General features: G+C 42.4%; 1 protein-coding gene across 4 annotated transcripts; it reads right to left on the reverse strand.

Moving 5' to 3' along the window:
• Window positions 1-1,570: 1,570 nt before the first annotated feature.
• Window positions 1,571-87,661, reverse strand: LOC135324438 (ankycorbin-like). Of its 4 annotated transcripts, none has more exons than XM_064500761.1 (18): window positions 87,380-87,661; window positions 77,795-77,886; window positions 37,103-37,233; window positions 21,040-21,128; window positions 19,208-19,272; window positions 16,934-16,991; window positions 16,094-16,164; window positions 14,542-14,648; window positions 12,337-12,515; window positions 11,621-11,649; window positions 10,526-10,612; window positions 9,813-9,899; window positions 9,143-9,194; window positions 8,685-8,803; window positions 6,609-8,129; window positions 5,396-5,545; window positions 3,829-3,894; window positions 1,571-3,598 (listed from the first exon to the last, which is right to left on the reverse strand). In XM_064500761.1, exons 2-18 carry the CDS (start codon window positions 77,828-77,830, stop codon window positions 3,521-3,523), a joined length of 2,925 nt encoding a protein of 974 aa, XP_064356831.1. In that variant the 5' UTR covers window positions 77,831-77,886; window positions 87,380-87,661; the 3' UTR covers window positions 1,571-3,520. The 4 variants fall into 4 exon arrangements, with proteins under 4 accessions (XP_064356831.1, XP_064356832.1, XP_064356833.1 ...); XM_064500762.1 differs by lacking the exon at window positions 87,380-87,661 and adding an exon at window positions 86,017-86,176; XM_064500763.1 differs by lacking the exon at window positions 10,526-10,612 and having other exon boundaries at window positions 87,380-87,659.
• Between the last annotated feature and the right edge of the window lie 56,518 nt (window positions 87,662-144,179).

Raw genomic sequence — 144,179 nt, forward strand, 5'->3', positions numbered from 1 at the left:
TATTGGCAACGCAGCATCCATCCAAACTCCTGAGTCACGTCCTTGCCCATCATCTTCTCATGCCCACTGTGCTGGCAAAAGAGGGAGTCTGTGACAGCTAGGTCCCAAATGATGAGGGCAACGCCTGCTTACAGAGACTCGCACTTTCTCCAGCACGATAGAAAAAAAGGTGATCTTTAGCACTGATCTAAATGGATAATGTCTCCTCCTGAACTTCAACACATTCACCGTCCTCTCAAGTCTGCTGCCACCACTCATCACTATTCTCACATACCTTCATAACATGGGGAAAGAGGAGGGTCAAGCTGAGCAGTCTGACCAAATAATCTCTGTTATGTGTGAACTGCTGACAGTGACTTCAATGATGGGAGCATCAATCCTCCCCAGTACTTGTATGCTTAGAAAAAAAGAAACCCAGCTGTAAAAATGCTGCCCGGGAAAGGGCCCATGCTGCTGTCACTGTGCAGGCAGGAGACCAGAAATAAACGCCTACCAGACTTGTGATGCCCAAAAAGCAGTTCTATTTGAATGTAGCACCAACCAACTTTGAAGGCAAAAAGGCAGGACCACCATGGGGCTGCCCCTAAAATATCCCATTATGCAACAGAGCAGGCACCCAGCCACCCCCATGGAGAACGAATGGCAGTTCAGAGGGGGGACACTAGCTCAGCAGGCCCATGCCTGTGACGGCACAAAAGAGCCATTCTGTGGCCTTATTAATCCATCAGCAACTACTAGTGATAAAATCCTTAACCCACAACTTGAAGTGACTCAGTTCTGCTCTACCAGGTGATCTCACCAGGCACAGATTTCACACACCAGCTTGTCAACAGCCTTGTTCAAAGGAAACGCCATACCGAGCAGCTTACAGAAACTCCTTACAAGAAGCTAAAGAGCTATTGACCGGCAGGATGTAACCAAAAGAGGTGCAATTCCTACCATTAATGTGTTCTGCCCTGCAACAGAGAGATAGCAGCAAACAAGTGACTAAAAACTAGTTTCTCAAATAAAACTCTGGGGAGTGAGAGATGATAAAAGGCAATGGGACAGACTAGATAAGTAATTCAAAGTTTAGACAGGAGTACATGTATGTGCATACACACATATATATATACACCCATGTGCACAAGTATATATACACTTTCACTGTAGTTCTCTGTGCATGGGGTGAAGTGCTAAGTAATAAAGAACTGCAGTTTTGAGAAATGGTGGGACCACACCCGTCTGTGATACTGGACTATGGCGGTTTCAAACTTAGCTGGAATGCATCCACCGCTGAACAGAAAAATCCTATTATTTCTAGCAGAATGTCCACTTGAGAAATGGCTCTGAACTTATTAGACAGAAGGCATAATTTGCAAAACTGGTTACACAGGACTTGGAGTGGTTCTATTCTAGCCATCAGATCAAGAAAGTTAAAAACCAAATTCCAGTTTTGGGGGGAAAGACCTCCTACATTTGACACAGTTATCTAAACATAGGATACAGAACATATTTGAGCCACGTTAAAAGAACGTAACAAGGTTTTCCTTAATACAAACATAAATTGAATGTACAAAAAGAACAAAGATGAAAAAACCTGGAAATAGTTTATTTGCTGCATAAGGAAACTTCTTGTAAATTACATATAAAGAAACTTGCTATGCTGTAGTGTATAATTTTCAATATTCCACAAATATAATTGTAATAAATATACAAACCAAAACAAAGTAGAAGACTAAATCCATCAAGCAACCTACAAAATGGTTCATCAAGTTTTATACTTTGCAGCATTAGCATGCTTAAAATTTTGTTGTTTTAAGTGCTGCAGCAAAATTCTTTTCACATTTCTTTGGAGCATTTTCAAAACCATCTAACTATAAAATACTGTTCAAAATTAGCAGGCATTAGTTAAACCACCCAGGAAAAGTAACACCAAGGTCTAACTGATGCAAAGATGTATTTCTTGTTTGTGTTTTTTAAATCCATTTCAGTTTTGCCAGGGTTAGGAATTATCTGATATAAGTGCACTATGAGTCCAGTCAGCCTGAGGCACTGCTGACTCTTGTCATATTATGACTCTATATAAACTTCACAGATTATATAGCCCTGGAGATTTCTCTATTAGAGACATATCTGCTAACAGGAGTGAAACAAATACCATAGTGAAGCTGCAAGCTAGTTAGAATGGTTGTACCCTCAAGTGAAGAGTGTACTTAGAAATATTCTTCCATAGTTTTATACTATACCTTATCAGGCATTTCTATTTGACTTCTAAATTTAAAAATGCTGACAAAGGCTTTACTGATGCCCATGGCCTCTAGAAGCAACATGCAGAAATTGTTGATGCCTTTTGCTGTTCTCCACCAATCATTTCTACGTTTGTTGAAACAGCAGGCTGAGTTGTATTTTATACTTCACCGCTCTGGGCCATGTTGACGGACAGGTCTATTATTCTATACAGAATTTTTCAAGCTGAAAACTCTTCACTATGCTTCACTATTACCAAATACTTGGGGGTATAAAAAGAAACTCTCTAAAACACAGTTACCTAAAAATATTTGTTAATAAGCTTAATGCAAACATTATGTAGAAAAAATGGTTCAGTTACAAAAAAATTCATTAGAGGGCCAATAAAAATATACTGAAGAGAAGATCTTTATAAAAGTGAGGTTAGGAAGTTCGAGGCATTGACGTTCACTGTAAACATCCTGTGTTCACTAGAATCCCTTGTCTGAAGTATATGTTCTGTTTTTGTTCCTGAGCTTCATGGCCAACACTTGCATAGATAGCTAAACCTATCATAAAGGGTGGTTTATACAGACCTTTCTGTACTGCTTTGTACAGAACTTCAATAAACTAATGATTTTACATTTTGAAATAGTTTAATTCTACTACCAGGCAGTTCAAGGAAGCTATGAAGCATGGTATGATTTCTGTGTACTCAGTGCATTGGATGGATTGAGACAGCTACCTTATGGTGTATTAATCTTAAATAATAAAAAGTGTAGCTGTTTGACGTTCTGGCTCACCATAAATATCTACTTCTACTCATTGCTGCAAGGCTGCCCAAACTCTGCTCTGCCAAAGACTGAATATAGCAAAATGTCAGGAATCTGAGTCCCATAACACCAAGCAATTAAACTCCCCAGTAACAAGATGCAGCTTATAAATAGTACAGAAGACCTTATGGAGAATTTTACCTTTACCCAGGTGACATGAGTGCTTGCATCCAGATTAGCCTTCCTCTATTGGAGAAAGCTACAAAGTATTTTCAGGATCAATGTGACATGGAGTGACCTAAGTAACAAGTTTGAAGAACATACTTGCATTTTGGATATGAAAAGTGGGCATGTGTTTGTTACTGCACATGCGAATGCACATGCAAAGTGGTAGAGATAGATAAATAAATCTACCTCACAAACAGCACAACAAAAAAAAAAAGCAGCAAATTGCCAATTTTAAATCTTATGTTAAGGCAAATCTAGATAAACACCCATATCAGGATTAACAAAAATGGGGAGCTGTGTTTGTTTTTTGTTTACTTCTTCTGTGACTGGCTTTTGCACATTGATAAAATTTGTTTAAGCACTTTCTGGACATCTTCATCCATTTGACCCTAAACAAGGAGAGAAAAAAGGAAAGAATTAAATTCAAGCATCTCTCTGCTCCTTAAGAAGATTTACAAACTATTTTCAAGGTATATTAAGTATATCAGTTCCCTAAGAGAAAGATGCATTAAATTTGTGCTTAAATAGTCAGACTAACAAGGGAAGTTCTTAATATCTGCAGAAGCTGCGTATTTCATTAAAATACCAATACTGCCTATCTGATAACACACAGTCATACCTGCACAGCATAGAGAAGATGCATCCGGTAAACTGAGACAATTTCCTGATGTTGCTTCTTTGTTTCCTAGAAAATAGTTAAGCAGAAAGTCATGAAGCAATCAGACCCGTTCACTTCAAAACACCACAACCAGATTTAGGGAGCCCAGGGAAATTACAAGGGATAAAATAGTCTCTTATGAATATATGGAAAACCAGCTCAGAGACAGTACTGTGTTGCTGGCCATTCAAAACATAGTTTGCTGGAAAGCACAGTCCACAGAAATGCTGTAATTCTACCCATCTCAGTGAACCAGACACTGAGCTGACACGGGCTAGAGGAAGCGCTGAGCTGCAAAGACGTGGAATGAACACATACTCTACACCATATCAGAAACCCAGTGAAGAGGAGGTGCTAAAAAAGGTTTTAATTCATAAAATCTTTGACTAGTTACTACACATTCAAACAAGGAAAGGCAACCCCCTTTCTTATGATCACAGACTGCCACATCTCCTGAAAGCCATCTCTCCACATAAACGCGAAGCTGTTTGGAAAGCTAGCCTAACAAGAGGAAAGAACTGTACAGTCCTGTTGTAAATCCTACCCACTTTCCTAACATGTTGCGTATCTTTGCATTTCACACTACTTTGCTGGTCCTTCAGCAGTGGGAAATGGAAGGGCCTTACAGGCTTTGTGGACTGGCATAAGAAAAAGCCATGGCCTTTACACCGACAGCACCCAGTGTTTAACTGTCTATCTATTTGTTTCTTTCTCCCCACTGCAAGGGAATTTCTCTGGCCTATATGCCCATTAACTCCTTTGTCTGCTGGGGAGGGTAGGAAAGCAGACACCACGAAAGCCATTTAGCACGTTGGGCTGGGAATTTTCCTTTCAGAGTAACTCAAGAGCTCTCAACAAAGGCTTCTGGTGGGAAGTACCTCCTTTTCACTTTCTGCAGTGGATTAAAAAATGCTTCTTTGGACAGGCAAGCTCTTGAAAATAGCTATTATGGCTCAGCCCAGCTTAAAAGACTGGGCCTTTTATGTACAAACAAGTATAATCTTAAAACACTAAGCAGTTTAGAAATTCAGAAAATAAACTGTGCTCCCTCCAAACAGATGGACTTGCTTGACATTTCGTGCCTTCAGTGACTATCTTCTTCCAAGAAGTCAAAATTATTTTTGCTTAAGAAACAAAAAACTTCAGCTAATGATTAAATCCACACATTTCTGAGAAAAACACACAAATCCACTGTACACTGGCTGTATCTTTCACAGATCAGGGTTTCAGCAGCAGGTCTGGCCACCACACTCCACTACAAGTATATTAATTTGGTTCCACTATTGATCTGAGGGAACATATAGGGGACAGTAGCTTTCTTTAGTTTGACTTTATTTCTTAACAACAATTCTGAAGTAACATGTGGATTCCTTAAAAATATTTCAGACCATTACAGAATTTCTGGATAAAACTTCCTTTTCTTGTACTCATTGACTTTGTTCAAGTTTAAACTGGGCACAGTCAGGAAAGCCCTGCACCTCTTGGAAGAACTGGAAATAATGGTGGGTTTATGAATTATCACACTTACAGTCAGTTGGTTTTGCAGCTGCTTCACTTGTTGCTGTAATGCCTCCAGCTGCTGGCTTTGTCTTTTGGGGGCACTGGTTGAGTAGGAAAGCTGAGAAAGGCTGTTCAATGCTTCTTTTAATTTGCTGACTTCCTTGGACATCTCATTGATCTAGAGAGGGGAAAAACAGGTTCTCATGAAAAGCTGCAAGGCATACTGTATTCTTGCAGGTGTCATCTGGGGAGGATTTATGACTTATCTTTAAGAGTCAAAAAGAAAAAAAAATGAAAATTCAACGGCCAAGCAAGGACATTATGTAAGCAAAGGGTTACAGTGCTCCTCTTTCCCCTGCTGCAACCCAGTGTTCACACAACAGTGCATGAGAGCAGCTTTGGCTCTGCAGTGCCTTCCCCCAACCTAGCAGACTAGCGTGACACTTCCCACCAAGCAGCAGCTTACAGGTCTGGCTTCTCACAAGAACAAGGATGTCTGCAGGTAAGCTGCACCTCGCACATTAATGAATGAAATTCCCAGCCCAAAGACCCCTTGATCCCTCCCTTTCAGCACAGGTTCCTGCCACCTACTTGCCTCTCTGCTCCTAGCCTGCTCATTCAAAATGTACTCTGTGTTCTGAAAGCCAGCTGTATTTATGAACAAGGATTGCATTTACTGACTTTACAGACATTGCATCTGAACACAGGATAAACATACCAAACCTAGGTCAGTTATCCACAACCAGCAGAATACACAGCCTTTGTAAAAGAAATTTGTATTGACAGACTTGGTAGTTACAGGAGGAAAATGGTCAAGTCATGCTGGTGTTGAGGTGCTTTAGTAAACTCAGAATGGTGAATTTTTGCTCCTTTCTGATCCTTTATTTTTATATGCCTCCTTATGGACCTCTTCCTGCTGCAAATCCTACTTTGACTTCAGTTGCCTGAATACTGTGAACCCAACTTGAGCTGATTTTAAAAGAGGTAAATTGAAAGATCATGTACATCTCCGTAGGGGAGGAAAGCAAGTGTAAAATCAAACATGTTGATTAAAATCTTCTTTGGTTTTAAGAACTGAAAGACAGGACTGTGGCATCTGAATTGTTAGAGAGGCAAACAAAAATTACTCCACTCTGTGGCACTTGACCCAATATGGTGTATTAGGTGCATGCACCATGCACCATCCAACGTTTTGAAGTCTGAACTTACGTACGACCCCTCCTCTGTCGTGAAACACTAACCTTTTTATCTTTATCCTCGTCTAGTTTTGATGAACTTTCAGAACATCTTTTCATTTCAAGAATATCTTCTTGAGCTTGATGGTACTTTTGGTGAAGCCCAGTTACCTCCCGCTCCTTTGCTTCAAGCAGAGTATGCATACCTTCTTTCTCTTCTTTCAAATGCAAAACTTCATTTCTCAGTTGTATAACATCTAAGGACACATTCTCCTTCTCTTTGATTACATCCTTCAATTTGGATGACAAAATACTAACTTCGCCTTCTAATGAAGACTGGAGTTTTTCATAAGTAGATCTGGGTACCATTGCTTCATTAATTGCAGCTTTTTCTTCCAGTAATTCCTTCTGTAGGTTTCTTACTTCACTCTCCTTGTTGGTAAGCAGTCCTCTGAGCTCATTTACTTCTTCCTCCATTTCCTTTAAAGTACTTCTGAGTGCATTCATCACCTGATGGTGTTCAGTGATTGGCATAGAGTTTTGTTTCTGAGTGTCTATCAATTGCTTTAATTCTTCTGCTTCATCTAATACTTTTGTGTACTGGGATTTCATTTCTGATAACTCATTCTCAGCTTTGTATTTCAAAGAATTTGTCATCTGCATCAGTTTCTCATGCTCATCTCTAGGAATGTAGTCCAAAGCTATATCATCTAGAGTTTTTCTCTTCCTATAATCTTCGAGCTCTGTTTGTGCTTCTTTGTACAACTGAGACAATTCACTAAGTTGGCTGTTGAGCTCATCTATCATTCTGCTCATCGCCTCTTTCCTTTCTCCAGCTTCAGCGCTAGATTCCAACTGTGCCTGATTTGTCAGCTTATCCTGTAGCCTTTTAATTTCCTCTTGCCCTTCTTTGTATCTCTCAATCAACAATGCTTTCTCTTGGTTAATGTTGTCAATAACTGAACAATACGTATTCTTTATTTCCTCACATTCTTCCACAGACATTGGCACATTCTGCTCTCTTTCTTCAAACTTTTTTTGCAGCTCTCTCACTTTCTCTTTTTGTCTTTCATTTTCCTCCAATGCTCTCTTCAACTCTTGCTTAAGCATTTCAAATTCTTCACACGTAACCTTCAACCTACTCAGGTCAGATCTGGTTTCTTCACTTTCAGAGGAAACAAGACCCAGTTTCATTTGCCTTTGTACATTCAAAACCTCTTTCACGGCTTCTTCATATCTGTTCTGAGTTTCTTGGAGCTTTAGGTTAAGATCAGAGCCGTTTTCAGAAATGCCTGTGCTATTTAAATGATCTGTGTCTGGGACTCTAGACTGGACCTGAGCCTCTAAGTGCTTTCTTTTGGCTTCAGAATTCTCCAATTTCCTCTGCACATCCTTTAAATCTTCCTGGAGGTGCTTTATTTTTACTTCACTGGGGCTTGCTGGCTTTTCTTGAATTTGGGTGGCATTTAATGAAGACTTCAGTTCCTGAGCTGAGAATTCACTTTGTCTATCTGCTGTTTGATCAAACTCTGTTTGGGTTGAATGAAAAGAATCTATGGTAGAATCTGCTTCTTTAGGTGTTCTTTCCTGTGTAAAAAGAAACCAAAACAATTGCGTGATAAAAACAAATGTATGATCATATTTGTTACAAGAGAATAAGCAAGAAACTCTTGCCACATCCTACAGAGATGGGCAATTAAAGCACCATGGGATAAATTTTTAAAATAACTCAGAACCCAGCTGCCCCCATTTAGTCATCTACAGTCAAAGAAGGCATTAAGTGCCAAGCTCCTTTGAACGTCTGGGCTGATCTCCATAAACTAATAATCAAAGCTATGCAAATTAAAATTCTGCTAACACAACTATTAACAACATATTTAAGAATGTGGTTATCATAATAAACAAGGATATTCCGTAATTCGTGGGAAAAGTGAGAAGATCAAAACACTAATTTAATCCTTGGGGGCAGAGTGTTTCCATGGTTTTTTTTTTTTGGTTTTTTTTGTGTTTTTTTTTTGTTTTTTTTTTTACTAACACAAGCCCTTTAAATTATCTTCACAGCACATCTCTTTAAAACAGTAAGCAGTTCTCTGTTCTGCTAACAGATTAACAGATCACTAGAACAGCACAAAAATACACCACCTGTAATTTGTCCTGTAGCTCCTTATTGTGTAATGTCAGAGAAGCGATTTTTGCTTGCATCAACATAAGTAGATCTTGCTGGTCAGTGTCAGAACTTACATCCAATAAACTATCAGCACCTGGGGGGGGGGGGGAGGGAAAAATTCAAAAACTGTCAAAAGCTGAACTGATCCCACAGCTTGCTACATATTCTGCCTTTTCAAATTAAGCTTTTTGTTTCCATGACAACTAAGCATAGTGAACAAGAGAACTATTCCTAGATGTGTTTTCCCCAAAAATGTGTTAACTTGCTCAGACAAGCAGGAGGTTTTGGTGGAGGTTTTTGGTGCTGGTGAAATTACAAAAAGTTACTCCCTATAGTTATTGTGGCTCATATTGTAAGTGGAAGGGCTGAGCAGACTTTAATGTTTCGTACCACCAAATTCAAAAATAAGGATTAAGGTTATCGATTACTTCACCTGTTGTGCTGTCACTCAGTCTGTCTTTACTATTCAAGGAGCTGAATTCTTCCTGTTGAGACACCAGGAAACAACACGTTCACAGAAAGCAGATGTAAAGTTGCACAGTTCACAACAGATAAGCATAGAGCTGGATGAAGCATGTGGCCAATACTTCAAAATCTGCTAAGGGAATTCAGCTGGGCAGTTCTCATCAAATGTCAGTGAAACTGGGGTAACTTTCCCACAGACAGTTTGGAAAGCTGCCGTCTTGTGATAAGAAAGTGCAATATATTGTAATTATTTAAAAAGGTGAAATCTTCAATACCATGAGGCAAAGATCAGACAGAACATGCTCAACCATTTTCTTAATGTCTTCTGGCAAAAGTGTCTCTACTTTTTGTATTGCACAATGCCATGTACTTCACTGGTATCAGATAATGAGCTCCCATAACGTTAATACTTACTTTCATAATCATATTGCTAAGTACTAGTTTATGACTAATTCTACTACATACTTACCAAACAAATGTAATTTACAAAGCAAGCATGGATTACTTTGAAATAGATTTTGATTCCTTTTTAATCCTCAAAATTCAGCTAATTAATTCACAAGAGACTCTGCATTCAGCAAAATAGATTATTAAGGTACTGTACTTTCCTTCCCCAAGACTACTAACAACTGTGATACCTTGCATACTTGGTCAGCAAAGAAAGCCTGTCCTTTTCCAGTCATGGGAGTTGAAGTTGAGGAGCGTGGAGAGGACAAATCACTAAGCTGTAAGAGATTTTATGTAAATAAGTATATGTATGTATACATGTGTGTACCTGTAACTACCGCTGACATGTGCCCACATATATACTAAAGAGTACTTTTCCCTGCGCTACAATAAGTCACAACTCTGGGTTAGTATCAAAGAGCAGGTCTAATTATTCAGTGCTCTTCTGAGTCAGTAGTACATAAACAGTGTAGCTGTTATATGGGTAACATTTCTGTTTAACATTAAACATATTTGTTAAGCTCCATTTTTATAGTATAGCTATTTATCTATTTTCTTATATATTTATACACATATGCACATAATGTGTATGTATACATGTATATTTAAAATATATATATTTACTTATGGAAGTCAGCAAAACCAGGAGACCTTCAACTTTCAATGGAAGAAGCATCCAGATAGTAATTTATACAGTTGTATTTTAGACGATGCCATATTTCAAGTAATTTTCATTTTAACCAACGTGTGTCTTTATGGTGTCATCCCATGCCAGAGAAAGCACTCACGATATGACAGGTGTAGAAGATAATAATGATAGAGCAAATCCAGGCTACTTCATTCACATAATGCTCAAAATACTTCTCATCCCCTAAAAGCATCTCAAAATTGGTCTTTTCTTTACCTGAACAGGACTGATAGGAGGAGGTGGGGCTTTGCGTTTTTTTGGAGTTCCACTTCTTTCTGAACTTAATTTAGAGCCTTGATCATGCTGAAAGTTTCACCAGCCAGAGAAGGTAGGTTTGTTAGTTTGGTTAGTAAAGTCCGAGCAAGTTGTTTTATATAAATATAAAAAAAATAATATAAAATTCCACATTAATATCAACTTTAGCAGCTCATGCAGTGTCTCATCTTTTATTTTTCTATGTAAAGACTACATCTTGATTAAAACAGAGATATTAAACATGCCTGACAATAAGACTCTGCCCCTTGGAATACATGCTTCAGTGAAAACAAACAAGATTTAGTGAAAAAGCACAAACTGACAATAGGTTTAGCACTAGTGATCTTAAATTCTTCCGTTCATTCATAGCCCAGTTATGCAGTTCTTAACAGTACTATCCTTCCTCTCCCTCAATTCCTGCTTGGTCTCCCTGAAAAACCCACCTCTCAACTCAGAGAAGAAATGACTCAATGCATTGTACCCTCATCCACTTTCCGGCCACCAGTAGGACTACAAGATACCTGTGCTCCAAGATATCTGACACTAAATAAGACATGTAAGAAATGTATTTATCTATTTAACTGCCTAAGCCTGCAGAGATTCTCACAAATGTGGGTCTCCAGGAAGATGTAACCAAGGATAAAGTTCAGTTATCCCTTTTGGAAACGCAGAGACCTTTTCTTGATCATCTTCTCTATACTCTGAAGTGTCAGCGAGTCCTAGAGCCAAGCTCCCGCAGTTACGCATGAGAAATGGGGCATATCTTCCCTGCATGCATGTGCACATGCACACACACACACGATTTATCCTCCCTTTTCTCACAGTGGGGGCTGCTGTCACTGCTGACTATTACAGAGGGAAGTTAAATTTAAAAGCGGTGTTTCCGAAACTCGTTTCTTAAATGAACAACAAAAATCTTTCATGTTACAAAATACAGTTATTGGTAGCACATCTCACTGCGGCATTCACTAGTGCTTGTAGGCATGTGAAGTACCAGTTTCTCAAAAGGTTGTAAGCCTACATAGCCTGAGTATTTTTAAACAAAAGAACAAATACCTGCTTTGCTTTAGTCGGTGACTTCGTATCTGTAATGCAGAAAAGAAGTGGCATTAAGAACAGCTATCAAGGAAAGTTATTTGCCATTCCTAAACGAACTCTCAGCTCCGCTTCCCACACCATAGATGCTTTGTGTGGTTTTTGAATGCCTGTCTGAAATCTGAACAACATACATTAATTTTCACACCCCATTTGAACTACCTACTTTCTCTGCTTCTTTTTTTGTTTCATATTGAGATAAAATTCAAAGGATTGTGACATTTCTGCTTCTACTATAGTCTCTCGCCATTCTTTCACATTAGGTTCCTGCTTTGGAAACTCTTTTTAGCTTGACCATGAAGCCCTCTCTCTGCATTACTTCCTTCTCTAAACCTCCTACTGAGGAGCTAAAATGTTCCATTTATTCCTTCACATAACAACAGAGGATCTATTCCAAATTGCATGCAAGACTTCACCACGCTACTACATCAGCTTACCTTTTCTTTCTCCTTACCTCTTTATGCCCTGCTCAGCTCTTCATCTCATGCTAGTTATTACCATGTAAGCTTTTTATGGCAAAGACCACCATCTTCCATTTTGGGAAGGTTCAGCCAGACCATCTTGAAGATGGCTTTTGAAATATTTTCCGGCTGCTTTATGAAGTAAATTTGCTTATTGCTGAACATATAGCTAGGCAATTCAAAGTGACAAACTGCAGATCAGCATCTCTTACATACCCACATCCTGAGAGATCTTTGATGACAGGAGATGCTGGATCCCTGTATTCTCGGAGAGCTTGGAGTAATGCAGGGCATTCTGTCCAAAGACGTCTACCAAACTCACATCTGCACCTTTCCTAAGCAAGGCTTCCACAATGTTAAGGCTACCAGCTTCACAAGCCACCATCAAAGCAGTTCTGGACAAAACAAACACAGCATAAAAATGTCAAGACTGTACTTTTTAAGCAGCAACTCTTTTTTCAGGAAAAAGTGTGACAGTTACTGAGCAACAAAGTCCAAGATTTTATCAAGATGTATATTGACACATACCTGTAACTGTCCTTTCTCCTTACAACCACCTGCTCTGCCCCTCCTCCCTTTCCCTATACTTCTCAGCTTGACCTTCTACAAAGACCTATCATGTTTTGCACCCACCTCCAAACGTTTCTAAAAACGTGTTCCTGAGCCCCAACACAGGGCAGCTAGTCAGTGTCAGATCCTAGAAAAAGGGTAGCACACAGAAGGAGCATGCTACAGTATCTGTGTTTTTCCAAGTGACTGTACAGAGACACACAGAATAATTACAAACAAACAAACAGACAGACAGAAAAACCCACCTTTCAAGCATACTCTAGCAACCCTTTGCTGCCTGGGCATGACAGTCTCATCTCAGCCTGAAAACATGCCTAACAGGCTGGCCAACTTCACTGGCAAACACATTCCTCAGTGCAGTTATAAAATGGAAAGGCCACTACCGTGATAATGTTTGCTACATGTTATGACAATCATTTCACTGATAAATTAAACACACTCACTAAGTGTGGCCTGTGGAAGTGATGGCTGTTGCACTGCTGTGCTAAAATACAATGTCCATAATGCATGTTACCACTTATGGTGCACTACCATAAGTTACCACTTGGGTAACATGGCCACAGTCACGGGCATGGTTTTAAATGACCAAAATAATTAGCATTGTTTGGACAAGGCAGGAAGTTGGACATGCCATTTTCAAACATCCCCCAGTTAAAGCTTCTTCTTTCTAACTAAAAACATGAAAAATTGCGTGAACAGGAGATAAAAGACAAATCTCCTTAGCAGAAAGAGGGACAGCGGAAAAGGAAAATGGTATATTCCATGTTGTATCATTTTCTTTGCTTCTACACACAGCACTAAAAAAAAAAAAAAATCCAAGTACTGTCATATCTATGACAGAAACACTTTCATCCAATCAAGTAACAAAATCTTAATGCTGTTGATTAAACACTAATTACCAAGAGGAAGGCAGAAGTCTTGGAGTGGTCAGCACTTCAAGTTCAAAGCACTGATGAGGCAGTTCAAAACAACCAAGGGGGTAAAGGGGTTTTCTTTAGAAAGCTTAAAAGAAAGACCGCTCTAATAAACTTTGGACTGATATAAACCAAATTAAGGCTCAATCTTATCATCCTAGGTGTTGCCAAAGAACAATATGGACATTATATCATATAATAATCAAGATTGCAATCAGGTGCAAGTGCCGAGTCATCTCAGCAACCTACTTTATTTTTTCAGTTTCAATAACTGTTTATAAAAATCCAGAATTTTCAAAGACTGTTGACTTCAGTCACTACAATCATTATCAACACAAGTGCCTTTTTCACCATAGGATGTTCCTGTTTGAACATAATACTCTGATGCATTAGATATCTATTAACGCAACAAATCTCTAAATGGCACCTCTCTGGTAAGGCAGCATCTCTGCTATCAAAGTTTCACTGTACTTTCTCCTGCTGCTATCTTCTACCTGCGGCAGCATTACAGTAGAGAAAAGAGCCCCCATGGATGTCACTCGCAAGTAACACAGTTTTAGGATTTAAGTTGGAGAAACCATCTCATGCCAAGAACAGAGCAGCATTTAAAACTGGGACATTTACACAGTGATGAAGTACATGCTATCAACCAGATTCTTGAAGGAAGGATTTACAAATGGCATTTACACTGCTCTGGTAGCCCAAGGACATTCTTACAGGCAGTAAGTTTTTATAGTTTTATAGTTACCTAGTTTCCATTTCACATTTCCCTTTAGCCAGAATTCTGTAAGGCTTCTCAACAATCAGGATATGCTCTCTGATACAGGAGGCATTAATTCACATAACAACAATGATTTTGGGAAGGATTCAGGAAGAAAGCTTCATTTGAGAGTCAGCCTTGGGAAAGAATTAACATGCTGATGTTAGTTTGCTGTACCTTCCGTTTTTGTCCCTAGTGTTGACATCTGCTCCGTGATCCACAAGGTATTTGCAGACTTCCGTGTGACCATTTTGTACTGCAAGCAGCAGAGGTATGTTCCCATCCTAGGAATACATTTAAGGCAGCTATGAACTATAATCCATCAACTTACAAATATTACTCCAAGATCTAAAGTTCAGCTGTGAACTTCCCCTCTACACAGCACAAGCAAGGCACTATATTTTCCTTGTGCAGCATAAATGTAGTTGGGCTTACTTTAACTCCTTGCTTGAATGCTGAGGATGGTATCACACAGCAAAGCATTAGGAATAGGAAAGCCTTTTGCTCTCTGCAATCCTTTTGATATTTGCTTAATGCTATAACATGATGATTTGGAAACTGTGCAATACCTTTGAATAGCTTCACAACAAAACTGAGAATTTTAACTAGGCACAAGGCAAAAATACAACATTTCACAGAATAACAGATTAACGTCAGTTGAAAAATACTTTTAGAGGTCATCTGGGGTGTGTCCCCCTCTGCCCTCAACCCAAAGCAAGGCAAACTTCAAGTTAGTTTATATTGCTCAGGGCCTTGTTCAGTCAACTTTTAAGCATCTCCAAGGACAAAGATACTATGACCTCTCGGGGTCCCAGTTCCAATGTTTGACCATCTTCATGTCGAGAAATTTTCTGCCCTACAACCAAACTGGAATTTCCCAGTTTGGTCCACTGCCCAACTTGTGACTGTTGCTTGTCATCCTTTCTTTGTGCACTTCTAAAAAGGGTCTTGCTCCATCTTCCCTTTAACCTCCCATGACGTATGTGAGGACAGCTATAAGATACTCCCATAACCTCTCTTCTTAAGGCTGAACAAACCTTTTCTCTCTTTAAAATATTTCTGCTAGAAATTTCAGGTCTCAGCTTTGTGACAGATTCTTTACCAGAAATGCCAGATAGGAAGGAGATAGATCAGTGTCAAAAAAACCCCAAAAGAAATTCAAAACAAGTTGAGTGTTTTTATGACCAGTATTTTGTCTGAATTCTGTCAGGTCCCCTCCCTTTACCATCAGAGAATTTTATACCAGGCAATTGCATAATTCCCAAAGATAGACCTGGTTGTTTGGAGACACTTCATAATGCTCAGTGTAATGATTCTGACCCTTTAGGCTACACCAAGTTTATTTTTTCCCTTAGGTCTATCATATTCTGGCTGAGCTTTATCAGTGTTTCACAGAACTTGGCCACATAAAGGGCCTTCTCTGAAGACAGTGCAGTCAATGGGAAGACTTTTATCTGAATGTATGATAGGCTTTGAATATATCAGAATGTATTCTAACTACTTGAACCAATCCCTCAATTTAATGAGCAGAAAATCCTGCCTTTACTGTATTAGAGGGTGATGTGCTTCTCCACCTCTGCTTTGGCAAGCCACAAAAGGAAACTGTCTGGCAGAGAAATCCAAGATAAAAATACAAGAGGAGTACTGCTCTGAAGGGCTGCACCTGAGACTGACTAGAGTGAGGGTGGCAAAAACTGCTTTGAATTGCAATGGGATAAGATGTACGTACCAAGTCTTTGACGTTAACTGGACATTTGTGTTCACACAGAAGTTGAACTACCTGAAGACAACCACATGCAGCTAAAAGAGAGAGAGAGAGAGAGAGAGAGAGAGAGAGAGAGAGAGAGAGAGAGAGAGAGAGAGAAAAACACACACATGAAAGTCCATTAAACCCCATTTTTGAAATCTGTGTTCCATACTTCCAACTTGCAATACTGCAGCATTATAGCAGGGTATGAGGAAAACAAATTCAAACGTATTTCTCTGTTTTTAAGAAAGGAGAGAAAGACTAAGATGATTAACAGCAAGCTGTACACAGAAATAAAACTCATTATATCCTTTCCTGTTGTTTCGAACTATGATTCTTTATGCCCTAAAATCAGAAATCGATTTAATCTTAAGTACACCGACTGCTCTGCATGTGCAAGAGCGAACTTAACTGTACATTATCTTGAAACTCACTATGCATGGTACTTATCTAGACAATATCTGAAAATTGTGAGTCATCAGGATAGACATGCATCACAGCTACTCTTCAGTTATTCAAGGATATCTTAAATTTAAAAAGGTGAAAAAGCTTTCACTGTCACAGTAAAAAAGCAGATATGTTGCAGCAAATCGGAGACACCAAGCTGGAAATAAAATTCAAGATTAGTTGATGAAAGATAGCAAAGAAAAAAAAGAAAAAAAAGAAAGCAAGAAAGAGAAAGACTAGAAATAAATCCAACTTTAACATAGCTTGCCATACCAGATTTATGCAATTAGAACCTAGAAAGCTCCAAGAGCCTGAGAAGCTAGGTATAGCAAACAAAACAAAATACATAGCACAAGTTTTCAATAAAGAAGTTACCTGCATAATGTAAAGCTGTTTTCCCAGAGTTGTCAGTGCTGTCTGCTGGGCATTTACACTGCAGAGTACAGAAAGGAGAAGAAAAAAAACAATTAGAGAAACACCAAGAAAACACGTTTCCTGCTAAAGACAGAGTGCTGAACGTGTCTGAGAAAAGTTCTATGAGCTGCTTCAGAAAACCCAGTCAAACAAAATATTGATAAAAGGGACAGCCTTCCTCTCTACCAGTCTGATCTCTCCTGTCTTGGTAACAACTTATACTGAAGCTATGGAAATATCTCATAAAGAGGGAGATATCACTAAAAAAAAGTTATGGTTTTAAAATACTTTATATCGGGAAATCAAAAAGCAAAGAATCTCTCTCTGCTCCCCCAGAAAAGCTTCATATTTTACATTACAATATGAGCTAAAGCAACCATGCTCTCAGGCAATTAGTGTCAGTTACTTCAAGTCTTTGTCAAAGGAGAGAACGCTTCATTTTCACTTGTAAAAATAAATGCCTCTATAACTCAGTTATATTTTGCAGTATTTTTTAGCCAACAGCTGCTACTAACCAATCTAGAATTTGAAATAATAAATACAAAAATACTGAATTACTAATCTTTATCAAGACTTGCTTTGATAAAAAAAAGATTTTACTTCAGTTTACAGAAAATAAAAAAAGATACCATCCTGAAATAATAGCTAAAAGACAAACATTAGAGTCTGTGGCTTTCAGATGCAGCACTTACTCTTGTAAGATTTCTAGGTAAACAGGTTTGAGAACATTACCACATTCTATACAAGAATGCCAAGATTCTGCCCATATAAAATAATTATCTAGCCTTTTTTAATTCAACTTCACCATGTTAAACTTAGACATTCCTCACACGTACAAACAGCTTACATCACATAAAGCCAGTCCACAGAAGTGAGAAAGCGATCCAAAGGGCATGAATAAATTGGAAAATGTTACCAGTTGTTTGGCACGTACAACAACATGAACATTTCTAAATATATTTGCAATGAAATCAGCAAAATACCAAGGAAAGCATTGTGTGGTTGTAACTGATAAGTGAATGGATAACAAATACTTGGTATTAAAAACATGTATGCACATTAGTTGCAAAAGAGTTGACCATGCTGCTGCATGCGATACAATCAGTGACAGCTTGATGTCACTGTTTATGCTGTAAACTGATTTGATTTAGAACTACTGTATTTCTATAAAGAAATCCCAAAGAAGTGGTGTCCCGGTGGTTAACGACGACCCCTTCCAAGGGTGCAGGAACAGGGGAGTCAGCTTGCAGTGAATCTGCAGGTGGAAGACTGGACCCTGTATGGTCAGAGACATTGACAGAGGTCACAGGAGACAGCAGAGAGCCCTGGGGTCTCCAGAGAATAGGAACTTGGGGGTTAAGATATAAAAACCATTCTCTTTCTGTGCCACTGTGCTCCGGAGCAGTGCTATTTTGTATGCATTAGCTCATCCATAGTCTTAGCCACAGTCTCATTAATAACTCCAAGCTCCTCTGAAAAATACATTGCTCTGATCACCTCCATCACCAAAACACCTGGCTTTCGGAAAGGGAAGACAGCTGAGATGGACAATATCTCTCCTTGTTTGCTAGCATACCTCTTCAGCCTCAATATCACTGAGGTCTTCTTTCCATCTCCTCTTTTTGTTTTTCTTTTCTTTTCTCATCCTTTCTACCCCCGTTCTAAGCTCTCACTGCCCTTTGCCTCACTTCACTGAGGATTCAAGCATGTATGGGATTTTCCATATTTTATCATCTGAACTACTACAGTTAAGAATCTTCTCTCTTTGACTCTAAACTCGACAGACATTTCTACAGTCAACAATTGATTCTTTTAAATCACACAAACAGAAAACATTCCAGTAGATCAATGCCAAAGCCCCACCACAAACGAAAAATTCTTTCCCCATAGACCTCTTAACCCACTCGCGTTCAGAGCATCCAACCACACAGACAAGAGACAGGAAATCAGACAGGAGCTGCACTCTGCTTGAATCCAACCCTGCCATGTCAGATCAGCTGCACAGGGAAAAATGAGGTTGCTGACCACTCAGCGAAGATACCACACTGCTCTCTGTCACCCATTCACAGTGCCATAAGGGTCTTAAAGGCAAGCATCTTTCTTGATTGTAAGGAGAAAGAGAGCAACAACACAGCATTGCTGTGCAGATTTTTAGCAGGAAATATCTGTTTCAATATCTAGTGAAGAGGAATCAAAGAAAACCTTCAATATTAAAATGAATTTAATTTACTTTACCTGAAGAAGCCTCTTAATGCAATCAGGGTGGCTGTTCTTTGCTGCAAGATGTAAAGCGCTGTGCCCTAAGTCAATAAAAACAACGCAAATTAAGCATTCAGTCACTCCAAAGCACAGGAATAAACTCCTCCACAACAAAGGTAAGACTATGAATTGTGTCTCTTGTTCCTATCACAACACCAGAAAAGTAAAGATAGATAAAATAAAATAAAATAAAGTTCTGCATCAAGCAGAATATTGTTATGACTGACTGCTCTTCAGGGAGGTACCACAGAATAATCTTAATGTCTAAATTCATATATAGGAACCACACAAACACTGTGCCAAACTATCTTGGCAGAAGTCAGTCTAAGGTTGTGCTTTGTTTCTGATGAGTGTGTGGAGAGATGCTGTGCAGCTACATCTTGTTCCTTAAAAAACAATTTTTCCTCTATTCTCTCCCCCTTGGAGGGAGATATCTGTCAAGTGTCTTCAAGATTTCTGCCATTTCGCAATGAAAAAGGAAGCCAGTGGTAAAAGCAAGGATAGCCAAATTCGCTAGTTACCCCTACAACAAACTCATATCATCTGTGGATTGCACACAGAAGAGGACTGAGAACACATACCTACTTTGGATTGCATCTTGCAAACTCCCTTTTCTGTCAATTTATTCAACTTCTGTGAGCTCGTATTTTGCTATGTAATGCAGCGATTTACTGACTACGGATTTATGATGAAAGACTGCAATATCTCTTCTAGTTCCATCTACAGAGCAACTGCAAGTTAAAGAGGCCAAGACAGCAAAAGAATAAATTATCCATGAAAGGAAGTAAGAAGGAGCGAAGATTTAGTACTTGATACAGACAGTAAAGCGACTCGTGACAGTGGAACTGTACAGAAAATGATGGGACTATTACAGAAAAGGCATTTCCTAAGGAACCAAACACTGGGGGGACACTCTCAGGAGAGAGCAGGCAACTTGTTATTATCCAAACAAAGAACTAATAAAACCTGAGGCAAAATTAAGTATGAATTCTGGATAATAATCTACAATAGGCTACATATATTCTCTTATCATTATATGTATAATCTGAATAATTCTTCCAGCACCCCAAACACTTCCGTATGGAGGCAAATCATTTCACTGCGTGAAAGAAATTCCCTAAGGCAGCAATAGTGGCCAAAGCGGATGCAGTAAACCCAGCATTTACACCTCATTACTGGAGAGACAGACTGCTGATAAGGTGACTGGGCTAGCCAGAGCAAACGCCGGGCACAGTTTCTACAGATGCGTCAACTGAAATCTAGTAAGATGAGTCTGATGGTTTCAAATACAGCTTCCATCATTCCCCTAGTGGAGCAGTAATTCAGGCATAGGACTTTTGAGGGCTGAAACAGCAAGCTTAACAGCTCTCAGCTCTGCTTTGCCCTGTATCAGCTCTTTTCGCTATGTCATAATCCTGAAGAAATGTCTTACTGCAATTCCTGTACAGTTAATGGGGTTAATAGCTTGGATACACATAAAAGCAACACATTAAGATCTTGATTTAATCTATGCAAAGCCTCAAATGAAATTCAGAAAAAGAGTTTTTAATGTAGAAAAATCACGGAACTATTTTGCAACTAGTACCCAATATAATGCTGACATTTACACTGTTAAGGCAAAAGTTTCCAGGGGCTTAGGATCTGCAGTCTTTACTCAGAAAACCAGGTACGTCTGAACCCGCAACTGGTACAACTGCTTTTCCTACATTGGGCAGTGAGAAGCAGTGCTGTTATCTGCACAACCAGGAACTATACAGGCAAATTTAATGTATCATGTTACATGTGTAGCGAGGTCTAGAGAGGCATACCTGCACCATCCTGGGCTGTCACATCTGCACCGTGTGTCACCATGATCCTGAGGCATTCTGCATGCCCTTTAGCGGCTGCCAGGTGAAAACTGGAACAGAACCAACAGCACCAATTACTAAAGGTTTAATTTACAGGCCAATGAAGTTATGCTGTATTCAAGCCTTTTTACAGCTGAAGGTTTGTCCTCAAAATCTTTGGCACCTGCAGATTCACAGAAGCGGACCTATACATATGCTGCTGTCATGCATTAAGATGAGAAGCAAAGATGAAGAGAAAGCTTTTGAAGACGGAAAAGTTTATATCCCCATGATGCACATTGTGTCTACTCAGGTGAGTTTAAAGACGTGGACACAGTATAGGTGGACATATTATTCCCCATGATCCTACCAGGAAACAGCTCTGCATATCAAGCCGATCTCAGTGGAAGTAAGGTAAAAAACAAGTTCTAGGCAAAACACTTTCAATTACTATTAAATTGTGTATAAAAAGCTTGGACCTTCATTAACATGCCCAAAACTAAAAAAGCCAGTATTCCAGGGATGTTTTCTAGTCTCATACAAGAGACATTCATTTTTACCATCGCACACCGCTGTGTTAAAGGACCTTTCCCCTAGAATCCAGAGGGAGTATAGCAAATCATATAGACCCACCAACTGTGGTATTTAAGAGTTTATACTTTGGACAATTGCTTCCTTTAAACATTAAAAACTTGACACCAAAAGCTCAGGCTGTGAAACTGGGAATAACAGGCATGGCTGAATTTCTGGCACAGAGCACACAAACTGCAACACTAGGTTTCTCTAAGCTGTACATTTTTCTTTGCTGCCTTCTTGAAAACCCAGCAGAGAAGACGACCTACAGGCAATATCTGGCAAAAAGCTGAGAATGAATGCAAAGAGGAGAGCATCTGCCTAGACTGCTGTCTGAGTCTCCTGCAGCACAGTCCTCTGTCAAGCAGAGCAACAAGCTCGCGTCCTCTAAGGAGTCCTGCAAGAGCAGACGGGCAGCGCTCAAGCTCTGAACCACTCGCTGCAGATATAAAAATACCCTGTGTGCTCATCCTCACCCTTGCTCCTGCAGTAAACAAACTGAAGAGTTAACACTTCTGAGAACATAAAAAGCACTGCTGCCGGCTGTTCTCTAGGCATTCAAAAACAAAACTTTATGTACTTGGTGACCAATGCAAAGTTGTATAAACATTTTCCTTTAGAGGAGGAGGCTTCTCAGAGTCTGGGAAAATGGCTGGGGGCAGAGGCGTGGAAAAGGATTCTGATAAATTCCAACACCTCCAATTTAGCCAGCACAACATACCAGCAAATGCTGAAACCCATTCAGACACATTTGTATAGACATGCAATACAATCAAAGTCACTCAAAGATTAGGAAGGCCACGAAGCACACACTTGGCTCACTTACATTTGACAATATTCGTAAAAATAATAAATACGTGAATAATAATAACTGGCTAAATCTGGGACATTAAGGTTTTACAGACAGACTGTTTGCGTAAGATGGTGCCAAGTGCAACAAAAATACGCAAGTGCAAAAGAAGTTTTATTTAGGTAAAATCAGACTGCAAAGAAAGCATCAAAGAGAGAGGGAAAACTTAACTCGTTTCAGGCTCTGCACCCATGAATACATCAATCTCACCAATGCAAATGATTCCCATGGCAATTCTCAACAAGTCATCACATATACAGATGCTTAGTTTCAGGCTGCCAATATTTTTGCAAGCAAGAAAAGACTGATTAAAAATATTGCTTCTCTCAAATTGATGGATGAAAGAAACATCATCTGGAAGCAGCACAGGCTGCGTAAAGACGAGAGAACGTGTATGAAGGATGTAAGGATGTAACAAGAGCAAAAACATGGAGGTTATCTGGAGACTCCCATGAAAAGAGAGGACGATAAGGTTTAACTCAGGGCGGGTTATACAGTAGCCTAAGCCAAATTGTGTTGGGCTGCTAAAGCTCTCTCTCATCGCATGCTGTGTACCCTCTCCTTCCCTCCTTGTACTGCTACCATCTCTCATGCTAGCTGATTTCAGAGCTAACAGCCCCACACTCTTCTTCTTCTTCTTCTTTTTTTCTTTTTGAAATTCAGTAGTGGATACTGAAGGCTGCTGTGTAGCAAGGGAGGCTCTCAAAACAAAGAAGCCTGTAGATGTTTATTTCAGTACAGAGTAATTCTTTATCAGCTAAATAAACTTTCCCAAAATATTCAAGGCAAAAGCTGCAGGTTTCCAAATGCTGGAGTTCTCACCATCTGGAAGCCTTGAGCCGTGGTGCATTCTACTTGCATCTTCCATGAATAAACTTCCTTTCAAATGAAAGCAAACAAGTTTTCCTCCCGCTTCCTGGTTGTGCAATGACTTAAGCGAACGAAAACAAACATGTAAGGCTTGATTTGGAGCACGGGCCGCAATGAAGGTTAGAGTCTCACTCAGCCTAAAATCCCATTCCAGCATAATGCATTTTCCCTTCACAAAAGAGAAGCCTGTTGCTACCATTTACAGGTGAACATCTTGATAACCCAGACCGAACTAAACTGACTGAGGTAAATTATTTCATTGCTGCAGAACATTTCTAGGGTTCTCACGTGTCAGGATGGTCATTTACTATTGTCTCCAGACCTTTCAATGCAAGGGAGTAGCAGCTCCTCCCCCCAGTGGTTTCCATCTGGACCCAGATATGAAGCAAGTCTGCATGTGAAACCTACCTGTGCTGCAGCCAACAAAGATCGGTTGGTTGATACCGCTTTTATCCCACTGGGAACGTACAGGTCCCAGAACTACTCAGTCCTTAACAAGATTCAATGAAAAATGGCATTCTTCAGGAAGAACAAAGTCCAGATGGAGAAAACAGGCGCAAGAGTAAAAGGGAACAGCAAAATTTCATTTGATTTGGGGTCAACTGGAAAACTATCACCCCAGAGTCCTGGCAGGTTCAATTTTCCCTGCCCAGAAACCTCACTCAAATAACATTTTCAAATGCATTGATAGAGAGATGGTGGTTATGAACGCTTGGTGATTGAACAGAGTGTACAGCTGTCTTTGACATCCCTGAACTAGCTGTAAACACCAGATTTCTTACAGATAGGAGACAGCAACTAGCAAAGCACTTACAACAGTCCTAAATAAGCCTGTCCCCTTTTCAGGGCAAAGGATATTTTCCATGTTTTAGTTATAAAGTCAAGCTAGCAAGGCAATGGAGACTTCCTCAATCACGGTCTGACAGACAGAGCACAAGAGTTCAGATAAAGCTGGTCTTTGCTAAGAGGCTGAGAGTGAGTGTTTCCAGAAATTATTCAAATGCCAGACAGTCTAACTCATAAACAGAAAAGCATAGTAATTTTCACTACTTAGCTCATATCAAGCATTTCTTTACAAGTCATTTTACCACCGGCAGGAGAAGAGAATTAATCCACATTTAAAGGTTAGTCATGTAAAAATGGGGCTAACTGAGCTTGTGGAGGTAATGTTAGCAATAGTATATGGGTCTGCTGAATCCATGTTCTCTGCTTAGCCATTTACAGAGCTACATCCTGCATAACTGATCACAATCCTCTTACCAAATGTTATTTTGACAGCTGGCTTAAAACAAGTGGGTGGTCCTTATGGCTAGGGAAAATACCACAGAAGTAGAGTGGAACATGATGAAATAAGAATCAATAAATATGAAGTCTTAATTTAAAACACTAACCTTCTAACACTAGGAAATTTTTATTTGCGAAATGAAAAATGAAATAAAGAGAAAGATTATCGGGGGCTCCATCTCTGTTTGGCAGGGTCATGCTCAAGAGTTGCTTCAGGGTAGAATTAGTGATCTCTGCAAGCACAGAATTGCTCCAGGGCCTGAAAGGAGCCTGACACAGTATTTACCAAAATCTAAAGCAAATAAAGAACGTGGTTGAATTATGGATGCTCAATGAATAGAAAATGGCAAATATAACATTATAACGAGCGTGAAATGAAGTCAAACTCACATACAAGCCATATACTGCAACGCACTATTGTTCTCTGCCATTTAACCTGAGTGCACTGAAAATATTTTAAGTGCAAGAATGTTTGAAATACACTATGAACTCACATACACTCATTGTCAAGGTTTATTTTGAGTAAAAACATCCCTCCCCAAAGCAGATCATTCTTCTTAATTTTCTAATGTACGTCAACTCTTTGTTGAATTTCAAAAAGTCTGACTTGTCTGCCAACAGTTTCATGATTTACAGTTTCCTGACTGACCAATACCTTCACACAAACAAACAAGATAGATAAAATAAAGACACAGAGCTGCTTGGAGCCTCTGTAAGGCTGATTAAAAAAAATACTGAAGTGGAAGACTTTCAACTTCTTCTGCTACCAGGCCAGACAGGCAAGTGATTTGCCAAATTATCCCAGCCAGGAAGAGACCCACTGATAACCTGGCTGCTTTTCTGCACTGAGTTGAACTTTTACACATTTTGGAGGCAGCATCTGGTTTACAACATCTATAGTGATTTCACAGACACTATTATCCCTCACACTACACTCTAGGCCAGTGAAAGCCTCAATTTCCACTTCAGTAACACCAGCAAAAATAAAAATATTAGATGATATCTGGCTCTTGATTGTTTTTCAACATAGGTCGAGCGGCAGAAGTGCCAGAGTGTGCTGACGTGGATGAGAAAGGGCCGCGAGGACATCTAGAGCAGCATGTTCTGTGCATAAGAAGTGCCCGCAACCACTCAAGAGCAAGTTCAAGGTAGTCTCTGTCATGTAGCAAAATGACCCATAATTAGAGAGGAATAGTTTATTTTCATCTTAACGGACTGGGATTTTATCAACAGAAAAACAATGACAAAAGTAAGCCTGCTAAACAAGAAACTTTCGACACATCCTGCATCTAACTCACAGAAAAATAGTCACCATCAAATTTAAAGGTGACCGAAAGGCCCAGAAAGGTACTGAAACAAGAGGCATTTCTGCCTTCCCCTGCCAGCGTGGACAGGGCTCCCTGTGGAGCAGCAACTTTCTATCACAGCAAGGATTATGTTTCCATGACCAGCATATACTGATCCAGCTGCCTGGTACTGCCTCTTCCTTGCACCAGCCCAGGTGGGCACCTGGGAGGAAAACCAGTTGAAAACCATAGCAACTTTCCCCTGTTTGATCACACAATCATAGGAGCACCCCTGCCAGGGCGAGGGAAGGAACAGGGCTGTCACAGCCTCAACTCAGAGCAGCTTCAGCTGAGGTGGAATTTCACCTTAAAACTAAAAGGTAACGTTAAACCCTAGGTATTTCCCTGTGAAGGGCTCTGAATCCTTATCTTTCCCTAATTGCATTATTAAGAGACAAACATTTGTTTCAGAAGATGTCTTGGGAACAGCCAGTTATTCAACGGCAGAAGAAATTCGGCCAAAGCTCAGTACCGGCAAGCCTGTCAATACCAACTGTCTCGAGATACGTTACCTATCTTTGACCCAGGAGAGGAAAAAAAAAGTCTTGCCTCTTCATTAATGGAGTCCTTTCTCATCCTTTTTACCTGAACACGAAAACAGTAGTAGCAGATTTCAGAAGTACCAGCTCAAATTATCTGCATCCCACTGCTGCCCTTGTCCTCTACCTGCACTGCTCCCCTGTTTCAAAGTGTGTCCAGGAACTGATTTCTTAAGCCATTTTTTCCCCTGAGCCAGAATAAAGGTCCAGGAACAGGAGATCCTCACGCTGGCAATCCCACACGAAAAGGGCACAGTGGGCTCAGCCACAAGGTGAAAACCAAATCAAAATCGAGAAAGAAAAAGACAGACAGACTGCTGGACATCACCAGATAAATCCTGATGAAGATGCATTTCAGTTGTTATAGACATTACTGTATCACAACTTCAGAGATGTCCAGGAGCACCAGTGGGTATCACAACAAGCCCGCCCAGATTTGCTTTGCAAATCAGAGGTCAGCTTAAACGTAAGTCCAAAAATCTACAGGTAACACTATCAATATTTACTGGGTCTTTATTTTTGTTAAAGAAATAAAGGCCAGAGTTTCACACTGCAGCCATTTCATCTTCTCCTAGAAATAAATTTTATAAATGGGGCTGTTCATTAAATGCAGGCAGTCCATATCGTGCTCTGGTCACACACATGCACGCATCCACAAGAGTGTAAAAATTAGCACAGGAAAAACAGTTATAGAAGAGGTATGGTTTTTTTTTCAGGCCAGAATTTGCACCATTGCGAATTCAGGAAATGTAGTGTTGTGAGTTTTAAAAGAAATTCTCTTACCCAAAACGAACAAATAATTTTTAAGGAGGTCTACATTTCTTCTACTGCCTGCTCAGCTGTGGTAAAGCATTAAAAAAAGGCAGTAACTTCCACTGTGGTAGCATCCGTCTAATCTACACCTTTTGGGTACTGTCTTTTGTCCAGGACTTCAATTTAGTGTCAACTTCAACTTCACAACACACCAGGCTGTGCAAAAAGGAATTGCTAAGGATGGAAATTCAGACAGTAGGAGGCACCCATTGAAAGATCTGAAAATAAAGCACCACAGGAGAGTAAACCTAGATTATACTGAAACTATTTCTTAAACTGAAAAATGAATTGTGGTTTATTTTTTCAAAACAAGACAAACATCTAGGCTAGTATATATCATTTGTCTTAAAAACAACCAACCCCTTCCTCCCCCAAATCTAAAGCTCCCCAAAACCCCAAAAATAAACTGAGGTCTTGGGCAATGTGCATGCCTGGCCTCCATGCTCTACTTTAAAAATGCCAACGTTAAGAAAGACTGGCCTGCTAAGAAACACCGCTGAAGGCTGCCAGTGAATACTGTTATTATCTGTGCACCCATGCATAGAAAGTGAACAGACCTCACAATTCAGAACGTGAACCTCCTTAGATATCATGAGAACAGCGTGTCTTTTGGATTAGAAATCAGGGCAAAAAGCAGAGGGGCACTGACAGAAAAGACCTTAAAAAAACAAAAACAAAAATTGACAGGAGTTAAAAGATATGCTGCACTCACAGCATCAGTTGCTTAAGATTACAGAGTGCCCACATTTTTGCTAAGAGCAGAGGGCCACGAGTTCACTAGTTAGTAAGCAAGAAACACAGGCCAGAACACACAGAGCGGACAATACTAAGTATTTCAGGTTCAGTCCAACCCCTTATACAAGAATGAGATTTTTCCAAGCGGACAAATCTGGAAAAAATAGCTGACTTCTTTCCCAGCCACTTTTGCTGCTGCTGAGAGTGCACCGCAATACAGGAGACTACAAACACATATTCGGCCACTCAGCTAAGTCATCAGGAACGCAGAAACGTTGTCTGCTGGTTCAGCTCTGAGCCATCTAAAGACATACAGTTAAAAGAAATTTCCCCTCACAGATACAACTGTGCAAGCACCAAATACAGTTTCTGAGCAGCAGATGTAAGCTCTTGGTCCCCTCATCAGCCTCCATCTAGATTTGAAAACGAGCTGCTACTAACATTTTCTGGAATGCAGGCAGCCAAGATGTTAGGAAGGAAGGTGACACAAGCAGGTGTGAATTTATCTGTAGCTGTAGGAGTTTTTTCCCCCTCTCTCCCCCTTACCACCAGCCACTGCAAAGTGAAGTGATGCACACAGCCCACGTTGTCCCCTCCTCCATATAAACTGGAGGCTGCATCTGATCCCAGTACACACAAAACCCTCTGGCAAACCCCCACACGCCTCTTTTACATTAGCATATATTCTGGAACGACTTTCAAGAAAATACTGTTTTCATATAAAGTTTCCAGCCTTGCCTCATAGCACGAAGAATATTGTTTCAATCATACACACCTCAAGGTACAGGACATCAATAAAAGGCAAGCCTGCTGAACGGCTGTTTTCTTAATAGGAAGGAGGCAATTGCATCATACAGCGCGGGAGCTGGCAAGCTACAGACTCCTGATTTTAGCCTTCAAACTCAGCAAAAACATCTACCCAGCTGCTCTTCAGAGAGATTTCTGGGATCCCCAGAAGCCTTATATTTCTCATTCTCAGGTTCTGTTCCAGCAGTTCCATTTTCATATGCAGTTTTCTTTGGCAAACTCTACCACCACATTACAAAATCCCACTTCAAGTCTGAAACATATAGCCTTTTCTCCCATCTACCATTAATTGTAAATATAAGTGCTCACAATTTCAATTTGTTATATGAAGTTTCCTGCAGAGCGCCCATTTTTAAAGGCCCTCAATAGCTATCATCAGCAAATTGTGACAGAAACTCTGCCAAGGACCAGCTTCAAGGCACTCCTAGGTGTTGACAGAAAGCCTGAAGTTTTGAAATGCTACTTTTATTTTGGGTGTTACAGGGTAGGAAGATAGAGAAAGTGCAAGAAATAGCGAAGCTGAACACCACTTGAAAAAGTTTAAAGAACCTAGAAAAAAGTGCAGTCTCACCTATGCCTCTAAAGCCAAGCTCAGAGGGACGATTGGAAGTAGAAGAGTCAGAAAAATTCCTTATTTCTTCAAAGAGACATCCTACATTTAAAGCCCAAAAGGTGCACAGTTAGCTTTTCAATATATATGCTTCTGATGGCTTCTTAGCATAGGATGAAAATGAAACCCCTGAGGATGCCATGGAATGATTTTTCATAATTTTCTCCTCGAGTTAGGTAAAACCAGCTATGCTCAACCCATCTGCTGCCCTTAGATGTTGCTTGCAAGGACATATAAAAATAGAAGTTAAAATTAAGCTAAACAAAGAGAGCAAAGCCTAGCATCTACCTCAACCTCCCTCCCCCAACACAACCTGCTTGGTATTGCTGCCCATGTGCCAGCAAAAGCCAGTAACCACCTTGCTACATGAAAAGTCATGAAATTAGAGCAAGAAAATCCTAAAGCATGTTAACATGATGAGAGGCCAGCAAAAGGCAGGAGAAGGCTGAGAACAACTTGGTAAAAGTTAATCTAAAGAAAATATTTTTGTTGCGTGAAAATCCAACAAGGCTCAAGAACCACATACAACGCCTCAAGAACCCAGAGGCACAGATATCACTACTGGGGATGCTGACAAAGGATAGCTCAGGGTATGTTCTCTGAATTTTCTGTGACTTTTAAACTCCAAATACTTCAGACAGTTTCAGATTTGAAGCAAAAGAACTAATTTTTTAGCTGTATAAAGTTAATTTGTCTTGCTTCATAGAGAAATGAAAAACTAAGTGCAATAACATGTACATGTATAATAGAAGTTACATGCACTGATGACAGGGCATTGCTAATTCTCCAGAGACTGTGCTTAAGAGGCCCTCTTAAAATTTGTTTTATAAGCTCTTTAAATGACTATGGCAATATATCTTTATTTAGCGTTTCAGAGTAACCATACTACTAAAGTTTTTAAATGAAGACTCCCAACTTTCTGAAAAGGGACAGGGACTGGAACGTAGATGTGTGCAAGAAGAAACAGCCAACTTCAGAGCTCTCCTGTGTTTTCCATTTATTATTTTCCTAACAAAGAGTACACCTGCAAAGCAGGTAGCAAAAAAGAGAAATATAAGCCAGATAAATAAGCAGCCACCAGCACAGTCTATTATCTTGGACTTCATTTTAGAGCTAAAAAACAAATTCAACATTTGCATGTTGCTCTGTTTTGGCTGCCTGCTCCCCTTCCCTTCCCAGATTTTTTTTTTTTAAGCTAGTGGCAGCCAGTCGGTGTAATTAAAACCTACACGTACAGCTCATTTGGTTGCATAAGCCTTTGAAAAACACGTAAAACAACTGCAGCCCATTATGTAGATGTAAATCTGTAAAAACAACTGCAGCTGCACCCCATGCCCTGCAGCCTTGGAGGGCCCGGCTCTGCCCGTACCGAAGGGAAGGCACGCTTCCTCCGGGCTCCCCTGCCAGCTCAGGTAAGACAAGTGCGAGCAGCAGCCACTGCGCTGGCACCGCAGCAGTGGAGCAGGGCAGTCTGCTGCTTCAAGCCAAGCATACAAAAACTTAGGATCATCTAGGTTATGCTCTAATTTGAGCAACTGGCAAAATTCTTGAAATTTGGCCAGGTCTGGTAAAAATCTGGGTATTTGGCAGGTCTGTGAGTGGAGTTGCTTTGGAGGGAATTCTGGCAGCTGCCTGGTGCTGCATGATGGGTTTTGCCAATCCTGCCCTTGAAAAGAAATGGAAGAGACATGGGCTATCGAAGGAGACTTACGGAGATCCTTCATAAGGCACCTTGCTTTCTTCTGAGATGACAGCCCTATTAATAGATAATGAATTGGAATAGATTATTAAGAATAGCTACCCTATTACAGTCTGTGTGAAAAAAACCCAAGTATAAAACAGAAGATGCAAGCTGGTTCCCAGAAGAAACACTGATCAGTCGTTTTCTCCTTGAACTCTAAACATCATCTGCAGGAAGTGCTGTGCACGGAAGATGTGAAACCCATGGGATGTTCCTCACTGCTCAAAGAAATTTACATGAAATAAGGAATTTGTTCTTTAGGTAACACTTGGAATTTGTTTTATAATACATGAAATCACTAGAGAGAGAAAGTAAAAAGCTTTGGTTTCTCAGAAGTGAAGTTTAGGATTTTTGTAACTGAAATCATACTAAAAAGCACTAATTTCTCTCTATAAGGAAGACAGTCTGTTCAGTTAATTTTTTTGTTTTTAACATGAAAGTACAGAAAGATTCAAGTGTCTTATAAAAAAAATATTTTTAAAAATAGCATACAGAAGAGAACTTGAGTGTTGTTGATAAACTAAAATCTCTCCCATGGCATGTCTCAAAGCCTAAGTGAGGGGTCATGTACTCCAGCTACGAGAAAATGGTCTATACACTGTTTCAGTCAAGAGGCAGGAATAAACCACTTACATGAATTCTGCTCTTTGAATTTCATTTAAAAGCCTGCATAAGGTATGATTGTCAACACAGTAATGTTTGCATGAAATGTGGATTTTTTCATGTATTGTCAAATTATAAAATGAGAGCTAAATATTGCACTTTCATGAAGACATGAACATTTCCTCTTGCTATGTATTAACAATTTGCTCATACTGAACTTAATAGAACAGTTAATTAGTCCAAATTGCCATTCTGGCAGAGTATGGTTTTGTCCAACCTTGCCCAGATTTTTCATTAGCATTTCTAAGAGTTACACGAAAGCAGAAAATAATTTTTCAGGAAATTTAACATCAACAACTTGATTGAATTATATTCATAGTAATCCTGCAGGGAAGAGGAGGGAAAGGGGGCAATTGGGACTTGAAACTGAAGAAAACTTCAGGAAAGTTTTGGGGAGACAAAAACTCTTATATCCAAATCTCCCACGAAACTTAACTTTACAAGAAAGTTTGGAGTAAGAACCGGATTTCAGCCATCTCTTGACTAGAAAAAAAAATACAGGTGGAGATCACTGTCGTCTTCTTTATTTTGTCCATACTCCAAAACCTCGACACTGATGTTACCATCTGGACTACTGTAAGTTAATTATGATAAAGGTAAATCAAAAATTATTTTGCATCAGGGATAATTTCAGTCACTGGAACATCTATGGACTCCATTCCTGCAGAAATGACAACCCTCAAATCCAGGGTACTAAACCTTTGTTGCAGCTCCCACTCTGATGCAATTTTCAGAAGTTAGTCTGCTTTTCCACTAAAGTATTTGAATAATTGTAAGAGATGACAAAGAGTCTGTGCAAAAGATGCATCTTTCAGTGCATGGTGTTAGACTGAGGATCCTCAGCATGAGCACAAGACAATCATGTGGAGACTGCCTGAATTTCAAAGGTCTTTGGAGGATTTATTTATAGTAATTCAGAAGTGACAAGGGGAGGATGTCGCAATTTTTGCATTCCTAGGCACCAGTCTCCCTGAGAAAATATTTCTCTGATTTTCATGTCACATCTATCTAAACTATTTTCTGTGGTTTTCTTTTCTCAAGTTGAACAGTATAATATCTGTAATAAGTCTATATTCATTCAAAAGCTCCCTTTAAGGTAAACCATTATTACTTTAAAGGAAAGACCCCCTCTCAAAAGGTATTTAAAACCGACTTACTTTTCGAACACTGATGTCCTTCATGACACTTACACAACAAAAACCCAGAAGCGAGGCAAAGAAAAAAGAATACTATGTACAAGATAAATAGAAAAGATACAGGGTGGGAATACGCTCCAAAATATATTTTCAGCTTAGCCTCAGAGGCATGAACATTCTGCTTCAAATGAAAATATATCATCCTTACTGACGGACACTGACAATAGCTTTGTGAAAGAGTCCTTGAAAAAGTGCATTTGTGGAGGTTTCTAAAGCTTTTTTGTGCCATTGTCAGACTCATTTTATTGAACAACAGCTGATGCAATTGCAGTTAAAAAATTTACAGAGACCTATTGTTTCACATAATAGGCATAAGCACTTAATTCTAGTTCAGTACCTTGTAGAAACACGCAAACATGGCAGTGAGGCACTGGCATGCAGACAAAATAACTTTAGGACAAGGAAGTGCTGCCATTTATACACTGTGAATCATTTCCAAAATTTTTTCAATAGCAGCAGCAGCTTCTTTAAATAACAACCTATTTGAACACTTGCTCTTGCGGAAAGAGCAGTAATGAATGAATTCTATCCCCTCCTGAAAAGGCCCTCTTTCAAAAGCCTTTTTTTGTTAGCTTAAGTGGGATTTAAATGATCAACTTCCAAATTGGAAAGCACTGTTTTGTTGTTTAAGGAAGCTAGACAAAAAAAACTATCTGGTAGAACTAGACTACAATGGCAGAGTCAGATTTCCAGATAGGTTCTATTACAAATGTGCTTGGCAACAGTTTGTCTAGTGTAAGTGGGAGCAACAATGGGGCTGTGTCAACTTATGCCAAGGGTGGATTTGCTCCACAGCCTTAAAACTGATTTATTGTTTATAGAAAGGACTGAGTCAGAGCAGGCTGGTTGTGGGGAAAGTCAGGCGAGTCTTTAAAAAGCCTGCTTCATTAGTTTGACGATTTTTTTTAAGGTACTGAAGACTTACAACTCCTAACAAAAATCTGGAAATATTACCTCAAAGGAATTTATTAGTACCTAGACCTCATTAGCTTAAGCACCTACGTTTCATCCCATGCAGGCAAGCCACAAAGAAATGGATCTGGAAGACAGAGACAAGAGAGGATACAGGCAAAAATTTAGGAATTGCATCCAAAACTGAACCAGACCTGGAGCGCATTGGATGCACGCAACATTCAACAGGGGAGAGGCAGAAAATCCTGGCTTCTGATCTCCATTCCTCTCAGTTCAAACATTTTATATTAAGAAGCCATTTAATTATAAAACAAAATAAAAACCTATAAACACTCCCTTGGGCAGGAAAAATTGGAGTCCTCTACAGCTCTTGCTTAAACTAGTATACTAAATGAAATACTTTGCTTCAAATAAAGGTCTGAGCAGTACCAAGAACTTCTGTTGTTGCTGAAGGTTTACTGGTAAAAGGAATGAAAATAAAAGATTTTAATAGAAACATATCACACCTTAAGGGAAAGGAGAGTGACAGGCCAAACAAAACTGCAATATTTAATTGTTTCTCCTTTTGTGCTTTCAAGCACATTCCATTACAACAAAGTATTTAATCGCATTAGGCAAGTTGTTATATAATTGAATCCATTATGCTCTTCTGGTTAGTCACCTTGAGCCTAATTATCGATGACTTAAAACAAGTGCATCGATATATATTCACAAGGATCAATAGACCACTCGTTCAAAAGAGCTTCCCACAGGACACTGGGGACCTCTTTCTAAAATGCAGCCAGTGAACTCCTGAGCACGATGGTGGCCAGTTGTCCCAAACAGACATCTCCAGATCCCTCTTTCCCAGCATGAGTCCCCTTGTTCCAGATGAGGTGGCTGACGCAAATTACTGCCACGGTCCCGCAGGACACTAACGCACCTCAGGGCTGGGCTGCAGCTAGCTCTGCGCCTCCGCGCAGACTGTCCAAGATGGGCAGAACAGCAGCGTCAGGCACCCAGAGTCCCTGCGCAGGAGCGAAGCCCTGGCATTGCCCTGTAAACGTAGCAGAAACAAGCCTACCCATGCTGAACTGGCGGCTGTACTTCACTTTGCATTTGACAATACTGCTTGTACAACAGTATTTTGGTTTTAGAGTCAGTGAGTGTGTGTGTGTATATATATATATATACACACACACACACACACAGACGCATCATATGCATCTGCACAAACTTAAAAAAAGAAAAAAAGAAAAAAAAAGAAAAAGGACTCTGAAGTGGGAAAAATGCAAACAAGATGCTGCCTGATATTAATAAACCAAACTACAGTACACTTCTGGGTCATGATGCTCCTTGGTAAGTATGCCCCTCCAGATCAGTGTCATGGTTTCTACACCTGTCAGTCTCTATCTTCTAAACCTGGAAAAGAAATAATCTGAGCAGGTCTGCTAAGTTTCACAAAGCACTGGAAACAGAATCAGAGTTGACTCACTGCCTGTCTGTATCTCAGAAATGGTATTTTTCTTCATTTGGGTACTTTTTCAAGCTTTCTTTGAAACCACTACACAGAAATGTTTTAAAATTAAATGATAATTAAATGAGCATACTGAACTGGCAAATCAGAGCTCTTCATAGCATTAATCCATATTTGTTCAAAGCAATTAAAAAGAAGTAGCTGTATCTGTGTTAACACATAATCAAATTCTTTTTTTATTTACAGACACAAGAAAACTTTGTAGTGTAGCCCTCTAAGGCTGAAAAACATTGCACCAGATCCCTACAGTGACAATAATCCCATTCCTTAAGAGTCAAAAAAAACTTGGGTGTATTTATTGATAATATCAATCTTGACTCATTCCCTAGACAAATTCATGATACCAAATTATATATGAAACTTGCAAAATAGGTGCTACACTGGATATAGTACATGTTAGAATCTAGCTCTGAAATTATTTTGAGCATAAAAATGTGAGACGCTCAACATAGCTGTAATTCAGAAGATTCAATGGAAGTCATGCTTTAATTATGTCTGATTCTCCATTTCAAAAGAAAAACATGCATATGCAGCTTTTTAAAATTGAAACCATATTAAAGCATGGAGAAAGCCCACTTGAACTAATTAGAGGACTTGGACTTCGGCAGTAAGAAGTTGCAGGTCATTATGAGTCATTGCCATCATTGAATTTCCTCAGATGCAGAACAGAAATAGAGCAGATGGAGGAAACTGAAACAGACCAAGCAAGCAGCAGAGCGTGACTCAATAAATACAGCCCAGAGGTAATTCATTAGAACTCGTTATCTGGTATAAACTGCCTTGTGCTGCCTCTCCCAATGGAGGAACGGTTTTCCTCTCTCCCCATCTATCCACAATTTTATAAAGGCTTTGGTTTTCTCACAGAATGCCTAATTTAACCACTTAATCATCCTTCTACTCCATAAGAAAGAAACAAGACAGTTAAAGGACAGAATCCATTAGCTGTAATTTTCTTACTGGAAACTTTAATTTCCTCCACAAGTCAGAAAGTTCAAAGGACAATAGAAAAGGAAGACTAGAAGAGGAAAATGCTATATTTGAGATATATATTCAGACTGCAAATGGAATCTCTTTCACACAAAACTCTTTCGTTGCCAAATTCCAATCAAAGCGAGGAACAGTCCCAAGAATCATTAGCATCTGCAAGATTTTAAAACCCAATCACCATAGTTTCAATTCAAATTAATCTATTTAAAAGAAAATTTATCTTCAGTTCTATGACATTAAACTGATGTCCATGGGAAAAAATAGCTCCAAATATTAATGCTTTTTCAGAGTTTTCAATCTGTAGTGTGCCATGAAATTTCTAAGTCCCAAAATACCCTGTCCTAAAAGGGCACCAGTCAGCCCAGCAATCTAACTTCAAGCCACCTCAATGGATTCATGATTCTGAAATGGAATTTTAAATGAAGGATTACAAATATAGACTATCGGACAGAAGCTTCCCAGAAGGTATTGTGCTTCAGGCAAAAAGAAAATTGCATCTCACGCTGGTCTCTTCTGGTTCTTAATTCTTTCAAGGGGCATATACATTCAATGCTGTTTTTTTCCTCACTTGCACTCAATTCACAAATTTAACAATGGACTTACGCAGTTTTGCCCTCGCTATCTTGTTTGGTGGCATTGGCTCCCTTTTTACCCAGCAATGAAGCCACCTTCTCAGGATCGCCATTCTCCACTGCCTGCAGCAGCCGATCATCATTCTTGTTCCACTCATTGGTCTGGAGTAAAAGAAAAAGAAGAAACAAATATTAGTACCAGCACTATGCCCAGGCTTCCTCGAATGATCCCACACACACTTACCACAGAAAGCTAAAACAAAAACCCAACCTAAAGATACAGCACTGTGAAAGTAACTTGCAACTTGCACGGCACAGGCTCCCAAGGACTCGACGGCTGAAGCCAGGACCTAAGCGATCAGCAGGAGATGAGGTCTAGCATGGAAACCGATTCTGTAGAACAGTAGTGCAGAAATAAATCTACTTGTTATTACTGTGATTAAACAAGTTCTCCTTCATTTGACTAGTCCTGATTTCTATTATGGAGCTGCACTGGCCCCATGAGACCATCATATACATCATGTGCATAGGCAATGAGCTGTCTCAGTGGATTCACACCCCACACTACCAACACAGGCTGGACAAAACTTTCCATGTTTAAGGCTTTCCCCAGCTGACACTTTATAAGAGACTAACGAATTCAGGGATTGCCTTTCCCAGACTAGCTAGTTTTACTAAGCTTTTATCTCCCTGTCATATTTAGGACAAACGAATTGATCCATCAATAGACAGCACGTCCCGAGTACTGCTGAAAGGAAAAGATGACCAGCCTACATTAGAGCTTTTCCCAGCATTATCCACTAAATTGTTTTGCTCACCCTTGTCAGCTGGATGAGTGAAAGGACACTTTTGTCTAGTATGATGAGTCCCCCCTTCCCTTCTGTACTTTCAGGACCTGGCCTATTCCCTCCGGCAGACCTCCAAGTTGTATCTAACAAGAAGAGAGAGGAATGTTACCCCTCTCTATCCTATAAGATTACAGGGGAAAAAAAAGGGCTCTGGAAAAGGAGTGAAAGTTGTATCCATGCCTTCTTGTCTGGACTGACAACAGAGTGCAATCTTCCAAAGAGCATCTGGTTTGCATGGAATTAAAAACTGCATCTGGATTAGCGCTACACCCTGCTATATTCAGGAGTGTATCTTCAACAGATTACGGCTTTCTCTTTGACATCGGTCTGCTCATCTCCAGCATGACTGTCTATTTATCAGCACTGGATTTCTGCACAACTTTGGCAAGGAGTGAATTCATATTAATATGTTTCTTGAGAAATGTTCAGCTTAACCTCTCTATCCTGATGCTCTGCACAGAGACTCTTTTGCCTCGAGCTAAACACAAAATCTGATGTTTCTCCTTGTGGACTGCTGAGGAAAAGAGAGCATGAGGAGTGCACTGATATGAATTAACTCCCCAGGCTGTGCACACCCTGAAAAACAGAACAGGAGAAAAGTGTTACAAGTTAGTGGCAGTTTAAAAACCAAAACAAAAAAACCCCTCAGGGAGAGAGTGCAGCCTGAGCGCAATAAGAGACAGGAGCTGAAGGAGTGTCACCTGGAAGGAGGACGTCTGGATGGCAGCTCCAGCAAAGCAAGTGGCACGCAGAAGACAAAAAGAACAACTGAAGTCTGTTATGCAAGTGCCACGACTGGTGGGTAAATGCACATCCAGCAAGTTATATTCTTTATTCGTATAAAGCACTGGAATAGATTGCTGTAGACTCTAGAGCATTAGTTACATCAGCAAAAAAATGATGTTTCTCTTAGCAATATTTAGACTCCATGGCAATGAGTGCCCTGCCAAGCAGCAGTCTCCACCTAAAATGAAACTTGTTGCATATTCTTGGTTTGGGGAACTTTGTGCTTTTAAAGGGAGCTTATTATTAAAAGCAGATGTTAAAAAACGTATCTTACTTGTAAATAAAATCCTTTAAAATTAACACAGTTTTTGACAGCATATTACGCCTTTTCTTTTGGAGTTTATCCAGTTTTTATTCACCACTCATGCAAGAGAAAGATATTTAAATATAGAATATTTGATGAATCAATCTTACCCACAAATCACCAAGACGACTGCAAAGCACTGGCAGCACCTACCTCCTGCACTTTTTTTTTTTTAAATCTTGGAAAGGGAAGGGAGAGGCTGCAAGTAATATTATAATCTACACATGCACTTCTAACAAAATACTAACCTGTACTTCAAAAAAGAAATACAAGAACACCTAATTTACGATCTTCTCATGACCTGAAATAACCTGTTCTACTTCAGAAACATGAAACAGAATAAGCTATAGGAAAATGTTAAGACTAAGGCTTACTGAAAAACCTTGGCAGAATGGATTTCACCACAGCTATAAGAGCGTTCACCTTTATAGTATAAGCATAGCTGAGTTCTCCAGGAGCAGCTGCATGGATATTTAATATTCAGCTATTAAATTGAAAAATTAGTGGTATATATTCCAATAACCCATTTAGCAGTACTCTGACATAAGCAAACAAGCACACCAATGCCAACCCCCAAATCTAAGGAAGACTGAAGATCAACAGTCAATTTCCCCTTGCAGGGGATGCTGTGCTAACTATCACCCTACCTATAATCACACTAATAATTAACATCCCAGACCCAAGAGAAACCAACACAGCTGGATCTCAAATTATACCTCAGTATTTATTAAGAGTGGAAACTGTACCTGGGAGAGTTACAGATATGAATGGGGGAAGCCAGCAGTGCCCTGAAAGCGGTTCTTATGTTGCAGAATGATGCTGTGTTTTTGGTAACAGTAAAACACACTGGCACATGGTACTAGTCTCTTGAAAGAAGAGAAACTTCATTTAGTATTTAATGTGGTTTTCAACCATACCTTTTTTTGATAACAAAAACACATGTTCATGCATACACAGCTAAACTAAGATTTAAGAGTGCATCATTTCAACAACTGCTTCCTGTTCATCAGTTAAACAGTACCAACCTCGGACAAGCCGTCACTCATGCAATTTCTCACTTGCGCCCTGATAATAGTCAGTTCCATCAGATTCATCGCAACGTCAAGGAAAGGCTATCAGTGTGCATTTCCTTATTTTTCATGCAAAGCTGGTAAAACTTTTTCCCTCTCAGAGAAGGCTGAAGGCGAGAATAGGAAGCTCTATATTCGGTAATCATTTCTGAACCCTGTTTTCAGGGTGCTAGTCCTAGCAGCTAACTAGTATCTTTTCTTCTAAGCACTTACTCAGAATTGCTAAAGGAACACTTAATTTCATAGTCTGCCACATACCTAATCAGCTAACATTAGTTCTTCCAAATGCATGTTCTCAGAGTTCCTCTTAGTGATGCTATAAAATCTTTGGGCTGTACCAGCTCTTTTGTTTTGCTCCTGGAAAACAAAGGACTTGTGCAGTTTCCCTTCATCATTCTGTAGCAGAGATGTGCTCATTTAAAAATTAAAATAGCTGTATTCTGTGCAAGAGGCTTAAAAGCCAACATACTGTATTATGCCCATAAATATTACATATCTTTGCATTAAAGCAATGACAATTCTCTTCTAGGGCAGCAATAAAGATGTTACTATTGTAGATGAAAGGTTAATTTTATATTCAAGCTATTTCAAAATTATACACGTTTAACAAGTTACATAAATCTATTCACAAATCTCATATTTTATTTGCAAAATGCAATGAGGGATACATCTGTATTCTGCAATCAGCTTGTCCACACAGGAAGTCCAACTACGCAGACATCAACCGTTGCTGAAGTACTCCTCTGCCGCTATTAAACTGTTTTTATTCCTCCACTGTGTTCAGATCAGCAGCATCATACAACACATTCCAGAAGTTAGAGATACAGCAAATAAATAAAATAAATGGAATGCCACGGACTCTCAAAAACACCCATTCCAAGAGGGAACTGTAGCCTTATTACCCATCCTCTTCATGGAAAAAAAAAAAAAAATAGAAGAAGAGAGAATCCATACGACACCCAGAAAGTCACCGTACCCAGGAGCTGACAAGGGAGTTGGAGACATTTAGTCAGTGGGCTCTCACACTGCCTCATGTAACTAACACCCGCACAGCTACTGGTCCCAGAGCAGATCAGAAAACAAATCTCTGAGCAAAGGCAGTGACTGCTGCATTACGAACAATTTCTGAAACCATTGTAATATTAGCTCATCTGGTTTTGACCCCGTAAGTCACACCTACTACCAAGTATCTGCTGAAAACTCAAGAGTCAACTTCTGCTGTGGTAACAGAAGACAAGTGCTCCCAGTCCTGGCTATGACTGTTCATTTCAGCAGAGAAGCCACCTTCACCTGCCATTTAACAGCGGCACCAGCATTTGCTGGTCCTTCAGCCCGTGCACATGAGGTGCATTCTGCCATCAGCACTGGAGGGACCGAGGTGGCCAAAAGGCAGGACAGCTGGAGATGTTAACTACTTAAACTCTCTGCAGCAATCTTCCTCTGCTGCAGCCCCACAAACCATCCCATCCCACTTGTTCAGGCAGCCCACACATTTCTGCCAGCCCCCTCCTTCAGCTGCCCGGGCGCCGCATCCTGCCTCCGTTATCACCAGGCTCCTTGGCACGGACCCCTTGCTCAGCTGGGCCAACTGACTCAACTTCCACATTTCATCCGAAAAGCCCAGCACCACCCACCAAACAGTCCTTGGGACATTGCAGATCTGCCACTACCACCCTTTCGGGCAGTATAAATAAAGGTTTCCTGTTATGCTGGAGATGCCGAGACATGTATTGTTCTGAGCACACTCATGTAGGGCAGAGCAAGCTCAAGGTTAATGCTGAGTAGCAGGAGAGTATCTTCAGAAAAACCTCTATCAAGTGTACCACCACGGCAATAAAAACTTCAAACTCAGGGTGTTAAGCAGACACCTTTCATCAGCAATAAAGCTAAAGAATTTTTTTAAGAGTATTGTAAGTGTGCAAATTAGCCAACCAAATAATATGTACAGCACGAGGCATAGCACTACATGCAAATACACATGAAACTCCAGAGCAGCTCCGTGTAAAGACAACCACTTGTGTATAATAAGGTTGGCAAGATCTGAGCCTGGAAAAGACAGCACAGGTGTGTGTAGGGGGGTTACCTGTCCCTCCAAAAACCCCCAGTCCCTCTCCACTTCTGCAGGCCGCATGCCAACCAGCTGAGGTTCAAACTATTGACATTCTGCAATGACAACAGTGTGCGAACACATGCAAAACTCAGCTGATGAGACACATTTTAGTGTAATAAAAGAGAACTGGCATTCTACAGTCTTTCTTCAGGCTAATTTTTAAACCAAAAAAAAAAAAAGTAGTATCCTGTATAGTTGAAGCCATGATACTTAAAAGTAATGGGCATTACTTATCAGGAGACAAAGTAATACTCATCAGGATACTGATGCAGTCTGACTGAAACTTAGCATCCCTCTCAAATATAGTCTTCAGCCTTAATTTTCCTTCTTCAGATGAGGAAGTGCACTGTATGGCACTGGTCAGGAGCATCTCTCCCAAGATGTGCTTTCCATGTTTAAACATTTACGAACTGAAAAAGGGGCAGGGAGGAGATCACCGAGCTGTGGGCGGAAAGCCATCCCTGTGGGAGGCACCATCAGACCGAGGTTAACGGAGTGAGGCTGGGGACAGGAGAGAGCTGGTTCACTTGATCTACCCCATCCATTTATGGGCAGTCATAAAAAAGGGCACAACACTGAGGCCCGAAGCAGAGCGTTTGCAACACCCTCAATGTTCACCGTCGGGATAGGTGGAACTTCTAACCACGCAGCTCTGTCGGCCCCAGAGAGACATGCTTCAGTAGGACCCACTGACAGCAGCCATGCTGACAGTTTTCAACTGAGTGGTTCCTCTAAACACAGATTATTTCCTCCGCAAACCTATAGATGACCATATGGCTCCGAGACACTAATTAAATAGTTACTATATTTGCAGCTGAAACTGCCCAGCAAAAAATGCTTTATCATTGAGATCATACACAGTATGTGGAGCTGACAAATTGTTCTGCAGTTCAAGGAAAACATTGCTTAAAACAGTTGATACAAGTTTTAACTACGAAAAAAGCCTTTGGTATGAAGGTTTCTCTGTCACAAATGGAATTATTTTTCTGTTCAGAGGAGAAGTTCAAGAATTTAAAAAAAAAAAAGATATTTACTCAAGCCTTTGAGGCACCCATTTCTCTCCCCCCCCCCCTTTTTTTTTTTTTTTGGTAAATCATCACCACTGTCACACCAGGATGTTAAACCCAGTTGTCTTGATATTACCTGCGTACATCATGCGAGAAATGACAACATGTAACAGGAGGTAATATTTCTACTTAGCAGTAGATGTTTTCCATGCACAAAGACCTGCACAAACACTAACTGGACAAGTGTGTTTCTTTATCTTTGGCAGGCAGCCTACAGGAGATGATTTAAGTGACCTTGCATTGTTGCAAATCTACTGGAGACAGATGATGTTATCGCCACTGAAATCAGAACTGCAGGGAAGCTGAGTAGCAAATTGAAATGCCTGATAATTTCAAACTCAGCAGCTCACTGTCTGAAAAGGAAAGGAATACTTACAAACTGGCCTCAAACAATTGCATGGCAAAGATGCTGGACGTCCCTGCATCACAAGGTCATCCACGAAAGTCCGCATATGCTGGACTTCCCAAGAGAGTCTTAAAAACAACAACAGTCCTATTGTAGGGAATGCGGTCACTAAAGGAAACATCCCTCAGAGTTAAAACAACAAAGGACAGCCCTTCTCGAAAGAACGGCTTATCTGAACACATTATAGTCCAGGGGTCAGCGATAAGCGGGTAAGTAGCCTATACCTTTCCCAGCCCTCAAACCAGAGACCAAGTTTGCCAGTGGCAAACCAGAGCAGCAGGGGCAGAAAGCCTTCCTGCAGAGGGGCAAGATGCTATTGAGCTTATCACCAACGCCTGGTCCAGCCTACGGCAGCAGCTCCCAGGACATTCAGCGCTTAGCGGATGCCAGGAGCTGCTGCCTCTGGGGCCCCTTTCCATTTCTGGGGCTCCAGCCCTTTTCTGTACCATTCAAAATCTGCCCATGGGTCATGTATGGCACCAGTGCCACTGCAAGCTGACCTCTGCTGCACTCTGCACACCACTTAATGCAACATCCTGAACGTCACGCCAGAAGGTGCTATGTTCATTGCAAGTAAGGTCCTGACCTCTAGTTAACAAGTTGTCAAAAAAGCTAAGTGTGACAACAGCTTTGGAAGCAATTCATAGTGATACTATCTGTACATCACTGTCTAATTGCTGCACCAGAAATGGCCTTCTCCAGCTTCACCTGGCCACCTACGTTCCTTCCTTTACGTGACTGATGGCTAATACTTAATATTTACATAAACGGACAAAGCATTTACAGCTCACAGCATTTCACAGGTGGAAACAGGAGTGGCAAAACAAGTTATCCGTGAACCTCTTACGACGAAAAATGTCAATCCGTTGTCTTGCTCCTGCTTCTTGTGCCACCTGTGCCAAGTCGGGGTAACCGTCTACGTAAAGCGTGTGAGGTCTGTCTGACACTGGAGACTGCGTTTGTGTCAGACCATGAATTCCACACGAACAGCAGATAAAACCACCATAAAGAAGGCAGGAAACAGTCTGTGCTGGAGTGAATGAACAAGGGATGGTGACAAAAGGCTAAGAGTAGATTGTCAGTAAACCTTGATAATTACCTATTCATTGGGTAGCTTCTGTGGAGAAAGAAGTGATTATTATCCAAGCAAACCATTTTTTCCTGCCGAACCCCAGAATAATACAGCTGAACAGCAAGTCACTCAGCAGGGCACTTCTGTCAGCCAGTGACACTGCCTGGAAGGTCTCCCGACAAAGGGGGCTGCAAGCTATGAAAAGAAAGGGTCTTTCACTAGCAGAGAAGGGGAAAGACAACCTGACTGAAATTGCCTCCTGAGACAGCAAGCGGTTGGAGGAAAAAAGAAAAAAAGTTGCAGGAAAAACTTAGAGCAGTCTTTGCTTAAATAATGACTGGAATTTGCAGCAGGCTGTGAGCTGAACACTCAAGAGGGCAATGAAAATGGAAAAAAAATGCATTTAAGAGCTTGCTGTTTCACTGAGATACTTATGTTTCTTGTTAGTAAAGGACAACTATTATTTTCTTGACAAACCCGGGTTTGCTTTAACAATTTCGGTTGGGCTTTAAATGCAAAGGAGCCATAAGGTCAGAGGATCAGGAATTCGCATAGCTAATAGAGGGGAGATCAGTAGCATCTTCGTAATTCAGCTGTGAGATTTCATTTCTATAAAGGAATAAGAAATAAGGCAGAAGGCCAGAAAGTCTGCAAGGGAGGCCAAGAGGTCCACTCAGACCAAGGAAAACAGTCAGGCCGCAACTAATGAGCTCAGAGGCACTTAGTGGAGTTCTACCAACATTTTGAGACACACAACTAACAAACGCTTCTCACTTCACTTCCCAGTGAAGCCCATGATGTCTTTTTGTTTCTGATGCTACTTTTTAGCCTTTTTTCAAGATAAAGGAAATCAATTTCTGCATTTGAGAAACAGCAAGATTTCCTGTTAACATCAGGAAGTATTGCATCTAAGTACTTCAAGGCTTCTATTTTCTTTTAAGCAATTACTGCTGTTTTCAGGTAACCAATTTATTTCCAGTGGAGATGAAGGAAAGTGGTGAGCACAAAGCTCACCACATGCTAAGCATTAGAACAAAATAAGAAAAACTACATCAAATCATTAGTAACATGCAGCCAGAGCATTGGCAATATGTCAAATCACTGCCCATTGTTTATCACCTCACACATCACCAATACAGAAATTGGAGACTTATCTTTACTTGAAGATAGCAAAGGATGCAGCAGTAACCACACCACAGGCAACTGATCATTCGCAATAAGACAGAAGAAAGTAAAGTCAACAATTAATTGAGTACATTTGTATAAATGAAACAATGCTTATTTTAACGCAGGCAAAAAAACACACAGTTTTTTTTATACTTAAAAAAAAAATTCTTGCAAATCCTCTTTGAAGTAATCATCTGCCATTGTTCTGCCTTCTCTCATAGTTCTAAGGAGTTGAACCATAGTGAATATGCACTCAGATGATAGCTCCTCTCATCTTGAAACTACTCAGTAAGTGTTATCAAAACCAAAATACACCTAATAGATTGCAATCTACTGATGGATACATGGCAGTTCTTTCCTTCAAAAATCCACCAGGTGTCAGAACACAGATTTAAATTAAAAACAAACAACAACAAACTCCCTCACAAATAGTGATCCCGGGACCATCTAGAATCCTTATTTCTAATATATAAAAAAAGACTGTAAATAAGAAGTTGATCTTCAGCATTAGAGGACTGGAAAAAGAACTGCTTTCTAATAAAATTTTAAGATTGAAGAATACTGAATCAACAGATTTTAGCTATGCATCAAGGTCAAACTGTTACTCACATAAAGGATATTTAGCCTTTCAAGTCTTCAGGACTTCTGGTACACAGATACTTTATGTTCAGTTGGGGGAAAAAAAAAGAAATCAGGAGATCTGAAGTGAAATGGGCTGCATAATCCAGTCTCACCTTTCATCTGGTAAGTATTTTTCAGCGAAAAACAGGCTGTAAGATACAGGGACGCTGCCAACTATGCAACCAAAATTTGTTTGTTCAGCTACTGTGTGGATCGTCTTGCACGCTGCAATACTGTGTTGGAGACCATAGGCTCTGTGGAGCAGAGTGTGCCCTAATGACCAGGGAACAGGTCTAAGCTCCTTGGTCAGCCTGCCGGCTTTAAGTTTGCAATGCTATACACACAGCACTTCCCACGCAGAATTTTCTTATTTGCTGATATGAGTATCTGAGCTTACTCTGTCTACTCAGATCTTTAATAACACTCTCCGGTTTTTGTTGATTAGTAAATTTAGTCAGAGACCATCAGTGTTTGATAGATCTTCCTTCTTCCAGATGAGCGAATGGATGTCGCCCTGTCCTGCAGGAACCCACTTACAGCCAATGTTAGCTCAGTTACGAGGACTGGTACTTTCTACCCTTATAGCTCCATCTTTCCTCCTGCCTTGTGCTGAAACTTCCCAACCAGCACACATTTTGCCACTTCTGCACAGTAAACTTGTTTTTCATTACTTTTGGAGCAGTTGCCCTTTTTTCATCATTCTGTAAAGGCAAAAAGACACAACGGCTAATTATGAATTCTACAGATAAGAAAAGAAAAATCTTCAACACCAAACAGAACCACACACAGTTCTGAATCAGACCAACTGATCACCATAACTACTGCTTCAAGATGTAGTGATAAGGTACCAGCCACCCTGGTACCTTATATTACAAATATCTACATGATACCGCAGCTCACATAATAAAAGCTGTTTGGGGGACGGGGGGAAGAAGAGGGCATTCCTACTAGCAGAGACTGAAGTGGATTACTTGACAATGCTCTACCATCTTATTATTTTCCAAAATACTCAAAAAGCATTTTAGTTATTTTTAAAACCACTTCAAATTATTTTTTTATGCCTACTAGATTGCCATGGTAGGAAGCAAACCAATTTCAAAATTCATCACAAAAAAAAAAAAAAAAAAACTGTATTAAAATCTCAAAACTATTCAGAGTAGGAAAACAGTCTATTTATAGTGGAATTTGTCATTCTTGTAAAGGACATATCCACTGTTACTGGGGTATAGCCTTCTATTCTGAAACTCATGACATGGCCAAACAAAACACAGTGCGTACAAAGAGACAAAACCCTATTCCAAGAAATGGTTTTGTTTGGAGTCTTTAAGAGCTCAACTCAATCTCTAAAAGTACTTCAAGACTGCAAAAGAAGGCAAAATAAGCTCCACAATGTCTGATCTTCATGAGGCCACTGATGGATGTTTGTGCCATGGATTATAACTGCTGGATCTAATACTTGTCAGTCTCCAAATCAAATATTACAGCTAAGCTTAGCTTGCTGTTTTAAATTCCATCAGTGCAATGAAAGATAACCTAAGCATCATAGAAAAGTTACACCTAAAATACATTCCTAGTAGGACTAAAGAAATTTGGAAAAAAACAATTGTTTTGCACAAAAATAAAATTCTGTTCAGCAGCCAGGGAAGAGTGCATGAGATTTCTCAACAGCACATCTTCCCATGTTATTTATCCTCCCCATCACATGCACTGCGAATCAGACAAGTCTTCTGTGCGGCAGACTTGCTGTATGTCGTAGATCAACTGCCCACACACAGCAGGCTTTGCATAAAAGCAGAGAAAGGGCAAGGGAGCAGCCACCCTCGTTCCTTCCCTTGGGCCCATGTCCTTCTCAATTGCAGAAGGAGCTTTGCTCCTCTCCAAGGACGAACAATAACACCCATTATGTAGACTTTCCATCTACCGGGCACAGATGGCCTCAGTCTTTCATGAGATCAGGGCCACAGCTGGTACATCATCCTTCAGGCACCCTGTAGAAACTCAGCTACTTGCCCCAAGATACTGGTGGGGTTTAACCCTTTCCTGTTTGAACAGTGATTGAGCTATATGCCCCCTGGCATAATCGTCCTAGCTCTGTACTAACTGACCAGTCCACACGTACAAAACCCTCCCCTTTTCATCTGTATATTCCTCATCCACATGCGAGCTGCTAGAGCGCTAAGTGTCATCACTGCAGCGCTCTTGCTCACTTGGATCCCCTGCACCTTACTAAACATTTAGGATTATTCACACAAGGTGAGTGAAGACACAAACACATGCCCCCCTCCCCCTTTTTATAATCCATTTGGCTCCTTTTAATTGCTCCTCAAGATCATCGAGTTACTCTTCACACATCAGTGATAAGTGCTGTCAATGGCTTCAGCATCTAGTCTTGTTCTCCCTCTGTGAGGGATACTGTTGCTGCTACACCAAGAAACTCTCCTTAGGGTTACCTGGTCTATACTCTGACTTCTTCACAAGATCCATGCACAGTTTCTGTAATAAGAGTTCAGCAGCTAAACAATACCAAGCAATTTTCACCTTCCCAGTACAAAGTCACTGCTAGTTAAAAAGTGACAATGAAAAGATGCACAGAGCACAAAATCCTGAAGGGCAGCACAGAGCCCAGAGTCTGTATGGGGACAGAGCACACGCTCCCATGTAAAGTGGTCTTGTGCTACCAACCACTTTCTTGTCATCAAAAATAATCCAATTAGAGCCACAACCTCTTTGTTATAGCCTATGGTGAAGCTAACATGAGAGAGAAATGCCAGGTAATAACGTAAAACTTACAAAACATTTACCTAAAGACACACTTTCCCTTTGATGCTTACAAGCAGAGAGACTGGACAAATATCCCTAGATATTTGCTCCCTATCATGTCCTGTTTACTCTACACACTTTTCCAAGATTGAGACTGTATGCTGTGGCTACGCTGGATTATGGAGTGCATCTAATGCAACAGCTACAAGTAACTGCTGAATTCAAACCATTCCCAGGAGCAAATGACCATTCAGTGGCTAGTTAATTCCCATCCTTTTCGAAACATGTTTTTCTTTTCAATAATTTATGTTGAGGAAGGGCGGTGGGGGAGAGGAAGGGAGAGGAAGGATTCGTAACAGGCATTAAGTCTTCAAGGAAGAAAAGATAACCCCTAAGAGCTTTGCAGGTCATGACAAAAATGCCAAGAACTGGTATTTTGTAATTATCTGCATTACATATCTTCGGAGTTTCCTTCCATCTCATGAGATCTGAAACCCAAATTAACAAACATCTTTTTGCATCCTGTAATAGCATCTTTAACAGATTCAGTTAACAACTGCAAAGGATTGTATAAATAATAAGCTGAAAATGGATAGTTTTCATTGCCAGAAACAGCAGAAGTTTTCCAAATTTTATGGGTTAAAAAAGCCAATAAATGTAATAGTCTTTTGAAGATGCTAGTATAATCCTTCCAAAACTGAACAGAACAGATGACTCAAGCATATGGCCAAGTTCCATTAAAATTCTGTCTTGTAATCATAAAATATGATGTAATGTAGTTTGGTCCCAGGAGAAGGAAAAGCGTTAGACATATGTGACATGCACAAGCATTCCCTGGATCCATCTGGCTAGCTATTTTATAAAGGTATTACACAAGTAAGAGTTTTGTTTTTTTTTTTTAAAGTCTCCAAGATAAATATTCTTAAGTCTTTTCTTGGAAAAGTAATGGGTACTGCTCTTAAAAACTACAATTAATGCATCAACCATTATTGTTACAAACACTGCTCAGCTAAGTATGTGTAAGACAAACAACTTCCCTGTTACACCTTGCTGCAGCAATGCCTCTTTAAAAAAGTTTGCCTTCCTAAACTTTGAAGGCACTCTGTGGTTTATTACTACTTCACTCTTACCGAACAAGAAAAATCTAGAGGAAAACAAAGCTTAAAGGACTATTTGCAAATCAAAGGAAGCTTCCCTTTAAAAGAAAATAAAGAGAAGGGGAAAGAGTATATACTAACAACACTTTAGGTGGCAAAGAATATTATTTTCTGCATTATTTAAAGTTTGAGTGAAACAGAACTGCTGAGAAGGGTATCAGAGCCATCAGCTCTGGCAGGTAAAATACTTTTCAGTTCATTAATTACACAAATATGCACAACAGAAATAAAATGTTTTACAGCCATTGGAGTGAACAGCATTTGACATAACCATTCAGTACAGAGTTATCAGTATGGTCCTCATTATATTTAGGGCTCCATCTAAGAAGGTATGCACAGATGTCTTAACTAAACATGCAAGGTCTAACGGAGTTTATGAAAAACTCTGCTTTTTATTGTAAATAGTTTTAAACCACCCACAATTCAGGTCAAGCTACCAGAAAAATAAACTGAATCCAGCAAGAAAAGTAAAGAAAAGAGACAAACAGCAATAGTTTCGTTTCTCACAGTGACAAAACTAGCAAGGGATAATTACTGGGGACTAGGGTGTAGAGACATTACTCCACAGCCTGCATAAAACCACCATGTTACAAACCACCTCCCCTCCCCATATAATAGTACCTTGCTCCCCAGTGGAGATGGGGTCCCAGCAGCCACTGTAAGAACATACACATCTCCTTTCCCTAAGGGCATGCACACCTAACCACATCAACTTAAAGGTTCAGAGAAGATGCCAAGAAGCCATCTGATCATGCAGGTGGTCAAAGGCAGAGCTGGTTGCCCAGGGCAACCTCTATCAAATCAAAGTGTTAGGAATCAACAGATAAGGCATAAAGACCAAAACCGAATCTCTGTGCACTGTACACCAACTCTATATTCAAGCCATTCACCAATAGCTCGAATAGTGTGTGCAGCATCCATCTCTCTCATCTCTAAGACTTTAGAGCTAGAAACGATTCAGAAAAGTGCAAGATGATGAGAAATATGAAATGGCTTCTGTAGGAAGGATGAATAGGCTAGGATGCCTCAGCCTCAAAGAGAGACAAGCTAAGAGGGATATAAGGTCTATAAAATCACCAGTAATATGGGGAAAGTGGTTGGGAATCAACTGTTCACTGTCTTTTCCAGCACTGTGAGGGACCAGCAAATGAAAGCAGTGGGACCAGGTTTGGTTCAAAACCGAACAAAAAGTCAATAGCAGACCTGAGGAACTCTTTGCCAAAGGATACTGCAGATGCAAGGAGTTTAAGTGTTCAAGGAGGGACTGATCAAGTATTAGGAAAGAGATTCATTAGAAATTTGAAAGAGATATTTGTTCAAACCACAACAGGCTCAGGAAATCGCTTGAGCTTAAAATAGTCAGCAGCTAGGAAACCATTACAACTCAATGCCATACACACTTGCTCTGTGCTTGCTCTTCCTAGACAAGCACTGACAGGCACTGTCAAAGACAGAAGACTGGAAAACTAGGCTACAGGGGCCCTTGATCTGAACCAGTAATCGCTGATCAGTTCCTAACAGAAATTTGCTCAGACCCACTGCTTTTTCCGTCACAGCTCTTATTCCCTCTCCTGCTCTGGAGAAGCAAAGTCAACAGCAGACAGGCTGGCCTCTGTAGGGCCTGACGGGCACCAGTACCGAGTCATGCTAGACCCATTGCCCTTGGGAAGAAGATAGCCACACATGATGCCACTGCTTTTCTCCTTCAGGAATAGCGAGACGGAAAGCAAGCGAGAAAAGAAAACAATGAACCAACCAAAAAACCCCCCCCCAAAACCATGAGCCAAGAGCTGAAGTACAAACTGAAGAGGAAGCTGCAGCCACACTTGTAAATCAGGGACTGGATAAAAAGCTAAGAATGGATAAACCAGTCACTCTGACAGAGGCTGAGGTCACATCTTGACTACAAAAACTTACAACATAGTGGACTATCCTCTCTTACAGACAGTGACTATTTTAATTATGTTATGCTATGCAAAATACTGAATTGTCTGTTGAATGCACAGCCATTTTGAAAGTTAAATATCCTATTTATACATCTAAATATGGATTTGAAAAGGAAGCTCTCAAGAACTTGGCCTGAAAGTCTGCAAAATTATTTTTAACAGATGAAACATCAATTACAAGATATCAATTTTGTTTTATTCTTTTAAAAAACTTCATTGCACTCAGAAATCAAGGATTTAAATTTGGAAAACTTCACAGAGTGTGTTTCACAGCAGTCTTGCAGTTCTCAGAAATCAGCTTTTAAAGATTTTGGCCTGGTAAGCTGCGTGAATGGGAAGAGATTGACAAAGGTAGGAAAGCAAAATTAACCTGTTACTTTAACAGAATAGGTAAAGGTGAAGATGTTATTAGCAAAATATGGGAGTAATATTACTGCACCGACTACTGCAATTATACTGAAGTGGGAACAGACAAGTCTTCCACAATCTCACCACAAAGCATTGCCATCTGCTCGAGAAAAACCAAACCGCTCCTCGGCATCTCCAAACAACCCTACGATGCCGAACGATTATCCACTGAAAACTGTCTCCTCGGGAGCAAAGAAAGTTTTGGCACACGCTCCACAACGCCACTACAAATTAAACCTCTGTACTGCAGCTGTCCAAGGCTTTGTACTCAGTCCCTGACAACACATGGCTTCAGGCTGCTTGTTGAACTCCTGCCCAGCCACTGAACTGGTTTTACTGTGTTTTCCTTTGTAAAACTGGGCCATTAGGCTCACGACAGGCTGGCCGCCTCCTCTGCCACTTTCAGTGCAAAGCGGACGCACTAACCAGCTGCACGGTGCTGGAGAGGGCACAAGACGCCAAGGTGCAGGAGGCAGCTTCACGACTGCTGGACGGTCACCTGCAGCCACCACAGTGCACTGAAAACAGCAGGGAGAGCTGCATTCCCTCGCTTTTGACCCTGGAAATTAAAACAAACAGCACAGGACATGTATGATGTGGGGAAAAGAACGCCGCTGCTCCAGTTCAAATTTTCAAATTTAAAGCAACAAACATTTTGGCAGAACAACAGAATTTGGAGAATACTACATTATTTGCAAATAGATTAGAAATAGATGAATATTGAACTTCATGGGTAGCTAGCCACTTCCTTAGCTTTGTTTTATTTTAGAATGCGTCATTCATTTCTTTCTATGCCGATGCAAGAAGTTTTCCAAACATTTCATGTCAAACAGGAAAACTGAAGTGGAAAGTGGATGACAGCCAGTCTAACTGAGCTTTATCAACTCACTCCATACATCCTGACACGCTATACGAGCTCTGAATTACTGCAAGCACTATAACCAGTCATGCCACAGCTATTTTAAGAGATGTCATATTTTGCAAATAGAAACTAGAGAATTTTAATGTAAAGGCCAAAATGCAAACAACATACTGTGCTGTTTAATGATCCATATGTTATTTACGTAAGACTGCAGCATGCAGTAAAAGGGGCAATAAAAAAACCTTGCATGTCAGTAGATCTAGAAAAATTAGGTGCCACATTTTAATTATTTTTAAGCTATCAAAAATGACTATGTTCAAGAAATATTTCTATTTAGCTTCACAAAAACCTGAAAAAAGAGCATGTAAGACTTCAGGTTTCCTGTATTCAGTTGGCTACACATGCACCTCCTACCAGAGCAAGTCAACGCTGTTCTTCTGCTTGGCTGAAGGAGAAATCACTGGGGAAACGAGTACAAAAAGATTTATTCTCAAGCCCAGAGGCTGAGCGGTCTTCAACACCCAGTCTCTTCCGGCCCAGGGAGCTTGGGACCGAACACTGATCCCCTTTAGAGGGGCGACAGAGCCTGCCTCGCACAGATGGCCTCTAAATAAAACACAGGTCCATAAGCAGACAGCGAATTACTCATGTCTAATCAAAAATAGCGTGTTTCTTGCTACTGCACCAACACTTGTTTCAGACAGAGGTATTGAGTTATGCCAGGAAAAGCCTGGTTACCTTGGAGACCACTCCCGGACAGCTCTGGCAGAACTCCCAAGACACATTTTACCAAAATGTATCTCCTTTAATTGGATAGAGTCAGTCAACATCTATATGTTTGAGCAGAACATAAGGACACAAAAGGGAGCAGCCATCAAAACAGGACTTCCACTGCCCCCAGCACAGCTAGAATTTCAACGTAAGGATAAAGAAGAGTAATCGTGTTCAGATCCCAGTATACGCAGGGGTATTAAGACTTCAGTGCAAAACTGAAGCCTGCTACACACATATAGGCATGCTTTTTTATTAGAGATCATGCAGCTAAGTAGATATTAAAAACATTTATATAGGAAGTTTTCCTCCCTGTGAAATGTAGCAAAAATATCAATTATCTGCTTGGCTTAATACTTACAATCTCTCAGGGAGACGGAGAGGGAGACGGAGACCTATTTAGGGACAGATGCTGGAATGAATGCTCATGTTTATTTTAAAAAGAACAGTACAGCAGGCTCATCTTGAAATTATCCCTTCTAAACTAAGCTTTGGAAGGAAAGCATTTGTATCTCTGAATATGCTGTGAAGCCCCAAACTTTGAAGAACTATCCATCATAAACAAAAGCTCACACAAGAACCTAAAAGAGCTATGAAAAGGAGATTGACACATCTACAGTCATGCATAGTATTCAAAAATACCAACCTGTTCCATAGTCAGGTTTCATCTGGACTTAACTGTATTATCTGTATTTACCTATATTCTCTACAGCTGGGTCAGCCACAGGCGGTCTTCAAAAAGGTGAGAGCTAAAGATTCATTTTATTTCAAAACATTCACTCAACACTTACTTCTTTATAGAAACAGGTAGGGGAAAAGGAAACTTCACAACCACTTAATTTAAAAACTTCCATGGACGCATTCTGAAACTGCCACAAGGAGACTGGGCACAGGTTTCACCCCATATTAAACTACATGGATGCCTGCACATCTCAGAGTGATTAATCGATCGGCTGGAGTAACAAGGGCAACAGAAGCTACAGGCTGGTCAGGACAAGGATAGAATTATTTGTTTACAATTCACTGCATTGATTTTACAGCTTCCTCCTATTTCAGCATTTCTGCCGGACTGAACAGAGGACAAACACTGATCCAGACTTAAACTGTACCTTTTCTTACTGCATCTGTACAGCTTCCCTATTCACAAATCAAAACATATGAGACACTTGCACATTTTTGTTGTCTTTTTTTTAAACAAAGGAATCTTTACCACAAGCTTCTGTTGCTGTCAGAAGCAAATTCCAGCACAGCCGGGCTCTGGGAAAACAGCTGGCCTCACCGCACTAATTCTGTATACAGCATTCCCAAACAGAACTTGTAGACCCTTTGAGGAGAGATGTGTCCCCTTTTACATCAGTAGCTCGTGCAGCATTATTCCCTCCTGTCTCACAGTACCGCCTGAGGGTGTGCAAGAAGGCCACGTGATATGCACCATCTCTACTGCCCCGATGGCGTAGGGAAGCGTTCCAGTAACCTGTATATCAAGGCGGAGATGCTTTTGCATAAAATAGAGGCTCCTCTTCTCAGGGGAAGCCAAGCAGTTGTTTCCAGCACCCCTAAATTGTTGTAAAGGATTGGCTTTTAACCTCTTCAGCAGCTTTTATCCATCTTTTTCACCAAACTCTCTTCCCCTTAGTTTTTCCACCAATACAGCCCAATTTATACCTTTACAACTACAGCGGCCACCTCTTCAGCTGTTCAGTCCCCGAGCTACAGAAAGCTGTAACTAGAAGGCACCAGCCAGAACTTCGTATCCCATTAGGCAAACCGCTCAGCTTCTGCTTGGAAGAGAGCCAACTGAGTAGTGAGCAACAGATACAGCAGAAGCAGAAGTTAACCAGCTCAACAACATACATCCCACTTGCAGACAACAGGCTTTACAAGGCATGAAGAATTTCACAGTGCTTTCAATGGAAAACACTGATTGTGGAAGAAGGTTCTTCTTCATCTAGATTGAAATATCAAAGCTAAGCAAGATAGTCAGTTATCCTTGCCCATTATACATAATTACAAATCTATTCTCAGACTTCAGACATGGCTACATTTTTCCTCCAGCTAAATACCCTAAAGTTGTACACAAAGATGAAATGGCTTTTAACCAATGAATTAAACTGCAAAAGCTCAAACTGCCATTAAGTCCTTCTCAAGATAAAAATGGTTTCAAAACTCTTTCTGCTTTTAATTTCTTTTATTAAGAATGCTCTAAAGAACACAGGATTGGGAAATATTTCTGTTCATACTTTCTGAGTTAACCCTCCCTTTCCTCAAACTTTCACCCCTTTGTAAAAGTTCACGTCTGTTGAAAATCAGGAGGTCTGCAATGCAGCATGGACCCATTATAATTCAACACATGCTGCTTTGGTGGAGAAAAGGCATGTTTTTGGAATGGCGCTGTTACGGGTCAGGAATGTAAAGCAGAGTTCATATTTCAGATGAAAATGGGAACCAGAGCATATTCTTGCAAGCCCAACTCTGCTTTTCGGTACTGAAGGAAAACAAAAGTCTGTGCAGTAAGGTCTTTCTGGTGTACTGCATCAGGCTCTTGAGTGTACTAATGAAGAAGTCGCTGAATTCTTGTGTTTTACAAAATACAGAATGGCAAAGTCCTGTTTTTACCCCGAACACAAATTTCTGACATTTGCTTCAGAAACACACTCTCCTGCTCCTGTGTTTGTGCTGCCACAGATGAATCAACAGGCAATCGTGTGCTGTATATCATTCCAGAGAGCAGCCCAGTCTCACAAAACAACTGCACTATTGAAAGACCACAAGTCGAAACAGTACATCTCAAATGAGATGGTATCACAACTATGTACTCCATTCCTCAGAACTATGCAGACTGTGGTTTGATGCATTTTGCTACAAGTAGCAACACCTCCCCACAGAAGAGTGCAAAATCTCTTTGCACCTAGTTCTGTAACTGTTTTATTTTCTGTCTACCCTAAACAATCTTCTCTTGCATTTAGATCCATGCGTGTGCTTGAGAGAGAAAGATTATGAAAGTCACTATATCTGTGCAAGATCAGTGTCAGCATCCCTGCAGTGGAGCATCTCGCTTGCTGGTCTCCTCTGAGGAGGGATGGGGAGCCACGCGAAGGGAAACGAGACCAGGAAGAGTTCTTTCCCGTAAAAAGAGCAGCTCCCAAGCTATCCAACAGAATCGCTGTTGAATCTGTTCATCCCTCACCTGTTTGTCTAAGATGTAGGAATCAGTCTGACAGACTTGCTAAAAGGGTAACATACCTTGGCTGTTCACTAGATTATAGCATCTTGTCCAGAAAACAGGCATGTGGGAACAGCAGCTTGTTATGTCTATCTTCCATACAGAATGTGCATGTTTTACACGCGAGCCATCTAGTCACTGCCTGTATGTTAAGCAACATCTCCTGGGACAAGCCACTTCCAATCCATTCCCCTCCCTCCCGCCACCTTTGCTGCTCCGATCGGTTGGGGGAAGCAGCAGCAGCAGCAGCCAGGACAGAGTTGACATCAGGCAGCCAGGGCTCCCCCCTGCCTCTCAGACTGATACAGGGATGAAGGAGTTACAGCTTCAGGAGTGACAGAGCCAGTAGTCTCCATCCCTGAAGGGTGAAGCAGGAACGTTATAACACTATGAAACAGGATTATAATGATGATCAAATACCCTGTTCTCTTTCATTTCTTGTCTGCATCAACATTGCAAAAGTTGCAAGAAACAGGATGCAAGATGTGTCATTTTAGTTCTCAAAACAATGACAGTGACTTGATATGATTGTACCCTTTGGGTAGAAGGCACACCATGAACATATACATGCAAGATATCAGGCAGAAACAAAAATACTGCAGCACAGCAAAAGACTGGAATTTATTTTACAAGAAACTGTGCAGTTAGATGCAGGTCAGAGTTCGTATTATCCTAACATTTCAGGGTCCCAGTCATGGTTGAAGATGCCATTGCACAAAACACTAGAAAAAACAATCTACCCTCGATTATTCTCAAATCATACAGGCAACCAGATCCTCACTGAAATAGAGACAGTCTACAGAACAGCTATGTTAAGTAGCTTTATTAAAAGTAGTGTTGCACTGAACTTGTTTAGAGTTCCATCTATTTTACAGTGGAATCAGATCTCCTTACAAGTTTATTTAGCATAGACAAAAACCACATCCCTGTTCTTGAATATAAATTGTCAGTTTTAGAAACTGGTCCCAGCTGGAAGCTTTCTGCTAGCAATGCCAGTGTTCCTGACTAACGTCAGGGAAACTTACTGCCCTTGGTATGGCTAGTTTCAGCCAGCTCAGCAATACAGGTTTGAAGGTCCTGTTCTTGTTCCAAAATTATTTTTAAATATTATACATTATATATTTAAATAGACATCTGGTTTTAAATAGTTTTTGTCTGGTGCTGTTCCCTCCCTGCCTCTGAAAATAAAAAGGTTTATGCAATCATCCTAATGTCTTTCTGCACCAGTACACTCGCTCCAAAATTTCTGCAAGCTGGGAAGCAGTCTCCAGGATGAATGAGGCTGGGCAAGTTTCATGAAAAACACAGGTTATATAGACAAGAATAATACAGTACTTCCACCAACAGCTGCAGCATGAGCTTAGCCGTTCTGCTTGATCTGTCAAATGCCCATCAGCAAACTGCACTACCTCTTTTGGCTATCTGAAACAGCCCCAGCAGGTGCTACTGGCTACCCTGCGGGCATGCGGGGGACATGCGAGGAGCCATCTCTGCATGCATGTCAGAGACGGAGGGGAAGGGGCAGACACCAAAGACCACAGAGCGGGAGAACCGCAGGTACTGTGACGAAGCGGATAATAAATACGAGACAAACTACACAGGGAGGCCGGACTTCACGAGTTCTGCTGCGCACAAAGGAATGTTTAAAGCAACAACAACAACAACAACAACAACAACAACAACAACAACAACAACAAAGCCCAATCTCCAGAAACACTGCAAAATCATATGATTTTTCTTCAAAAGGCTGATTTTCTTACAGCTTTTACACAGTATGTAGTTATATTTACAACATAAGTCAGGCAGACTCTTTACCAAGAAAGGAGGTTTAATTTGGGGATCAAAGACAAAGGTAAGGCAGATCTCTAAAGGAACATGCTTTGCACTTTAGCACCTACAGCAGCAACTCCATCTCATCATCTTGCATACAAAATCAGTGATTTACCTCCTTAAAAACACTCACTCTCTTGAGTCACTGAAGGTGGAGAATTGCATGAACACTACACAGTTAATCACGCTGCTTTCAACTACTAGAAATAAGATCCTCTTCCTGTCATTCTCACCAGCTGAAATTATGTTTTCTCCACCAACTGCAGTACATGGCAGCTCTGGCAAGCTCACATACTAAAAGACCAAGACAGTTAAGCATTAAGTAAGAGTACACAAATTAATATCTACTGTTGATTTTCTCCACCACTTGGCTTTCGTGTAACAAAGAAAGAGAACACTGTAATTAACTTTGCTCATAAAATGCAATGTTCCAAAGTTGGGCCTAATTAGATGCACTGTAACGCTCGCCAGAAACAGATAATGTGCGTCTTTCATCAGCTCGGGTGACTGGAATTTATTAGCGTTCCAGGCAAGGCTGCATAATATGAATTATGTTCACCCGCTGCTCCATAAAAAGAGTACGGCGTTTCTTTTAGGTATGATCAGCGGTATGCGATACTTTATGAGACAGAAATGCGGCTTTCCTTTTAGAATGAAGCTTTACCAGAGGAAAACCCCTCAAACTGCAAGGGCAAGAAGGGGCAATAAAAACAACAGCACTAAGCGTAGCAGGATCCGGGGCCAGCACTAGCTTTCTGCAGTACAAGCACATAACGAGCTTGTGGGAAACAGCAAAGGGTTATGGAAATAGGGACGAAGGCATGGCTCGGTAATGATGCTTTTCATTACAGCAGTAACAACAGCTCAAACCTACGGGTGAGCACAGAGCCTCGAGGGCAGCGCGAGGAAGCCACACGAAGGAATGCCAAAACATCCTCAAAGCTTCTCTAGGACAACGGTGGCCTTGGCTGATGGTAGCTGTCTCTCCCAAGTCAGCGTCTTCAGAAATCAGTTTAGCTTGAAATACTTCAGAAATCCACCCACTATCAGCTAAGGACCAAACAAGGAGTAGAACACAGATAATATTTATGTCAACTGCAAACTCCTCTTTCTCCATTTTAAATAAAACTCAGGCTCCGTCTTGATAGATGCATTTCTGCTCCTCTGGTTTCTCTTTTTTTTTGTTTTTTCACTTTGCTTCCAACCAAGGAACTTTTTGCCAGGGCTCAGCAGTGGCAGACAGTCTCAAACATCCCAACCCTCTTCCCACATAAAAATGAATAAATAAATAAATAACCGAAATGACCTCCCCGCCTCTGCAGGAGGCAAGCAATGTTAAAGATCCAGTTAAGGTCTCAAATGCAGATTTTGCCAGAGTGGTCCTGAAGTGGGAAGAGAAACTGTAGGCTGCCTCCTCTCTTAACATCTTCCCCCACCAAATCAGCCCAGGAAGAAGCAAAAGAGGACAAGACTGCAGAGGCAGGGGGCAGACGACACACAAGTTATATAATTTTGAGAATATCCCTATACTCCTCAAAGTTGCATCAAATCACAAAAATTCGATATGAACTAATTGAATCGAAAACTGTCCAGTATTACAACGAGTGTCAGAGACACTTGAAAAGACCCTGTAATTTCATTATTAGGTCCTGCCCACAGGCCTAATGAGTTACAGTATCCAGCAAGCAAGGTTTTGATGTCATGTAGCAGGCATTCAGTCCTAATTGCAGATTCCCAGCATATTGCATGCCTTCCACCCAACCATTCAATGTTAATTATTGTTATAGGTGTTGGATTTCATAACCAGAGCTCCTAGGTTTTTTTAATAATTGCTGTTGTGTAAATATTTCTGACTTCTGTAAACACTGTTACAAGAGATCATCTAAGCAGACAGTCAGCAAAGCTGCTGAACTCTGGAAAACTGAATCATTGTGCTCAACAGCTATAAAAGAAATTATGACTGTGTCATCTGAATAAGACGGGAGCCAAACATTAGTAAGTTTAAACTCCTGAAAGTGTCCCAACACTACTTACTCAGCTTATCTCCTTTTGTCATACTTCAGACAGCTTGGGTCGATATCCAAGTTTGAAAGAGTACAGGATAATGTCTAATGTGACTATTTAAGGATATTTTAAGATAAGCAGTAGGTTGGTTTTGGAACTTACATTTACGTGTATGTGTTTGAAATGACTCATGAAGAGACAAGACTGTAAAAACTACACACACGCACACACACACTCACTCTAGGAGGGAATTCAGTGCGTTGCTATTGTAGTCTTGCAAGCTTTGCATGGCAATGTTCTGGGAAAGGCAGTGAATATCTGCAGGATTTGCTATATTAGCAGGGCAATAGGTACAATTATCACTTATACCACTAAAACAAGAGATTTATGAGCTTTTAGACCAGGAGCCAGGTGCTAAGACAGTGTTCATTACACCAGTTCAAAGCCTCAGAAAGAGATGTCTTACTCTTGCAGGTGACCTTCCCATCAGAGTGAGGGACTTAACCTCAAAAACGAATATCAGCAAATCCAACCTGTGCACAGGTCACCACACCTCCAGAAAGGAAGCTGTTTCCCTGCAGCTCTTTGGAATGGTTACATCCAATTTCTCTTTTCTGCAAGGAGATGTTTCCTTGTGTATCATAACGGGATACTCAAGACAATAAACAAAGCCAGCAAGCAGATATAAATGTAGTCTTAACTATCTCAATGAATATACTGTAGAGAAACACTTTGTAAAGAAAACTTATATATGTACACACACAGAGCTCATAAATGCGTGGATTTGGCATATATTTAAGTTTTTTTTTTCCAAATTGCTAGACTTTTTTTCCTTTTGCAACAGAATTGACTGATCAGACTGTTTTGAAAAAAAAATACTCTAGAAACAGAAAAAATTGAAATTCAGAGAGAATTGAATAAGTAGGGCTTGCACTGCATAAATCCAAAGTACAAAAAGAACAGTGGCAATAATTGGGAATTACTATGAATATTCTCATTTCATTAAACTATCACTACTTCTTCCATTAGTAAGGTAACACTCCTAACACTTCTAACAGGTCAGATGTGCACAGCAACATCCTCATTTCCCTACTCTACGCCTGTATACAGCTGTATTTAAAATCCATTCAGTTTTCTTCTTCAAATTTCAGGCAAAGGAACTTGGGTGATGCAAGTTAAGAACACATCAAAACCTTCCCTGTTTTCAGCCCAGGAATGCTCACAGCAGCTGAAGCATTCAATGCGAAATAAAGCTGGCTGAAAGAAGACAAGGGAATTGGTTAGGGAATAGGGGCTTCTTGGCATTCCTTTAAACCATTTCCTGTTCACCCTTGTAGAGCGTAATATAGCCCTAAGAAAATATATCTGACCTCACTCTTTTCAGCTGCATTAAAAAAAGTTAAACGCAATTTAAATGCGTTTATCAGACTGCACATTCATAAACTTAAAAAAAGTTATACATATTATTGCCTTTGTCTTCAACTAAGACAAGTTGGGTTTGGTTTTTTTTTTTTTTTTAATTTAATGAGAGCTTTGATTTTCCTTGGGAGACGAGGTCAACAGACTAGGGCATTTCCTGTCTGCGGCAATGCCTTCTGCTTATGCAGACATGAGTCTTTTGACAAACAACCGATTTATTTCAAACAGGGGGTCATTACAATCATGGCATATAGCAAGATCACATTCTTTCCTACTTGTTTTGCTTAATCACTATGGATTACTCAAACATACTTGAAAAAAGGATGCATTTCAGCTGTGTGTGAAAACTGACGATTCATCCAAAATCCCACACACGCTGAAAACAGAGGAAGAGGCACATTTTAGGCCAGACTAATCATGCATTGATGAAAACCAGGAGCAAACCTATGAAAACAACCAAGTTAGTAAGATATGTTAATAAAAGATCTGATCCTACAAGATCCTGAGCACCTTCCCATCCTGAGCACCTTCCCATCAGAAACAAAGATTCCCTACCTTACATAAAAGATCACTAAAGGAAACTATCATCGTGGCCATTTATTGCTTCTACATTTAAAATCACCCCTCTGAATCTTGCCGATGGAAGCGCCCATCCAAACCTCCTCGTGCAGTCCTACCACACATACCTGGGACAAACTCAAAGCTCCGTGCAAGAAAGGTCATCTTCAGCAGTGCGCAACAGCAGCACCTCAGCTAACTACCCAGATTTTAACAGCAGGAAACTCAAGAGACAGAAGTTTCCAAGAAGAGGCAGCATGCAGGCCAGCACACGGGACAGCCTGAGGAGCCGAACCTATGTAGAGCTGAGAGAGAAGTAAAGAGGGGCAGGGTGGAAGTTGGCTGTCTCTATTTCAAGGGGGTTATACAGCACCTGTGTTACCTTAGCATTTGAGTGTTGCAGAATTACTGATTTATCCACCATTATTATGCCATAAAAATATTCTTATGCTTCCCTCCTTCCCCCATTTTAAAGATGTGACAGCGGGATAGCGAGTACCTGCACAAGGTCAGAGAAACCTGCATTGGAAGACAAGGGGCTCAGTCCTTCCTCCAGTTCCAGGTTAGTCTCCTGACCTTCCCTTCCTTTGCTGTGCTAGCTTGGCAGTTCTCATGGTGTTTGCCTGGGAGCTCAATTCAATTCCTGCGGTCAGATTTACAGTATCCATTCCTCTTCCTCTAAGGAGGCTGTACTAAGCTTGTTTCTCCCCCCTTCAGTGCACACACAACCTCCTGAAAACTGTTCATTTGTTTTTCTTATGTGAAAGATCTTAACTTCCTAACTGTGTTTGCTGTGTATAGAGAGCGCCCATTGAAACAAAACACTACATCCATAAAACTGGAGCTAGTAAACACTGTATAGATAACTTACAGACTAATGATGCAGGTCTGATAAAAAGTGAAAACAACAACTAGGAGTGTCAAAAACCAGACATGTAAATCGAAGAAGATGAAAAACCTGCCTTGAATGTGGTCATTAAATCTATGAGAGCTGTCCAAGAGTTGAGAAAGGGGAGTGAGTGCAAGAATTATTACTGCAGAAGAGCAGGAAGGAATCTATCATTAAGTAATATTTATGTATTGTTTTTAGGTAGCAGACTCCTTTTCTGTTAGTTTATAGACAGATACAACCTCAGTCACCATTACAGGAAACAGGCAACTTAGCATTTCAAGAATAAATTATAGAGTGACTTGACCTTAATCTAAAAGTACCAGGATACATTAGAAAAAACAAAGCAGATTATAAATCTAAATTCCAGGCGTGGAAACTCCCTTGTATGGATTGGGAAAAATACACCATGGCAGAACAATTACATTCTTATGCTACCAGAAAAAAAACACTAAAAGATGCCAAGTACATTTCAGCTACATGTTAACTCACAAAACTTGCCTTCCTGCTCCCTGAAGAACACTTACCTACTCTTCTTCCATTTCATCTCGCACCAGAAAACCCAAGACTGGATTCTGTGCCTTCCATTCAACAACACTGCACAGCTAAACAAGGTCGATGCTACTTATTTTACAGGCTGAAACAACAGCCTTAGTTGCTCATTTGCCCAAAACTGCACAGTCAGTGAGTGAATGACAAGAGCCTAGAAACAAACTTCTATTTCCACAGGATAATCCTCTGTTCCCCCTGCTAGCCTAAATAATAATAATAATAATAATAATAAAGTATGTTTGGTGGTTACAGCTCTCCACACTTCAAAGTGAATAAACAAACCCAAACAACGTAGTACCCCAAAGCACAAGTCAATATAACAGAAACTGATGGTCACACTTAACAGGCCTGAAAAAATTTACCCGTAGCTGTTTCTTCACACACCGCTTATATCTGCAACATCCCATTCACTGCATCATATTATAGCAAGCATTGCATAAACCTATTTCTACCCTCAAATGATCCTCTAAGAAAAGCAATGCTACTCACAAACACGGTAACAAAATCCAGCCTTTACCTGAGTTTGTGCATCTTACCATCATCTGAATAAACGGAGATAGCTGAAGTGTACCACAACGGCAAAGCTTCAAGACATTTTTGCTGACATTAATCTGAGCTGACAGTCCTCACAAACACATGGATAACACAACCCCTCTCCAGGGCACAACGCGCTAACTAGCCAGTGCAGCAATACAGCTGAAGCGAGACCTGGCTTGCAAACAAGGAACCTACACTAAGAACAACAAAAACAAAACACCCTGCGCAATTTCAAGTTTACAAGCAAACAACACAGGCATTAAGAAATGGTATTTGCTACTGCAGAAGGAGCTGCCCAACACCAGCTTCTTCTTGTACAGTGCTTTGCACACAGAAGCACCAATTGCAACACCTATTCCAGTGTAACTGCACGGATATGCTCCCACCACCTATTGCACTTGTCATCACACATTGATGTGCAATGTGAGACAGTTGTGAGAAAAATGCAGCAAAAATAAAGTTTTTGTACCAAGAGAAGTGGGACAGAAACATAACCGGATGGGCAAACAAAAGTCCACAAAAATCTCACCCAGCAGCTTGAGGTATCATACTGTGTCAATAAAGCCAGTAACAGATGCTCCAAGATAGCTGGAACTTGCAGCCCTTCTCAAACTGCTCCAGAAGGCATAAGTACATGTTACCCTGTTCAGATCCCTTTAGCCATAGCCAGAAAAATCACAGAAAAAATGATGCTTCCTCCCCTGATAAATGCACAGAAGTAACTTGGTTGACCAAGCATATTATGAAGGCCTTTAAGAATTAACCTCCAAATCAAGCATACATTTACAGATTAAACAGCTTCTATACCTGTTTTCACAAGTCACCATCTCCCATCAATCCCCATCTTCTTTTATTAAACTGGCTGCGTACAGATTTATAATTTCAAATCCGATTTCATGACTATACTTGACAGTATCTCTTTCTGTTAAGTGCATGTCAACAAGAAGCAGCCAAGGCAGAGCAACTGAAGATATGAATCTTACAGTACAGTAGCCTCTCCTTGCTGACCTACCATTTAGGTTTTCTTAATGATTAATATGGTGCTTGTGCACGATGCAGCTTCCTCCACTTTTGAAAATGCAGTGACCTGTTTGCAGTTGGGGTGTGCAATGAAATTGCTCACGAGCTCTCACGTCAGAAGTGCAAGGTCACTGACGGATCGACATTGCTCCTGTTGCACAGAATCACGTCGTATCAGCAAGCAACCACTGCTCCCTCCCCACAACCCCCCCCCCCCCCCAAACATAAACCCGGACCCAAAAAAGGAGCTGCTATTGGATAACTAGCCAAACTGAGTACCTCCAATTGCTACATGTACTTTTACACTAGATTTGGGTGAAATTTAAGTCACACTGAAGCTCTGCCATTTGCTTCCGTGAAGCCAGGATTTTACTTTAGTTTTGATTCAAAGCTCAATCCAGGAGACTGAAGTCTTTCTCCAGACTTCAAAGGGCTCTGTTTTAGTGTCTGGAGAAGCAGGCACGTTACTCAAGTCTACAAAACTCCTAAGAGGTTTCCACCACACACAGCAAAAGAAGCAAAGATGAAAGAAAAGTACGTACCTCCAAACAGAGCAAAATGGGTATGTCAGATACATACATATGCACTGTAACCACATTATTTGCAAAGTTATGAAAACACCTTTGCTTCTGATCATGCTAATCACTCAACTCAGTACAAGTGTTCTGGACAGTTAACTGTACAGCCCATCTGAGATACGTACCTGCAGTGTATCTACAGACTAAGACTTCTCAGACAGTTACACAGCAGTAAGCCTAGCTTAAGTATCAGATTATTGAGAGAGTTGTATTATATCAGCTCCCAAAATCCAAACAGGATCAAGCAGCCCTAGTGTTAGGTGCCATGCAAGAACAGCACTGAAGGAGGTTCCTACACAAAAAAACTCTATTTCAAGGTAAAGTATAAAGTCCACGTAGCAAGTGAAAGGTAGGAAAAGAAGAGTACCTGTAATAAGAATACACAGGAAGACAAGCTACAAGTCTAAGGAATGAAGATATCCTGCAGCTGTAGTTAAAAGACTTTTAACCACAGCAGCTTTCCCCAGCTGGTACTGGGCAACAGTATTTTCTAAAGCTGAAGTCTAAGATACTTTTAGAGAGTCTAGACCTAGAATTAGGAAAACAGCTCATTAAATGGCTTGTCACATGTCAGAGTGACTACACAAGTCCAGGCAGCTATATAACTTACAGATGGACAATGACAACATAGCTTTTCCTGGGGGTAAGCCTCAAGTTCTCTTCAGGCAGTTAAGAGTCACGTAGGATAACATACCTCTACTGTTTTTTGGTTTTTCTAAGGAACATTTTGTATCTTTTGTAAGTATGAACATAATTACAAGCTTTCTACAAGGTGCATTTCCAGATACTAATCTTTGTACAGAATCACAAAAGGGGTGAGTTTGGAAGGGACCTCTGGAGACTGCCTCGTTCATCTGCCCTGCTAAGAGCAGGGTCAGCTACAGCACGCTGCGCAGGACCTTGTCCAGCTGAGTTTTGAATATTTACACAACCAGATTAGAGTAAAATATGAACGGCTGGAAATTAGCACTTTGCCGCAATTTACAATAAAGCAGTATATTGAAAATCTGTACTGTTTCAAAATTTATTGGAATTAGATGTTCTGTTAATAAATGTTGAGCTGTTCCTAAACAGCTGTTCCTAAAACATCTGTACCACAGAGCTGTATGTATACATACATACCATCCTAACAGTAAAGCAAACACTGCAGCATTATAGCTTTTTCTCACTAGCTAAAATATAGCTTGTTATTAGCTTTCAGCCTTCTATTCATTCCAAATTTAGGTTTTTCCCTACACAGATCTTAAGTTTTTAAACTCTCCCTTACTCAATGCAGCTAACACAGTCAAGCAAAAACACCAGCCATCAACCTCACCTTAGCCAACAAATCACCCTTCAGCCCATGGAAAGCCCCTCCTTGCACCTGGGCTGAAGAAACAGCAACTCTTCTATACAACCATAACACAGGAATCCTTCCTCATCCTCACTCCCTCTGCCTGCCTCACACGGTGCCTCAGCAACTAAACCTTTGAACGAGAAAAAGGTACCTTCAAGCAAGTGCTGAAAGTCCAACTGTCCAAACTTGTACTAATTGCATAGTATTTCCTGGGAAGAACCACCACTGCTGCCCTCATTCTCCTCTATGCTTTAGTTTCACGGACCCTCAGAACAAGCAAAGCATGAAACTCAAGCAGATGTAAGCAGGACAAGTGAAGGATCAGAAAAGGGCTTGACATATCTCTAATGCTAGGTCCAGCGGGGCATTTGCCTGGATTGCAAGCGATCAGAGCAGCTTCTTGCTCTGATCAGTAGTAAAGTAAGTACTGCTGGAATAAGACACTTACTACATATATTTCAGCTTGATAAACTCTTTAACATCTCTTTCTGCTTGTACCAGTCATAGGGTCCCAAAATATAAGCCTGGGATGGAATGGCTCAAATCTCCAATAAAATAAAATGTGTAACTAATGTTTTATTCTGTAGTTAATACAACAACATCTATTCACAGAAATGACTTCTTGTTCTTAGTAAAGACAAGAGGCCACACTCTTCAAACACAGACTGGACTAGTCACTAAATCCCTTCCTTTGCATGTGTTTTAACTGACAGCTTTGAGAGCTGGACAGAAATAATTCTTTTTCTTTCTTCCTTTCTTTTTTAAATCCGATAAAGATGAGTGGTGCCAAAAAGGAAGAACAAGGATATAGTGTACCACAATAAGAACAGATGGACAGCGAATTTTAATTTATTTTACATTTAAATCTTAAAGATAAGCAAATAAATGAAAAAATTACAATTGCTTTTTTGCAGCTCTTCCAAACTCAGGCCTTTGAACTTTTGTGCTCTGTTTAAAGGGACACAAAAGACATGTTTCTACACAACAAAAATTCCTTTCTTGTTACCGATATATTTAAAAATACTACCTTTTTTCCAGTTTGTATATGTCAATTTGCCACTCTTCTTCCTACCCAACCCCATTTTATGCTACTTAATCTTGGTACTTTATTGAGCAATGAATTGTCAACAAAGCAGATACTTCCACATTCTAATTCATCTGCATTCATTTATCTCATACGATTTTGTAAACTACTGCCCTAACACTACAGGATTTAACTCAATTTAAAAAAATTTGTAATGGGAGGGTCCCTCATCATCTCTGCAAAGGTTTGGCGTATATTCCTTCCTTTTAAGGTGGGATTATATGAGGGTGGCCAAAGCAGCTGCCCTGGGCACTCTGGTCCACCTCTCTGCGTGCCCAGAACACAGATTCAAAGCATTCAGCTTGCCAGGCGCTGCTCAAGCTGGTAGCACAAACCAGTCCGTGGTCGACCAGTAACCAAGCAATATACCTTTCCTTTCACACAGCCTCCAACCCTTCCTTCCGCTCTAGATGGGAGGGAATGCAAGGAGGAGACTGGAGTAACAGAGTTGGGAGGCCTAGGCAGACACCTGGGGAAAAGAGACAACTTTCCTTTTCCTCAACCTGTATTTATGGGAGAATCGTTAGCCCCCATGTCATTCTGTGCTGGTGAGGGGATGACTCCAGGACCAGTGATAATAGGAGATATTATTCCTCAAGTAATTTGGGGCACAAGCATGGCTGGAGGTGGAAGCTACAGCAGTGCAGAAGCTGCGTGTCATTCCCTCAGGGCATGGGCTCTGGGACAAACAGGGGTGTGGAAAGCAGAGCTCAGATGAGTGCACATACTAGCAAAAGGACTGAGAAACTGCAAGTAGATGCGTGAGAACAGCCCCGCAGGTTTGATCTGGCACTCATTCAGTCCCAAAGCTTCTCCCAGCTCAGTCAAGCACTGGGTTTAATAGAGTTGCACGTGCAACACACCACCACCAGATATCTATAGGCTGGCTCATCAAGTTTGCAAGTGTCCACGATCAGCTCAATCTATGGATGAATACTGCTGCAAGAAGCAGACACCCCAGAGACGGTCCTGTGTGCAGCCAATACCAGGTCTATAGGATTTATTTCCTCAAGCACTCTGCCATGTAGATGCTGCTAACTGGCTTTAGCACCAGCTGAGAAGTTTATTTGTCTTCAGGGAGGTGGGTCTAATATAACCTGCTAGATTCGAGTGGGCAACAGAGTCACTCTAGCTGTCTTTGAACTGTCAGGGGGTTCTTGCTATGCAGGAAATCCTACTCTCCACTGCCTATCAGGAGTCTTAAGTGTGGCATCGACTCATTAGATCATCCTCCTCCTTCCTTCCTTTCAAAACAACTGGAGGAAAAAATGAGAAGACACAGCTACACTGTGGTGCTGTCATGGATCCCAAGAGAAAAGGCCCGTATGAAGAAGCGATACCCTTTATTAGGCCAAGCAATAACTGGAAGAAAACAGATGAGCTTTCCAGCTCAATATCCCCCCCCCCAAAAAGCAGCAGCAGAATCCAATTCCTACAAAAGGTTAGATGAAATTTCTCTTACTAGCAGCACTATTGAGACAAGCAGGAAGAAGCTGCAACTTTCCACTGGAGAGTTCTTCATGTTTTTCTGTGTACAACTGGGTCCTCAACTACTTAATGGTATACCCTCAAAGCTATGGTACAGCAATAGGCTGAAACTTTTGCCTTGACTAACCACATCTGAAAACTTAACAGACGTGGGGGCTGCTCCAGACAAAGGAATTGGGGATTTGTAGCTGACACTACAGACAGACAGACTAAGTCTGGCTGGGAACCCAACCAAGACGTTCTCTACGATATCCCAAACTATAATCCTGCTTTAGGAAATAACTGTGTGTTTATTCAAAGCGAGCCAACTGCAACACAGGTTCCTCTACTATAATTTCAAACATTACAGCACACTTCTCATTTGACTTATTCCCCTTCCTTTCTCTCACAACTATTTGGAGATACTAAAGGTTGTTTCTAGAATATCTGCAAGTTATCTGGCCTCATATGCTCTGCCAAGGCTCTGTTCTCCCCTTCCTGAACTAGCAGATCAGCAGGCATCCCACAACAGCTGGTAGCAAAATTGTAACTCTTACCCTACTGCTTCAGCTGACCCTCTTTCCCATTTTTTTCCCCCCTCTCGCCATTATTTCCCCCTTCTTTTATCTCTCTCAGTTTTTACCTGCCTTCTCCATTACATTTTTCCTCCATCGGTAAAAGAGATGCTACACCTCACCCCTGAGGGGGCTGAGACGGGCCCCTCACAGAGGACCAAGGGTGCCAGAATTACAGTTCACCTGAGTAAGAATTTTAAAAGTACTCTAAGCAAGTTCCTATTGCCTGTTAGGAAGAAAAGACACTACTTGATGGCAAGAAATTTGCATGGAACCGACTGCAGCAGGCAGTAGGCCCTACTCTATACACTGTAGGACTCGCACAGTATATTTAACCGCTTCTCCGTGCAAAGCGGTTAAGCTTTGCCTGGGAGAGCAAGCTGACGAGAGCAGAGCGTTACGCTGTCCAGAACTGGAGGCACGAAGCCAAATAGCTCCCGAGCGGAAGATGGGGTGGCGGGTAGAGCCCTCCCTTCCCTCCCGGCGGAGGGAGGCAGAGGCAGGAGCTGTGTCACTCGCTCCAAGAGGAAGGGGATAGAGCCTCCTTTTCCAAAAGGAGATGGCTGAGGACGTCCTATATGTTCCAGAGATAAATTCTCCCCTTACACACCGTATAGCAAACCCCAAAATTATTACTGAAGGACACAGTAAACCGAAAGAAAGCTAAGACAATGACAATCCATTTCACATTTATTTAATTCAATACCCGATAAAAGGAAGACACCCAAATAAAAGCAAGTTTCAGGAGCTCACTTTCTAAATAATTGGATAAAGCGGTCAGAAAACATTGCTATTTCACTTCTAAGCCACAGTGAACTCTGTATGTGCTTTTCTGCCACAATTAGCTTGAAAGAAAATAGTATGTGTACACAGGGTGGATAGTGCAATTTTTACAATCTCATGTTCTCTTTTAGGCTAGTTGTAGCTTTGAGTGGAAAAAAGAATTTAAGAGCTGTTTAAAAGAGATTCTGCTTTATTATTTTTAAAGTTGCCCCACCCAAGTTTTTTCTCCCACATGTGCACTCCCAGAGCACATGGGAACAGTGATTTCAATGGAATGTAACCCAGCCATCTCTCGTTCCAGACCCCCACATAGCATTTTATTCCTTAAAACTGTTGAACAGAAGCCTACTAGTCAGAACATCGGGCATTACAATGACTTGCCAAGCCTTAATTAGGAGGGCCTCTAGATTAAAACTGAAATATTTTATACTACAACATTCCTAACTCTCCCATATTTTGAGATTTATAGAACAACGACTACATCCCAGACCAAAAAGCAAGAAAATTCACGAAAATTGCAAATCTTCCCTCCCGCATGTGCTAGCAAAGGAATAGGCATTTCCAGAAATACCAGAAGTTTGAGCTGGCAATTAGCATTGGGAAATCCCAGCCTCCCTTGGCTCTACTTCTGACAAAAAGCTGCTTCTTACACTGAACTGCATACTCAATTTTCAGTTTTAAAACCACTTGAATATTATTAGTATTGAAGCTATCTGGAAACAAAACCCAACTCTAATCTGCCCCTTACCCAGTTAACAAGATAGCAATGAGGGCAAAAAATTGTTCTGTTGTCAAACGGCAAAAATATGCTTATCAGCTGATCTTCAAGCACATCCAGAAAACGGTCCCAAAACTCTTTCAGTTACTGCCCACAGATCTAAGGCTGAGAGCGAAGATATAAGGCTGAGAGTGAGAAAACAATCCAACTCACCATAGCCTTCATACGGCATCCCTTTTCTAGAGGGGTAAGAACACAGTTAAAAACAAATCTACCTACCCAGATCACCTACCATATCTTAGGATCAAAGAGCTAGATATTTAAATGTGTGTATGTGCCTAAAAATGTAGGTGAGCATCTTGCCATATTTAAGAAGCAGACAGAACATGTTTAGACAGGTTTGATACTTTCACACATTTGAAAATCCATCCAGCTCTCATCTGCCTCTAAGTATCTAGATGCCTTTGAAGTTAGACCACAAACTGATTAGTTATTACAGAAAACATTCAGGTCTTCAAATGTTAATAACTATTAAGAAGCCCAATCAGACATTAGTAGCACTGTTTTTTTAATTATTTCAAATCCTGCTTTTTCAAGCTAAGACAGTGAAGAATCTGTCTTAATGGTTTAGAGATGTTCATTCTCGGTCACGTAAATAAACTGCCCATAAACAAATTGAAGCTCTAAAGTGATAGTTCCTGATATTATTATACCGACTTTCTCAAGTGCTGCCTGTAAGAGTGCACAGCAACAGTTAAAGTGGTCATCCTTTCAGGCCACCAGTTCTCAGGCGTTACCAAGGGTAGGTTTTAAGATTCATAATGAGGAGCAAGAGGTGAGAGACAAGAGGAGAAAATAAAGCTTCTGAGGCAGAAAAGGAGACTGGATGCTTTGTTGAGAAGGAAGTGCAATTTCTGTAGTTCTGGCTACAAGTTTTTGAAGTGTGCATATCCAACATCGAGCTTCCAGTCCCGGCATTTGCTCCCCCCTGGGCGTCCTGTTTATAGATTTCTGGACTACAAACATGCTCCTGTAACTACACATCATACTTTGACGATACCTATTTACGACAGAGCAATACGTCTCACTCCTCCACTCCAAATACACACATTCACATGGCAACGGTCACCCCCAGGAAGGATTTCACAGTGATTAAACGCACCAAGGGAAAAGGGATTTTCTCAGTTATCAGGGCTGCTTGTGCACACAGAGAGGGAATCAGGTAAGGCAAAGCGGAGCTGAGCACCAAAAGCTTTCTCCTTCATCACCCCCAGTTCAGAGCCACAAGAAGAGTCAAGCTCCCACCTATCTCAGCTGTGGACTACACCAGCTCTGCTAAATATCAGAATTAGCAGCCTTGTGTGTTCCTGCAACTCCTTTCTGGCATGCCCACCCTGTGCTTTTTAGGCCAGTAATCTGAAGACGTGATTTGACAATGCAGCAAAGCCAAGCAAACAGCTGCAGAAAGGGAAGCCCTGCTGCTGCTCCTCCTCCTCCTTTCACCATGCCTCTCAGAGCAGACCCCACAGTGAGACAGAGTAGGGAGTTAACCAGCTAAAACTAACCCCACAAAATAATTTTCTGCTGCTTTATGTCCCTGAACTGACTCGCTGTGGAGTCAGACAAGTACCACCACAACCTTAGTGTTGCATGGCTGCACTGTCAGCAGTGGCAAGAGAAGAGCGAGCAGAGCCATTCCTTTTGGGAGCTGAAAGACTGGTGTAGCTGTAGCACCAAACTAAAACCCCACAGCAGGAACACACAAATATATGCATGAACATCAGCAGTTGAGCCTACTTTGAATTCAGCTGCTCCAGAAAAGCCTAGAGAGCTTTAGTATACGGGTGAAGTTGCTTACCTGGTCTTCATTTTAGCATACAGTCTTACGTTATGAGCCTTGCTGCTAGAGAAGTGTTTGAGTAATTCCTTCTTCCCACACACGCCTTGAAGACTTATTCTCACTCCTCTCCCCGTTCCCTTTTTTTAATGCTAACAGTGTGGCTAGAAAGAAGGGTACATTCCCTCCCCCAAGACACTCTCAGTTCTGCAAAAATAAGACATCAAAGTTTTCCTCCAGAAAGCAAAGAGGGTTGGGGTGAGAAAGAGGCCCCCATCCCTGCTGACCTTATCCTTATCCCCATCCCAAAAGCAGCTAACATCTTATACACCGTCATACAAATACAACTAATTCCAATTTAAGCCACCTCCTCCTCCTCACAAATTATAGCTAAGGGCAGCTTTTGGAAACTAAAGAGAAGGAAGAAAAGGATAATTTTCCTTGTTTATCTTGTACAAAATGTAGAACGTCTCCTGTTGGCTGCTTTGAATTACACCCTTAAGGTTGGCTTCAACACAGGGGAAGGCAGACTGTCGTGAATTTAGATTGCTGTGCTATTAGAGCTACATACCTACATTTTAGGTATCTGAAAAATCCTTTGTGGCCAGCTTTGTCTCCAGCTAGTAGACAGCAGCACTAGTATCAAAACAGCAATAATTTTCAGCCTCCTTTTGGTTTTTCAAAGAGGTGCGAGGGAGTTAAAAAGGATAAATAAGGGATAAGCAATCCCGTGCAATTTATAACAGTGGGTGGACTAGTTACAGCAAGATCTAGTTGCATCACGCACGTCACTTAGCCTTTGCTCTACAGCAGCAGCCCAGCCAACTAGCGCAAAAGCGTGAATGAAGTCATCCTAACGCACAGGCACACCTAAGTCCCATAACACCAAGCGTGTTCATACCTTAGCCAAGGGACTGTCTCTCTATTCAAGCAGATGCCTGTAAAACGTTTTAATGGTGTGGGTGACCCAAAACAGCTACTGCTGCTACTCAAGAACAGCAACAACACTTCAGCTATGAAATACGCGATTCTGGACTAAACTGAGCGCAATACTCAGGTGAGGTGCCATCAGAAGCTTGGGATGTGTTTGGCGTTTTTTTGTTGTTAAGTGGCCTAAGGTACAAACCAGAATTACATATGATTTGATGTATGTAGATTTATTTTCCACAATCATTTACTTCTAAGTCTGTTATTTCCAGTCCAGTTCTCCATCCCAGAAAAAGCAGGAGATTTTGGAAACCTAGTGAAGTTAAACACACTAAAGATGCACTAAAGACCTTTAAATGCTGGATAGTATGATGTGCACTTTCTGTATGAGACCTTTTCTTCAATCCTTTTCTTTGGCCATCCCAGCCTGCTAACTAACAAAAGCAAAACGTTGCTGAAACCGTTCGGTGTTCTTCACTCCGCTCTCCAAGGTTGGTTGACATTTAGGTTGGTTAAAGAACAGGTCTTTTTAGAGCTTTTGCTGAGCTGAAGGAATAGAGCCACCACCAGTACTGCTGCCAAGATGACAATACAGCATTTTCCTGCACCAAATGCTAACCTGTAGTTCAAAAGACATTCTAAGCAGCAATCAGCACATCTGCAGATCACATCAAAAAAGTGCATTACAAGCTTGCTAAAGACACCTCTAATGGCATGCCACGAGACCATCTTTACATCAAAGTGCAGTTCGCACTACTGAGCACAGTGTATAATGATTTCCCCAAACATGAAAACTTCTAAAGAACCTGCATTTCAAGCCTAATGCACCTTCACCAAACACAGCTGTTCCTGTGGGAATGTGTCCATGACAAACACCAATACATCACCTCTTTCAAAGCAGCATGTAGATTTGCAGAAGGATGAAACATCCCATTCTTCAGCGATGACAGAGATTTGTTACAAATTCCACTCAAAATCTGAGAAGTCAATTCCACACATCAAAGTAAACACATCAAAGTCGCGTGTTTCAGTGACTGCTCATGTCACTATCAAGCGAGCATCAGCATTAGTGCAAGGCAAGAAGCTGCAATGAACAGCAGTAGGAGGAGAAAGACAAGGACAGCACTGAACTACAGCATCACAAACTTGCATCGGCTTCAGGCACAGTTCTGTGCTTTTAGCGCATCATCCCCTTATAACCTTATCTAGTTATGATGCAACACACACTGACTTTCTTCTACCAAGTGTGCAACGCACACATTAACTAATATGCTTCCAAATGCTGCCACTACCTCCTGCAAGACATGACAAGCAGCAGTGAGGTATATGGTAAAAGCTGTGCAAGACTACAGCAGTCACACTGGTCCAAAGGAATTATGTTTACTACGTAACTTCAAGCTGATATTACTACTAGCAAGACACAGAACATGAAGTGCAGCATTGTGTCTCTCCAAATACAGTTTTAATAGCCTACTGTAAGACTGTCATATTTTTGTCTCTTGTCCTGACTAAGCCTCACATCCACCTCTCCTGTGGCACTGGAACTGATAAGCCACACATAAGCCTTAATTGCACGGCTCATTCCTAAAGTCCTGCTAACAAAGGAACTCCGCCACAGCCTGGGGAGGCTTTTGTTAAGTGCTCAAACACCATGCTGATAAGAACAGCACTGTGCTTGGACAGAAATATGATTGGGCAGCAAAGTCCTTACTAGACTTAACCCTGCACCTGGAACAAAGTTTCAGTCCGGGCGAGAGCACAATCTAACAGATGATCAGCAGACCCCATACACATATGCATGATTCAGCTATTCCAAAAATGAGCAAGGTAGCCAAATACTATTAGATTGCATAACAGAATTGCATTCCAAAACAAAAACAGCCTACTATGTACTGTACTCAGCCATTGCTCTTGTACTTGGAAAAAGTTTTTCTTCTCTGTCATTCATTAACCTACAACCTTATCAAGGTGGGAGTGAAGAACTTGTTTCCAGTATGCAAACCAGCAGTCAAACCGAGCAGAAATACTTACGTCACTCTTCCTGAACTTTGCTTTTAAGCTCTTCATGTTGATCACATTCAACCTTCCAAATCTTTGAGGAGCTTTTTATCCTTCTTCAACATCTAAACAAAAAAGAAAGGAAAATAAGATTTCCACTTGATATCATTCAGTCCACTGGGAGCCAAGCCTGAACTGAATTTGCATACCCATGTAGCCCTTCGAAGTTTTAGTCCTCAAGCTCTAAAAATGATTAAGACAAACAATAAGTCAAGAGAAATTTCTTTTTCCTCCCAACTTAAAAGCAAGTTGAAGTAAGCCTAAGTATGACCACAGAAGAACAGAGCAAGCCCTTACCAAAAATTTAAAAGTGTACCATGTTATACTAGCTGTCTCTTCATATAAGTAAATCACTGACAGGTTCATACACGGTACAGCACACTTCTCCGACCACAGCCTATTTCAGCATTAGCATCAGGGAAGCTGCTTGTAAGGTGGGAAAAGTGGAAAAGTATGCCATCTCATTCAATTAAAACTTCACCATCCCACAACTGTGGGTCTGCACTGGGCAGCCAAAGCATCCACTGCTGTTTTATATGTAAATACAACCACTAACCAGCGAGTTGCAAAGCATGCACACGCAGATACTCATACAGCTCAACTCAGCGGAGCAGATGGATCATCCAAGCAAGAACAGAGCTTATCATCGGAAGGAGTGTTTTATACTCTTCCGCATAAGAAACCGTATGCATATTCTCAGAGTCATAGCTGTTCTTAATTTGACAACGTACTATCACAAACAACAGCCATGCTCCCCCTTCCTCCCTTTCAAATGAAGAAAAGCAGCAGTTGCACAAATGCATATAACAAACTTTACAGACAAGCTGCAAGGTTTCACAGAGAAACAAGAAGCCAGTACCTAGCGCAAAGCTTCCCACATACAAAGCATGACCGACCCAAGCCAAAAGTGACAGAGAACAGAACGTGAAAGTAGTAATGTGTTTCTTCCTAGAGCATAGCAGGAAAAACTAAAAGCAACAAACTTCTGGACTAGGCAAAGCCACCTATGTAGAAACACTCCAAATGTCGGGTTTTACAGTACGTTTCCAGTGTGTTCACTGGAATAGCCAGTCACTCTCATTTAGCAGTTTTAGATTCTCCGCAAGTTCCTACTGAAGGAACAGTTTAAAGTAAAGGCTGTTCAACTCTATAAATGTCTTCCCTCCACCCTAGGGAAAAAAAAAAAAAAAAAAAAAAAAAAAAAGAGAGAAAAAATATTGAGTCTTAGCCAGATAAATAAGTAGCTGAAATGAGGACTGGGACATAAAATTCAGATAGGTCATGCTGTGTCTCTAAAATTTCTCATCACTCTTCAGAAACAGTAGATGAAGCAAAGACAGTAGATTTGCCAAGCAAAGTGAAATTCAACTGCTTCATAACAAAGTACCACACATTATTACGAAGTAAGTTGCTATGTTGTACACGATCACTTTACTATGAGCTAGCGTTTAAAAATGCTACTACATAGTACTGCCTTGGTAGAGTATATATGAATGCTTCCAGTCATACAACACTGAGCACCATTCAGGAACAGCAATTAGTGCTAAGTAAACACATCATTTAATTCAACCCTATAGTTATATGACAACCATCTAAGACCCATACAAGAAGCTTTCTCCCCTCAAAAAACCCGAAATAGGAAACTCCACACACTACATACGCTGGAGCGCATTTCCTACAGAAAGCAGACCTGCGACAGGCACTCCGGGTGGGAAAACTCTGCGCGCTGTTAAAATATCACTGAATTTAATTAAATGACTCTAGGTCCAGTTTAGTAGTCATTCTGAAGTATTCCAGTTTTCTTACTCTTTCCAGTTATATGACCTAGGGTTTCCATTCAAAGTTCTCATTTTTCATCTCGAGGTATGGGACCAAGAAGAATGAGTTTGTGGGGTTTTTACTTTTAACTCTATATCATGCAGAAGGAAAAAAAATCCACAGCAGCTTTTCACTCCCTGGTTTACGTGACAATTTCTCTTTGTTTTTGCCTTAGCTGAATGATTGTAGTAGTTACAAAAGAACAGTATCAAAGAATCAAGGAAACCTGGAAGTTTTGGAACAGGGGAAAGAAGGAATTGTTGTAGATTGCTCTGAGAGAAGCAAGCCACTCCATTTGCATTACAGCTGCTCAGACTTTGGAGAAAGTGTGAAACCACACAACAGCTGTTTAACCTTCACTGGAACCGAGCACGAACCTCAGCAAGAGCTCCATAATCTCCTAAATTGTTCTCTAGCAACACCAAGGATGATGAGCATTGGAAAGACCAGAAATGCCAGGGTACGGACAAGACAAATACCACTACACATATCTGGCCTTCTTTACACACTACAGCTAAAGGCAAAAAAAGCAAATTGTTTTTAAGACTCTTGGGAAAAAAAAAACCCTAAAAGGAAGTTTAAGAACCGAGAAACATCACACAATATTCCACAGTGCCCCAATTTAAAATAAAAAATCCTGTTATCAGTTTAATTAGACCATTTTAAAAAGAATATAAACAAATCCTTGCATAAGGGGAAGGGCATGGAATTGAAAACAAGAAAATTTTCCCCAAATACAGGTTGGCAAGGAATTTTCTTCTACAGGTTGTCCTTCCCCCTGCTTCCCCCTGGCATTTTTGGCTCCTATGAATGAAATATTTGTTACAGTTCCTGTGGAAGTACTGAACTACAGGCTTACGTGAGAGATAACAACTCCTTGCAGATATACACACAAAAGAGGTGCAAAAGTTAGACTGTCTAATATGAGGAATCCGTAACATAGTCTAATTAAAACCTGTTGCAAGCACTTCTAGCGTGCTACTATCATTTTCCCCTTTTTGGAAAGGCAGAAGGGAGCTGAGCTGTATTTCTGTTAGAGGCCAACTTATTATTTTTCCCCACAAGATACTTCACCTCTTACGTAAGTGCATATTATATGTTAAATTCGAAACTTAAATCCGCAGCATAATTAAAAAAGCATGCACAAGCACATAAAAACAGCATTCCTGGGTTTAGCGTATGGGTCACATCTGTATCTTTTCCATAAGAGATGGTTCAACACAAACATTAAGATTACAGCTTGTGCATCATAGTGCCCATAATCCTCCAGCAGTAGAGATAAAAACCTGTGAAGCAGTAAGTGCTGCCTTTTCTTGACACTGTTTTTAAAAGAGGAAGTCACCTCTCAAAGGGTGTAATTGTTGGAACTGATGCAAAAAGAGGTCAGCATCCTGATTCAGCAGAGCTTTATGACAAGCGTTCATTTGCCAGAGGGGGGAAAAAAGGAAGCACCATTAACACACTCCTCTTTTTATGAGATAGGAAACAACTGCTAGGCATTCACTAGGGAGAACCAAGACATTTCAAAACAGCATTTCTGCAATGAATCACAGGTACTAACAAGAAGCAATGTCTACCAGTAGTGGCGTTTCTCTCCTTTCAGAACAAATGTGATAAAAAGTACCGAGCACTATCATTTTGTAGCTGCAGCAAGTTAGCAGTGGAGAGGTGCTTAACTCCAGAGATGCTCAACAGCTAATGCTGATTACATGCTTTTAACCATTAGCTCCAAAACTAAATATCTAGTCCTCCACCTCATCTCTCTTCAGCTTATTATTAAGAAATAGCTTCCAGAAATACAAGACATAGAAAACATCTTTAGCTAAACCTATTTAGTTAAGACAGGAGGCACTGAAACGGTGCTAATGAAATTGTTGAGGCTGAATATTGAAACTGTGTTTTAATATACAACACAATCTTTAGGTTTAAACAGAGGAGGCAGATTAGGACAATCTCCCCCGTTGATTTACAGTAAGATTTGTGCAAACCACAGTAAACAGCCATACTGGCACAGTTTTTGCCTTTCATTAAGTTGCATTAAAATCTGAGCAAGGTCTTTCAGACAACACTGTAATTAAATCCTTGAATGACCAAAGATCCAGTGAAGCAATAGTAAAACAGCCTTAGGATATGCTATACATACTGTTCATGCCGATGACAGCTACCCATTACTGATAAGATGCACCAAATTTGATTAATTTTAGGTGTCAAAGGTCTTGCATCTCTTTCAGAACACACTGAGAAGCCTCCTCCTCGGACAACACCTCTGCAACAAAGCATCATTCATAATATCAACTGATTTCCCCTTCCTTCTTGTCCCCCTCTCCTCCCCAAACCACCTCAAACAATTTTTTTCCACAAAGAAAACTAGAGACTCAAAGCAAGATCTGGCAACACCAAGGAGGAGGGGGAGACAGGGAGTTGAAGGAGTACTATTGCTGCCATACATTTACATCTCCTTTGCATGAATACTCTAACTCTCATAGAGGAAAATAAGGGTCCCCAAAGGTCTCTCCTCTCTCAGAACATCATCATCATCATCTATTTTCTGGGTGATCATTTTCCTTCCAAATTACAAGCCCTGCTCTGACTGAAAGAAAGGAGCCGTTGTGGCAGCTAGTGATGCACACAGAGCAGACAGAGGCATCCACAGTACTAGTGACTGTTCTGCTCCCTTCAGTACCCAACTTGTCAAACGCTTCACATGCTTGAGCTCCCCTGACCTACTAACCAACACCAAGAGCATGCCCAAACCCAAGCTTCTCCTTTGCACCGCTGCCAAAGCCATTGGGCCACCTGGAGGCATTAGCCTTTGCCCAGCTCTTTGGCTGTTTGCACATGAACACAGCAAGCCAATGCCATCCTGAAAAACGCACCCAGGACTTCATGTTTGACTGCCTTCTCACCTCCATCCAGCTGAGCACGTTTCTCGCAGCACCTCTCAGGCCAAAGCAGAGAAGCATGCACTGTCTGACCAAAAGCAAAGGGAACACTTCCCCACTCTATCAGCACAGCTCAGTTTTTCCATCTTGAGTAGCTCTCCCTCCTCTCATAGGAAGGGTCAAATGAAACAAAATTGTTTCAAACTTAATGCTATCTATAAAGACAAATACTTCTTGGCTTGGTTAATCTACTGTTACTACCAATGAAAAGACACTTAAGAAATGCACTGGGCAGCTCCAGTACTATACAAGAATGGGAGTGATTTATGTACAGTTAATCTCATTCAAAACAGAATGGGACATCAGAGACAGCAGGTAACTATAGCCTTGGGTAACTTAGTCCAATCCCTCTATATATTCACAAATCACTAGCAAGGATGTGCTGAACTGTACAAATATAAGCATTTGAGCACAAATGCTAGACCCCCATAGACATAGCATCACTAACAAATCTACACATTCCTATCACTCCTTCCTCCGGTACACTGTGCATCGACTCTCTATTCTTATACTTCCTCTTGATATTCAAAATTGGCAAAATGTTTGTCTTCATTCTAGTGATTCATTTACAACAGTACAAGCCTCTGCGAGCATCACAAAACTAACGCAAACCTACGCAAGACTGTTGATGCAGGGATAGCTACCGTGCGTTAAACTGTTTTCCAAAACAGTTTCAGACAACTAGAAGAGAGCTTGTATCAGCAAGGCCTAAGACACACTGAATTACAGGAGAAGATTAGAGGAAAAAAAGCAAAATGTGACATTGCTCTGATTTGTTTACTTGGCATATCAGGCAGCACTCCAGGCAAAATTCTAGCTGACGTGAAATCCAAGGAAATTTGTCATTCACTCATTACACTTAAACTTTACTCTGTTCTTACTCCAGTTCTTTTGTCTGGAAGTATCTGTCAACACACGTTCGGCTCACTGAGGAGCACAGTAAAAGAGACAAGGCTGGCTGCGTGAACTGGGACATACTGCTGACTTTCTCTGCTTTCAATTTCCCATCTCTAAAACAAAAAGGCCCCCCCTTGTGTGCCCCTCAATTCTTCGGTTTGATTGCACATAAGATACGTTGCCGTCCTGAAGACTCTTCCATGTTCAGTGCTTAGTCCAACAGGGCTAGACTGGAACTGAAGCATTCAGCTACAAATAGAAATAGAGGAAAAGTGACACAGAGCTCCACTTGTGAGGTGCCAGTTTCCAAATGAGCAGCCCACATGAATAACAACAGCTAATACTTGTCTATACTTACTCCCTTCCTAATATTTTGTATCAAGCATTCAACTAATTGCTCCTCAGAATCAGCAAACAAAAGAATTTGTACAGATGCAACCTTAAATCTGAGAAGAGACAAATGCACTACTTTATGGATGAATACTCTGAAATAGCCTAAGGCAGAACAGTCACCTACTAGGGCAGGAGTTAAGACGACCAGACCGGAACAATGATTTAATTTACATAAGACACCTGCCCAGCCCCAGTGCCATAAACTCTGCCCTTATACTTTTGAAGGCCCTTGGAAGGGTATCCAGCTCTAAGTATTTCTGGACTAGAGAAGTTTCCACAGACAGAGCTAATGACAACTCCCCTAGTCAGCTTTCAGGTTCTTGGGTGGGGAAAATATTTTAGCTGATGAAAATGCAATACATTTTTAAGCACTACCTGAAAATGAGAATAGAGCTGGGTGTGTTTACAAGTGAAAAAGCTACGTATATCCATTCCTTAAAAAAAAAAAAAAAAAAAAAAAAAGTATTAGGAATTCAGATATTTCCTATCCTGGAAGGGTATTAATGCCATAAACTAGCATAACACCACCTAGATCAACTTGATTATCTTAGTGATAAGTGATTTTTATTTGACTTTATTCAGATTTATATTCAATAGCAGCAGCACTAAGTGTTGCATAAATACTGAGGAAGAGGATCTAGCATTTAGGATACTTCTCCCAGGCTTCAGAGATCTCTGAATCTCTACGTTTCCATTAGAGATTTCCTGCTGGGGTCTTAGGCAAGTTCCTGTAGCCAAGATTTTCAGAAAGCACCCAAGTGCCAGACACCCCAGGGAAGTTTCAGGTTGCCTCAATACATTTGGGAATCCAGACATAGGTCGTTGTTTCCTTGGGCCCATCTGCAACAGGCAACTGCACCTCCCTGTCCCTCAGCAGTTGCGAAAAGTGGAAAGTGTCCAGCTACTGAAGTTACAGAGCCATAAACACAGGAGCATACAAACCCTCTTTCTATCATCAGGGCTGAACAAACTCGGGATCTTCCTTTTAACCAGCCCTTTCAGGTCAAAAAAATCCCCCATCTTACTTTACAGTATTTTCAATAAAAGCAATGGCTTCCAGGTACAAAACTACAAGGACACTATAGCAGCTTTAGACAACACCTTTAAGTGATTACAACATTAACCTAAAATGCAAGACCTGCCCTGCCGAGGGAGGACCTGAGTGAGGATCTTCAACTTCCCAGGCAAACGCCCTAACCATCAGGCTGCAGGATCTCCCCTCCAGAGCTGGTCGCAAGGTCAGCACACCAGTCATCACCTCCAAGCCCTACCGACCATCCTGTTGGTATGTCAACAGGAGGGAAGGATACTTTCTGTCACTGCTGTGTCACTTCTACTCCAGCAGTCCTCTGCAAGCACTTAGGCTTTTAACCCTAAGCACCAGTGGAAATCTTAGGTTGCTTCCGCACTTCACCAGCCCAATGTCTGCCTCTGGCAGTTTGACAGATAAGCTCCACGATAATGTATTGCCCGAACTGTAGCTATTTCTACAACATCCTCTGCACTCAAAGAGTGCATCATTAAATGACCCTCAATGTGTTAGGAGCACCACTCCAAAAGCAAGCCCCAGCTATTCGCACACAGCTATCGCACGTACGCACCCACAGCAACTCCAAGGAAAGCGCGAGAGGGAAGAGGCTTCTCAGACTTGCAGGAAGCCTGCAAACAGAAGGAAAGCCAGTTATGTGAATCCATAACCCAAGAAGATGTTATGGATTGCTATGCTCCTACCTACCACCCTGCTAATAAAAGCCACTCGGGATTTTCACTAGCGTACTATCTCTCTGCCAGTAAGCAAGGCACTAAAGCTCTGGATCGATTTGTTCTAGTTTTGCTTGTTTTTCCCTCTACAGTTATTTCAAGCATTATCCCTATGCAAAAAGATTCAGCCCACAAGCAGCTCTCAGAAGGAATGTGATTAGGGTATTGTTGCAGCAGGATTTAGAAACTGCCAGCAACTCGCACAAGAACTTAGCTTTCATATTCTCCAGGCACTGCTCCTCCCTCAAGAGGGGCACACATTCCTTATCAGAGATGGGGAGAAGAAAGGTAGCATAGTGGGGAACATAACAACAAAAAGCAGGAAAAAATAAGCAGAAAAACACTGAAGGGGCAAGCGAGTAAACACCCTTGTGAAACGCTTACATTGCTTAACGAGACCAGCAACCTCCTGCCGAGCCTCTTCTCCCCTTGATATGATCAATTTGTTGGTTCAGAGATGCAGAGGGAGGAGGTAGCTTTTTCTTGATTTGCTAGCAGATGCACTCTTGGAAGAGGGAAGCGAATAGCACAGGGCCAGTATTTTTAGAGACTGGAAGGACTGACTCCTGCTACTACATAGTGACTTATTGGCACAGAGCTTGGCTGCAACACAAGGGAATCCTGAGCTTGTATCAAGCATTGTTCTACTCAAATGCTCCTCCGCCCGGGTTCGTATGGCTGTTATGCAATTCTTTTAATAGTAAATAAAATCTCATTGACAGCCTTCCATGAGTGTCCCGAGACAAGAGCCAAGCAGGTCACTGACAGATATTTACAAAATTCATTTACTCCTAGTTAATCAAGGACATCAGAAGGCCTTTCTGAAATGCTGTATGCATATTTTTTGGCATCTTAAGCAATTTTTTTCTGTTTTTAAATAAAACACGCTAATCTCAAACCAGCTGTTATACAGAAGAAAAAAAAAAAAGACTGTCTTCTACTGCCCCAGCGCACACTGCAACTAGACAGTGCTCTGTGTCGGTTCTGTAGTGAGCGTAGTCGCAGTCATCATACAGACAAACGGGAGAATTTGCTAAGATCCCGAGACGCTGATAAAGCGGGATCCAAGCAGCCTGTTCCCGGGGAGAAACTTCGGGACCCCACAAGGAACAATGGCAGAGGGCGGCAGCCGAGCGCCGCGCGAGATAAAGCAAAATTCTTCGCGTGTTTTGTTGCAAACACCAGGTTTCTGGTTAAACTCGGTGCGATTCTTTACGCAGCCTGATTTTTTCTTCTTTTTTTTAAAAAAAACAAAAAAACAAAAAGAAAACAGCTATAGGAAAAGAAATCCCGGTGTCTGAGCCACACGCACGTCGAGGCTCGCCGTGCTCCGCGGCGCGGACCCCGGGGCCCCGCCGGTAACCGGCCCGCCGCTCGCCCGGGTCCCCCGAAACGAAGCCCCCCCCCCCGGGGCCCCCTTTTCGTGCGGGGGAAGCAGCGGCAGGGTCACCCCAGCCCCCCGCGCCGTTTTGGGGCTGGGGGGTGAATCTACCCCCGAGGCGGCGAGGGCAGAAATGAAGCGAAGCGAGTGAAATCGCCGGGCGGCAGCGCCCCCCGGCTGCCCCCCGGCCCGGCCCGGCTCCCACGCGGGGAAGCCGCGCTCCGCGGCGCGGAGGGAAGAAGTTTCCTCCTGTTGCGCTTCGCCCCCGCGGGCTCCGCCGCCGGCAGCCCCCCGCGGAGGGCGGGGGCAGGTGGGCGCCGCACACAAAGCCCCTGTTCACAGCGCCCGCCCCGCGGCCGCACTCACCCCATGGAGCCGCCGCCGCCGCCGCGTCCCGCTCCGCTCGCCGCCGCCGCCGGGAGCCGCGCGCGGACGGGCGGAGGGAGGGAAGGAGCCGCTGCGAAGGGCGGAGCGGCGCCGCCGCCGCGGGACACTCAGGCCGCTCCGCGCGCGCGCCACGTTCGACCGGCGCGGGCAGGGCGGGGGGGGAGCCGTGACATCACTCCGCGGCCACGTGACCGCGGGGCTCCGGCCCCCCGCAGGGAGGGGAGCGACGCCCCCTCCCCCTCCCCGCGGGGGCCCCCCGCGCTCGCGGAGCCGGGTCACGTGGCGGCGCGCGGAGCCTCCCGCCCGTTGCGCCTGGCGCCCCCCGCGGCCGTTGCGGCGCGCGCGGGACCCCCTGAGGGGGCGGTGGGGGAAGGGCCCCGGCAGACTGTTGGGGGGAGGCTGTTCTGGGAGGGGGCGGGATGGCGACGCACTGGGGTGTCCCCCGGTCACCCCGGAGAGGGTGGAAGAGGGAACCCCGTCACCGGGGACGGGGAGGGGGACCGAGCATCCGCGGGAAACGCTTGGAGAAGCCTGTCCTGCTCTCCCCGTTGGGAGCTGGGGGGCCGGGTCTGCGGGAAGGGTGTGCGGGGAGCCAGCTCCCAGTCCCTTCTCCCTCTTGACACCTTCTGGCCTCCTCGGGAGAGAGCAGAGGGGCAGAACTGCAAGTCGAGTTCTTCAGGGAACATGAATTCAACATGTGCTTCAGCATGCGAGAGAAGTCCTGCACTTCTGTTCCTTCCAGAGCTTCCCCATGCCTCGGTTTCCCCTTTCTCTTAACCCTAGGCAGGAACGACTGCTCCAAAAGACAAGAAAAGAAAAGAAAAAAAAAAAGCAGGGCACTTTTTGTTTAATAGCCAAATTAATGACCACTGTAGTGTTTGGTTACAAAGGAGCTTAGGGATTTGACAACTACAGGTGAGCTTTGTCACTGAGCCAGGGTGTTGTTTCACTGGATATCCTACAAAAGTCTCTTTCCTGTGTTGGCCAAAGCTGCCTTCTCAATGTTGAACCAACCAAACTTTTCCAGAGTCCTCCAGCAAGCCTGTGACAAACCATTGTCCCACCTCCGTATCTCACCAAAAAGAGCACAGTTGTCTTCCAGACCCTGCGTGAAAAACTCTGGACACTTTGTTTACAAATTCTCCTGTCAAGTTGGTGAGTCTCTGCCCACCATCCCACCTCTACGGTCCTGCCGGAGATCTGTTAGCTGTCTTCCTGTCACGTCCCATCGGAAAGGCCAATCTGTCCAGTCACGCTCACCGCTGCCATGTTCTCCTTCTGAGAAGGTCTCATTTAATCGCTCTGATCAGTCTTAATCTTCTCAGTTTGCAAACATATCCGCACCTTCCAAAGGGGAGAAAAGCACTGGAAGGAAGTGACCACTTCAAAACTTTAGGTCATTATTGTAATGGTTGCAAGTATTGTTATTACACGAACACACTTGATTATCACCAGAAGCTTATTTCCCTCTGCTCATGTGCAGTCCTAACCTTGGTCAATTTGTTCTGCATTTGTTTCACCTCTGAGAACAACCGAATAATTGTGCCCACAGTTTCCTCTTTTTTCTTACAAAGAATACACACACCAATACTAATCTAATATAGTAAATGCTGAGAATTTAATTTGCACAGAAACAATAAAAATAGGAACATTATAGCTCCCTGGCAATGCTAGCTTAGCTACAAAGCGTGTTGCATATATGCAATTATTTCTAATTCCACTTATTTTTTAAAGTAAAATACATGTGCACAGTGTGATTAAAAAGCCTTCTACCTGCTTGTTCCAATGCCAGCAAAATCCCATGTAAACACATGTGACCAACATGAATATTATTTAATAAGCGAGTATAATCTCTTAGGTTTTGAATAGTTTGACCGTGTTTCATTTTTACTTCCATTCTCAATTCTAGAATATCACAGAGATGGAGTTTGGGTATATTTGCACAGGATAATGATACACTAATAATAGTTAATAAATTTTGGCTATAATATATAATTTTCAGTTCTTGACAATGGATAAATACAGTACTTACTAGTTCCCGGAGAATTGCTGTTCATCATCTCACGAACTGTGAAGCAATATAACAGGTCTACAGGCCTTGTAATGGTAGCTAGCTCAAATTTATTAAACCATCCTAATTTGTTTCACAGAACTTGATGGCCCTCTAGCTGAGTCTCCTTTCATGGAAGACTGTTCTTTCATCCTTTCTTGGAGCTCCCTTTTCCATCTCCCTGCAAGGACAGGGCATTGCCTCTCATTCAAAATACTCCCATATGATTTTGTGGCTGAAGCCTCTTGGGACTGAGGACAAGACTGGGAATCGAGACCTCAGCTCTATTCCTAGTTCTACCCTCAGTATACTGTAGGACTCCAGGCTAGTCATTCCTGCCACTTGTGCCTATACTCCCTATCTACAGGTTGATGACAAGTATTTCCTTGAAAGCCTGTTGAGATGTGCTCTTAATAATTGCTGTGTGAGAGCTAACAACGGTTGTTGAAGTAAGATGGATAGAGGCTGATCTGCAAGAGGCAGAAACTGGAGAAGTACATCCTCCACAAGCAACTTCTCTCAAAATCTAAATATTAGCACATTGGCTGTGTGATGTGGACTTCCCATGCCCTGAAATTCCTTTGCACAAGAGGCACGTGAAGAGCATGGGAGAGCAAGAGAATATCACCTTTGCTCAGCCTCTCCTGAAAAAACTCTGTGAAAGATGTTGCAGCCAGTTATAACTTAGGGCAGCTGTGCACCATGATGAGAGTGAAATGGATCCACCCATGCCTTCCTAGCTACTTCTCCAGAAGGGAGAGGCCCAAAAGTGGCTTAGAGATATCTTTAGTCACACCTTATCACTCTGTTTGTATTGTCTTGATAGCATCTGCTAACTAGCTTACTTTGCACTGTTAATTTTTTTTTTGTGCTTCTGGCTATTGCCTACTGCAGAACACAAAGTGAAGGTCACAGCTCTACTTAAAAATTATTTGCAAAGAAAATCAGATTCCTGAACTGCCTTCCCTCTTCCCTGTCACTCCCCTTAAAATTTGTTTCATAAGTTGTGCCACGCACTCTTTTCCCTTGTTGGACTTGTTCTGGTTTGATTGTTTCCAGTCTGAACAGTTTGTTTTGCTGTTGTTTTTCACTGAAGGACCATTTAAAGATGAGACAGCTTTGTACCTGGGATGTTCTTTGCTTACAGTAAAATACTTTCTTTACCCTTTGTGACAGACTTCCCCCACAAATACAGAGATCTCTGTGGTAATAAGTGAGAGAGTTAAAAAGTGTATTTTATATCTGCTCCTACCAGAGCACTTTTTTTTTTAATAACTTCTTAGGACAGAAGGGAATTACTTTGTATCACTCCTGTGTCTCAGTTCACAACTGGCATTTTTCAGCAAATGCAGGTTGGAATTTTCCCCTGTTTCTGTGCCACGGTTTGTGTAGCACCAGCAATGGGCCTTCTGATATGTGAGACAGACAGAGGCAACACAGGAAAATACAAAAGATGGAAGAAAGTCACAACTAGAGCTGCTTAGACATGTTCTTGAACTGAGGCAAAACCTCGGCAGAAAGGGAAGCCTAGCCAGGGACTTCCTTTGCATTGAAGTGATCCTGTAAAGGCTGAAGGTAAAATCCTGACATGGTTGCAGGGAATTGTCTAGGTTATTTCAACTTTAAGTTTCTAGATTGATGATCTCTACCTCCATCAGTCTTCCTTCTTTCTCATGTCTTTTACATCTATGTAATCCTCTTCACACCTTTCTGCATTGGGTAGCAGTCTATGAAACTTGTTTGACCTCTTCACAGTCCCAGGCATCATTTCTAGGAAAGATCCAGAAAAATGTAGTTGCTCTGTCCTTGAGATTCTTCCTGTGCTGCACGACCCTGCTTTGCCATGGCAGCAAGAGGCATTGCAAGGTTGCACTGCCATCAGTTGGACCCTGTAAATTTGTATACTCTTCCTCTGCTGTAGGAGCAGAAATCAGGAGGAGAAGAAGGAGATCAGATTGTTTGTGTCACTTAAATTCTTCAGGGATTTCACAGCAGAGATCAGCTGGACCTTGGGGAGCTTGCCTTAAAGAGCAGCTTTCCCTCAGTGGGACTGAATGGACTACAGCTTGGGTGAGTTCTAGTTAGGAAAGAGAACAGTCCTCTGGAAATGTAGTTTACTCTTCTGTCCCTATAAGAGGAAGGACATTATCTGCCTCTAGATATATTTTTCAGTATGGTCTGCAGCCACTGGAATATACAAAAGGAATTAATGCAGTTCTTCTTTAACTACAAAGAATAAAATTCCTCTTCTTTTTTCCTTTTACTTTCTCACATTATTATGGAAACTGGTGCTCGCATATTAGTGTCTTTGATATGAATATGCTTTCATAGACTTAACTAGGGAAAAATCATTTCTTGGCCTTTTCACTAGCATCCAGTGTAATACAAGCTTATTTTATGCATCTTCCCTGTGGGGACCACAGCTTGGATCTGCAAGGCAGTGGCCTTGATGATCTAATGCAGCTTTCCCACAGAGACTCATCCTCAGAATTATTCCATAACATATTTCATTCTTAAATTATTTTCAAAGCACAAGGCCATGAAAACAACAAAAGAGGATTACACACTCCTTACACAAACAGATTGTGCCTAAAATGGTAGTGCATCTATGTGAATAATTAAAAAAGGAGTAAGTGCTGCATTTCTTCTTACAGAAAACCTCAGCAAGCAGTAAGGCCACGGTCCAAATACGCAGTAAAATCTTTGGAGGTAAAGAACAAAGCTTTGGAGGTAAAGAAAAAATCTGTCCCAGAATCAACAGGGCATATTTCAGTTCTGTACACTGTGAATGTACTGTTTTTGTGTAGCATCCCTCTGCTTTGTTTTTTGTAACAGAGTGCCTCATTCTCACCTACATAGCCATTCCTGCACAGGGCCGTGGGAGTTTCACTTTGCTCAAATTTCTCGTCATTCGTCCATGAGCAACAGAAAGATTTTCTCTCTTGTGAAAAACGTTGCATAACTCCATCTGCTTGGCCTCACAGATACTCAGGGAACAAGCAGGGGACGAGGATCACTTGTGAGGAAATCACTCGCTTCCCAGCCTCAGCACAACCTAGAGGCTACCCTGCAAGCTGGAGGGTAGAGACTTCTATAATGTCTGATGGGAACGTCAGTGCAAGCTGCTACCTGCAAGCTGGAGGGTAGAGACTTCTATAATGTCTGATGGGAACGTCAGTGCAAGCTGCTAGACTAGCAGAGGCCAGGCAGAGCACACCTTGCAAAGAGCTAGCTTCAACCCTTCTGCAAACATAAAGGGCTCTTTGAAGGCACACCACAGAAAGTCCTGAAAGGCCAGTTGCCCAAGAATAACGAAGAAGAAGATTATACTAATCTGAGGATCACTAAAGAGCAAAATCCGTCGTATTCAATTACACTGGAGAGCACCTTGATTATGTCGTAATAGTACAAAAGTCAAAGCAGTTCCCACAGGCAGAGGCAGTTGCATGCCGTATTTACTCCACACCATGCAGAGAGTTGCTTTGTCTCTGCTCTTGCTGTAAGGTTTTTTATTCCATTCATGATTTGTAAATCAATTTCCTCTTCTCTTTCAAACCAAAGAAATCCACATTCCTGCATATTTTATATGACTATTTTCATTACAGAGAAACCAAGCACCTTGCAGATAGCATTTCAGACTGCTTATTTTTTTGTCTTTGCTCGTTACAAGATTTCTTAATGTACTTGGCATCTGCAATCTTCAACTTTGATTCTGTCCCACGCTACATTCCCATGACACAGTTTCTGCTTCTGATATTGTTGGGGAGGTGCAAAATCCTGTATGCATTCTATATTTTTGTTGTCACTCTTCCAGCTATTGAAAAAGTGAGTTACTTACTGTCTCCAGAAGAACCAAATTTCACTACGTCAGTGGTCTGTTTTGTTTTTAAAAATGACAGACTTTCACACCATGCTTTTTCTTCTATGGTTCTTCATTTTTTTGAGCCTTTAGGATCTTTCTTTTGTATGGTTAAATCAAAACTTAAAAAAAAGAAAAATGAAAGATTTCTTTCCCCTGTATCACTATAATCAAACTAACAATTTGTTTGGATCTGATTCATATTTGCACTCAAAGCCCCTTGTCTCTGCTGGAGTCAGTGTAAATGAATATCAGACATTCTTTTTCACTTCTCAGAGGTGGCTATAGCATACACCCAGGATTATTAGAAAAAAAAATATCAAAGGGTTGGAAAGTGGGATGGGATCCAAGGTTAAGACTCTGCGATTTAATGTGGAGACCTTGGAAACTTCTGCACTTTGCGCAAGGACAGATAAAAATCTTATGTAATCCTTCTCCAGCAGAGAGACTTTGCATAAAGATCTCTACAAATGAAGCACCTAATTAACACCAAATATGTAGGAAACAAACGGGTGAGAATAAATCTTTGATATATTGTACTTCGGTATATTGCTTAGAGATTGTGCCAAACCAAAACGTCATATCAGATGAGTGCAGTGGAATGTAGAAGAATACAAATATGGATCCAAGGCCAGAGTTTCATGAGGTGATGAGATCTAGGTTTGGCATGTCAAAGGTAAAAATGCCAAAGCCATGTTCTGCAGAGAGCTGAACCACTTATAAATTCATGCACTGGGTCAAAGTCATTCATACCTTTCTGGTATTTTTGGTCCAGAAGATTTTTTGCCACGTGGAATATTGTGTATATGTACAATGCTGCAGTCGAAACCCTCCACAGTCACAGTTGTCTATTGATTTCTTGCCCCCTTTTTTTCACAGTGCTTCAAGATCACATGCCAAGATATTTCTGTCTCATCTCCTTTTATGAGAGGGATCAAAGCTGTGTATTTGCTTTTTTGCTCAAACTCAGACATTTCCTTGCCTGCCACCAAAACAGCCTCAATCCATCTGTCTCAATAACCAGTGGCCCAATTTACCTTAACCTGACCCTGCCCATCAAACAGTGCCTGGACCTATGCTAAAGCCACCTTGAATGGAGAGCACATGCTTCTCAGTGCATGCTCAAAGCACTTCCACTATGATCCCAGCTGGATGCAAGGTATGTCATGGAGGCTACTCAGATACCTAGAGGTAATATCTGGCAAGTCAAGCTACCATCTACCATGTCACCTCCATGCATACATGATGCAAGTGCTAGGTGCCCAGGTTCTGAGATGGCCAAGAAAGCCAAGAACAATAACTGTTGATTGAGTTGGTTGTTTTGTCCTGTCCTTGGAGCAACCAAGGAACTTGACTGCAGACACAGACCCTGAATGTAATGGGAGTCTGTGAAGAGTGTCTGGGACTGTACATCACTTGAGGACAATTCACCTCTTTTGATGAGGAGGGTAAAGGCTTCCTTATTGTGGGGATACAAAGGCACTGAGGGAAAGGGGGAAAGTAGAGTCATGGGATCTCGGGCTTTTTTTGACAGAAAAGCTACAGGAGATCTGGAAATCAAATGGTTTCACCAGCTCAGATAAGGAAAGAAGATTTCAAGATCATCTGCTATCTTCAGATACATCTTGGGGGAAAGGGACTTTTATTTTGTGTCATGTTACTGGGCAGCCTGCCAAGCCTTGACACAGCAGATAGAGCATTGCTGGCCCTGTCTTCCACTGCATTGCTGGCCCATCCAGCTGGCTTATCTCCTTGCACCACAGCCCTCCTGGTTCCCCTTGCTGGCCTAGGCTGGCTGGCCAGTTCAGCCCACCACATCCTTTCCTAACCCCAAACTCAGTACTTGGAAATACACCTCCTTCATCTGCCAGATGCATACGGCCTAGCTGATCACACCGGTGACATGGAGTCAGTGATTTGTTTGTTCTGAGCAAAATTTTAGGCAGTAAAGGAGAGCAAGGCAGGGTCCATATCTCTGCCAAAAAGTGACCCCTAATCATGGATTGAGCATCTGAATTTTTTTTGAGGTTGTGAAAATAATAGTTTATCAGAAGGCTGTGAGTTAGCATCTCCAACATTTCGCCAGACAGTAGCTTCTCTGCTGACTTGCCTAGATTTCTATCCCTGTCTGACATGTCTAGACACCATATACCGTAACAGGAACTATTTAGCTGGTTCCTTGGGCCTTTAGGGAAGAAATAACTTTTCTGCGCTGGGATGACTCATAGAATTGCATCATCCTGCATGAGGGTGTTGTCAAAAGGTCGTAACAGTCACCAGCCGAGTGATCATCTGTCCTCCCTTCTCCTTCCCACACATTCATCCTTCCTCCATGACCAGTTGTGGATTCATATGCACATGACCAAGTCTAGGCCAAATCTCACCCTCTTTTCCCACTCACAGCAACACCTGCACCCGGAGTCCCTATGTGTTCTCACCACAAGCCTGTCTTCTGCTTTCCCCTTACACCAAGCATACCACTATGACTGGTTCCTCTCCCTCTCCTCACCTTCCAGGTGGAGATTTGGGGCATATGTTTGGCTGTCACCAACAGCATCCTGCAGCATAGACTTTCTCTGGTAGGGAGGAGAGGGAGAACTTTGTCTCCCAGGAGTCTCTATGTGAACCACTTTCATTCTCTTGCTTAAAGAGCTGGCACTTGGGAGTGAAGGCACTGAAGGAGCAATTGTTTTCTTAGACGGCTGGTGAGAATGTAGGAGCTGAGAGGATGAGAAAGAACTCAACAAAATGAAGTGGCGTGATCACGGGAGGGGACGAGCCATTCGCTACAAGCTTAGAGCCTTTCCACAGTCCATTAGCCAGCTAAGGGGAAGGTGGAGCACAAGGGGTACCCAGCAATGTACTCCTCGTGCACATCAGTGTAAACACCATGTGGTGGCTGGTTGATTTGATGCCAAGTTAGATGTGCTCAGATTTGATCCAGATCAAGTTTGTACTGAGGAGTGCCCTAGCTGTGCACAAATCCACTAATAATCACCTTGAAACTGTGGGCTGAGTGTTATAAATGATGGTGTACATAGTTCCTGTGGAGAAGTAAGACTCCTATCTCCAGCTTTTGTTGAGATCAGCAACATCTTGGAGTATCTTACTATTGTCTTTAGATTAACAGAAAGTCTAGATTCTGAATTTGGTCCTCCCAGTTCTTTCAATTTCAAACTTTGCCTGGACTTGAACCACTGTACAAGAAATCAGCACATAGCACATTTTTTAAAAGAACCTCAGCTTATGCAGAAAGGTCTGATCTTGCTAATGGGTCTGGTGGTACCGACCTCTGCGAGGATACAGAGCCTGACTCTGGAACCTGTTAGGTACAGGAGTCTGGGCTGGCAGGCCATGACTGCGACAGCCTGTTTGACAGTCCGGTGCTGCTTCCGTTTCCTTTAGCTTTCAGGTTGAATAAATGCCATTAAATATGAAAAGTGAACATATGTTTCTAGTCAGTTTCTAGTTATTTCCTCCTGTTGTTCTGGAAGAAAAAATACAAGTACTGAGGAATAAGAATACACTTGATTAATCAACTTTTAAGTGCATTTAAAAACAAAACCCATGAAACTACAGGTTGAAATTATTACTGGAAGGAATGGAACTATTTACAATAAAATGTAATAATAAAGCACAGAAAATAATTAAAATAGAATTATTTACATGGGTACTTGCCTGCCATTTTATTTTACTTTCAATTTTAAAACACAAATCTGTTTTGTAAATAAATAGTGCATTCATATTAGTAGTAAGGATATTGTCAATTCCATTCTACGTAGTTGAATAACAGAAGTATAGCTGCAATTGGATCTTGAAAAGTGGATACAACATACATTTTATCTATTAACACTAGATAGCTAATGCGTCTTGGAACTTAGTAAATAGGAAGTACCTTAAAATAATTTTTATTGGCTTTTCTCAGCATTTGTTTTCTGCAACCATTCATGAAAACAAGAGGTTTTCATTCAGAAAATTCAAAGAAAGGAGGAGTCTTGAGAACATTTGTGCATATAAGGGTTCACAGAATGGCTTGTAAACTATTATTTTTTATCATTATATCAGAAAGGACTAGGTCCATTTACCTTTATTATAACATGAGCTCTTGTACTTTACAGCAACACAATTTTCTCCATTGGGGTTACCCTCTGGATAGTCCTATAACTGAACCACATTGGTGAATGGTACATTAAATTTACTCATTGTAAATGTTTTAGATAAAGGTGGTAAATGCTTGCATTTGGAAATATTTGAATTTTCTGTTATTAGTTGGGTCTGTATCTGCTCTCCCTCCAAAATTTAATTCCTGCAGTGGCAAAAGTTTTAGCCTTTGCTGTTCTAGACTTTTGGAACAAGCTTCCTATATGTCTTTTTATCTCATTGCACCTCAAACAAATTTCAGCTCACCTGGAAATGTATCACTTATAATTGCATTTCATCACTCTTAAATTCAGCCTTCCTGGTATTTATTCCTAAATCCTACATGCGTTTTGCTCTGCTCCTCTGAATGCTGTTAAGTCCAGTTTGTATATGAAGTAGTATGCAGAATGGAATTGCGCTGACATTCACAGTGATTATATCTGAAAAATTCTTTCTTCAAAGGTTGCAGTTAGATGATAACTGTTGAAAAAGACAGTCTCTGTTACCCATTTCATCCTTCAACGTGTTCTGTGCTTTGAGAGATTTGTTTGCAGCAGTTAACATCTGAAGCAATACAGTGCATCGTATTAATATAGTGGACCGTGCTGTTGCTACACAAAGAGTTAATGCTGAAGAAAGAAAAGAGGTCCATTTGCTGTGAAAGTCTTTATTAATATGATTCATGGAACCAGAAATTCCCTTGGGGGTGCAAGTCTTGCCTTTGAATTTCATTTTCATTTTTATTTCTGACAGAGCTTTCATGCAGCTCTTGAACTTCATTGACCTCTGGCTTTGTCAGTGTCATCCCCTCCCAAGGTTCTGCTGAAGCTTCCATGAACCTCACCTTCCCACCTGCTGTCCTTCTGAATATATAAAATACTAGCCTTTTTCCTTGGTAAGGAATGCATATTACAGAAGTGAATGGGCTCAGTGAGAGACACCTTCCAAGCCAGGATGACAGTGGCCTATGTCTGCATTAGCAAGTCATTTGGTACATTAGGAGAGGATCAGAGCAGTTGGAGCTGAGGCCCCATATTTACGCCGCATGCAGTTGGGAGTTTTTCCTTTAGACAACACTCAATTTGGTCTCCTGGGAAAGGCATCCCCAACACAGGTACTCTGAAGACACCCCAAGTACAAATCATTGGTTTAGACACATAGACCCCCATGAGGAGCTGGAGCATGTTTAAAGGACATCTGGAGTGGAGCTTCTTCTGCACAGAATCTAATTCTGCACCAAAACTGCTCTACAAACCAACCAACATGCGGCAAGTGGGGATGATCGGGAATTACACTCTCAAAGCACATCAAACCAAAATCAGCCAAAGCTGCATGACTTACCTTAGCTTGATTTAGGAACGAGAACCAGGACAGCCCTTTATCTTGCTGCACAATAGAAAAGGCCTGTCCAAATCCCCTCTCTGCCTGTGAAGAGGCTGGATTGCATGATATATATCAAAGTATGAAAGCTATATCAAATTCAACTGAATCCGTGCCATGCCAACAGACCTTTAAATCTCTGTTCAATCTGTGATGGAGTGAGATTGCCATCAGTATTTAGTAGAACTTAATCTACAAAAAGAGACATATTGCCTTATGCAAGTGGTATACAAAGAGCCATTGGTCTAAGTTAGCAATGGTTTCGTGCTTCACTAGCCCAGAAGGTGCGGCAAAGAATGTTATGTTCCTTATAAATGACATAACTGAGCTAATAAGATAAGTTCTTTAAAAAAAAAAATCTATGTTGCAATTAATATCTGAAATTGACAACAGAGAAATTATGCTTTGGAGGGTTTTTTGCACTTTTTCCTCTTCTGGACAGTTAAAACAATCTATCTCATTTCTGTTTATCAACAATTTCTGCTCATTCTTAGGGTAAGAACATTAGCACAAAGTTGTCTTTGGTGAGCTGCATGCTATACATGGGAAATGCATTTTTTAACATCAAATTTTCTATTTCATGAGAATGTTTACAAATCAAGAACTCTGAAAAATTACTCTACAAATCTTAATTTTGTGTCAATTTAATACAATAGTTGCATTCTAATTTACATTTATAATGTTGACTTATGCTGTTTATTGCATGTGAAGTACTTTTAAAGTGGATGTAAATTACACTTTCACTCCTTGACTTGCCTTAGTGTAAATAAGAACCTACCCCGACTCTTCAGTCTTTCCTTCAGCTAATATTATGTAAGTAGCCGGTCCTGGAGCCAGATCTGCTTTCATTTACATGGTTACAGCTCTCAGGGACTTTAAGGCCAGCATGGAGCTTGGATCCTTAATTTTTATGTCACCATTAAAACTAATTATGAGAGAGTTAACAAAAGCTGAGTAAACGCTGGGTTGTAAGATCATGACTGTATCCTTACCAGCATTCCAGCCATACCAGTATAGATGGCAGATTGGGCTGCTGGTTTTCATTGGTTGTGAGTATTTTTTAATTCTCCGTACTTACTAACCACTAGATGCAGGCTTGGAATTTACAGCTGCAAAAGCAAATAAAAATAAAATAAAAATAAGAGAAAACCCTAATAATCCAAAATCAGGGTGTCCCATTAACATAGAGCTACTTATCTGATCATGTATTTGCTGTTTTGCATTAGGCTGCATCACAAGAGACCCAGCTCAGAACTGGTTAAGCAAACAGCTAAGTAAGACACATTTCTGCTCAGAAATGTTATAATACTTGTTAGCAAAAGGATATTATGCTTATAAATTGTACTGTCAAAAAGAATTCTTTTTACTGCATATCCCATCCACTAATAATTGTTGGAGCATTTAGTCTGGAGCTGCAGGAGAGGTTTATTGCTACTTCCTGGTCCTTGAAATTCTCAAAGGGCAAGCATTCAGTTATGGAATTAAAATGAAAAAACACAGATGGCCAGTGTTGATAACCATACTAAAAGCAGTTAGGAGCCAATCCTGGAAACATACACTTACTCAAATAGCTTCTTCTCACGCGAATAGTTCTATTAAAATAAAAGGGATTAGCAGATATGAGAAAGGATCGGAGTTCATAAATATCAGACAGATAGCTAAAACCTGTTGCTATATGTATATGATGTCCACTTATACGATCTCAAAACACAGTCATATTCTTCAATCATTTTTCCTTCGGGAAAATGTATTAACCTAATCTTTTCCTTTCTCTGCTACAAAAGTGATCTGAAGATATATAAAAGAGAGCACATACTTCTCATCAAAACTCCAGGTAATGTCAGGTTGGGGCTCCATAAATCAGCTAATCAGCAAGAACAATTTATATTTAATTTGAATTTTAATCAGTAGGAACCTACCTTAAAATTTCATTGCTCTGAGATCAGATCCATAAAAACAAGAATACATGAAGAACATGAAGCACTTGTATTGAATATTGGGACAGTGTCTATTAAATTGGAAATTCAACATACCAGATTCTTTCACAGACTATCCTCTTGGGACTATAAATCAAGTGCACAGGGAATCTTTTCTGATGTCAAGAGCAGCCATTAAACATCACTTACACTGACATTTTCCCTCAATGACCAGAGGATAATTTAGGTTTTGTAGCTATGCATGTGAAGAAATGCCCTGCATTCAAAACCTTCCATGTTACATGCTTAAATTTTGAGAGGCCTATGCATCGATCAGTTCTTTTAAAGCCTTTTCCATTAATAATGACAACAATTAATGCAGTGAGTCTCTTTGGTCACTTCTCTCCCTTCTCCCTCCCCCATGCCTTTTGTCTTTCAGTCTCATCCCATTTGCTGTCTCTTTGTCTGGATTTTTTCCTTTACACTCCTCTTCATCCCTTTGTCCTCTTCCATGATGTATGTTGTCTTTTCTCTGCATGGCTCTCATCCCTCTGTTTGCCTCTGTTTCTCTCACCCTTAAGACGTTTTAATGCTTTGCATCTCTCCTCCCCCTTTCTCTCTCCCTCCACCCAGACTGCCACCATTTCTTCCGTGTGGTGGCAGGAGCCTTCCCAGGCACTATGTCAGGAAGGGCAGATGGAGCTACGTGACCCAGTTTTTTCTAAGGCTGCTGACCATAATCAATCTTTCTATAGATTGTGTTTTAATTAATATATCTAGATTTATACACATGCCTGTCTGCCTGCCATGTAGTCTCACAATGAGACAATCGTGATGCTCTAGAATAGAAAAACAGAAGAGAGAAAGTGTCTTTCTATCGATGAATCTAACTACTTATCTGACCTACTATAACACGCTACCTTCCAAGGCCCTAGATCTCCTCACTTCCCACTATTAGTTACCTAGGAGAACAGAATGGCACTTCAGCATGCCCTGAAGGTCAAAAGACTGTGGAAAAAAATTAAAGCTAGTGGTAAATTTCCTCTGTGTATCAGGCCAAAATAGGCATGATTTCCAGGGCTGACCACTTTATCACTGGATTTCCCCAGCCTCCTCATCAGGTCCCTAGCTGGCCTCATGTAAATTTGCATTTTTAGGTTTTTTTGCATTTAGAACCAAAGCCAAATTTATACTAAGCCTTCTTTATATTGCTGTCATGATGAAAAGGGATCTTTGAGTGGCTGTAAATTTCATTAATATCTCAGACTGATGTGATGCGGTGTCAGAGCAAAGTGATAGCCGGGCCCCTGGCATTCAGCACAAATTCAGGAAGGACTTTCCAAGAGTGGATGCCTGGCTAGGAGATGAGCTTTAGCTGTTGCAAGTTACTGGACTCAATAAAAGATTAACTGAGTGGAATTCTGTGACAGGCTATACCTATGATGAGACTGAATGCTCACAGGGGTCACTTATAGCCTTTAAAATCCATCCGTTACATTTTTTCTGTAGATCTTCATCTTTTCTGAGTCGCAAATGCCTGTGAAAGACACAGCATTTTGCAACAGTAGGAGTATCAGGGTATAGTAATGTTCTCTGCATGCTTTGCTCCTGACCTTTGAACATGATTAATATGGAAAATCATGAATAGACCTTTTAATAGGAGGAACAATTGTATGAAGGAAGGCTGAACATGATAGCCCTGTTCTGCATTTATAATCTCCGAAGTTTCTGGAGCAGATTTTGAATAGAAATTCCATGTTCATGCCCAGGTCACTGATAAAATCATTGCTATTTATGTACTCTGATTAACTTTGTTCTGTGGGGTGAGAGTCCTCCTTTCCATTCTGCTGAGATCTGCCTCTGCCCTCCACCCCTGCTTCTTCTGTCTCTGGGCAATGATGATCTGAGAGATAGGACTACTTGATAACTGCACGATTATGGTCTGAACGCTCTGTAAATGTTTTTAAAGCAGTAATAAAAATGTGTGACTAAGCAGTTACAACAGATCACCCTGGAAAACCTCCCTTAGCAACAAGGGGTCTAGATCAAGATTTCCTAAAATTTTGATCCTGGAGAGAGATTCAGAAATGGTAGGATATTAGCTAGAGGCGGCATGAGAAAATTCTCTGGTCAGCATTTGTAACAGGGCAGCCTCAAATAAAAGATCCCTCTGTGGCTCTTACAAGGTTTCGCAGACTGCAAGTGGCCGGGGAGGAACAGAGGAGATGGGGAAGGCATGTTTGGAAACTCTTAAGCTAATGATAACCCTAATCTGGTTCAGTTATAAAAACACAAAGGTCATGCTCCAGTAAAACCCCCACATTGGAGTGAAAGAGCATTCTGCCTCCAAAAAGCAGAGACAGTTTTACCTAGATCGTTTCTATATACACTGTAAAAATATGCACAGCACAGCCTCACAAGCAATCGTATCAGCTCTGCTGCTGTGGCATGAATGCCCCGGTCCCAGGTTGGAGTGCGTGATGGGAGCTCTTTGGGTGGCTTTACCACAGAGGAAAAACAGGAAAGATGTGTAACTCTGCCCTAAAAATGAGAGTGAGCTGTGTGGGTGTTTCTGAGCTGCATGTATGTTTGGTTTGTGAACACAGTGTAATCAAGCTGAACTTTCAACAAATGGTTGTAGCAAAAAATTTGGGGCAGATGGAGAGGGAGAGGGGAGAAGGTTGAAAATTTATGGTTTGTGCTAATATTTTTTTAACCTCCTAAATATTTAAGCAGCACAGAAAAAGCAGAATATATACAGCAAATATTTTTCGTCCATGTGCATACCTAAACAGGAATTTATTGCGGTCTGTTTGTGCGTTTAACTGTATCCAGCTACCATTGACAATATATTATAAAGTGGGTGTGGGAGTTTGTTTTCTGGGCGTGAAAGAACAAATAAACACAGGTTCAGCATTTAATATTTCTTTTTTTTGTCCTGCTTTCCTAATAGGCCCTTTCCAAATTTGTTTCCTTCTTCTTCTCTCTAATTGTGTTTCATGGCTGTTCTTTGTCGCTCTTTGTCCTTTCTCTGTATGTTTTTCTTTCACACTTTCCCATTTCTTCCCCTTCCTCCTCTTATTTCTGTCATTCCCTAATATTAGAGGTGTTCTTTTTAAAATAATGATAGTACTATAGAAAAAAGTTTAGTCTGATCCACATAACCTATATTTCTTATATTCCTATATATTCCTATAATTTTTACACATCCACCACTCTTCTTCCCTTCCCTTAGCCTGCCAGTGCCTTGTTTTAATCAGGTATACAGAACAACCTGTAGTTGCTGCATACATACCGGTCATGGTGTGATGGAAGTGACCCCTAACCGGTACGGCTATGCCTGCGAAAGCCCACATTGCCATCAAAGTTACCTTGGCAAAACTGAGCTTTGACAGAATTAGGGTAAGACTGGTGAAAGCCATACTTGAAAAAAATCAGTTTTTCTGCTATAACTGTTTTGTGCTTTTGGTATATTTTGCTGCGTGACATCCGTTACCTGAGTCAAATGCTTCTACAGTAGATCTGGCCTTAAATTAGATTGCAGTCACCTCTTGCACAGGGATTGCCTCTTCCCTCTGTGTGTGTTTATAGAAGTTGGTCCAGCTGCACTAGGGCCCAGGCTGCATATATCTTCTAGGGGCTATGACACAAAACTGCTGATGCAGGTGTCTTCCCTTCCCTGTGAGCTCAGGCTCACGGAGGTCTCAAAGTCTAGCGAATAAAATATGCCAGCACAGGTTACATCCACACAGGATGTTTTTCAGGACTGATGTTGCCTCGTATCTGGTGTAAGAAGTGTGCCATCGGAGTGCTTGAGATTTTCCCCGAAATTAGATCGCAAGGGACCTCTCCATCTTCCAGCTTGAAATCTGCTGCTGATGCAGCCTCACTCATTACAGAGTTTCACAGCAAGTGGTTTCTCCCCTTTTTTCATTTGCTCTTTTCTTAAACATAATCCTGCAAAGTATATTTAACCAAGTCAAAAGATTTTAATGCTGTTTTATCAATAAGTGTTTCTCAGTGTTTGACAATTGCATGAGAAAACAGCCCTGGCCATAGTTCTGTACTGAACTGTACAGAGTCCCACACGACAATTAGCTTGTGAGCTGTAGCTGATCTATCACCTACAGCCAGGACCAAGATAAGGCGGATGCAGACATAATATGCATGCATAATTTACAAACAGAAGGAAGGAGAAAATGGATTTTAAAGATGAAATCAAACAGAATAGACAAGGCATTCCTAGTGAATGCGATGCCATAAAAAGGGAAAGTATTATGCAACAAAAGCAGAATAAATAAGGGAACGTCATTCTTCTGTGTTTAGGAGGTATCGGTAGCACCTCGCTGGCACCAGTTGTGAAGAAGATCTCACAGGCAGGGCTCTAGAGCCCATTTGTGAGTGCTTTGCAAGAGTTTGAAGATAAATTAGTATATCCTCATTGTACATATTAGCTTTTAAAAGTCCTTCCTTAATATCCTGGAAAAGCAATTTAGAAAAGCTCTCCATTCAATGCAATCACAGGTTCCATAAACAGGAATTCCTGACACATCAAAATCAGTCTGTCTGTGCTACTCCTCCTCCTACCACAGAGAGCACAGTAAATCCTAATTTAGTCCCAGAAGCCTGCTGTCAAGAACTGCTTTTAGAGTCCTTAAGAGCTAGTGTCCTCACATAATAAGAAATGTAAAATTCAGTGGCACCAGGAGTTTGCATTTCCTACCTGATCTTGAGGGAGGTGGGTGAAAAAAGAGTCACCTGTCTCTGGTTTCTAGCAAAATCAAGTAGTTATTTGTCTGTTTAGTTACGTGATGGAGTTGCTGGCCTTCAGCTAGGAGGAGCAAAAAACTCCACATGACCCACAGCTACAGAGCTTGTACTTTGTCAGTACCCTTTTCCTTCCCCTCCAGCCCCTCAGATGGAGAACCCAGAGGCTCCACGTCTTGGCACGCCTGCACAGAAGGTGCTCAATAACATTACATCGATTCAGCTGAGCCTGGCCATCGACAACAGCAGCATCGATTGAGGAGGAGGCTGCCGGAGTGGAATGATAACTGTTTGCAGCCAATCGCCCTCGGCTGGAAAATACACATGTTCTTTGAGTTATGACTGCCTGGGCCCTGCTGCTAGTGGGTATTTACAAGCTGTATATCTTGATTCATGGGAGGAGAAACGGAAGGAAGCTACATGCTACACAGCATCTTACGATCACTCATAATCCAAAGTGCTTATCTGTTGAAAGCCATACAACTTCTGCTCCACCTTTGCTCTGGACAGGCAGTAAAACACAACCCATAAATGGCCTGCTGGAGTACTCCCAAATTCTTAAGGCAATAGGCAAGTTTGTCTTGAACAATATCAGATTAATCTGTCCGAAATAAAATAGAAATGAAAGTGGCGGAACTTGACCGCATTTTAAAAGGGAGTTTTAACTGCCAGCCATCTAATTATGTTTACATGATTCTTTGCCCAAAATGCTAGTCATGGTACACTGGTGAAATAGGAAACTTTCACATTCCAGAGGGTCCAGACATCACAGAAACAACCGTGAAAAGTTCACACGGCAGGTCAGCTCGTCCCACGTTGCTTCAGGCAGCCGCCATGCATTTGTGCACTGGGAAACTCATTGTCAGCGTGCAATCCTGGCAGGAGTGCTGGCATGCCCGAAAAGGTGCCAAAATACTTATGAGGGCTGTGTGGGTGTGCAAGTGAGTTGGTGTTTAAAACCATTAGCTGTCTAACATGAATGTACTCACTATTAACTGAGAACATTACAGTCAGATAATCCCTGCTTAAGCTGATTTTCGGTTGTTAGATATCCTTTATTAGAGCTACAGTACAACTCTCTGCTTGTCCCATTTCCTTGACACAGTGGTATTCTCTGCAGATACTAAAAAATGATAGAAATCAGTCTAAATTCCTAGTATTATGAATGTAAGTTCTTCACAGCAAGAAAAAATTCTTTTGCTTTCCAGACATGACCACAGGCCCATTTAGCCTTCAAGAGATTGTTATTCTGAGTAAATTTATCAAATGGAGGGTATAAATTAGAGAGGAGCAAGAATCAGAAAGCTGGATCCTCACCAACACTCTGACCTCGGGCACATTTCAATTACTTTCCAAATCTGTCAGCTGGGTCACTTTCTGTAGAATAGGCCAAACCCAAACCCTTGATCTGGACATGTTGAAATTTTACAAAGGGATTCAGTTTCAGATCTAAACAACACAGTCTGAACTCACATAGAGTTAAAGCCAAGTCTGTCATTACAAAATAATGACTTTGAGTGACTCCATTTTTGATTGCTGGATAAAATTAGGGATTGTGATTTTTTTGAACGTGGGTGCTTGAAACATTTTGAACATACAATTATTTTAGAGAGAGTTGTGCCTCAAATCACTCACCACTATTTAAAAGTCCTGTCCTCCACAGAACTTTTTAATAGAGGTCAGGACCTACTTGGAATTTATCGTTTTACAGATAAGTAATGGATTTAGTAATAGAAGGATGACATTTCTATATATATATATAAACTCATCTGGCACAGGCTTAAGCATTTGAAAATCTAATTCAAAGTGTACAACTCTATGCTTCTGCTTTACATACTATACCAGAAATGCAGCCTGTATCATCCACTCAGAGATGGATCTCTTGTCTGCTGAAGTCAATAGTATATATTGAAGTTCATAACTTCAATACATGCTAAATAAATCCTAGAAGTATGTAGCTCTCCCCACATTTTGACACCACTGGGGGATATATTCTTAGCTTTTTGCTTTGTAATCCAATGGGCGGCCTGGAAAAAACAAGCCAGCTACCATGTTAAATAAAACATTCTTTTAGCCCATCAGAGCCTGTGGCAAGCAGGGTAGTGGCAAAGGTAATGTTGCTGTCTGCCAAGCTCGTTGGCCTAAGGGCATCAGAACGATTAAACGTGACCAAGGGCAAATTTTGTTCTGATTTGCACTTTCGGAATTATAACTCTGATGACAAAGCAATTGTGTAAATGGCAACAGAATTCAAGCCCAAATTGAAGTCCATCTTAAAGTTAAAGCAGTTTTAGGACTTACTTAGTATTGATTATGTTGTCCAAAACATTTCAAGCTAAAAGTGGCAAGTGACTTATTGTCCATAAAAGTCTGTTACAGTCTCTCAGCTGAGCAGTGTCTACTTGCTTCTCGCCATCCTTAAAATAGCACTGCACCAGGATTTTTGCCGTAGCACTCTTGCTGTTTACAGCCTTTCTCTGTTAATGGCTGTACGTTTTAGATGAACACAAAACATACGCTTTTCATTTCCTTAGAACAGTAAGAAATCTTTTTACAGAAACTGCTGCCTAAGCAAATTACAAGTCTGTAATATTTCCATTAAGAGATCTTACTTTCCCAATGTCGAGTGCTTTTGGTGGTGTATTATGAAGTCCAAAAACATGGAGTGAAAATTGTTCTTGTGACCACAGAAGCATTTTAGATTTTTCTGGTGAGGCCTATATCCAGGTCGTTTAAATATATGTTTGATTTATGCTTCCTTTTTCCCTTCTTAAGTTATAGGGAGGAGGAAGAGATACAGATTTCTTTCTGAAGAGTGTTGTCTAAATGGGAACAGAATAACTTTTACAGGACTTAAATTACACTTTGCCTTACTGGGGATAAATAGGCACATTCGAGTGGTAGCTGCACGAGCAGCCCACAACTAGCTGAACATCTTTATGGGGATCATTGCTGGCCAGTACAGGTCAAAGCTGTCACTGCTTTCTCAGGGGCTGTGAGGTCAAAGCCAGGGGAAGGGAAGAGAGATGCAAACCCTTTTTCACCAAAGTGATTTATGTTGCTTTTGCTCTGCAGAAGGAACCTTCTTTTGGAAACGAAAGAGCTTTGCTGGGCACAACATAATGAAGAAAAGTGTCAAAAGTTTAAAGCTGTCTGTACTAAAACACGTATTACAGACTCAAATGTATGGCCTGAAAGCCTGATTTACCCAGGCATGCAGATTTGTAAGTCGTTGGCTTTTTTTATACACATACTGTAGATCTATGTCAAACTGAACATTACATTTAGTATTCAGGTTTTCAGTAAGAACAGGTACAAACTCACATACTCATGGAAGCACTACATGATTTTGCAGGTGTTGCAACTGTGTGCCTGCATCCTAGTAACTTTGTTAACTACCTGGTCATGTGCAGCAATAAGGACTGGTCCCCAACATACAGCCTGTGATTGAATTTGCACGCATAAACACACACAAACACACACACACACGTTTCCCTAACTTGCTTGCCTTGAAGTCTCTCTCTCATTTAACTCAGCTTGAAGGAATCAAGAGAGAATCCTTGTATTTTATGAAGCTGAACAGATGTCACAGTGCAGGCACCCCAGAGAGGGATGGTACACAGCATTTTATTTGCATTAGTTATCTCCAAAGAAAAAAAGCCCCCAGATCTGTCAGTCTCACTTGGGCCACCTCCAGTTGCAGAGGAATGTTAGGATAAAAACACAGTAGGAGTTTACTCAGGAAGAAACAGGATCTGGCTTTGCATTACAAGGTTGGAAACAAGGTTACGATGAGCAAACAAAGGAACAAATCTCCTTTCTCGCCGCTTTGCTGTCCTGTCCCCTGCTTGTAATTCCCCCGGCCTGCCCTGCAGCGCAGGAGCTGGGGCACGCGTGTCTGCGATCCCCCGCCTCCGCAGCTGCATGTTCCCGTGAGACCGGCTCCCTTCTGCCCTCCGCAGCACAGCTCCCCGGCTACGCTAGCCCTTTCATGCCCATGCAAAGCTCCACGGCTCAGCCAAGGCTTCGCTATTCAAGTACTGTAGGGGCCTTGATTCCCTTCCTGCCTGTCCTTCCCAATTAGAAAGCCCACTGTATTACGTGTTTCTCTAACTCCTCCATCTCCGGGCAGCATAATACATGTCGGGAAATTCTCCTCAGCTCTGCTGTGCTCACACGGCATTCATCCTGCTACGTGTTCCCCGTGGAACGCTTCTGTCAGGTTTAGTGTTTTTGGCATGCTACCGGTGATCTCACGCAAGCAAACCTTAAGGCAGATGAGGCCGCTGGGTGTGTTGTCTAAGCAGCCTCTGTCCCAGCTTGCTGCGAGATGCAGAACTTCCTCGTGTCACAGCTGAAGAGGCCACTATGAAGGACTCAGGTTCAGGCTGGTAGAGTTCGTTACCCTGTTAGCACTGGGTCTGGAATAAGAAAATAAGAAAGGTCTAAAGCAAGAGCCATCTGATTAGACTGGGGCAGAAGGCATGTCTGCATTAAGGTTAGGATGGGCTGGTGAACAGAGGTCAGAGGGAGGTATGTAACAGGGTGGAGCTGGGAAATTCAAGTTCTCAGACCTTAATTAGATTTGATACTAGTTGTGAAGGGAAAGGGGGAAGTTTGATCAACAGAGGCTGATTGGGCTGGGTCAGGACTCAGATCTTAAGGGACTGCAAAGCAAGGTTAGGGCTGATGCTAGCAGGGACAGGTAGGGCAGCTCTGTGCTGACTGTGCAGCAGGGCTAGGATTATCTGTCAGTTCAGGGCTAGCATTAGGGAGTGCTGGGTTGTCAGGAGCTGGTGAGTTGGGCTGTGGTTCAGCGGTGCTGCTGAGCTGGGGAAAGGCAAGTAACTCAGCTATGTTTCGGTCTGGAGCTGTCTCTGCCCACGTGGCCAGTGAATCCACTTGTTTAAACCCTCACTTGCCAAGCAGCCAGCTGGCCAGTCAGATTTCCTGGATCTCTTGGTCCCCTGGCTGGCTGTGATTGCATCTTTATCCAGCTCTTCAGTCAAAGGGAAATAGGGGAACTGGAGGAGAAAAGAGAATGTAGGAATATCGTAAGTGGGGGAGAGCAGGGAAGGAGACGTGCAAGCAGTCTTCACTTGGGCATCCATAAAAATTTTGAACCAATGTTGCAACTTTTGCCACTGCAGACATTCAAGTGAGTTGGGCACAACTCACAACACACTCCTTGAAATGTTCTTCTCCCTTGGTTTCACTGTCCCATCCTCTCCTGTCGCTCCTCATACCTGAATTTCCACCCTGATTTTCCACTCTTGTTCTTTGAGGTCTTGTCTCTGCTCTGTTCTTTGCCCTCTCCACCATATCACGCTGATCTTGTCTCTTCACATTGCTACCCATTCTTTCTTTTCGCCACTTGCCTATGGATCAACGGATCGTTACAGATGATTTCTGAATCAAACTTTGTAGATGCTTTTCCCTAACAGCATAACTAACAGCATAACACCTGCATAACCAGTTCCTAACCGCACTCAAGGTTGTGTCACCCTTAAGCCTCCCTGTTGCTCATGCTAGTACAACTGTTCATGGTGTTACATGCTGGAGCAGATCTACTCCTCAAGGTTAAAAGTGCACCTGAAGAAGGGGGAAATGGCATTTTCCATCGCAATTCGCTTTAGAGCTCCTCAATCAGCTGCGTGGAAGTAACAGGGGGGCAGTGCTGGAACACAAACAAGTGCTGGGATTGTTGGAAAACCACGGCCTTAGCTTGGCTTCCTTCGGTCAAGAGTATTACTCTGGGCATTTGTCTGTGTGGTATATGGTGAGTAGAAATGGTCTTGCTTTACCTGCACTCAGGACTGACTGGAAGCTGTATAACTGGGTTTGTTTGGCCCCGAGTCCAAACTAAAAAGCTCCTTTAAAGACAGGTTATATTGAGTCAGCTTGGCACCGCCCTACCCTACACTTCAGGTATCCTTCTTACCACTAACATGGACAGGACTGAATTCCTCTCCCGCCTGCTTGCCTTCTCTCCCAGCACAAAGTACCACAGGGGCTCCAAATCAATGGTATCCAGAACATTTTCCCCACGATTCCTCAGATGTCTGTCATACGGACTTAACCCAGTTTGTGTGTGCTGATGGCTAGAGCTATACCTCCTCGCAGTTCTTGCCAGCTTCTTTCTTTCTTCTGTGGAAAAAGTATTTAGCATTTAGTAGGGATGAAAATAATAGTATTATATAGAAACAAAATTGGGTATGTCTAGGATATACCCAACAAATGAAAATTCAATACTGAATCTTTCCAATCAAACTTCCCAATCAAACTTTTAGCCCCATCTAAGGAATTTAATAGAAAATTCCATCCCTGTTATACAATGCTATAGATTAGTTTAAATATTTTGTACACAGGCACTGATTTCTGGAAAATTCACTTGGACTTTTCCATAAGATTTCTCAGCTACATCTGTTTAATACTCTCATTCAAATAGGCAGGGTTTTCTGAAGATGCAGCATTTTTCATTCTTATTCTAGATTACACCTACTGTCCACTGGTCTAATGGCTGTAAAATTAAATAGAACTCTTAAAAATGCCAACTGATGGGCATTATCGGTGAAAAAAAAATTAAAGACTAAAAGGTTGCATTGCTACGAGAACTGGAATTCTTTGGCGTGCCAACAGAGTTGCCAGCTGGCTATAATAGACGAAAAATGAGCAGAGCATCTGCAAGATATTTACAGTATGGGTGGAAGGAGGAGGGAGCAGCCTTCAGAGTTTATCAGTGGTATGCAGAGGTCAAAACGTTTATCAAAGCAATTTGATGTGAAAAACCCTAATGAGAAAGAGATTCAGAATAGTCTGAGGAAGTTCTCGGATGATGAGTTGCATCCTCCTAAGTACGTTGCAGTTCCCTCGGGAACTGGGCAGCCAGGAAGGGAAGGGGCAGCGGGAGGGAAGGGGGAGGAGGCTGCGGGAAGCTGATGCCTGTGTCGAAGGATGTATGGCGGCGGTGTTGAACCTCTGGCCTGCTGCCTGCATGCAGCCAAGTCCTCGCCTTGGGCAGCCTGTCCTGCCTTGCTGACCAACCACATTCCCTCCGCACAGAATGGATTTCATTACTGCTACCCGGAATACAGAAGAAATTTCTTCCGGACAGTAATGTACATGTATAAATAAAGGGAAAATGTGCAAGAGGCAGATGCTGGTTCCCAGCAGCAAACTGCCGAGTCTCAGCTGACCCCTGGTAACTGCTATCCTACTGCAAGTCCCACTGTGCTAGCAGAGCTCTGCCAAGGCCTGCTCCCGCCTTTATGCCTGGGGACAGAGGAGCAGTGGCCGGGGTGGCAACGCTGAGCAAACTTGGGAAGGGATCATGGGACTGGTGAGGGCACAGGTGGGAGAGAGGCTGGAGGGCACAAGCGGTTGGACAGATGGAGAGGTAGGAAGGGAATGGAGAAGGTTTGAGAAGGTTGGAGGGAGGTGATGGGAACGTGGTGGAAGCTGCTGCAGGAAGCCGGAAGGGAGGTTGAGGGAGGAAGCAAAAGTTGCTTCAGTCATTGTCATTTGCCTGGATTTCTCACTTCTGCAAAAGCGCAGACTCCTCTCCCCCATCTTTGATGATGTCTGCTGTCCTTTGCCATCCTGCCTTTACTGCAGCTCCCGATCATGCGTAGCAGCCCTGCTGTTTTGTGGTGCGTGCTGCTCTGCTCCAGTGTCTGCAATATCCTCTGCAGCCCCTGCCTGCTCCTCTGCAGCCTGGTTAGGCTTTCCTGGAAAACTGCGTTGGTCATTCCTGGCTCATCTCCTCAACTTGGGGAGTTTTTCAGCCTTTACCGTCACTCCTAGAATAGAAGGGGTTTTGCAACATGCAGATCTATCAGTGACTCAGAAGGAAGGCTAAAAGGGATGGATGGTTTAGTCTAACTCTCCACTAAGAGGTGAAATGAGAGATTCAGGCCCCACAGCTTTAGATCCCCAGTTTTAGATGAAATCAGTTCCTTTACAGTTGGCCTGAAAAGGAGTTTTGTCTTCCCACCTCCCAGCTCTCATTTTGCATCCATTAAAGCAGGTCAGTTCTGGGTCTCAGCTCCCCCACAATAAAAAGAGAGTGTTCAGCTCCTGATGGCTCATTTTTCCCCAGGATGGAGAGAATTAGGACTCTCCTATAGGGGAAGTTTCAAACATCATTGCCAGGAGAGTTCACCCCATCCTTTCCCTGTTTCCTTTCCAGTGTCTGACTAATACTAATCAATTCGGCTAGAGGGGAGGTGTTCAGGCTGGCAAGGATGGATGGGAAGAGTCAGTGTGAGAAATGCAGATTTTTGTGCTGTTACCAGGCTGTACAAAGACGTGTGCTCGATGCGGAGCTCCTCGGCTGTGCTTAGCAGCCTTGTCCAGCCCGCCGTGAGGGCGAGCTGTCGGGCGGTAAGGACGTACGGCAGAAGTCGCCTACCGCAGCCATTCCTGGGAGGTTACTCACTGACTTCCCAGGAACTGGGATTAAGTCCTGAGGGGCTAACTTTGCTCTCCAGTTTGTGGGCGGTAGTTGGGGTGACTCCTCTGAAGCAAAGCACAAGCACAGAGCTAGCTTAAACAGAAACCTTTGGGGGTTTTCCCCCCATGTTTTGCGCAAGGATGTTTCTTAGCCGCTGGCAGTGGGTGCTCTGAGGAAGGCGAGTGCAAACATACTCTAGACCTTAGCCATGAGCAGTATCAGCTGGTTGCAGCCATATGAATTTCAAGGAGTAGTGGCAAATCCTTGTTCCTAGTGCTGTGCCTACCCTGCTTGCAACAGCAGTGTAATTTAGAGCTGCTTTCTGGCTGCTCTCAATTAAGTTGATCCTGAGAGACCAAAACCACAGCAGGAATAGGCTGTGTACAGTCTGGTTTCCCTCCTCTCCCCGCTCTGTCTCCTTGACAAATAGCCCTAGTCTGAGGCTTACCTGTGCTGTGGGGACTGAAGCTCCCGTACGGTAGATCAGACTCCCATGACCTCTCTGCCTTCAGCTGTTTGAAATGCCTATATAAAAACCTGCAGCAAAGTGGTTTAGTTAAATCTGCATGTACAAGGAGCCTGTCAACATTAGTAGGCCACACGACTAACATGAAAGTTACATTAGATTATTTACAGAATCCCGCTGGAAATTTCAGTCCTGTGAAACTAAAACCAAGTAAAAAGGCCGAAGCTAGCAGCTGCTCAGCGTGTGGAAAGACTGGGTGAGCGAAAGGCAGGGAGGAGCAGAGCAAGGTTCTTCGCCGCTTCTCAAGCATCCCACGCTAAGCTTTCTCGGCATTTACAAGTCCCCATATTGCCCTCCTAATACCCCGAGGTGTGTATTTTGAAAGAGGAATTACAGAGAGTTTTGGAGGGGCAGCTGGGGCTGGGCTATGTAAGACATTACAACGCCTTGAGGACTGGTATGCAGGAAGTTTGCAGGCCCCTTTCTCCACCGCTGGTGGAGGAGGTTGGGATGGGGAATTTAGACTGAGAAAACGATGACAAATGAGTGGTCTGTGGGGATGGGATTAGGAAGAAGGGGAGAGGAGAGAAAAGAGAAGATAATAGGGAAGGAATGTTGTTCTTGGAAGAAGCTTGTAAAGAGGGAGCAGATTGTGTAACAGCCATGGGCAATACCACTCAGATCTTTCATAAAACCACGGGAAAAAAGCTCTGTGATTCACCTAGTGTCATGAAACAACCCTGGACAGAGAGACAGTGAAGTTGTGGGGTGGCTGTGCATCTGCGTCTTTTCCACTATCACCAGCCTTCTGTTCCCCTCTTGATCTGATATACCCTGAAAATCAGGTCACATCTCTGGGGATATCATTCCACAGAGGAACTTACCGTGTAAGATGGCTTTCTTCCTACATCCCTCTTGGAACAGGGCATAAGCCCACGCTGAGGATCCACAGCATGCAGCTAGCCCGGCTTTGCTCCAGCTCTTTTCAGGGAATAGCGATGGGTGCTGCCAACCCAGGGAACAGAAGGGAGAAGGTGTCCCACCTCCAGGCCCTCCCTCTGCCGTGCACTTCTCCAAGCCTGAGGAGGAAGCAGCAGAGGTAGGTGACACAGTGGGACGGGGCAGTGCAGAAAATGGCTGTGTCAGGCCACACGATGCCACGTCATTGTGCATAAAGCTGGTTTCAGCTCCTCATCATTTTGATTTTCCTAGGTTTCAATGCGTTTGGAACCGCAGTTTTATGCACTGCACATTGCATTATATGGTCTTCCTCAGCCCGCTACTGCATCTGGGACTCCTGCCTGTGTCTGTAACTTATTTAATTACCCCTGTTTCATCTTGGGTGATAGTAAGTCACCTCTAAAAGCTTTGAGCCCTGTAGTCCCTGCCACCATGCCTCATTTCATACCTATCCTTGTATTTCCATTGCCCTCGTCCATGCAAACATTGTGCCATTAAAAGAAGCCTCACCTCTGAACTGTGCAAGACATGCTGGAGCCACACGAACTTTTCCGCTTCCTCTGAGGTAAATGCCTCCTGCTCCGTAACGTGGTTCCTCTGGGCATATTGTTGCTTCAAAGTACGAATTCCAGCTGGAAGGGATCTGATAGCTTGTTGTCTGGCAGGAGTCATTTCCTTTAGGTAAAATGCCTTTTTTACACTTGGCAGGGAAAACAGTTTCCGAAACAACTTGCTGCATAGAAGTGTTAACACATAGAGTTTTTCTGTTGCGTTGCCTCAGGGGTCTCAGTAGGAGACATATGGGGAGACTGCTCCATCGAGGACCTCCCGACAGCGCGGTGTCGGTGTCGTGTGAGCAGCATAGCAGGGTGTAACTCTCCCAGGCTCCCCCATGCCTCCACACGCAGCAACAAGGTCTGTGCTGCTGCCCTTGTCATTATGGTGCGAAAAAACACTGTCAGACACGAAAAGGAAGGCACACCCAGCATCGCTGCAAGGGGAGCTCCGAGAGCTATTGACTTGCTGCTTTCAGTATTCTGCTGTTTTTATGGGTTCTGTATTCTTGTTTTAGGAGATTTTTCTGTGAATTTTTCTCTCAGAGGGCCACAGACTGCAGGGAGGATAAATACGGAATAACCTGGTGTGGACAAGGCTGTCTCGGTTTGCTATGGCCTGCCTGGGGGCACCGCATCCCAGCGCAACTGCCCTGGGAGCAGGCTGCTGAGTGAACACTTCCCAGCTGGACGTGGAGCGGGCAGAGGTGGCTCGCAGCAGGCTACACACGTTGGTCTCTCACCCCGCCAGGAATTGTGGCCTGAGTCTGTCTCAAAGGTCCACATACCCCAGTCTGCTTTTCTCTCCAGGCAACCACAGAAAGATTTATTTGTCCAAGAGAAAGCAACAGTTTTAACTGCTTGCTTCAGCAATTGAACAGAGTTCAGCGAATTGCTCCCATAGATGCCTGTCTGCCAGGTTGTCTAAGCCTCCTAAGTCAGAGACCTCAGATGTGGTGGGATGCTTTTTTTTTTTTAACTCTTCCTTTCTTCAGAGGTGATGGAGACCTTCCTCATCACAGGACATAACATCTTAAATCACTACAGCTGCTCCAGCAGTAATTGTGCCCTGGGAGCTATTAGAGACTTTAGCCATATGGATCTCCCCAGTTTCCATATAGCTGAGCTGGAGGATCCTCACTTTGGCTTGTGCTCCAGACATTCACAAGCAGCAGCTCGCCATCGTTTCTTAGGTGATGGAGGAAGTCTGTAGCCACACCATGTCCTTTGCAGCATTAATCACTGGCCTTTTGCTTACACTGGAACATTTCAGCTTCCGTTACAGGCTCAACAGAGTTACTGCTACTGTCTGTTGGCTTTATGCTTCTGCACCTTGGTGTAGCAATCTCATTGAATGTCGTGTGGAAAATGCAACCAAAGCAAATACAGATGCTGCAGGAAATGTGCCTGGCAGCGCGGAGGTATCGTTCTGCTCTCTGACGCAGTACGGAAGCTGTGCTCTTCCCCTCCATCCTACCACCCCCGTCTTTACTGGGACATGACACTTTGCCTGCACAACCTTCCTGTTCCATGCCTTATCCAGCAAAACTGACTTGACTTGTTTTTAGCTGCTTTGCCTTGAACTATGCAATGGTCCATTATTTATAATTCTGTAAAACATTTTGAAGCTTTAAGAAGGTATGCAACTACATTTCTACACTGCTACAGCACATCTTACTCCCCCTGTCCATCAGGAGGCCAGAGACCTCCTGAAACGTGCACTGTTTCTTTACAGCTGCAGTGAGAAGCACGTCAGGAAAGGGGGAGAGGAGTGGGGAAGGGCGAATGGGGAAAGTGGGCCTGGGGTGCAGATTCTACACAGAATCTCTACAGATGCAAGTCCAGTTTTAGGCATCTTACCATTTTCCAGCATTTCAATTAGGTTCCTTGTTCAGAAAGTGTCTCATGCTGTATCTGTTTGACCTAGAGAGCAAGCAGTGCTGGGGGACCTTGCACCCTTGCAGGTGCAGCAGGTCTGCCAGCATGACCGAAGGGTTCCTCCTCTGCAGAGTGCAGCTATGGATTTGTGCTGCTACTGCCCCGTTACCTTGCTTGGAGCGTGCACTGCTGTGGCCCTGATCCCTTGCTAAACCTGCCCTGGCTTGAACCCTTCTCCCCCATCTTCTCACCTAGCATGTTGGTCGAAAGAAATGTTCCCACAAAATTATTACATGTGGAAGATAAAGAAACTTCTATCTCTCAACAAAATCATTGGGCCAGGAAACCTAAAGACTTGCGTGATTACAGAGTGGGATACCACTCATTTAATTTTAGCCCTCTAAAAGCCATGGCCTCTAACCTCAGCTATTTGTCTGGTGTCTCTCTGTAGTCAGTGGAAGGAGATAAGCCTGTCTGGGGATGACTCATTCCATCTATTTTAGGGTGGGGTGAATCACCCCTTTGCAGCTGCCTGTTTCTATCGGTTGACTCTGCAGGGAATCAAAACAACTTCCTTAGACCAGAGATACCTGATCTGAAGTAGCTGGAATTAGGGCCAGAATCACCCGCCCTTGGTAATGCAGAGAAACACAGTTGATGAAGGACCTTTTCTCCTGCCTGTGCTCCAGAAAGTTGTCTTACAACTGGATAACTGTTACCTGCGTAACTGTTGCCTGTCACACAAGACTTGGATACAGTCTTTAATCGGCGAGATGGAGCTGACTTGAGCAGCCTGAGGTGGGGGTGCTGCTGCTTGGATGTAGTCGCATGCACAGAAAGCAGAGAGCATAATAATCAAAATAAAAGTGATGCATCTTCATCTTATTTGCCCACAGTGCTATGAGGGGAATATCCTTTTACCTTTTTGCGTGTTCACCTTCCTGGCTGCATTTTCCTTGGATGCCAGAGGAATTTTTTCTCAGTTCAGTAAAATCATGGTGAGGGCAGCAACGCCAGCTGTGCCAGCCTGCAGCGCGCAGGAGCTCGTGGAGAAGCACCACAAGCAAGGGGGACCCACGCCAGGGACAGGTAGAGGGACTTTCTAAAAGCTGTTTCCTCAGGGTCTCAGTCCTGGATCGCTAGCTGATTGCAGTAGGAGCAGGAAGAGCATAATGTATGATATAACATATACAGTAAGTATATGTGCAATTAAGCATCACAGTGCCTTTCCTATGACTTTGACCTAAAGCTGCCTCTGTTCTCCCATTTCCTTTTATGCATGAGAGCTCACTTTGACCTGATTTACACTCGCTGCACACCAATATATTCCTGACTTAAACACCAGTCTGAGTGCGGTGGGAATCAGGCCCAACTCCTCATACCGCTGCTGGTGTCTGCTGAGTCAGGCGGACAGACCGTGGGGTGCAGCACCCAGTGTGGCCCAGCTTTCGCTGTAGCTGGCTGAGTGCACAGTCAGCGGAGAGGGCACTGAGCATACCTGGGGGGACCAGCAGATGACCCTGGTGGACACGTGGCCTGGATTGGCTCTGTGGGAATTTCATGCGAAAGCGAAGCTGGGTGGAGTGCCGCAAAAGGAAAAGTTAAAGAAAAATACTTTGGAGGGAGGGAGAGGCAAGTATTTGGTTTTTTAACAGACATGTAACATTACTCTGTGATCCTTATCTTTATGTAGGTGCTTGTATGCTCTTACTGTTGTGGGTGACTTTCCTCATCCAGTAAAATTGCTTAAGGAGTGCGTAAATTATAATCAAAAAGTAACCACACTAGCTTGTCCTATGGATTGGTTTTATTGCTCAGAAGTGCCTGGTCCTAGGCCAAGGTCTTTTCCGCGGGATGCCAATGTGCTACGTGGCTAACAGCTTCTGTTTCAGTGTTTTCCATCCAGGCTTTTGAAACCTAGGCAATTGCCAAGCCGCCTGCCAGGCCAGTTAAAAGATGGCTCAGGAGAGCAGCCCAGAGTCGGCTTAACTAACATTTTCCTACAGTTGCGTAAGGAGGAGGGAGTAGAATACCAGTTAGGAGGAAAACTTAAGCCCTGTCTCTAAAAACAAAGTGAATTACCCCCATCTCATCTGCTACCTCTGACCTCAGCCTCCACCCTTGTACCTCCAGCTTCTTGTCACTCCACAGCTTTGGACTGTCCTTTTGTTTTCATCTTTTATGCTAGTGCTATTGTGGAAACCTCTTATAAGAACTCATACCTTGGCTGAGAATATTAGCTTATTTAGTATTTCTTTATCAATCCTGGCTGATTTGCATCTTCTTTGGCTTCCTTTCCAGTGTGTCCGAACTAGCAACATCTTCTGCAGCATTTCTGCACTATTTCAAGTCCCTCCTCAGATCCCTTCCCCAGGTTGCAGCTGTGTAGTCCTAAGCAGCACCGCACAGCTGGTGGTCCCACCTCTGCAAGGCAACGTAAATCCAAAGTCTCTCTGGCCATTTGTTTTAATGTTGTTTTTAAAAGAGCGATGATGCAAACCCTGAGATACCTGGGCAGGTTCCAGCTGGAAAAGCTTGCTTAAAAGAACTTCCTTTAGCAGTGACTACAGGAAATGTTATTCTTCCCTTTCTGTCCTACCAAAAATGGGTGTGACCTTGCTGCTGTCATCCCATCTTTGGCTGAATTTCAGTGTGAGAATGCAGACACGATGAAAATGGTTTCATGAGAGATTTATATGAAAGTATCTTCAAATAATTAATAGGAGGATCAGTCTAGGGAAAAATAGTTATTAGCTATTGGCAGATGAGTCTTAGGTATCAGTCTCCAAAAATTGCTTCCATGAGTCATCTTGGAGTATCCTGGTGCCTTGATGTGATGAAATAGTGTATCTGAAAGAAAGAGAGTTGTCATGGAAACACAAAAACAGCCCTGGAAAGGATGTTGAAGGGCCAACTAGTCCCTTCCCCTGTTACAAGATAAGATCAAATATATTTTAACTGTTTCTGACAGAAGTTTCTCTAACCTATTCTTAGAAACCTGCACAGCTTCCCAAGGCAACTAGCTCCATTGCTTCGTTTTTTTCGGATAGATAACCCTTCCTAGATGGCCGATTGCTCTTGTTGGTATCCTTATTTCGCTTGGTCTACACCTTTTCTAAAGAACATCTTCCCAAAACATAGTTCTCTAGGTGAAGCTTTACCAGTGCTGATTTGAGCTGAATTATTACTTTCTGTGTCTTATTTATTACATTTTTGCATCAGGATGGCACTGCTGGCACATGGCAGGTTTGTAATCTGCCATAGCTCCTGGATAACATACTCACACTCCAGAAGAGAGTGAATGAGCATGAATATATCTTATCGTCCTATCCTGTGTGCATTGCAAAGGGGGCCTTCCTTTTCCACAGCAGAGCTTTGAAATCTTTACGTAGCAGACAAATTTGGATAGTGGGAATTACAGGGAAATTTAAGTGCCCTTGTTTGGACGGAAATGATTCTACCTGTTTATAGAGGGCACTGCGGAGGGACAAATACCCCATCTGGCTGGATGAGTTTTGAGTCCACTTCTTGAAGCCCTATATGTATGGAGGGATGGGTCCTCAGTGGTTTGCTCCGCACGGTCAGAGGGGTCTGATTCTCTGTGAGAAGCCGGGGTTATGTCATGGCTCAGGGAACCACCCTTTAACTGGGATATCAGCCAGGTTCACATACAAGCCTGTCAGTAAGGTTGTGTTACCAAACCACCCAGAGTCCTCAGGCTGTTTTGCTCTCTATTGGAAGCGATTCTGCCTGGGAATGGCTGTCTAAATCAGTTCTTATTTTTTATTATTCTTTTATAAACAAAATAATTTGATAAAATTGATTGAATTGTTTTATTTAAACTGTTTCACCATTGAAAAATGTGGGTTTTCACTGCATGAATTTTGTGAAAAATATGTGGTTTATTGATTTTTCCTTAATCCATGTACTGAAATGATTTAGTTTGGACATCCATTTTGTTGTCTTGGGAGAGGGTGGGTTGGGTTTCTTTATAACTCTCTTTATAGCTTCTCTACACCCTGGCTTCTCAGTTGAACTATGTCTCCCATGATATAATTCCTGTAATATAACTGTCTGCCTTTACTGTGATGAATGATGGTGGTACATCATGAAAGACAGGTATAGTTTGACAAGCTGCTATTTAGGAAACACCTGAATTCCAGCTCCTGCTATTTCTCCCTTAAAATATATTGACTTGATTTTCAGGAGAGTATTTCAAGGTTTGCTTTCTCTCCCCCCCCCCACCAAAGAAATTTAAATTGTATTGTTCTACCAAAAAAATATTGGTGTCCCAATCAGCTCTGGATTTGGCTGTGCAGTTGCGAAATGCCCATTTCCAGCAGGGCAGGTGGGATCACCCTCGGAGGTGGCAATTCCACACACTAGGTCGCCTGAGCGACTGGCCCGGGTAAGAGGTGGCCTGCAGCTGCCCTCCGGAGAAGTGCAATTTATCCAGTCATCCTGCTCAGGACAAGCAAAGGCGTGCGAAGGAGACAGCTGATCTTTATCTCCATTTTTTTCCCCTCAGAAATGTGCTCATTAAAGAGATCTCCAAGCACCTGTTCTTGGAGACACCCTCCCTTCACAGGGAATGGAGGTCTCTCAGCCTATGTGGGAATGATCTGGCACCCAGCAGAGAGCAAAACCCTGTGTCAGGCCATTCTCCCAGACTGGCCCCAGTGCCTCAAGCACAGCGTGTCCCCTTACGGCACCACCTCGTCCCCTCTCCCACCTCAGCAGCTTCCTTCTCCAGCAGCTGCGTTTTGGGCCTTGCTTGCTCTACTGAGGTCTTTCATGTTCACAGCTGTGCTTGCAGCGTCAGCTCTTTTTTTTCTCAATCAGCGGTACTCAGGCAGATGGCAAAACCACTGTAATTGATTGTCAATACCCACACGTATGAAATAAATGCCTTTAGCATGCTTCCAACCCAGCTTTCTGTTCCTCAGCTCATCGCCGTGCTGACAGGCTGCTCACCGAGCCCAAACAGTCACTCAGCAATTACCAGGGCAGAAGGAAGAGGGAGCAGGGAGGGCAACAGGCAAACTTTCTGCTGGCCTTCATTAGCAATGAGTGAAGAGTTAACGCTCCTTGGCCTTCACGTAGCAATGATAGGCATGTAATGGGTGATTTCAATCTACTTGGTGACAGGTAAATGAAAGCTCTGCAGGGACATTGTTGTTTTAGTGCTTGAACAGGCATTTGACATCCAGTGAAGTGGCAGATGAGTGCCACTAAGGTGCAGACCTAGATGTTGCCTGTAGGTCATGTGGCTGCACATGTAGGGGACTGAGGAAAGGGGGTAGCGGGAAGTGGGCTGCCAACACAGTTTGTACAGGTCCTGAGGAAAGATGGTAGAAGACCCCATCAGATGAGTTTTTCTAGGATTTACCTCTGGAGTGGCCAAAGGTGGGTGCTCTTGCTGCTTATATCAGCATCTGCTGCCCTGCATTTCCCTTGAGGCTCCTTTCCAGTTCTCCAGCAGTCTCTGTCTGGTTTACTGCTGCCTGTTTGCAGATGCTCATGTGATCTGATGGAGACAGCTCAGTTCCTCCGGAGGGTGGGAAGCAGAACCAGTTCTCCCATGCCAACAGGTTCCCATGATATCCTTTCTGGTTTTTACTAAGCAAAAATATAGCAGTGAAAGTGTTTACTCCATTTCTAAAGAAAATACAATTAGAAAGGTAAGCCTGATCTGTTTTCCTTTTCCTGAGAAAGTCTGACTTTTGCATAATAAAGTTACAAACACTAAAACGGTATTTGTAATGGTTACAACCCTGTGGTTGCAAATACCAAAATGAAAGGCTGGCAATAAACTGTGCACTACATTAGAGGACAGATTTTTAAAGCTAAGAATGTGATTCAGTTATTTAAATATTTGTATCTCTCAAAGTGATATAAAGAAATAATATTCATCGCGTTGGTTCCTATGGGTGCTAGAGCCAAGATTTCCGAAACTGGCTGCCTAGTGTGGTGGCCCTACGTCCACTATTTAGCCATCTGAACAAGCTGTCTAATTTTCAGATTTTCTGAGCACTTACAGCTCCCATGTGACTTTGCTAACAGAAAATCTTGGCCTCAGAGTCTGGCTGTTAAATTAAGCAGTGCCAAGTCTGGCCGTGATTGTTAGAGCCAAGAAATCCCCCGTTCGTGTTTCGCCGCATTCCAGGCGGAGCTGGCCCCTGTCCTGAGCAGACCTGTGCCAGGGTGCATTTTCATGCAGATTCGCACAGCTTTGCTCAAAACGACCCCTAGAAAATGTGACTCTGTGTATAAAGATGCTGAGTGATAGGACTCATGTACATCCCATATTGAGGCAAAGGATCTCTGAAAGCAGCATGGGCAGCAGCAGTAGAAGTCGTGAAACAAGTTGCAGTGGGAAAAGCTGCTAGGATATGCCAGTCTGTGGCATTTGAAATGTTCTAAGAAACAGAGTTAAGTTTGCTGAGGTTTCAATTCAAAAGAATTCGATTCCTGTTTCAACATACATTTCTACTTTGTATATTAAACTGTTTTTGCATCAATATTTTTAAATATTTAAATAGCTTTAAACTGTGTGTTATATAATATGTTATATATGTTATATATCTTATGTTTGTGTTATATATAATGTTATATAATACAATACAAAATACAAATGCTTCCATTTTGCCAAAGTGAAATGTTCATAGGCTTGAGACAAGGTTTTTATTCTTACAACAAGTTCAGAAGCTGTTCCAGCTTCAAATTAATCAAACCTAAATCTCTTCAAACCTTTCATAGAACAAAATTATCTTCCTTCAGCCATCTCTCAGCAGCTGCTGCAGCTGCTGTGTCTGCCTCTATCAAAAGGATCAGAAAGGGGCAGTAAGACAGTGTAACATTCATGGAGCATGTGATACTGAGTGCAAAAGATCGTGTCTGGAATCATGATGTCATTGTATGAATTATAGAAAATAGCAAGAGTTAACAGTAACTTTCACGTTCTTGTCTTGTTTTGAGGAATATTTACTTTGCAAACTGGCTGTGCAAATATTTAAGTACAAGTTATGGTCAGTCAAACCTTTATATTTCAATGGGAATTTTACGTTAATCAGGAATAAAAACTCTAAAAGTTAGATTGTGACTTCTGCAGATTGGTCCTACTTATATGTATAGACTTGAATATCTGAGTCACTAAATGAGATATGCAGAACAGCAGTGGCTTTTACAATGATACTGTTCTTCCTGTGCTCTGTTTTTTGAAAGAATAATATGCCATCAAGGTTAATTCAAAGTAATCCAGAATTCCTCACCTCCCAGGTCTGGCTTATTTTGAACACGGCCAGTGAGTTCATGTGATTTTGTACTCGTGTTGCTTTCCTTTCTCAGTTTTAGTTCTTCATGACAATGTCTTTTTGTTGGTTCAGTGTCTGTAAGTGAAAAGACAATCACTCTTTCTCCTTGTAGCTCATAGCATCCGTGAGCGCAACAGAGCCTGTACAGTTCAGCTTCCTGGCCAGCAGAGCTCTCCGCGTTTGGAAGTGAAACTTTGGATGTCCATTGAGTTCCAGATTATTAGTAAGTGAGGCAGCTCACAAATTACAAATTGCAGCCTGCTACATGAAAGAAAAGCCAAAGAGGATTATTTATATGCTGGGTTATAGTTTGTGTCAGCTCAGGAGTGTTTAAGCAGCCATTTAGCTGTGCCTGCACCTGGAGCGGGAACCTCAAAAAGAGAGCAGGGCAGATAGTGGGGGCAAGCGGTCAGGTCAGCTGTCCCAGTGTCACTTGTGATAAATCCCAGTTTAGGAGTCAGAGTCCTCACCCAGCTGAAGTCATTGGAGCTTTATGTGCGTCTTTGGTAATCATATACATAACTGAAAATGTGGGTGTAAACTGCCTGTGTTGCAGCCCCGCTTCCTTGCATGGGTGTAGTGAACCACATGGGGGGAACCACAGGCACTGATTTTTTGAAGCAGCATAAAAAGCTTTGCCTCTGGACCCATGTATCCTTTGGTTTGGTATATGCTACTGCCCAATGCTTTGCAAAGTGTTTTTTATTCGAAACTAAAAAATATTATTTTAAACAAAATGCAGTCATGACAATATTTGATATTAAAACACTGTAGGTGTAATACTCCTTTGGGAGTGGATTCTTTGGAAGTTGAAGAGAAAATCTTACTGCTGTCTACAGCTACCTAATGGAAGGATAAGACTGAGCCAGTCAACTCTTATCAAAGGTATATGGTGGTAGGACAAGAGACAATGTACACAAGCTGGAACATGAGAAATCTTGATTAGATATAAGGAAAAATGTTTTTATCATGGGAGTGCTAGGGATACAGGGAATCCCCATACCTGGAGCTCTTTAACACATGGCTAGAAAGGTTCCTGATCTACCCCAATCTACTCTGAGCAGGACATTGGACTGGGCAACCGCCATGGATCCCTGCCCGACTGAATTTTTCTATGATTTCTGACTGCAATACCATGGTGTCATGACAGTGACAATACAAAAAGGAGAAGGCACAATAGTTCTAATTACAGAAGCATTATACTGTGATATGATTTCATATTTATTGGACAATTATCCCTAAACAACTCATAGGAAATATTAGCAACTCCAAATACCAGTGTCATCATCATATGGTAAATAGAATACATTTTACTCACATTTCTAGAGAGCTTAACCAGATGAGCTTTGCCGGCATCTTGGCTATCCCAGACCTGTGATTGCCATCTAGTGGGCTCTGCTTTTCATGCAAACTTAAGAGAAACTGGACCTCTTGGAGCAGGTTGCTGGAAATGTCTGTGCTCTGTGTACTTTTCTGTCTTTGCTGGGGAATGCGATAGGTCCTTCTGCCCTGTCTCCTCTCCTATAGTCTGTGTGTCCCGTCCTGCTCTGTGCCACAGGCACCTGCAGAGCGGAGCTGTTGTTGCTGCTGTCCCACTGTGCAGCCCCATGGCCCGTGACCAGCTCTGAGTCTGACACACGGGTGAGAAGTCATGGCAAAGTACAGACCTTTTTGGGGGAGCCCCATAGGTTGCATGCTCACCCGTTGTGCTATGATCCATGACCAGGGTGTCCTTTCATCCCATGACCCAAGACACCGTATTTATCCCTGGCAGCATGATGCTATCCAGAGAGAGAAGGTTTGGGAGGTCTCTTGTTCAAGGAAAGTAATCCAGGGCATTTTCTGAGCTGTGCATAAAGCAGGGCCAATGCCTATACCAGGGAAGCAAGTTACCTTCCCCTGGGGCACAAGACCATTTTGCAAGCTCCTGCTTTCCGGGAGACAGCTGTGCCTGCAAGGATGGTCATCTCCAGGGGATACACAAACACTCTTCTCTGGCAGGAGCAGGACAGCATGAGCTCTGACATGGCCTCTGCTGGGTTAGACTGCCTGAGAGACTACACCTCTTCCACACAAAGTATTTCCACCGTAATATTGCACAGTTGTACTGTACCAGCCAGTTAGTTGGAGGCAAACGATGTATTTAACCTTAACTGAAAGCGAAGCAGGATGCCAGCAGGATCACAATAGTAGGAGAGGGGCAGGAGACATCTCAGTGTCAGGAGCTCAACACCTTTAACTGTCCCCCCCATTCGTTTGGCCTGGGCACCCTTACCATAAGGCATGAACCAAAGTCCAGACAAACCATCACCCAAACTGCAACGTGCCACCAGCAGCTTCCCCTTCCCAGGCATCACTAGAGGGAGATGGAGCACTGTCTTGTGGCACTGCCCAGAAGCAGCTCCTTACCCCCCCCATTTTCCAAGCCTGTTGTCTCTGTTGGAAATTACTGTCAGAAATACTGCACTGAGGAGCAGGACAAACTCACAGGACCCTCGGCCTCCTCCAGCTGGGACTCCCAAGGGGCTGGAGCGCAGAACTGCCGATGCTGCAGACGTCACCCGCTGTGATGGCAGACAGCACCAGCATGAACATCTCCTATCTGTAAAGCAGCTGAGAAGCAGTGAATATATTAGGGTCTATATTAAATGTGTAACAGGACATGAGAAGGACGAGTGGGCTGTGGAGGGCTTGGGCCACTGTAAATGAAAAGCAGCAAGAAGTATCTGCAGGTCCCATTGAACAGAGGCAGAAGTGACAGTGGGGGACTCACGGCAATGGCAGCACACACAAGGAGCTGAGAATGGCTGAACCACAGAAAAAAGGTGGGATTTGCAAAAAGAAATCTGTTCTTGCTGGGCAGTGTTTATATAAAAATGGCCAGAAGCGACTGCTCTGCACAGACACAAGAGATAACCCAGCACTCGGGTTAAAACCGTGTGTGACTAAGAGCTGAGTAAAGCCAGAGTAAGGGCCACAGGTGGTGGCAGCCATTCATGGCTGGTCACTCCAGACTGAAAGGGGCCATCAGACAGAGGTGACACTCACCTCGCATAACTTTGTCTAAAAGTTAAGTGTCTAGACGAAGCCGTGTTGTCTCCCAGAGCAAATAGCAGAGAAAGACCCCCCCCAAAAAGGCAATGCATCTTCTCTTGAAACTGGTGTCTGAGATAAATGGCATGACTCATTCTCCTGATTTACTTTCCCTACTGAGTACAGGAGGAGTCGAGACACCTCACCCAGAAGAGCCTGGCTGTTGGCTTGCGCTGGATGGACTGACTCTAACTTCTAAGCTCATCTGCAGTGTATCTTTGGCAAGTCCACACCACCCCATTCCTCCTCCATCAAGCATAAGCAAACATCTCTTCCAGAAGAACTGCCACAGTTTGTTCTGATAGCTGCCATTAAACATTCAAGCCTATTTTCTGATTCAAATTCACCTGGTTTCAGGTTCTAGCCACAAGTTCTTGTTATGTGTTTCTCTGCCGGGAAGAGCTTTCTCCCCATGAACTTATTTAGACACTATTATCAAATCTCCTCTCACTTTTCTTTTTGATAAAGCAAAGCAATGAAGGAAGAAGTTCTTGAAAGGCATTTTGAATAATTTCATGACTTATCTTCTCCAATTTTTCTGAAATCCTTAAAACACACTAGCAGCGGAATAGTTTGCATGCTTCCAGAGCCGGACTCATCGCAGCTACATACAGTATCAAAATTACCTCCCTGATCATTTGTGTTTCTCTCTTGGGTACAAATTCAGTTTTGTCACATCACACCAGGAGCTTATGCTGAGTTGAATCACCAAGAGTCTTTTATTGCATTACTGCCAGATGTTCCCAAGATTGACTCCATAGCATATAGCTGATATTTCCTGTCTACAGCTTTGCAATTTTGCTTTAGCTGTATCAGCAATATGTGTTTATAGTACGCTTCCAAGGTTAATATGGTAGTATTGGAAATTTTGCCCTGATTTTTTTTCTACTTGATAAAATAAGTGCTTTTGGGAAAGGTTATTTTTGTGTCCTCTCTTTTTTGCTTCCTATTTCTCCTTTATTTCTGTACTATTTTAACCTCCTCCTCCTGCCTTTCCTCTGGACAGATTTGCAGATGCAGATGAACCTGAGTCTCTCAAACATTTGTTTCCTAGTTTTTGTCACATTGTTTGTATTAGCAATTCAAATATAAGAAGAGGCAAGCATGAAATCTTGGAGTGTTGGCATTCTGAAATATGTATGTCACATTATACGAGAAGATTACAGCAAACAGCATGAAATCCAGCCATCCTGCTGTTCCCAGCAGTTATTTTTCTCTGCTACATTATACTTCTAAATTTCTGTCACTGCTGGTGTAACACTATCTTAGGTATAAAATTGCTACAAATACTGTTTGAGAAGCATTGGTCTCTGTTCTTATGTTTCCTTCAAACTTTTTCTGGGAGAAAATAGGAAGTGCCAGTCCCAGGGTTAGAAATGGGAGATTCTTGGGGGTTGGGGACGGAGTTATAGTGCGGGCTTTGACCAGTGGGTAAATCATGTCTCCTTTCTTTATTTGATTTATCCACTTGTCATACAGCAACAGCTACATATCTTCTCAAATGCTATATCCTATCAAATACTTGGAGACCTATGAACAGAAAGTACTATTATAAACAGTACCTCATGATTAGAAAGAAACAATTTGCATAAATATCATCTATGAATGTATGCCTAGAAGACAGGTCAGCAAAAAGCACGTGTTTGTCCTCGTATTGCCATAACAGCCTTGGGCAAAAAGATCCCTTACTGCATTGCAGCCGCTGAGAACGAAGAGGAGCGCCAAGAGGAGCGCCAGTGTCTGGGAAACAGCCTGTTTGCTCCAAAGACCATGGCCACCTGCGATGCTCCGGAGCTGAAAGTGACCTTCCTTTAGCTGCAAGGCTGTTTGGCCTGGACAGCAAAGCCAGCCTCCCCTGGAGCCCTGGGCTCTCCTCTGAGAGCGTCGCTTCTACCCCTTTGGCTCCACGAAGTGTTTCACAAATGCCCCTTCAGTGGTGCTTGGACTCCTGCCCTGCCCGGCTGTGTGAGCTTTCAGTGCAGCTGTCAGTTGTCTTTCGTTCTGCAAAACCTAACTTTTCATCATTAGAAATCGTTGCCTCCGCAGGGACCCAAAAAACCCACTTCCCAGCTTGCTTGGAGGTCATTAGGAACGCCAAGGCACTACAGGCCTGCCTTATTCCCGCGTCATGCAGCTGTCCCGACTGAACAGAGCCCTTCAGCATCTGCTGCTGAGCGCGAGCATTGCGCCGGGGTACAGCAACCCTCCCCAAACACCCCATCAATTAGCGGGTGTTGCACTGGGTGCTGCCTCACTTCTCCTCCTATCTGAGCTGGCTCCATCGCAACCTCTGTTATACCTCTGCACAAGGGAGCAGCTATGGAACTGCTAGGATGGTCATTAGGCAGAAAAAAAGAGCATTTCCTCAGTGTGAGGGAGCGGAAAGCAAGGGGAAAGCTGTGCTTTGAAGTGGATGTGCTTCATCAACAGAGGCAGCTAATTAAAGGCTGCCTGTGGTTATGTTCCACACGCAGGTAGGAGCAAATCGTGGCCTCTCTCACGGTGTCAGGAAGCATGACTAAAGCTTGGGGAGAGAGGAACGGGAAGTGAGATAAGAAGCAGACACCCCAGAGCACATTTTCCAAATAGTTGGTCATGGTGTGGTGAACCCCTTAGAAAATGCTGCAGTTTCCCTTCTGCCTTTTCTAAGAAGAAAATGAAGATAAGCAAATTCATGTAACCATAATAGTTCGTTCAGTCTTTTCCAAATCTGTATGGAAAACTCCTGAGAAACATGGTCTAGTTAATATGGGCTTTATGTTACAGGTCCTGCATCTTCTGTGAGTGCCTGTGGCTGAACTGTGACATTTGGAGCAACATAAAATATTCAGATCTGACAATATGTACGTCTGATCTTCTTCTGTTTCAGGACGTCGGTGACCCCTCTACCTCCTGCCTCGTGTCAGGGCCTCTGTGGGGACATCCTGTCACGCTCTGCTGATGCCACCCTCTCCTCTGCTAGAGGCTGTGTTGCTCCCTGTTCCCATCTCTGCTCCGTGCTAGGGATTATTTGTGCCCTTCAGTCTGTTTTCCTGTGACTCCTCTTCCCACTGCTTACCAGGGGCACTGTGTGCCCTGCTGCATCTTCCCTCTGCTGTGTGCCCAAGGGCCATCCTATACACTTCTGCTCTTTTCCCACCTTTAATTCCCTGTCTGTCAAGGCCAGGGTAGGTATCTGCCACAGAAATCCAGTCTAGTTCATGATTTAAAACTCCCTGAAATTCAGAGATGGTCACATCCAGGGATCCAGCAGCTAAAGATACAGCACATTCCTGAAGCTGAGATCCTATCGCCAATTTCAGACATGTCCAAATTCAGATGGTTTTCAGATTTTTTTATTTTTTGCTCATCACAGCTTGAATTAAGACCCTTAAGGCGTAGCTATGTGAGCGTGGTGGTGTGCCAGGACACTGCGTCAGGCGCCAGCAGGAGCGTCGCTGATCCGCAAGCAAACATTGCCCTCTTTCGGAGGCGGGAGCGCTGGCCCGTGGCTGCTCAGGCTCAAACACAGAACCTGTAAGTGCCCCTTCCTTTGGCCGTGGTGGAGATGAGCAAAGCTGCAGCCCACTGCACAGCCCGCGGGATCAGGCCTGAGCCAAGGTTAAGCTGAGGCTGGGGGCAGTCAGGACCTTGGGAGGGATGGAAACCGCTGGGGCTGAAGCGCTGTTTGTGCAGTGTGAACGGCCAGCGGAGAGGATTTTGGAGGACCGCAAGTGGCACCAGGCAGAGGCAGGAGGGGCTTTGGGGAGCGGTTCAGGAAAAGTGAGCCTAGAAATCCTGCCCTGCTTGTGCTTGTTCCAGCTGCCTGCAGGCATGCAGCACGGAGGATACGTTACATGTTAATAAACTGCAGTACGCTGGAAAGACAGCTAAATTGTATAGTCAGTTTTTTCCTCTTAATGTGAACAAGGACCCAAATAGGACTAATTATGCTAATTGCAGGCAGTAACATGACAGATCAAAGAAGGAACTGGGAAGAAGAAATAAATACCTGTTTCCAGGGAGGAATCTCCATGGTGACTGGAGGGCATGGGACATGTCTGGCCCCAAATACCCCGGCTCAATACACACCTGATAGATAGCAGCAGCCAATGTGCCGTACTCCCATGACCTACGAAGTAACACTCTGCCATCAGCCTGTTTATGTCTGCCACGGCGTAATTTCATCCCATGGTGGGGGTGATCCCTGCTCGGCCTGCAAAACAAATGAAATGGTAGAGAGCATGACCTGAGGTAGTTAAATTTCTCTATGATCCTGCCTACCTTTGGTGATTTCTGGCTGAGCAGCTTGAAATACTTGTCAAAGCATGTGGAGCTTGGGTGGACTCGTTACAGTTGTAGGAGAACTGCAGGAAGGTCTCTTCACATTGCACTGAGCCCCAGATGACGCTTTTCCGGACATCCTCTCTGAAGCACAACACTGTCTTGTGCTGGGCATCAGCAGTGCTTGTTGGCTGAGGCCTTGCGAGCCTCACTGCAGCAATGAGTCACCCAGTCAGCTCTTCCCCATCACTGGTTGCCCTGGGTGGCTTCCCCAAAGTCCTGGCACATCCGCTTCGCCCTTGCTGAATTCCCGGCGCTCCCACCTGATGTGGACTCCATCCCCTCTGAGAGAGTAGACTGTCTCTCAGCCGAATGTGACCTGCTCGGACCATTTTCTGTTGTGTGTCTTGTCTCTTCTTTACCCCTTCGCCTCAACACACATGATATTTCAGAGTTTTCGTGGATCCTAGGCTCTTCTGCTTGTTTCTCCCACCAGAAATCAAAGTCATGCGCCAGTCTAACGTGGCCTGCCCAGCACTGACAATTGCATCATATTAATCAACAGATCAACCCGTAGGTTAAAACCCCATAAAGTAAGATACATGCACTGAGTATAAACTGGAGCTATGGTGTTAAAATTGATGCTTTCTGCTGGCAGTTAATTTGTATGAAGGACGTCACACGTCCCATACTTGCCTGGGCTTGCTTCTGTTATTTTCAACACACATACAAATACCCAGGCTTGGCTCCATCTCTCCTCATTAGAGAGGCCTTATGATTTGCCATCATTGCACTTAGTGCCTCTCTGTGAAGAAACTTTAAAATACCAAAATTCCAGGGCACAAAAGCTCTTTTATAGCCTTCATTCAGAATAAAGCTTGTGCTGCATTCTTGCCATTTTGAAATGATCCTTGTCTTGAGCGCTGTATCTTGTGATGTGTGAGCTGTCTACAGGAAAATGTTTCTAAAGTAAGGTAACTCATTACTGATAATATAATGGTTGTATGTTTTATCTGCATATCTATGATCTAGGGAATTGTTATTTCTTAGAGCTCTTACCACAGCAAGAGAGAAATACTACAGAGTATTATTTAACATTGTTGTGCATGAACAGCACATTATTTTACAATATTTTAATAAAACAAGTCTGTGACAAATACCAATGGGAATATCTGGAATAGCGCTTTTAAAGGATGGCTCCAAATTCCAGATTGGTACCACATTTCAAAGTGGCAGCTATAATCTCTGCAGCTCCTTGCATCCATTTCTCATCTCATCTGAAACGTATGTATTTCTACATAGTCTGGCATAACTCCAAAGAATCTGTTACAATTTATCAAGTAAATACCACGCATTTGGAAACTGTCTGCATACTTATCTGCACAATAGACTCCTCTGCTACATGAACTCTCACATATTCCCTCGAGAGAGCTCTTTCCCCAGATCCCCCCAGCCTCTTCCTGTATTTCCTTATTTATTCTAATGCACGCTGGAATTTCTGGCCCTTTGCCTCGACATTCTGACGCTACTTTTTGGGAACAGCGTGTCACACTGTCTGCTGAGCCATTTGCCTCTCATTGTGTGCATGTGCGTGTGTATTGCTTGAGGAAAACCTCTCCGTTTTGCAAAGAAAAGCCTGTTTATTTTTCTAGACTCTTTAAGGCACATGCATAAGTGCTGCTGAGGTCAATCAATTTCCTGTTGGATTTGCAAAGTGGCCACTTTTATTTAAGCAAGGAAAACCTTGCCTTCTGCCATAGTTCTCTTCATAACAGACCTATAATCCTTATAAAAATTCATTTTATATACCATACTAGTTATTCCACTTAACTGATACTCTGGGAGCCTGGAGCAGGTTTCACTAATCCAGGCCATGTGAAGTGCTGACAAGCCGGCCCTGCAGCCTTCTCCCCAAGGGCTCTCTCCCCGTACAAACACACTTCCAGCATTCCTCTCCTTTCTCCAGAAGCCTTTAAAAATACACAGTGAAATAGTTCTGGTTTTACTTTCGCCGAAGAAGCGAATTCCAAAGTGGAAGGGCCCAGGCTGGGCACTGTGGTCGGCCTCAGCTACAGTAACATGGCGTTACTTCCCCATGTGGTTCTTCCCAGACTGGTGAGCAATGGAAGCAGAGAAGTAGCCTCATTCTTCAACACACGTGGAGACAGCAGCAGGGTCCCCTCCATGCATTATAAACATGGGAAAACATATTTATATCATATTTTCAACATATTATATGGGAGACATTTATTTCAGCTATCAAGAATGGCCTTTGGCAGGCCCATTCCCATCTGACCTTCCCTACTTTACTCTCTTCTTCATCCTCATTAAATTACTACCTACTCGCTGGTCCTCAGTAACTCTTCTGCTGCAGACTCTTCCCCCACAGCACATGGGCGGCAACTTCCCCCTCTCCCAAATTACCTCGCGTGTCCCAGCAGGTGAGAGGTGGTACCCGGGTAACTGCCACAGAGCCGGGCTCATAGGCACTTGCTCCTGCTGAAGCTGCATCGTGAGCTGCCCTGCAGTACCTAAAGCGGAAGCAGAGGCCATAGGAGGACCTGTCTTCCCAGGTGAGGGGAGAGAGCAGGAGGAACTGTGAGACAGCAGAGGAGGCTGGCAAGAGGAGGGTATGTGGGGGCAAGGTCAGAGCCTTGGTAGATGCATCCCAAAGGTATTAGTGCAGCCCTTTTGAGAAGGCACATGTACTCTTGGTTGTATCCAGCTTCTCTTCACAGCTGCAAAGGGCTGTTTTCTTGAAAGGGAAGCTCAGAGATGAGCCTGGTTGTAGCCACATGATCCAAAAAGCTCATCTAGTTATAAGCCTAAAGGGAATCAGTGACCTGACAGTTGCAAGCTGTTGAAAATTAGTGTTGATGGTTGGTGGAGGTGGGTCTCGCAGTGGTCCGAGGGTCAGTTTGAACAAACAGGACTGCTGTGCTGCTCGTGACTGCTGTGTGTGCTCTATGTGGCTGCTGTGACTGTGTGTGAAAGCTGCTGGAGAGGTTCCTTTGTATCATCCACACAATGTCACACGAGGGGAAGAATGGGTCTTTTTGACAATTAATCTTCCCCTCAGGAGTGCGGATAGAAGAATTTTGCAGCACAATAGGTATAGAAAATCAAAGTGACTAACAATACAGCAGATGAGAAATTGGAGACAGCTGCCCTTTCAGGCAAATTTTGCTCTCATTTCCTTCCTATCCTACTTGAGGCACTGCAGTGCCATTGGTTTGAGCGTTATTCTCTTCTCATTTGCATGAAGGACTTCGACATTGGTATCAAGCTGTAGGTCTGATCACCACAGGACAGTGAACTTAAGTATAAGAAACTCACTAGCCCATGGCTTGGATTTCACATTACAAGAGAAAACTTGGATATGAAACTCAAGAATAGATTTTTTTCCTTTAAGTGTGCACTTCTATTGTTTTGTAAGATTGTTTTTCTATTTCTTTAAAAGTCATAAAATGTATGTTAGCCCTGGACACACATGGTGAAGAGTGCACACTGGAATTTAGGTATTGGAAAGGGTTGTGCTTGGGCTACCATGGCAAGTGTATCTCTTAAAACATCTAGGCAACAAGAACGGTCACTGATGGTCCAGATGCTTCAAGGAGTGAGCTGGAGTCTGAGATGGTAGTATCTGGGCAGGACAACCGGAGCTGCCCTTGCTGGCAGGAGGAACAAGGTTGGCTCGGGCTTACCTGCAGCTCTAGTTAGTCTCTGTGGGATTCCTCGGAGCAGGGGTACGGTCTTGCTTGCTGGCAGCTACACCAAAGTGCTGAGTGAAGATAAATAATGCTGAGTGATTGGAGAGTGAGGAGTGCTGGCTCATACTGCAGAGGAAAACAGACTTGGAAAGATACAGATAACACTGATAAGAGTGTCCTGACAGTTGCAAGCAATCAAGCAACTCTACATCTATCTTTGTGTGTCTCCACTTTGAGGGTTGTTTTGAAAATCGTTTCTTCCTTGAGATCTGACCAACATTTCCTACAGGGCTGGGGCAAGTAGGAGATAAATGGTGGAGAGAAAGCTGGGATGAGTGTCACCAATTAAGCTGCAAAAAGTGCCCAAAGGAAGAAAACACAGAGATAAGATTGGAAGCTTCCCTCAAACTACTCCTTCCCTCACACATCATCCTTAGCTCAGGAGATCCTAACTAAACAGTGGCAGGCTCCCAAAGTGTGCCAAGCTTGCTAACAAGTCTTGGCTGTGCTAAGGCTGCAGATGTACCACATCTTTTGAAGTTTCTATGTTCAGACTGAAAAAAATTCAAGTTCAGCTGGTACCACAGTTAGTTAAAATAATGTGTTTCTTTTGGGTTAGACACATCATGTGGTACCTGAGGCCCAAAGCTGAAAGTGGTCTGTGTGGCAGGAGTGTTGCACCCAGTTATTTTGCAATCTTCCACCTCCTAGGCATAGAGTATTGCCTGGACAACTTTGCTGGGATATGCCTTCAGGGGTGTGCTCCCCAGCAGTGGTGGGATCTCTACTGTATTCAACGCATAGGACTTCAACCTTTGTGGGCTTGTTGGTGAGAAATCATTCTGGTTTCTGCACCACCCTGTTGCACCAGAGAGTCCTGCAGAGACCTTCCTGTGCTCAGTACAGCCTCTAGTCTGGTGTTTTTTTCTGTGGGTCAGGCTCATTTGAATTAGTTCACCAGGAGCAGTTTCCTGATATAGCAGATCATCTTTAGCTGCAGCCTCCCATACTGTGGAGCTGATGTCAGACCACTGGAGATTGGCGAGTTTCTTCGTAACATTTTTTTGGGGGGTCTTTCTCTGAGGTATTCCCTGTGTTTTACCTGACCATAAAAACAGAATAGACAAAAGCTAGGCACTGATGTATATAATCACTTTACTTGTCTTTCCAGACCTCATTAGAAACATTACTGTTTTTCAACACCTGTAGCTTTTGTCTATCTTCTCAGTGAATCCCCTAAGGAAAGTAAATCCTTGTTCTACAGGCTGAAAACTACTGCTAGACAGCTCTACAAAACAAGGCAAGCTTTTGGCCAGAACACTTGCTGAACATCTTTACTCATATTGACGTTATCTGTGGGGTGGAAGGTGATAGTAAGCATATCTTCATGAGCCAGATTGATAATTTTTTTCCATGGCAGGAGTTTTACCCATTTCAGAGAACAGGATCACTTACTCATTTTAGTGCCCACGTCAGTAAAACTACAGTTAACTACTTGTTTCTTCTCCTTTCTGCTTTGTTGCTGCTTGACAGCTGAGAAGAAGGCTGCGGGATCGGCATGTCAGTCCACGCAATCACAGAAGCGCCAGGCCACCGATATTACGCACTTTTGACCAAAGGGCGGTGACCTCCTAACTTTGCATTGCTTCGTCCTACAGCAGCAGTTGCATCCCTGACCTAGATGGGGACAAGTCAGGCGGCTGCTATTCTGCTGTGGCTGTGCCCTGTGCTGTCCTGTGTGCTGCGGTGGCCAGGATTCATGAAGGGGATCCCCCACCGGTGTCTGGCTCTTCTGCAGAACGTAAATCATGGTTGTCTGATCAGGGAAAGTGAGCGCAACCACAGGGCATGATAAATGCCTCAACTGCACTGCCAAATTTAATGCAGGTGGCTAGAAAACGTATCCACGTTCAGCTTCTCGTGCTGGCCTGGGCGTCCTGTGCTCATCGAAGTGTTACGTGACATTTTGAAAGGTTATTGCCATTTTCAGACAGCCCCTACGTGTTCTGTCTGCATAGGCAGAGCTCTTCAAACATTTTTGCCAAATATTTTTCCATCAAAGTTTGTAACGTAATTGATGTTGATATCTTCTGTGAAACAGTTTTGTTTTTGGACAAAAATCTCAGCACTGAAATTTCAAATTAAATAATCTAGTGTAGTTTTGAAAAATAGTTGAAGAATAAAGACAACAATTTTTAGTTTTGAGTTTCATTGTGCTCTTTAGTTTATTGTGTCTCTTCCTTTTTAGGTCTCCACTTTTTCCCTCTTTTTTAATATCTTCCCACTCTTGCTGTGGGATGAGGAGAGAGTGACTATTCCAAAAAAGCAAAAAGCAAACCACTTTTTTCCCTCACATTTCAAAACTTAAGTAAAAGCTGGGACTTGATGTGAAACAAATGTTAGCTATAGTTTGATAATTTATGTAAAGAAACCAAATGCTTGAGTGTAGGGAGAGAGGATGGGAAGGGAAGAAGTCACATTTTCCATCAGCCACTCTTAAGGTATCTCAACCGTAACTCCAATGTCCAATTTTCCACATGCAACTTTGAGGTAAAGGAGAACAGCAGCTGCCAGTCTCCTCTCACTCTTTCAATAGCCTCCTTCTGTCATGCAGAGTAATTTATTTTTCCCACCTCGTTTTCAAAATTGGTCTGAAGAAAATAATTGACACTAAGCTTGTGGAAGGGAATAGGTGAGGGCTGCAGACGGGGGATGAAGCTTATTGCAGTGCTCCTTCGATCTGCGGTGGGGATCTGGGGACTCAGTGGTCATCTGTATCACTGAGTGCTAGACCTGTGTGCCAGGGGAGTGCAGTAGAGATACATCACTTTTCCCCATGCAATATATGGATAACAATATCCTTATTCCACTGCTTGTAGAAAAGTGCGTTCCTTGCCAAGCAAATAACATTCAGAGCTGAAGATTATAATTGCCAAATGTTTTTCTTAATAACTTAGACTATGAGAACCTCTTTATGGGAGATTGGTTAAATCAGAAAGTCCTCTCTCCCAAGTCTGGTTGATGTGAGTGCATCCAGATTGCCAGGCTCGCCTTGGCTCCTGAGTCATCGGCAGGGTCTGGAGTCCCCTGAGAAGACTCTCACTCCTGAGAGAGATGCAGACCTAGACCTACAGCAGTGTTTGTCTGCTAAGCTGCGCACATGGACCTTCACCTCCGAGGAGGAGCTGCAAAATGATGAATGGCACCAATGTAACAGCCCAAGAGCTTCCTGCTCACATTTCTTCCAGTTTGCCCATGTCTGCTGCTTTTCCCAGACACTGTTTCATATATTGGCTTGCACTGCACCGAGGAAAGCAGAGAGAAATTTTCCACCGTTGCTATCAGGGTTGAGCTATAGCAACATGAGAGCCCTACTGTGAAACAGCTTCCAGCTGGTAATAGGGTTTTCAGCAGTGTCATTGAGCCCTTCTGGAAAAAAGTGTCAGGAGAGGAGACAGGAGAAATAAGTGTCTGAACTGACCAAATAATAATGAATGGTACTATTTGGACAGGACACATCTTGAGAAATATGCTCGAGCTGACATTTAGGGACCGGATTAAACCTAGAACGTATTTTCCATCCTCAGTGGCCATAATTTTATGAGGATCATTCCTACACTGCAGGACTCCTGGAGAAAGGTGAAATCAGCAGTGCTTTTACTTGGGTTTTCGAAAAAGCCTCATCGATTGGGTGTTGTTTTTGCAAAATGAAAAACCGGTTGTGGTTCAGCCCTACAAGTCTAATGGATTAGGGAAATTATTCCAGTCTGAGCCCACCTTGAAAATAAATATTTTCCTGCTCATTTAATTTCTGTTGCATATGTTTCATTTCCTGTAGTCGTTTTCTGGGCAGAGAAAAAGCTGTTCTCAACTGTGGTATGAAGAGCAACAGATGGTGCTGTTTCTGTTCAAGTGAGAGCTACAGAAACAAGTCAGTGTAGTGGCAGTAGAGACTGACTCCTCTAACTTCCTCTCATCATTTTAGCTCACTTTTTTGTGATGGGCTCTATGGACACTTTCTAAGTCAAGCACTCAGAAACACACCTACTTTCAAATCAAAAAAACATTTCTGGGCTTGCAGCCTTTTTTTCCCTCTGGTGATTGCTCAGGGATGGCACTGCTCACTATTTTGTACCCCATAATGCATATGGGAGGCTAAAAATCATAGTGAGTTTCACAAGAAAAAGAACAAAATAACTTAGTTGCTTGACTGCATATCCAGAGTAATTACAGGAATTACTTTGAAATGGTTTGGCATAGAGGGGAATATTACGCTGGATAATTTAGATAAAAAGGGCTCAGCAAGTTCCTACCTTGGATTTCTCAGAGAATGTATTTTCTACACCTCATTTTTTCTGAGGAGTCAAAATACAGCAGGGCTGACAACCAAAAGCCCCAGTAATCCTAACTCGAAGGAAATCTCCCGTGTAAAGGAGAATTACAAGCCGTTCATTTATCTTTCTGCTAGCTTCATGCAGGCTTCTGCTGTGGTTTTGGTTGTCCAGACTAGTTATCTCTCTATCCAGTCCTCCTGTGTTTTCTAAACTTTGTTTCCCTCTCAGAAACAACTACCTTCTAGCTCTCCACATCACGGCGTAACCTATAAAATGGTCCCTTGTAACATGTCGGACTGACAAGTCATTACCTTGGGGCCGTCATGTGGCTGCACTTTTCTTCGTTTGACTGTGCGTCGTCAAAGGTCACCGCTGCAGCAAATGTCAGAGAGGTTCCCTGCAGGGCATGGATGCTCTTCTTAGTTCAGGTCTCTTTTATTCGTATTAAGCACATCTCAGAGCCTGGCGCAGGCCAATGTGAATCAAATCTCATTTTTAATAGTAAACCTGTAAATGGAAATCTTTGGTGCCTGGCTGATCTGAAGCTTACGCTCAGCATATTTAGCCAATACAGTTGCTGAGACACATCCTCTTCTCGGGGCCTAAGACAATTTCTGAATTGCCTTCACAAGCAGCCCTGACAATGTGGCTTATTGCTGAATTCCTGACGGAAGCTAGGCTGCATCAGTGTATTTTCTGAGTGCATCAAAGAGCAAGTTATAGACAATTTCCATGAAGCATGTGCAGCAGAAAGAGGTCTAGACTGGCCCTGAGAAAAGCTGTTTTCTTTCTCACTGACCTGCAGTGCCAGGGGCAGGTTCTTAGGACCTTCCAGCATCCTACCTGTTATGCAGCTAGTTAGTGCTGCTGATGTAACCCCAGACCAGGAAAGCAAAGCAACATGAGTGCTTTGCTGAGTTGTGGTGAATGAAAACACAAGTTTAAGGCCTTTTTCCTTGGGATCAGAACTGAAAGCTTTGTGGTATCGCTGAGTGGCAGGGATTTGTTTAGTACTTCAGACCTCAGCCATTATTTTATTTGGGTATGCTTTGCAAAAACTGATCTTTAAAAAATCCGAGAAAAACTAACTTTCCCATTTCAACATCCATCCAGATGTTGAAACACTTTCTGGTGTTAGTTGTATTGATCAATAATTAAAATGTCCCTGTCCACCCAAGTGGGTAGAGTGGTTGGAGGTATCCCAGTGTGTGATGTTATTTCCCAGGGAAGGGACAGAGGTGTCAGAGCATAAATGTGGAAAGTTTTCCCTTTCTACGAGGAGCCTTCTTTGGCTGCAGGAGTTGAAGATGGTGAAACCCCAGCACATTGGGGTGCAAATGCCTGAGGGGGAGGCTCTGCTACAGCTGTTACTGCCTGTATTGCACTGTAGAAATCTTTTCACCAGCTCCAGCTCTACCTGTTCACTCACAGGGCTCTCTTTTATCTAGAGCCATTTACATTGCTCTGGCCAAAGGAGAAGGCCCTGGTGTCTATTTATGTGAGAGAGACTGAGTAATTGAATCTGCCTGGGCTTTGCATGTTTTTTATCACAAAGCTATAAATGAGTTAATTAAATTCTTGTGCAGACTCTGTGAGAGTTTAGAAGATGTGTGAATTCCCATTAAACCATGAGCTTTTGGCATATAATAGCAGAAAAAGTCAAGTGACTTTTGCACAGTGATTTTTCCACACCTATTTCACACATTTATACCAGGGCTCAGACCCACGCATACGCCAGCAATGGCCTGCAAGTGCTCAAACGCTGCTCAGCTTCCAGTGAAATGGCAATGACCTGTAACACCGAACAACAGAGGCAGTCACATGAAACCTACATCCTTCCTGGATGTAAATTCTGCTCTTCACTCTAAAATATGTAGAAGAGACAAAATTCCTGAACTCAAATCCATGAGAACCATGTATGAGAACAGCATGAACCATGAGCAAACTTTACCTATAGCTTTCAGCATGGATTTCTGAAGTAAGGTACTAGAGCTATAGACAGATGGATGGATGGATGGATGGTTGGATGGATGTACCATAAGAACTGCTGTTGCTACATTTATAGGGTGCTGGATAAGGAGATACTACTGATGAGGTAAGAATATAGAGAGTTAATTTAAGGACTCTGGAGCCAAATACTGTTTTTCTGTTCTTCAGGGTTGGAATGAGGGTTATTTAGCAGGTAAATGTATGGCTTTCCTGGTCTCATTCCTTTGAACAGTTGCAGTCTGATGATTGGAGGGCATTCCCAAAGTATGAAGTGGTTAATACAGAAGGAGACATTCTGTTCCCACGGAATCAAAATTAGTTTTGTCCCTAACATCAATACATTTGATCGTCCCTTAGTATTATTATTATTACCGCCGACATGAATGGGCTCACAGTGTTCTAGCTTTCGCTGTGGTCAGCTTCTTCTTTCAAGTTAGGAAGGACAGGAAGGAAGGATAATCAGGAAGATTTTAGAAGAAAATGATGCGCTCATCCATAGCACAGCACTAAGAATCAAAGCAGAACCAGCACAAGGAAAGCCGCTGCCCTGCAACTGTGTGAAGTGGTTGCCAGCAGCGAGCATCAGCTGAAGGAAGTGACTGATGGCTTTCTGGAGATCTTACTTCATATATGCCTGATTGCCATGTCTGATGCCAGTTCCCATTTTTCCTCAAATGAAATGAAAGTGTAGTCTTATGGGGCAGTATTCCTCCTTCCTGCCAGCAAACTATACACATGCTACATGCTCTGGGCTGTCATTGGCGGTGAGAAACCTGGCTCCAGCCACTGACCACAGACCCCTCTCAGACAAGCTGAGTTGCTTCTTGATGTGGCTTCTCCCTATGGATGGAGCTTACACCAAATGCCTGGTTTTTAGGAAGCTGAGCCCGGCCTAAGATGAACTGTTCCATTCCCCTGGTTCACTCTCGCCCCTTCCTTCCCACCACTTTTCCCAGTGTGTCTCTCCAGCTCTGGGGTCTGAGCTGAGCAGCGCTTGTGAGGAGTACAGTCCCACGGCACTTATGTCTGCTCTGCTCACTACAAACTTAGCACATTAGGGCCCTATTTACTTTGACAGTAAATTAAGGTTGGACCACTAGATGTTCTGGTCCTTTCTGTTGTTTCCGCCCCTTCCCCCTCCTCCCCCCCCCAGCAAACCTTTCCTCTTCATAATGCTCATGGTAGCAGGCCTCCATGTCACACTGCAGGTTTTTGTCGGACATGAACCTCAGTTTGGATGTAGAAATGAATCTACAGGAAGACTCCAGAAAAAGCCAGGCAGAGGAACATCTATAAATGGCATTCAGGTATGCACTGGTCAGTCTCTTGCTGATATTGCTTAGACCAAGGGCTTTGGTTCTGGCCCACTACTAGAAAGGAGGCAAATGAGTCCCTTTTCCACATGGTTTCTGTGTTGGAGGGCATGGGACAGCTGTGTGACCCCTATTTGGCAGAAGCTAAGAGTCTAGCAAAGTATGGAAAGCAAGTGTTTGTGGTCAACTAGATTTAAACTTTAGCAGTTTTCGTCCTACCCTCTCCAGATCCAGTCATATGTACTGCCCTGGGCCAGTAAATCTGCATTTCTGAATTGCACAAACAATTCTCTCCCGCCAGGCTGGGCCAACACCTTTAACTATTGTCTCAGCTGTTCATCT

The sequence above is a fragment of the Dromaius novaehollandiae genome, chromosome W, assembly GCF_036370855.1.
Source record: "Dromaius novaehollandiae isolate bDroNov1 chromosome W, bDroNov1.hap1, whole genome shotgun sequence".
NCBI lineage: Eukaryota > Metazoa > Chordata > Aves > Casuariiformes > Dromaiidae > Dromaius > Dromaius novaehollandiae.

Bases quoted from the DNA above. Each gene is read 5' to 3' on its own strand.
- LOC135324438 (XM_064500761.1), bottom strand. From the start codon at position 77,830: ATGAAGAGCTTAAAAGCAAAGTTCAGGAAGAGTGAC. The intron at 37,234-77,794 runs GTAAGTATTTCT...CTTTTACTCCAG, and splicing joins CAAAGTTCAGGAAGAGTGAC to ACCAATGAGTGGAACAAGAA. The intron at 9,900-10,525 runs GTAAAGAAAAGA...AATCTCTTACAG, and splicing joins CTCCTATCAGTCCTGTTCAG to CTTAGTGATTTGTCCTCTCC.